This window comes from Orbicella faveolata, unplaced genomic scaffold (genome assembly GCF_042242905.1).
Source record: "Orbicella faveolata isolate gen_17 unplaced genomic scaffold, um_ofav_v1 contig_1, whole genome shotgun sequence".
Taxonomy (NCBI): domain Eukaryota; kingdom Metazoa; phylum Cnidaria; class Anthozoa; order Scleractinia; family Merulinidae; genus Orbicella; species Orbicella faveolata.
Window position 1 is genome coordinate 17986996 of NW_028301536.1, and position 110708 is coordinate 18097703.

General features: G+C 39.7%; 7 protein-coding genes across 17 annotated transcripts in view; 2 read left to right on the top strand and 5 right to left on the bottom strand.

Moving 5' to 3' along the window:
* The window catches only part of LOC110045660 (fibroblast growth factor receptor 2-like), a 15669-nt gene extending 7186 nt beyond the window's left edge, over positions 1–8483 (bottom strand). The window contains exons 1-9 of one of the 3 annotated variants that reach the window (XM_089293224.1): positions 7992–8483; positions 6809–6963; positions 3504–3788; positions 2900–2974; positions 2488–2520; positions 1957–2244; positions 1384–1761; positions 388–855; positions 1–87 (exon numbers count right to left, since the gene is read on the bottom strand). The exon at positions 1–87 is cut by the window's left edge and continues 84 nt beyond it. In XM_089293224.1, the coding sequence (XP_089149350.1) occupies positions 1–87; positions 388–855; positions 1384–1761; positions 1957–2244; positions 2488–2520; positions 2900–2974; positions 3504–3788; positions 6809–6878 (1684 nt within the window). In that variant the 5' untranslated portion in view covers positions 6879–6963; positions 7992–8483. Of the gene's footprint in view, positions 88–387; positions 856–1383; positions 1762–1956; positions 2245–2487; positions 2521–2899; positions 2975–3503; positions 3789–6808; positions 7952–7991 lie in introns of those variants that run through there. The other 2 variants (XM_089293220.1, XM_089293225.1) reach the window with 2 other exon arrangements.
* A 7446-nt stretch (positions 8484–15929) lies between these two features.
* LOC110045663 (hemicentin-1-like) lies at positions 15930–21751 on the bottom strand. Its single transcript, XM_089293230.1, has 8 exons — positions 21236–21751; positions 20655–21032; positions 19706–19993; positions 18484–18771; positions 17903–18280; positions 16953–17240; positions 16372–16749; positions 15930–16014 (listed from the first exon to the last, which is right to left on the bottom strand). The coding sequence occupies exons 1-8, from the start codon at positions 21561–21563 to the stop codon at positions 15980–15982; spliced, it is 2361 nt and encodes a 786-aa protein (XP_089149356.1). The 5' UTR covers positions 21564–21751; the 3' UTR covers positions 15930–15979.
* A 5016-nt stretch (positions 21752–26767) lies between these two features.
* LOC110045662 (fibroblast growth factor receptor-like 1) lies at positions 26768–43908 on the bottom strand. Of its 5 annotated transcripts, XM_089293282.1 has the most exons (9): positions 43840–43908; positions 42812–42922; positions 38569–38615; positions 35824–36260; positions 33035–33106; positions 31083–31370; positions 30038–30412; positions 28276–28356; positions 26768–27550 (listed from the first exon to the last, which is right to left on the bottom strand). In XM_089293282.1, the coding sequence occupies exons 4-9, from the start codon at positions 35897–35899 to the stop codon at positions 27360–27362; spliced, it is 1083 nt and encodes a 360-aa protein (XP_089149408.1). In that variant the 5' UTR covers positions 35900–36260; positions 38569–38615; positions 42812–42922; positions 43840–43908; the 3' UTR covers positions 26768–27359. The 5 variants fall into 5 exon arrangements, with proteins under 5 accessions (XP_089149408.1, XP_089149391.1, XP_089149412.1 ...); XM_089293265.1 differs by lacking the exon at positions 38569–38615; XM_089293286.1 differs by lacking the exon at positions 38569–38615 and having other exon boundaries at positions 28276–28344; positions 43840–43904.
* A 2055-nt stretch (positions 43909–45963) lies between these two features.
* Positions 45964–68851, bottom strand: LOC110045661 (fibroblast growth factor receptor-like 1). Of its 5 annotated transcripts, none has more exons than XM_020751259.2 (8): positions 68697–68851; positions 58242–58378; positions 53373–53666; positions 53006–53059; positions 51769–51864; positions 50925–51215; positions 49910–50296; positions 45964–48401 (listed from the first exon to the last, which is right to left on the bottom strand). In XM_020751259.2, exons 2-8 carry the CDS (start codon positions 58306–58308, stop codon positions 47776–47778), a joined length of 1815 nt encoding a protein of 604 aa, XP_020606918.2. In that variant the 5' UTR covers positions 58309–58378; positions 68697–68851; the 3' UTR covers positions 45964–47775. The 5 variants fall into 5 exon arrangements, with proteins under 5 accessions (XP_020606918.2, XP_020606915.2, XP_020606916.2 ...); XM_020751256.2 differs by lacking the exon at positions 68697–68851 and adding an exon at positions 63662–64021; XM_020751257.2 differs by lacking the exon at positions 68697–68851 and adding an exon at positions 59692–61284.
* A 1625-nt stretch (positions 68852–70476) lies between these two features.
* LOC110045646 (ADP-ribosylhydrolase ARH3-like) lies at positions 70477–80098 on the bottom strand. The gene is made up of 3 exons (XM_020751241.2): positions 79646–80098; positions 73585–73784; positions 70477–72692 (listed from the first exon to the last, which is right to left on the bottom strand). Exons 1-3 carry the CDS (start codon positions 80096–80098, stop codon positions 72275–72277), a joined length of 1071 nt encoding a protein of 356 aa, XP_020606900.1. The 3' UTR covers positions 70477–72274.
* A 124-nt stretch (positions 80099–80222) lies between these two features.
* On the top strand, positions 80223–85244 carry LOC110045649 (uncharacterized). Its single transcript, XM_020751243.2, has 2 exons — positions 80223–81150; positions 83475–85244. Exon 1 carries the CDS (start codon positions 80223–80225, stop codon positions 81114–81116), a length of 894 nt encoding a protein of 297 aa, XP_020606902.2. The 3' UTR covers positions 81117–81150; positions 83475–85244.
* Positions 85245–92836: 7592 nt separating this feature from the next.
* On the top strand, positions 92837–96806 carry LOC110045647 (uncharacterized). The gene has a single exon (XM_020751242.2). The coding sequence runs from the start codon at positions 95072–95074 to the stop codon at positions 96053–96055; it is 984 nt and encodes a 327-aa protein (XP_020606901.1). The 5' UTR covers positions 92837–95071; the 3' UTR covers positions 96056–96806.
* Positions 96807–110708: the final 13902 nt, after the last annotated feature.

A 110708-nucleotide genomic window follows, 5' to 3' on the forward strand; every position in this document is an offset into this window, starting at 1 on the left:
CACCTTCACCAAGTTGTTCTCTTAGTGTTATTTGAGATCTGTCAATTTCCCATTCCTCGTCACAAGGTAGCTCAAAAAGCTCTAGCTCTGTGATGAATAGAAATTATATTTAGGTAAACATTGTTACTAAATCCTTTTAATCATTTGACACTCATAAAGTTAGTCACGTTATAAGATTAATTCTGATTTGGAAACTTGCAGTTCATAAATTCCTTTAATGCGGCTCAAGGCTTGTTTTACCAAAGGTACCATGTCAGTAACACAGACTGCACGTTCAGCGCAGTTTGGTTTGATGTGACACAGAGTAGCACGTCCGGCTGTTTGGTAGACTAGGGGCACTTGGAGAGTAAGATTTTCTTTCAAGAAGAGAGGTTCATAATCTTTTACCTTCAGCAATGTTCGAGTCAATTCTCGATGATACTCCTGAAGAAAATCGTGACCTATAGCTTCCAGTTCTGTATCTTAATAAAGGTGTCGTAGAATTTGTAGATCCAGTAGAACTTAATCTTCCCCTTGGAAAAGTGAAAGTTCTATTATTTCCATCAGTTTGATTGGGCGTTTCAGGTTCTGATGGTATAAGGTTTGATGATGGTGGAATATTCTCCAGTTCAAATTGTCTAAATTCCTTTTGAGAATTTGAATCGCCTGCAAACTTCTCCTTTAGTCTTTTGCGAAAACAGAAAACAAACACAACTGCTATAATTGCAGAGAAAACAATTGACGCCAGAAGAATGATAGCAATTAGGCCAGCTTGACTTGACTTTATCTTTTCATTCTGGACTAGCTTGTTCTCAATAGGTGAAGCTGTTGCATTCTGTGAAGAGTCGTCTTGTTTAGTTATGGTGTTCCAATCTACTAAGAGCAGAAAAGGAGAACAATTTTTAAATTCCACTCGACATGGGTAGCCATCAATAACAAGGATAAAACGTGTGATTGTAGGGGCAACTTCTTTAACCTTTTATTTTTTTTACCAGGGATGGTCTTGCACATGGGTTTCGACTGACGTATCTAATGAATGGTATACACATGATGCCTCGTGATCACTGTTTACTAAAAACCAAACAATTACTCAACTCTAACATTATTTTCATGTCATGCAAGGAAAACCCTAGACAATGCCTGGTCCGTGTTATTGAAATAACCAATCTGCAAGGGAAATCTAATATGGCAAATCACACTGATAGGGGTAAAAAAATTTTTCCTGCATTCAACACTTCAAAGAAGCTTACATTATTTGTTAAGGGACATTAAAAGGGTTCAGGCATAAGAGATCCACGGAAGTATTGGTGACCTATTCCATTCACTGCAAAGTTGGCAATATACCGGAACTAAAATGTTGATTTCAGCTTATTAACTTGCAGAACAATCTACATAACTACTAACCTTTAACAGGAACCGTGGGTTTCACATATCTACTGAGGAAAGCACTGTTGTAATCTTTGCCTATATGATTGCTTACAAAGCACGTGTAGAGTCCAAAATCATCCTCGGTAACATTAGTTATTCTCAACTCAACGCCGTAATGGTCCTTGACTCGGATAGTCTTGTAATAATGTGGATCTATAAGGCGGTATGATCCGTTCTCAAAGTCGTCACCAATTTTCTTTATTGATAAGACGGATTTGTCCCATTTCAGCCATCTGAAATCTGGAAGTGTTCCACTAACGAGCACAATGCATGTCATCGTTGCATTATCTCCAATCTGCACCGTTGTGTTACTTGGAAGGCTTGTCTGTAAGATGGGCCGTGATCGTGGCTTAGCTGTTGAGAAGATGATGGAAATGTATTTTTAATTTCAAGCAGTTACAGTACCAAAAGTGTCTGTGGTGCATGGTGCGGAAACTCGGCAAATTAAGTCATGTTTTACTTTATAAACAAAATCGCCTTACTTTTCCATTGCATTTTTTTTTTTAGAAATAGACGTGCATGACTACATTTTTGTTTTGCTAAACTCACCAACAACCTGAAGCGTGTAAGTGTGATTTATACTGCCATATGGATTGGACACTATGCAAGTGTATTTCCCCGAGTCGTCGGGTACTAGATCTTTCAGTTTTAGGTACCAAATGGAAGTGTTAAGATATGGGTCCATCCTTCGGCTGGGCATTTTCATTCCGTCCTTTAACCATGTGTATTTGAGAGGTGGCGCTCCAGTCGCTTGACACTTTAGTCTGATTGAGTGTGATGCTGGCCATGCTCTAAATGCTCTTTTTAACATATTTGGATCAGAAAATCTTGGTGCTCCTAAACCATGAACAAAAGATATGCATCACCAATTAAGAACATGAGTGAACATCCAGTAGGCCTTGCATAGAATGAACAGGGGTATTACACTGAGACAGAACCTGCATCTTGGCTGGCAATAACATTACCTAATATTTATCCACATATATATTTGCCATTTAAGGTGATCTAACTAGTCCCCACACTGTAAAGAGCTAGTGACCTGCCCATTCAGATATTTTATAAAGAATTGCGGACACTCACTTGATTTTTTAGTCCTGCCGGAGGTCGTGGCATCTGAAAAAAAGCATCACGTTACTATCTTGTAGCACTTTATGTGGTGTGAACTCTAATATTACAAAACATGGTGAACCTCCCAAGCAATCGATTATTTCAGGCATCAGATCAAAGCTATATTCGAGTTCTCTTACAGCTGCTAGCTTATTCCTACAAAAAAAAATTGCAGATCATGAGCTTAGAACTCAACGCCTCCCCAAGAGTCATGGCTTTTTCTTAGAGTGGAGCATTTTACGTTTGAGGATAAAATTCTATGGCGGTGAACAGTACTTTGCCATAGTGATATTTATTGTTCAAAGTTGTTACAAAGTATAAATTTGACGAAGTAACTTTCTGTGTCAACTTTGAGTACAACGTCTTTCAGCTTCAGTCAACGTACCTTTAGTTTGCACCCGGGTGGTTACTACTTGACTCGTTGGTGTTAATTTGGAGGTCGAAAGACTTGGAGAGATTCCTGTTAAAGTAAATGAAATCACTGTTAGCGATGTTGATCACATTATGTTGAGTGGCTGCAGGAAGACGTGCTGAGCATTGAACTTGAGCTTGTCGCCGTTTTAAGTGTGGTACTGATCAAATTTCGTCTAATTTTATTGCGGAGTTACTGTTCATTTCCTTCAAAGAAAAATAGCATACATTAAACAGAAGACATTGACCATCTTCGCTTCTTCAATTGAGGGGTGGTCAAAACGGTTTCCAGTTAGTATAGGGAAATATATATTATTTATTATTATTAAATAGATAGAACGTGCAGGGTCTCTGATTCTATTTCCATTTACACTGTATGGTGTACAACACTTGGGAAATAGTCCAGTGCCAAAGCAAGTAAAATCGAATTTTAGTTAATTGCCAAAACAAAAACTAGAACAACTTGAGGTTTGTCAGAAGATTGCTGCATTCTGAATTTTGTGTTTGTTCCTCACCTTCTACTGTCCTAGTGATCTGTTTGTGGTTCAATTTTGTTTTCTGTACTTTATCACGCCTACCTTCACGCACTAGAAGTTCCAGAGTCAAATTTAGTTTCCCGAGAGTATTTTCAGCGATGCAGGTGTAGTTTCCTTGGTCTCGAGGTCTGACTGTCTTGATCTTTATGGTTTTGTTGTTGTTCAAGTTCTTTACTCTTTCCGACAACTGCAAAGGCTTGTCATCCTTGAACCATGTAATAGTCGGTGGTGGCTGTCCAATCACTCCGCATCGTAACCGTTTGACCGCTCCTGCCTCGGCGTCATACTGAAGGTTTGGAGTACCTTGCCTGCGCGGTGGATATTTGTCTGCAACATGGAAAACAATCACAGCCCTCAAGCAAATTCGTTTTGTTATTGTCTGTTGCTGTGGACATTGTTACTAGTACATATACATGTACTGTCACTGTGAAACTGGACCTTTCTATATCAACGAAAACATAGGGTTTGCAAAGTTGACTCAGTATAGCATTATTCATAAAAGGCTAATGTACAATCTAGGCCGCGGATTTAAAAGAAGACCTGTTAACACCGCTTTAACTGAGAAATATCGAGAATTTTACCTTGAGGGCAGAAATAAGAGCAAGGCAAATGTATGACCTCATATATATATTCCACGTGCTATTTATGGAAGTGAATTCGCACAGTTTCGACAGCTAGAAGGCGTTTGTAACTCTTAAATGTGTTATACCGCTTTGTGTGAGGATGCCGAATTCGAGATAGGAGGTACATTAAAGAATACTGTACAGAGGGAAAGCTAATTCTCTTTAAAAAACAAATTTGCTTATTTCGCAGACTACCTTTTTCTACATTTATATTTACCCCTACAATACTTAATGTTTTAAACGTTATATTTGTCTTAAAAAACATTGTTTTTTGGAATTCTTAATGCGCAATGAAATATACTTTATTTCTTTTCTGAGTGTATTGCACTTTCTTTAAAAATTACAACACGCGATGTGTAAACAGTAGTTAGAAAACAAATATTCAGTTCACGGTGGCGATGGAGAATTAATTAAAATTAGAATCCGTGTGTGTTAATATGCTCCACAGCCACACTTATTTGTTGATTGCGCCGGAAATTCCCGTCATTTACTTTCACAGACAACACGCAACTGTACTCTTCAGTCTGCTTATACCCGACACAACCTGCATTTGTTTACTTTGCCTTTGTCGCTTTTTTCCCCCATGTAACAGTCCAGTTCATCCAGACTTTGACTAAATAAACGAGCTAAATGGTGTATCCAACAGACGCAAAATTAAAACAGGTCTTTCTAAATAAAAGAGATTTATCGCTTAAAAAGCTGGTTACCTGATAGGCTAACTCTTGACGCATTACTATAAGTCCAATTCAAGTTGCGACGACAGATCAGAGCTTTCTCGCATTCGCTGAATTTCGATCTCCAAAAAGAAGCAATACATCTAGTAAGACCCGAAACATGTTCTTTCCTTTCTTGATGTAAATAGCAGCTGAATATAGTCGATACACGGCTGCGATAAGTCAGCATCGTCCATATTATACAAGTACGGGATTGTATTTCAAAGTGTTTTGGAGCTTGGTCCTTTTCAACTCGCTTTGTCAAATGATATGAAAAATATGGCTATTCTAGGACATCGTTTCCTCGACTATTTGCATTGCTCTTTAAATCGTAATTGTATTTATCTTCAAAATGTGAATAGTGTAAACATTAAGTACCAAAATGTTTCCTGTCTATTATTTTCAAGGAAGTGATGGCCGTTTCCACTGGGCAATGAACGAGCTGTTGACTGAACACACAACAGACATATTCCTTCAATTTTGGTAGCCAAAGACAAAAAAAAAAAAAAAAAGATAGATCAAATTCGCCGGGGGACAAAAAGGATTATGGAAAACGTTTTCTCGAGTAGATTTTGATTGACGAAAGGTGTCTCGTTTCGTGTATAAGTGAATTCCTCTTTCCCTTTCATCTGGTATTCTGATGTGAGGGAATTCTGCCAGGAGTTGTGAAAGATATTCATCTCACGTCTTCACGATTCTCTTGTTGGCAGGAAATTTAACATCAAGCTACATCATCACCTTTTTGCTTAAAAACCGCATCGCCTACCATTGACTAACAATTGTGCAAACTGCACTACAATCTGTTTTTCACAAACATCCGCCCTCTGCTCTTAATTTACGTCTAAGAATTTCTCAACTGAAAATAAATCAAAGAATGGCAAATTACTTCAACTCCTTACAGACTAGAGTGAAGTTTTTTTGACAAATGCAGAATGCGTGGTTGTAAACTTTGACTTCGCGGTTTTTAAGAAGTTTTAAGACAGTAATGAGCGGCATCACCAAATGTTAATTTATGTCAAAATCGCGCCGCTTGTCACGGATCTAGGTAGAACTTTTAATAAGTTCTTTTTCCCGGGTTGTAGACAAACTAAAAGTAATTTCATTGACAGTAGTTGAGACCCTACGCCTGTGAGTTTTGGACGTGCATGAAAGGTTGATTAACGCACTGCTGCACCACTGGATTGCGATCGACCAAATTATTGTGGTTGCTTTAGCGTAATAAACGCGCCCTTTCCCCAAGCAAAACACGAAAGGACAGCTGAATCCATCAAAATGTGGGTCAAAGGTAGCTTTCGATGAATATTTGTATTAAAAATAAGGTTCCACAATGTTCCGATATCAGTACGATTTAGAATATTGGCACCCTCTCTCCGATGAAAACAAGGTGCCATGAAACGATCACGAACACGGAATAATCCACTACTAGTTACTGATTCTTCCTTCGACTACCGTTTTGTCTCACTGATGACTATTACCTTTGCTTACAAGCGTGTATAAAGCAAATTTGCACCTTGCTGTATGAATGATTGATAAACGTGAGCGCGCATGAAACAGCTGGACAGACCAGAAATATCACAAGGCACAATGGCGAACACAAAGGAAATGGTAAACAGCAGCTTAGAGTGACTCTAACGTCTTATTTGCTTTCTACTTCGCCGTGCTTAAGAGTTGAACAAACATTTGACGATATATGCCGAGCTATTCAGTAAGATTTCCTTTGTCGCTGCTTGCCAGTAACGAGTTTTTCTTGCATGATTCGAATGAATAGAGCCATTCATCTTGACATATTACCGAAAATTGATTTTTGAAGCGTGACGAGATCTCGTACACGACTCTTAATACTGTCCCATAGAACGAGCGGAAACCGCTTTTGATGTGTGGTGAGCTTGAACAAAGATAAATCAGAGTTAAACAATTTGACGAAAGTTAAACAAGGAATAGTAAGGCTAGGAACGCGTAGTCTCTAGAATGTGAATGTTGCAAAACAACAAGTATGTAGATATCCACTTACCGGGCTGAGCAGTCTGCGTATTGATAATAAGGTTGATCAGCAATATCCACCAGCACCGTTTTGCCTGCATGCTCACATCGACAGGGGCCTTCCTTTACGAAGTAACATTCTGTTCACCATTCAAAACCGGCCATCGATCGAGCGGCTGTTGGTTACTACGAAAAGAAATGATTTTCCTCGGTGAGTTGACGCTTTGTGTCCACACGGTCGTCTCAAGTTGCCTGGTTTGTCTTAGGGCTGCGCAGACAATTCATTTGCTTGTTGTCAATCTGATGGCACAATACTGACGTAGTGCCAAAGAGCAAAATACTTCACTTTGATGTGAACGTGACAGTTTCACCGATTTCATGAGACAAATACCGATAGCGAACAAATCCTTACGGAAGATTCCGATCGCCAAATTCCCTTAGTAATAGAGCGCTAAGCACTATCAAACAACGGCATGAATTCCGCTCTGAAGGGAATTTTGATTGGCTTAGTGTTTCGCTGGTCTCGGTATGTTGGCTTTGGTTGAATTTTGTGTGAAATTTCAATGGTTTCAAGTGACAAATGGCCCCGCCTCTATCAATCATGTCAAAATACAAAGGATGTCAAGTACACACGCGTTTCCGGTTGGATGGGGTTTCTGTACCCTTGGGGTAAATTCATTATTCAAGTCCTAATTACTTCATCTTCTTTTTGGAAGCACATTAGCAGAGTCCTTACAAAATCACTTAACTTCTTGCCTTTTAGTGATGCAGACAGCCTCGGAAAGAAACCGCAGCGCAAATCAGAAGTTCGTTGTTGTAACAACAGCGAGAAGAATGTCTAGTGAAGGTACAACTGCTCAATGGCAGTCTTGGAGAATAGAAAAGCAAATAGTAACAAGCGATCGAAGACGCTAATCCTTATCACTTACGTTTTTTTCCTTCTTGACAAGCTTTGTGCTATTTGGTTAGTGACAAAACTTTCAAAACTAAACAGTATTTCAACAACATTCCTCCATTCTCTTGGGATTTCTCACTAAATAGCCAATACGTGTGATAACAAACTGTTTACTCGAGGTAAACAATCACGTCTGTATTTACATGAGTACAGCCACTTGAAGACAAAGGCTGTTGGCAATCATGGTGCGAATTATTTCAGTGAGTAAAGTAGCTAGGAAACAGTTATATCTACCATGGGAATAAACAAACCAGCTTACCTGACGAAACTTATAGCCTTGCGCTGATTCAAGGCTCGGTATTGTTCAGTGTCTGTACGTTGTCGGTAGGGAGGAAAACTGTTCGACTTCAACTAGAAAATTACCTATCCGCGATTCTCCTTTGCACTGCAACGAGTGACAGGTGAACTAAGCCGACTGAGTGAGACTGGCGGCAAGTTCTTATTCCAGCTGCAAAAGTGCGGTACTAATGGATCGATTGTTTGTGTCCGCGTGTTTTAAATTAACGGCGTCTCCCTCGGAATGTTTGTTGAACCTGCTTATCTATTCCGATCCTCGCCCGGATTGTCCGGATATCTATTTCATCCGCAGTTGTTTTCACTTCTTTTCGTTACCTCGTTGCCTGAAATGGTATATGTAGTTCCTGGTGTCTTGATATCTTAACCGGGAAGTTCTTGAAGTATTCGAAGATTGGTCTGGCCGTTTTGGTGTGTTTAACTTTGCAAGCAGGAGGGCCACTAGAGAGACAGAACTGACGAAAATAGTTTTACCTGGATTCCTATGAGAAACACGAGATGCAGCACCCTTTTTTTGTGGCTGCTTATCGCGCTCATCTTTCAGCAATTCAGCCTTGGATTGCTGTTTTTTCAACCCATGTTACCATATCTTTGATATCATCAAAAATTCATGTAGTTTCACCCTAAACGGAATTAGAGAAATTTGTTTTCACCGTAACCGTCTCGCTGACTGTCGTTGGAAATTTGTCCAGGAGCTAAGTTTAAACATTTTCACGCTGTGAGATGTCCACTTAACCCTGTTAGGATGCTCTTGAGAGTTGCAACGATACCAAGATCGCCACTTGTTCTTTCGATGTACTAAATTAAATTGTCACTTGCGCAGAGATTTCCATTTTGTGTTTAAATATGTATATAACATTTGCTAAACGTATGTTTAGAATTGCAATATTCTGAAAATTAATTAAGCTATCGGCTATTTATACCCCTTGGAAACAATAGATTTGAGAGAGGACTAAAGGTGTTTTCTAGAGGGCTCTATCGTCGGGCAGATGGCCAGTGTTAATGTTTTTTTGCCATAAATAAACACCACGAAGTTTTCTCAACTTTGAGAGCTTTATCTTCCCAAGATCTGCATTTTTCGCGAGAAAATCTGCATAAGTTATTGTCGAGCCGTTGAAATCTGATAAATTTAAAATTGTTTTGTCTTTTAATCAAAAATAGACTCCTTGACGACTTCAAATTCAAAAGCTGGTCTCGTGATAAATTTTCGGTTCGTGTTTCAACAAGAAGCTATGCTATCCGTAAAACGATCGATAACAACATGTCGATAACTAAACATGTTGTATGCTTTGTGTATGATGTGTTGCTTATCGCGTGTTGACATTGCCGAAGGAAGTGTTTGAAGTAGTACATTCTTTGAAACGGAAATTACACAGTAAAGGAACACGTGTCTTAAGAGCTTCTTTTGAATTTTACACTCTCCGGCCCGTACTCAAGTTGTCCAGGTTTTGGACACTTTTTACTTCCGAAACGAACAAATTTTAAACCTGTGGCAGATCCCTCAACACATCGATATCTAAATAGACCTTTTAGGCCGGATCGGAATGCGTTTCAGAAAACTGGTGTTGATGGATGGCGTTTCAGAGTTCATAGCCGGTCAGTTAGTAATCACCTGGCTGGCGCCAGTCGAAAAATGGGTCACATTTATCGGGATTTATGATCTCGGGATGATCTCATTTGCAACTAAAGAATTTGTTTACTTTTCAACTTAACCGCTCGAAGTTCATAGTACATTATGTAAAAGATACTTTATATGTGCAAAAATTCTGAGTCGTTTCTAATTCAGTGCACTTATTTCATGCTAATCTCAGAGAACACAAGGGTGTATCAAAAAGAGAAGTGTTAATGTATTTGTGGGAGGAGTTTTTGAAGCTGGTGTTTCAAAGAAAAGAAAGTAATTAGTAAAATCAAGCCTTAATTTCCCGATCACGCTGTAAAATGCTTTTTGCAGGTGGTTAATTACGCACGCATAAGGAATATGTTAGAACGGAATGTTAGTAAGAATGTTGTTTTATCCTTTTTTGTCACAAAGAAGGCATGTGAGTAAATATGTGCAAAATGAATAGGTACGAATGTTAACTGTCAATCTTCTGACCGTCAACACGAGAGTATTGATACTCAACTACTTCCTTTGGCTCTTAAAGTTTGATTACAGTGATTGGTCTACGCTTGGACGAGTAATATTTGTAGCGAAAAGCTACAACGAAGGTTGAACATACGTAACAGATAGTCCGGTTAATGAAAGTGTGGTTATGCGCTGTGAAAAAGGTTCGTGCTGCATGAATGCAAATGTCGAGTACGGATTTCAACCAGGTCAGGTCTCAACGCATAAGACTCTTATCTTGCACGCGATCGTTGAAGAAGTAAGCGAAATCGTGTGCTGCATGCGACTAGAAGTCCGCTCGCAAATGTGGTTTCATACTCAGTCGTAACAAACTGTTGCAGTCCCTTTCCCTCGCAAAGTCCGATGTGGCGTGGTTGTACCCCTGGCGCCATACCAAACCAAACGTTCGGACAAAAACATTCATTATGTAATAATTTGGAAGTACAACTTAGCTTAATGTAGCACTTACTATCTTAAAGTTAGCTGGAAAAGTGCCTCATTTGTCTTTATCTCAGAGCGGGAGCTTTACAGTAGGATAACTATGTAAAGCCTTCCTTGGTGGATAAAATCATTGGTTCAAAACTGATTGAGGGCGTTAACCAAAAAGAATGAGGTTTCAAAGATTTTTCAAAATCCTTATTAGGACTGTCAACGTGGCGGACTTTTATTAGCACTGCGTTCCGCCGCCTAAGCTGGACGGTTTCCAAACCAAAATGTAATGTTTTGAGAAGAAATGTTTCTGACATGCTAGACTGTTCCAATCAGCCATCGCACTAACTCTGACCAACTGAATGTCAAAGAGAAACTCGAGCGTGGAACTGGATGTTTTTATAACTGTTTCCACCAACCAGTCTTTTAGGTTCGCGAATTTTCGTAATCCGTTTAATTGACTCAGTAAGCTGCTAATCGGCTTCCTAAGTTCTGTTTTCCGGCGAGGTAATCTTAAAAAATTGGCCGCTCACATTCGGTTTCGATCCTTGCCAACCGCCTGTGCTCTTCTGTGGTTTGTTAGCACCTAGGTTTTCTACTTAAGTTTAACCTTTTTCATGACATTTCCTTAGTTTCGAAGAAAATATCATGACATCTTTAAACCAAGAGTTTAGATTACCGTTTTTCACCCTTTAATCTCCCAGCACGATGTACGTGGACCAGTTTTATCACCTATCAAAACATTGTCATCAAGTGCAATCAGGAAGATGACGAACAGCTGATGGCACATTGTCGTCCCCAACCCTTATTCCCAGGTCTCTCGATCACAAGAGATCTGGAAACAAACTTGCGTACTGTGTTGCTAAGTAACAAAAAGCCTTGTCCTAACTGCGCCATGGCGGCCTTGGAATGTTGTCGAGTGCCTCCGCTAGGTTTGTCATCGGAACCTTCAGTCAGGAAGGGGGTCGGAAGTGAGAGGGGGGGGGGGGGTGGGGGAGGATTACACTTACCCATGTTGATGTACAACCAGAATTCTCCGAGCTTAATTAATTTGAGAGCAACCCCTACAGGATCATTTTCATGCCAATCAAACTCATGCATTTTCATATGACAATTTTTGCACGAGGGCTCGGAAATGGCCTTTTGACACTGCAGGCTAGGAGCTAAAAGGGTTAGGTGCTTCGAGTCTTGTCGCTCACTTCTCGGCACTGTATTGTCTACACACTTTCTTTAACAAGAGGAGTTGTGCAATTTCCCGCTTTCTTCTCTTTCCTTCAGTTTAAAATGGTGGTTTACTTCAGGTTACTTCTGACTCTTAAGCTCTATTTTTCAAGACTTACTGAAAGGCTCGCAGAAATGTGGGCAGCCGGTACGTTAGACCATTTTACAGTGGAACATCGATTTAACGAAGGGCTAAGGGACTGCAAAATATGTTCGCTATACAGTAACGAGGTTTCGTTATATGGGGGGTTCTTTTCCATGTATTTTGTTATTACTGGGGCGGAAAATGTTGTCCGTTATGCCCAAGACTTCGTTTAATAGAGGTTCGTTAAATCAAGGTTCCACTTTACATAGAAAATCGTTTGCCTCCAAGCAAAAATATCTGTTATCAAACTCTGTCACTTTTTTTTATCCAACCGCAACGATTATGATAGCTATGTGATATAAACTGCTTTAAATATGGCAAGGTCAGATGAAATATTGATTGAATGTAAACTTTGTATCTTTATCGTCCTCATTTATATCTTTTTTCACTAAATAAGATAGAAAGAACTTTAATAAAGATAGAAAGAACTTTGATAAACTGATAATATATCCTTGACTCAAACTAATGAGATTTCTTCTTATTCTGTCATGTCCAGAATGAATCTCTAGTTCCGACGAACGGATACGTTTATCTTAACATGGAATAATACTGCAAATCGGTAAACCGTTCATTAAAAATTAAATTTAAATGATTTGGAGAAAATTAAAAGAGACCTGACTTGCTTCATATCACGAATGCATTGTATTACAGGTGCCAACTGTTTCAGACTAAAAATTATAAGTTATAAAAGATATATTAAGTCAGTTACATTTAGGTCTGTGGTGCTCTTTGTGTCTTGATCGAATTGAAGTTTTAAACTGATTTCAAAAGCTGCTTCTGAATGTCTCCGGATCAATTGTAATATGACGCACTCTGTCTTTGTGGGACGCACGGTGGCCTCATGGTTAGTGCGCTCGTCTCTAGATCGAGCGGTCCGGGTTCGAGCCTTGGTCGGGGACATTGTGTTGTGTTCTTGGGCAAGACACTTTACTCTCACAGTGCCTCTCTCTCCACCCAGGTGTATAAATGGGTACCGGCGAACTTAATGCTGGGGGTAACCCTGCGATGGACTAGCATCCCATCCAATACTCAAATACTCCTAATCGCTTCATGCTACAGAAACCGGGATAAGCTCCGGCCTGATGGGCCACTTGGCTCGTATGCAGACTTAACCTTTTACCACTCTGTCTTTGCGGAAAACTAAAGGCTCCCTATAGTTTTACGATCGCTCGCGCGCTGAGGACGAAACCTTTAGTAATCTGCGCGCACTCAAAGGAAAACTTCAGTGTTTTTCGATATTTTATGACGTTAACATGAGCACGACAAGCAATACTGACAATGAGTTTCCTCGCGTTTTCTTTGGTGAAATTCCGTAAAATTTGGCAAACTGTTGGCAAACATTCTCCTTTAGCTGGAACTCTTCTTTGAGGGAAATATATTCGACCAGTTTTTTTTCCTCAGCGGCAAAAGGCTTAACTTTGCAAAAATAAAAAAAAAAAGTGCCCGTACAAACCCTACTTTTTTCGTGTTTAAAATTCGTATCCCGCCGGGTTCCGGATGTACTGTGAAAATTGTGGAAGATTTCAGCGAAGGAAATTCAAGAAAATCACAAATAAAGCCATATGAACGGTAGGAAACGCGTTTGTTTGGGCAATTATAATTCAACACTAGTAGCCAAGATTTGATTGTAAAACACTCTGATTTCAGAGATGATTGTACAACACTATTTCATCATTGCTTAGCACATTTATTAAGTTTGAGAGGACTGGGTGTAAAAACGAATGCAAAAACAGCGTTCAAGATATAACACTAGCGATAAATGATTACCCTATGAAACCACTTTAACTTCCCATCTCTGAGAAATCGGCGGCTTTTAGCTGTCAAGCTCTCTATTATGGCGACAATATCGATTCGAAACAAGTTAGACTTCAGTTCAGAAAATAGTGGGTTCAGTTGCCTCTTTTTGTTATTTTTTGTAAAGAAAATTGCACTGAGTTATCCACGATGTTTTGTTGTGTTTTATTCCTCAATGGCAATTCTGTAAGAGAACGATTTGTTCCTTAATGATTCGATCTCATACAAGTTAGCCGTGGTAGAAGAAAATGTTTAGTCAACCTCGTATTAATTACAAGACAGTGAAATCTAAATTAAGGGCACCCAAAACAGCTTTTTCCATAGTCCTGAAGATAATCAATATTGACCACCTTCAGTCAAAACACATTAGTTTTGAACAACAGAATGTAGTCACTCGTAGGATTTAGTATTATTTTCCAACTCATTTTAGTATTCATATCGAATAGGAACAGGGTGAAACAATCACGAGTGGCGTAGATGAGGAAAATGTAAATAAATGATTTCGAAATATGTATGGAAAAACTGTAAAGTGATGGAGAAATAGAATTTATCGAGTTCTCTAAACCCCTCTCTCACAGAATGAGGTGAGACGTTCTGACCATACTAAGTTATGTTTTGTTTCATACCTGCAAGTGTTTTAACTGTAGTTCCCTTCCAAGCTCCTAAAACGCATTTAACATTGTCCACAGTGTTCTGCCGACACCCCAACGCAATCGTCGCGGATCTTCATCGCTCGGTGTAACCTCTAATTTTATTAACGCAAATATCGCCTTTTTTCCAGGTTAAAACGTGGACAGGTAGATTGTCAAGACGATAGAGGGTTTCGCTGACAAGAATTGATTCGCTAAACGGTGGCTTGACAGGCATACAATGGCATTATCGTTACCTGAGGGCAAAAGGCAGGTGTTATACGAATGAACTGCCTTCTTTTCATTTGTCATCCTCATCAAAAGCAATGGAAATTTCCACTTTGTTGTCATTTATTTGTATTAATTCGTCAGTGGCTGTTTTGGATATCAATAATGTAATTGCTCATGGCCGGTTGTGAATCTTTTACAATTTCGGCACGCATTTATATCGTAAGCTTTTCATTAATTTCCGCCGAAATAAGGATATTGCTGAAGAGTGAGTGTTTAAGGACTTGAAGGTCAAGCTTTCAGATCGATATTTCACAAGTGAAAATACGACGAGGGGGTTTCCGAAGTGCAGATAAATTGAAATACATATTTTACCGAGTAATTAATGGTAGCTGTTTTGCATTTCTGATCTCTCGGTGCTCTCATCCCACGCGACGGGTAGAACTTTAAATTTGGGTTTTTGTTTCTAAGGACAACTTCAATATAATGAAAAGACAACTGGAATACAACCTGTTTATCTGCTAAAATACTAGCTGACAGTGATGCGTGCTAAGAAGTTATTAACGTTTGCGGGAGGAAGGGGCGGACGAAACGACAGCTCAATAAATGCACTTCCCTATCCTCCGTTCCGGCTAGAATTTAGTGGTAGATGAACTCACAACAAAGAGACCGCGGCGAGCACGTACGCTATAGCAAATACTAATAGCCTTTAGTTACATGAATCGACGAAAGAACATCAAATTGAAAGAAAATGTCAAAATAAAGAATAGAAAATTTTAGTATCAAGAGTTTTCGTAGAATTCACTTAGTTAATGTCTTTATCAGAAGTGCGCGATAGTTCCATTTAATATATCGTAAACGTCTCATTAGTTCGTAAATGTGAAAATTCCCATCTGAATAAAACTGATTGGGTAAACTTGCGAAAGGTATCTCATCTCCTCTATCGGAAATTGTGTCGCGAGAGAGAGATTCTTGAAAATGTGCATTGGAAATGAAGTTGTTTCTAAAGTTTTGTGGATAACGATAAAGGTGTTCTTGCTTGTCGTCATGTTCACATTGCATCAAGCAATTTTGCGAAACCCAACACTGATTAAGAAGACATCATAGAAGCCTCCCTTTCAGGAGAGAAATACATTGAAAGTTACAATTTCAACACAGTATAAAATTTTTCATTCCTGTATTCATTTAATTCACAGCGAATTAGGCGAAACGTGTTTGCATTATGTTAAAGTGATTTCTTTCTGTTGATGGCGTCAGTTTTTGTGCCCTTGTGGCCAGAAAAGAAAAACAGAGATAATTGAAATTGAAGGAAAAACAGACTGACAGACAGACACACAGACAGACAGACAGACAGACAGACAGACAGCTCACCTTCAGTTAAAGCCGGTCCTCCAGTGCTGTCCTCAGATATCTTTACAATTCTTCAGTGGTACTCTCACTGTAAATATATTTTAAATGTTCCCCTTAAATTGAGAATAAATCTGAAACAATATATGACTGATTGGTCAAAAATCGATGCTACGCGTGATGTGATTGCCCTCTCACTTTCCCCGTTCTTTGCCTGATACTACAGCATTGACAGCACAGTGTTTTGAAGCTAATTCGAACATTTGCCATCATTTTCTAGCTTGTTGGAGACAGGTATATGTAGATTACGGACGAGGAGCGCAACATTTCTCGATTATACAGCATAAGTGGTCTACGCTCTTTACCGTCTTTACCTTATAGCTGGGGATATTGCAGATATATTTTTTGCTATATCAGAGATATTTGCGTAATCGTTATAACTACTGACCTTTAACGGGAGCCCTGGGTTTCCCATCTTTGCTAAGGAAAGCACTGCTGTAATCCTTGCCGACATGATTGCTCACATAGCAAGTGTAGAGTCCCAAATCTTCCTCTTTGACATTAGTTATTGTCAATTGGCAACCTAAATGGCCCTTGACTCGGATAATCTTGTAAGAATGTGGGTCTATAATGCGGTATGATCCGTTCTCCAAGTCGTCAATAATTTTCTTTGTTGATGTGACAGATTTGTCCCATTTCAGCCATCTGAAATCTGGAAGTGTTCCACTAACAAGCACAATGCATGTCATTGTTGCATTATCTCCAATCTGTACGGTTGTATTCTTTGGAGAGCTTTTTTGTAAGATGGGCCGTGATCGTGGTTTAGCTGTCGAGAAGATGATGGAAATCTTTTTTAAAAAAGAATATTTCAGCTGTAACAAGACCAAAACTGCCAGTGTTGCCTGGTGCGGAGACTCGGCAAATTGAATTATATATTTTACTTTACAACTAAAATCGTCTCACTTTTTCATTGTGAATTGTCTTTTTGAACTAGATGTGCATAATTGTCTACGTTTGTGCTAAACTCACCAACAACCTGAAGCGTGTAAGTGTGATTTATACTGCCATATGGATTGGACACTATGCAAGTGTATTTCCCTGAGTCGTTGGGCACTAGATTTTTCAGTTTTAGGTACCAAATGGACGTGCTAAGATATGGGTCCATCTTTCGGCTGGGCATTTTCATTCCGTCCTTTAACCATGTGTATTTGAGAGGTTGCACTCCAGTCGCTTGACACCTCAATCTGATCGAATGTGATGCTGGCCATGCTCTAAATGCTCTTTTTAACATATTTGGATCAGAAAAGGTTGGTGCTCCTAAACAAAGGACACAGAAACAAAATAATTAAGACCAATAAGTATGATGTGTAGCTTGACTCTACTTCTACAATCTTGTAGACATGGCCAGTTGCACAGGTGGCGCAAAAGCTTAATTTTCGTTATAATTCAAATTCATTGGAATGCCAAAGGAAAACCCGTGGTTAATAGTTTGCAAGTATTTACTTTATTTATTAAGGACAAGTCATTGATTAATGCGGGTTATGACCACTCTTCATGTGATATTGCCTGTTTTGAAAATGAAATGTAATAATCTTGTGGGAAAAGAAGAAATATGAGAAAGTTTTGACTGATTGTACAGATGTTCATATGAGAAGCGTTAGACGTCTAGTTTCCTCAGCACTCAGGAATTACGAAAGTTGGAAATGGATCACGGAGAGTATACTCGTTTACAACTGAACATCGGAAGAAAACCGATATTGCTTTGGTTTCTTATTTCTACACTGTGCAATGACATGCAAAACCAAAGGGGTTAATGGCCTAGAAACCTCAAGGTACTTTTAAATATAATTCTACATTATACATACCGAATTGGTGATCATACTCACTTTTACTGTATAGTAGGATATATATCAGAGATATATTGCAGAGATATTTTCAGTATCAGATTAATTTGAGTAACAATATTTGTACATACAAACCTTCAACGGGGGCGCTGGGTTTCCCATCTTTGCTAAGGAAAGCACTACTGTAATCCTCGCCGACATGATTGCTCACATAGCAAGTGTAGAGTCCCAAATCATCCTCTTTGACATTAGCTATTCTCAACTCAACGCCGTAATGGTCCTTGACTCGGATAATCTTGTAAAAATGTGGGTCTATAATGCGGTATGATCCGTTCTCCAAGTCTTCCCTAATTTTCTTTGTTGATGTGACAGATTTGTCCCATTTCAGCCATCTGAAATCTGGAAGTGTTCCACTAACAAGCACAATGCATGTCATTGTTGCATTATCTCCAATCTGTACGGTTGTATTCTTTGGAGAGCTTTTTTGTAAGATGGGCCGTGATCGTGGTTTAGCTGTCGAGAAGATGATGGAAATCTTTTTTAAAAAAGAATATTTCAGCTGTAACAAGACCAAAACTGCCAGTGTTGCCTGGTGCGGAGACTCGGCAAATTGAATTATATATTTTACTTTACAACTAAAATCGTCTCACTTTTTCATTGTGAATTGTCTTTTTGAGCTAGATGTGCATAATTGTCTACGTTTGTGCTAAACTCACCAACAACCTGAAGCGTGTAAGTGTGATTTATACTGCCATATGGATTGGACACTATGCAAATGTATTTCCCTGAGTCGTCGGGCGCTAGATTTTTCAGTTTTAGGTACCAAATGGACGTGCTAAGATATGGGTCCATCCTTCGGCTGGGCATTTTCTTTCCGTCCTTTAGCCATGTGTATTTGAGAGGTGGCGCTCCAGTCGCTTGACACTTCAATCTGGTCGAATGTGATGCTGGCCATGCTCTAAATGCTCTTTTTAGCATATTTGGATCAGAAAAGGTTGGTGCTCCTGAAACAAGGACACATAAACAAAATAATTACGACCAATAAGTATGATGTGAAGTTTGACTCTACTTCTACCAAGCAATTCGATCTTGAGCTCGAGATTTCTATCACGCATAGAAATCGAGAGCGAATAATCTAAATGTTTTAGTATAAATCTACTAGTCGTTTAAAACTTCATCTCAATCCTCTTCAGAGACACATCGAAAATGTCAACAAGCGGCCGTCAGTTTGTTAACAAGCGCACACTGCTACTCTACTCACTGTCTATCACAGAATGGATAGTGAGTAGCGTAGCCAATCAGAGGGCAGTATTCGTGATAGAACGCTGGTAGGTTTATACTAAAATGTTGTAGACGTGGCCAGTTGCACAGGTGGCGCAAAAGGTTAATTTTCGTTATAATTCGAATTCATTGGAATGTTAAAGGAAAACCCGTGGTTAATAGTTTGCAAGTGATCACTTTATTTATTAAGGACAAGTCATTGAGTAATGCGGGTTATGACCACTCTTCATGTGATATTGCCTGTTTTGAAAATGAAATGTAATAACCTTGTGAGAAAAGAAGAAATATGAGAAAGCTTTGATTGATTGTACAGATGTTCATATGAGAAGCGTTAGACGTCTAGTTTCCTCAGCACTCAGGAATTACGAAAGTTGGCAATGGATCACGGAGAGTATACTCGTTTTCAACTGAACATCGGAGCTTTTTTGTAAGATGGGCCGTGATCGTGGTTTAGCTGTCGAGAAGATGATGGAAATCTTTTTTAAAAAAGAATATTTCAGCTGTAACAAGACCAAAACTGCCAGTGTTGCCTGGTGCGGAGACTCGGCAAATTGAATTATATATTTTACTTTACAACTAAAATCGTCTCACTTTTTCATTGTGAATTGTTTTTTTGAGCTAGATGTGCATAATTGTCTACGTTTGTGCTAAACTCACCAACAACCTGAAGCGTGTAAGTGTGATTTATACTGCCATATGGATTGGACACTATGCAAATGTATTTTCCTGAGTCGTTGGGCACTAGATTTTTCAGTTTTAGGTACCAAATGGACGTGTTAAGATATGGGTCCATCCTTCGGCTGGGCATTTTCATTCCGTCCTTTAACCATGTGTATTTGAGAGGTGGCGCTCCAGTCGCTTGACACCTCAATCTGATCGAATGTGATGCTGGCCATGCTCTCAATGCTCTTTTTAACAGATTTGGATCAGAAAAGGTTGGTGCTCCTAAACAAAGGACACAGAAACAAAATAATTAAGACCAATAAGTATGATGTGTAGCTTGACTCTACTTCTACAATCTTGTAGACATGACCAGTTGCACAGGTGGCGCAAAAGTTTAATTTTCGTTATAATTCAAATTCATTGGAATGCCAAAGGAAAACCCGTGGTTAATAGTTTGCAAGTATTTACTTTATTTATTAAGGACAAGTCATTGATTAATGCGGGTTATGACCACTCTTCATGTGATATTGCCTGTTTTGAAAATGAAATGTAATAATCTTGTGGGAAAAGAAGAAATATGAGAAAGTTTTGATTGATTGTACAGATGTTCATATGAGAAGCGTTAGACGTCTAGTTTCCTCAGCACTCAGGAATTACGAAAGTTGGCAATGGATCACGGAGAGTATACTCGTTTTCATCTGAACATCGGAAGAAAACCGATATTGCTTTGGTTTCTTATTTCTACACTGTGCAATGACATGCAAACCCAAAGAGGTTAATGGCCTAGAAACCTCAAGGTACTTTTAAATAAATTCTACATTATACATACCGAATTGGTGATCATATTCACTTTTACTGTATAGTAGGATATATATCAGAGATATATTGCAGAGATATTTTCAGTATCAGATTAATTTGAGTAACAATATTTGTACATACAAACCTTCAACGGGGGCGCTGGGTTTCCCATCTTTGCTAAGGAAAGCACTACTGTAATCCTCGCCGACATGATTGCTCACATAGCAAGTGTAGAGTCCCAAATCATCCTCTTTGACATTAGCTATTCTCAACTCAACGCCGTAATGGTCCTTGACTCGGATAATCTTGTAAAAATGTGGGTCTATAATGCGGTATGATCCGTTCTCCAAGTCTTCCCTAATTTTCTTTGTTGATGTGACAGATTTGTCCCATTTCAGCCATCTGAAATCTGGAAGTGTTCCACTAACAAGCACAATGCATGTCATTGTTGCATTATCTCCAATCTGTACGGTTGTATTCTTTGGAGAGCTTTTTTGTAAGATGGGCCGTGATCGTGGTTTAGCTGTCGAGAAGATGATGGAAATCTTTTTTAAAAAAGAATATTTCAGCTGTAACAAGACCAAAACTGCCAGTGTTGCCTGGTGCGGAGACTCGGCAAATTGAATTATATATTTTACTTTACAACTAAAATCGTCTCACTTTTTCATTGTGAATTGTCTTTTTGAACTAGATGTGCATAATTGTCTACGTTTGTGCTAAACTCACCAACAACCTGAAGCGTGTAAGTGTGATTTATACTGCCATATGGATTGGACACTATGCAAGTGTATTTCCCTGAGTCGTTGGGCACTAGATTTTTCAGTTTTAGGTAACAAATGGACGTGCTAAGATATGGGTCCATCCTTCGGCTGGGCATTTTCATTCCGTCCTTTAGCCATGTGTATTTGAGAGGTGGCACTCCAGTCGCTTGACACTTCAATCTGATCGAGTGTGATACTGGCCATGCTCTAAATGCTCTTTTTAACATACTTGGTTGAGAAAAGGTTGGTGCTCCTAAACAAGGACACATAAACAGAATAAATATGACCAACATTTTTGTCTCAATGTTATGATGTGATAGACATAGTCTTGTGAACGTGCCATTCGTGTAGTTGGTACAAAAGCTGACTTTGAATTATAATTGATTGAAATGCCAAAGGAAAAACCTGTAGTTAATAGTTTGGAAGTAATTACCTTATTTCTCTTGAAAAGTCATTTAGTATTGCGGTGATGATCACTTTACGAAAATCAAATGTAATAAATTTGTGGAAAGAGAAGAAATGGGAGAATTCAATGCAACTGAGAAGAGAGAGACATCTATACTTTCCCTTTCAGCAATCGGGAATTGCTATAGTTCTCAATGCAACATAACGAATGTAGTAATTTTCACCAGAACGTCGGAAGTAATCCGAAATTGCTGTGGTTTTATGTCGACATGTTATCTGATTTTGTTACACTGTGCAATCAAATGGCAAACGATAAAAAACGTTCATGGTCTAAAAAGATAACTTAAAGGTACATTTTACTATAATTCTGAAGCCCTTCCATCAAGTGCGTTCGAAATCAAACATGCAAAATTGTATTTTTCTTGGAAATTCCGTTTGCAATGCACCATATCTTGAGATATTGGTAGCCTGGCAATTCCTGACCTAAGTTATAGGAAATCGAGCTCGCACAAAATGAAAGTTTTATCTGATTTTGGATTTTTTTCTTTACCGTTTCCATTAAAATATAGATTTTTCAAGAAGAAACCTTATGCAAAAATTCTGCCTAAGTCCAGTATCTTGTGCAATTTTGACAAGGGAGGAATGGGTAAAAGTTCAGGTTTGGCCCTGGGAGAACGGTTTTTTAAAATATCTTAAAGGGATGATTCACGGCTCAACGCATGTGGAAGCTATAACGTTAGCACCTTTTGAAGTGAGAGAGTGTCTAAAAGTTAAGAGTTAGCGTACTTACGTCTACTTTGCATCTGGATAGCTGTGAAAAAAAGGTGGGTGGGGAAGAAGGTTTGATTTTAACCGCAAATCTTTCCATTCTTCTGAGTCCACACACATGCTACTCCGATTTTAGTTACCTTTATTTACCTAATACACTCGGTCTTTTTGCAATGTCCAGGATAGCCAAGACATTGTTAAACATGATCGCTTTTGCATCCAATACGTGCCGTTTATTTAAAACTTTACAAAAAAGATTTTGGCGTGCTGATTACATTCGCGGCATTTAATTCGCTGACTCGTGCCCAGTTGTCTTCTCACATCTGCATCGACTGGGAACGAGTAAGGGATTTTCGAATGGCATGGTAACTCCGGCATGGGTCAAACCTGACTCGAAGACAAGGGCGACACAGGGACTTGGGAAGGTACAACCATAAATCATAACTTTTTTCAAACCAGTTGGAATTGATGGGACGCCTTGGTCCCAGCGTCTAGAATTCTTTGAACAGAGGGGTAGTGTAGTCCAGCAGCCTTGCTGAAGAGATTTCAGTTGTCCTCTCGTGAGGTGCTGACCTTTGTACGCCATATAATGAATATTCAGGAATATTGTTTGCACAACTCAACATCCCAACATATCCGGCACCTCAAATGTACATGGTTAAGCTTTCAAATCGCTGGATGTCTTTCAAACGGAAGACATCGAAAGCATGGAAGTGAAAATGATTTCCATGAGCTCAGGTTGAGCGCAATTATTAACATTATCATTGATTATGAGTTTATTTATGGAAGCTAGAGCAGTATCACGCAACCCCTGAGGGAGGGGGGGGGGTACTCAGAAAATTTGGGTAGGGGTGTGCGGCCCACATCCCAAAAACCTTACCCTATTTATGACCAAAATCTGCAATTTTTGCTACTTTGTTTATGACCTGGCCAAAAACTCGATACCCTATTTATTAACTTTGAAGCTGGCACAGTTGCCCTAAACATAATTTATGATGGGATTTTGTTGACGGTCCTATCGATAATGATGAAAAAATAAGTTCCTTCTAAGAAACATACTCAATTCAAGACTAGAGTGCTAAAACCAAACCCTATTTAAGACCAAAATGGCCAAAATCGATACCCTATTTATGACCAAAACGACTGAAAAATCCTAATCTTTGGGGCCGCACATACCTATGTAGCCCATATAAGGGAGTACCCCCCCCCCGGGCACGAAATAAACCCAAACCCAGATCTAATCAACCCAATTAAGGAATTTCCACAGGAAAATATTTCATTATACACTCTGCTTTACAGTGAAGCTATAACCTCAACCATAGCACATTTTGGGTTAAATCTTCGCTTTCATTTAGTTTTTCTTGCCTGAGCTGCGCAATCGTAACTTAATTCTGAGCGTTATATGACTTGAATCGCTTAAACAATCATGCGGAACTTTCATCTACGTTTATTACTTAAAGTTTCTCAGTGGTACTTGCCTGAATACACTATCGAAGAGAAGAACCCTATGAGTAGAAGCATCGCCAACAGTTTCATGCCGGGGTCCATCGTGCTTCGAGTCAACTTTGCGACTCTTCGACTCGTGTCTGTGTACTGGGGGTCTGGCAGGCTGCCCAAGAGTCAAAAGAAGGTCACAAGCGTGGGTCAAACTTAAAGGCCAGGCTTTATGCTTATTGGTCTATTTGCAGAATTCTCGAAAGGATCGTTAAGTTCATTAGCTTTAATAGCCTTATTTGCGATGTTATAGGATTTGTGACAACTTAAGGTAATTCCTCTGAAATAAAAGTGACAATAGATTTTTGTTCAAAGTTTGTCCACTGAATATTTGTCATATGATAACTTCAATTTTGAAATAAAAAAGGGAGGTGCCCATGCTCATTAATTAAAGAGCAGTGAGGCATTGAAAATGTCCCTTTTTGGCATTATTTAATGCTTATTATAAGAACGTATTCCCAGTAATTGTAAAATCTTTGTGAGCCCAGACACGTAAGAACACGCATTAAACTGCAGTCAATACATTGTGTCGGACAGAAATAAACATTTAAGCTTAATTCAGGCAGAAAGCTAAATCATTGATTAAAAATTTGAACCAAATTTCTTGACGTGGTTACCAAACTGCAAAATAGAAAAGACTACAGTGTATCTGCTATTTTTCTCATTTGTTCAATTTTCAGCAATAGAAATTAGATCAGTCTTTTCTCACGCAAAGCTTATGATTAGTTGATTACAATGACTGGAAAAAAAATTGGGGTGCCTGGGCTCGTTGGTGAGCTAGAGCCATTTTTCAACTGACAGAGCTCAATATCAAGGCAAATCCGTGATGTTTTCAATATGCGCGTGCAGGAGCGCGCGCTAATGACGCCATAAATTATGCGCAGTAAGGATGCGCGATGCAAATGTGAGCAATGACCTTAACCAAAATATGGAGACCACTGCCAACTGAAGATTTGCTTTGTCTAAATAGTATGCGAGCTTTGGCCGTTATATTACAAAAGCATTCAACAGAGAATCACTTTTTTGTCTCCTATACTTAGGTGCACAAGGTTGTAGCCTGGTGGTACTCAAGAACAGCCTGGGGAGGCAACGATTTCCTTTCACGCAAATCACACCTTCTAAGAAACGTCTTCCATTCAACTTTGCTAAAACCTTTCCTTAGTGCAAAACCTCTGGTAAGTGAACGAGTGATAATCCAGAGATTCCTGGTTTACGCTTTATCAGTAATAATAATATGCCCCTCGGACCGGAAGACTCGCAGATACAACGCGACAGCTCAATGACGTACAAAATACTCCTGCACAAAGACATCGATTGCCCACTAATCTTTCCGCTTAACTCCACGATGGTTAAAAAATGGCCTAATAATACTTAGGGTATTAATGAGGAAGCGTTTCAGTGTCTTTTGGTCTGTGCAAGTGCAGTTGGGTGCCTCCACTAATGCACATCCGTTCCTCATCCTCAAAACGGACACCAGGGGAAACCAACGTTTATTTCCAGTAGTTCAAGATAGCTAGGGACTGGATGTCTGGGCGAATCATCTAAGAGCATGTGAACTTTACTTTTAGTGGGTTACGCAAATAACTTATACCTATATTGACCAACTTTGCTATATATTTTATCCGCTAGATTGGGTACATTTACTGAATGAAGTAGACCGCCCATTGTTCCACGGCAGTTATTTACAAGCTTAGTAAGTGTCAAGGAAAAGAAAACACTTTTTAGGTGACCTGTAAGTCCATCACTGACATCTCCTTTATTGTCGATCCGATTAAGACCAGCCTACCCACGAAATTAGAACACAAGAGTTTTTACTTTGAGTGTGATAACTAATTCAAGAAATACTACGTCCTTATGCAGTCATTGCGCGCCAATGCGTTACGATACTTAATGAAATATGGTTAGGAAAAGAGCATTTGCCCCGAAGTCGGCCTTAAAGTACTGACGAAGGAACGACCTGTTCTCAGCCGAGAATTAGTATGTCGCGCGCGAGAAAATGTGCCCAGCGCTAAAACAGACATATTTCTCGGGCTCAAAAGTAAGAATGGCCACTTTTCTTTGAAACATGCTTACATATATCGTGGTAAAAGCCTGGAACAGACTATAGTCAACATAGGATACAGCGTCTCGGTGGCCATTTTCTAATCTTCAAGAGAGTTATTTCATTTGCAAATTAAGACCTGAAAGAATCTAGCTGTTTCAGTAAAAGGAAATTCTTAATGAAACTTATACATAAAACCTGAATACACTTGTTTTTAATACTATCACCATTATGCACTCCTGCTGCGTACTTGAAAGAGAACTTTGCACCGGGGACACCAACGTGAACACTCGGCCATCAAGTTTCTATATTGCGTGAGAGGCAAACACAAGTAAAGACAATTTCGACACAACAATACACAATTATGGGTCTTTCAGCATTTGTATTGAACCCTTGATACCCGGCCGTGGTGCAAGATGATTTGTTTTCAATTTTCATTTTTACTCGCGGCATTTGAAACGTTACTTTGTAAAAATAAGATCGATTCATGAAGATTTCGTATATTAGAAAACTAATAGGGTCTTTTTTCTCTAACTATACAATTGCAGTGGAGTTTTCGGCCACTAGGGAAATAAAAATTTTTCAGTTCACAACACTCCGAGACCGTTGCACTCATGTCGAGGATTGCACACTAGTGAGATCCATGCATGCTCTTTCTGATAAATACCTCAAATTGTTAGTAACAGGCTAGGTTACTCCATATTTCACGGAGAAAATTATGTGTGTTTTGATGACTTGTTTACGAATGAGGACACACCTGTATGTATCTTATTAACGTGCACACCTGGACATTTTTCTGAACTGTATTTATTTCTGAACTGACTTTCGCAACAAGAAGACACTTTAACTCATGCTATATTTCCCGCAAATGAAATGAAACTGAATTTTGCGCACCAACAAAGATTTCAAACTGGTCTGTGGTAGAAGGTACACCTTAAATTTGCGTTTTACGTCGTTGAAATTTTGGTTAGTTTTTATCCGCCAGCGCGGAACTGAATCAGGGGAGGGATTTTTCTATATATACACATTCATTTATCAGTAGTTTAGTTGTAAAAGGGCGAAAAGAAAACAAATGTTATCATTTGCATGTTGTCCCAAATTCACGTCATTTAAAGTCGAACATACACTTTTAACACCGGCTTTAATAACCAGCAAAACAAAGTAGAACCGACTTCGGATATATAATTAAGACAATTCGAGATTAAATACACGATAGTTATACTTGTGCAAAAACAACCCTTCCATGGGCACGATCTACAACAACATCTGTAAGGTGCGGGCAGGTATAACTTGCCCAAACGTCAGGTTTTAACAGTGTCACATATGCTCATTCTTGTCCAACATTGCCGGTGATCGCCAGAAAGATGTAGTCCCTCGTGCTTTACGAGATCTCTATTCCTGGCTTTGTCGCTGTGATTCTCTTATGATACAGATGGCACCAGAGAAGGGCGATTGTTGTAATGACAGCCCAGGTGCTCAGTACACCTATAAACACACTGAGCGGTATCTTGGCCTCTCGGGATCTAGATAACACAGGTTTAGGCGATGGGTTGTCCAATGTAACGTTGGTTTCTGACGATTAAACAATTAAAAAAAGAAAAAAATGTGAAGATTTAAATTAATGTTGTTCGTACTTTTTTACCACTTATGTCATATTGTGTTGTCATAAGAACCACCCAATATAAATCATTTTTCTGCGCGTCATTGAGTACACACCGATAACTGATCACACTGAGTGGAAAAAAGATCTTTATATAAAAACAAAACTCAACGGAAAATATGGAAAGTCAATGATACTTCTTGGCGACAAAAAAAATGCAATTCTGCCAAAACTGATGAGGCGGTGTGTTTGCCATTGTGCAGTTTGCTAAGCGGCATTAACTTTGAAACTTGCATTCTTGCGTCGTATGTTGTTACTTTTTCCGCAGTCCATGTAACAGAACATCGTGGACGATTTGGTCGCTTTGTCCTATCCAAGTTCTTTATTTTCGCTTTGTACCCCCATCACCAGTCCGGGATCTAGCTATGCTAAATCATACGCTGTGGTCACCTCAGAATTGAGATGACCGCGATATCATGGCGGGATGTTGCCTTTGCCATTTCTTCGGTTGTACCCGGGTCAACTACCTATAGTTTTGGATATTTGGACGAGAAAGGAGATTCGTGCGTTGCTAAGATGGCCGTCAAAGACAAACTATAAAGATGCAACTTTTAATCGCATCAAACTATGAAGTGACCAAAAATACAGCCAAATAGAGCTGAAAGAGAAACCAAATCCATGTATAGGTTCATCTTACCTGTAGAAAGCGAGGATTCTGTGTTGTGATGTTTCGCGAGGTAGTTTTTCTCAGGATTTGCTGTCGTGTCTGAAAGCGACTCTATCGATCAGTTATATTAAAAGGATTAAAACAGTAGTATGCATTTCACAAAGGTATAGGCAAACGTGTGGGTCTTCCCTGGAATGGATAACTGTCTTTTGTTCAAGGAATGTTGCACTGGTAAGATCTTTTGAAGAGAGCCGCTTTCCAATGAAAAATGTTTTTCTGCATCAAATCCAGAGGTTCGGGATGCCACCCGACCTCGTACAAAATTCTCTAGAATTGATCATTACTCACAGCTAGTCTCTCTACCTACGTGTATAAGGGACCAGCGGAAGGAGCTGTGCAACCTTAAAAAAACGACAATGATGTACATGCATATGCTACTTGTTATCGGTAGGTCCGTAATCATATATAAAAATGCACATATGAGAAATTCAATTAAAATAACTGAAATAAATAAAGCGCACTGAAATGTAGGACAAAACAAAGTATCGAAAGTCAGAAACAAACTTAAGTTTGTGGGCTAAATAGTTGCGATGAACTGAGTAGTGTAAGCCTACCTGATTGAAAAGCACATCGCAAAACAAAACAAATGTTTTAGCTACGCATTTTTATGTTTATTGTCCTAAACTCTGCGTAAATTTGTTGTGGAATTTATTTTGTTTTATAAGCAGTTTGCGAAAGTGAAACTGAACGAAATGAGGCGGAATGGTTTCAAAAATTTGTTGCTGAAACGGAAACAGCTAATATTCATACAACGACAAACTGCGATAAAACAAAACGTCTGAAGAGTTTCAACAAACATTAGGAGCTAGTTACGTTCACTGAATTTATCCAGACTGGGCAAGAAAATTTATAAATGAGAATGATACAGTTGTAAAACAAAAAGGTCTTTTGGTTGTGAAAGAAGGAGCATGAGAAATTTATTTGAACAAGGTGAACTATGTTTTCTTTGGCCCAGTAAACACACAAACGCCGAAAAAAAAAGAACCATTTCGTTTAGACCAAACTAGCACTTTTGTTATGTGATCAAGATATCTTTCTACATAGAGGGTCAAGGAAACAAAGGAAAATTACTAATTGTGAACAGCTCTTTTTTTATTTAAGTTGAGAACGATGATCAGGCGGCCATTTTGCTCATTCGAATACGATAAGACCATGCATTACACGTCGATATATTTGGTCTTTCAACGTCATCAAATTGCTAAACAGGCAAAAATATGCGGATGCTCTAAAAGACCCTATCAATTCCTATTTAGTAATGGCAGGCGATTTTTATCCAAAACTTAGAACTAGACATGCTTTTTATATTGTTTGCGTTGTTTTTCCGACACGTATTCTGTTACCTTAAACACGATTAAGACTACCCAGAAAGAAACTATTTAAAAGAACAGGAAGCGTCGAATCTAATTTCCTTTTAAATTAAGCTGCCTATGGCCGGCAAAAGGAGTTAATTAAAAGGGATATAGGGGGGCTAAGATATTTACAATACCTCAATGACTTCTGTCACTTTCGATTAACGGTGATGTTATTGCATACGTTGGGTTGGAATGCAATGTCGTATCATGATTCCAAAAAAACAGACAAGCTCACTGAGATGAACTGAATTAAGACAACTTCGTTCAGATGAATAAAGAGTAAAACACGTTTTTTTCGTTAACTACTGATTTAAGTAGTCGAACGATTCTATCGTTCTCACAAAACGCCCAAAGTTTAACGAACTGGATGTAGTTCTTACCTTCTGACCCTTTCCACCTGTCCGTTTTCTCGCTTAAAAATGCACTCCTGTAGTCGGAACCAAGATGGTTACTAACGTAACACGTATACAGTCCAAAATCTTTGGGTGTGGCGTTTCTGATGTTCACTTTAACGCCGTACTTTCCTGCAACGTGAACCGTTTCATATTGCACAGGATCAACAAGGGTGTACGAACCTCTTTCAAAGTCAAGTGAATTGGGGTACGTGCTGGGGACATCATCCCACTTTACCCATCTAAAATCTGGAAGTGTTCCACTGACAAGGACGATGCAAGTCATCGAAGCGTTTTGTCCAAGCTGGACGCTGGTGTTTCTTGGGGAATCGCACTTCAAAATGGGCTTACTTCGAGATTTTTCTGTGTAAGAGAGAAACGTAGAACGATTGTAGACAGTTTATATTAACTAGATTGGAAAGGTGAACGCTCTGTTGAACCAAAAAAATGAGTTGGTCAAGAAGCAATCAACTACCAATCAAGAATGAGGTTTTGAAACTTTACGATCATTGAAAATCGTTTCCCGGGATCCTATCGTTGCCTTGAGTGAATGAACGATGACACCCCACTACCCCACGGGCTTACCCAAAATAGTGAATTTTTTGGACTAAAAAACTGAGTAACTCAGATTTTATTCCAACGTATTTAAGCTACCAAACGGTTCTAATGGCAGAACCTTCGGCTCAGATGTAGCGTCCACGAATATAGTGGAATTCGATAAAATGACGACTGTAGCTAAACCAGCAAGAAGCATGCAGAGATGTTTTCAAAGAGGTAGTGAACATTACTGTTCTGGTATAGAACGTCCGATTATGTCAGTTCTACAGTTTATATTTATCAGTTCTAATTATTTTTCAACCCAGTGCCTAACTTGGCAATCTCATTTATCCAGTTCTTTTCCACAAATGTTTCGATGATATCAAGACTCTTGACTTACCACCAGGATATGAAACCGATGCATCAGTGCACTTTGTACTACTTTACTATCCTAGATCTGATAGCATTTCTCTTTCTTTATTCTCCGATTACTTACCTACAACTCGTAGTGTATAAGTATGATTGATTGAGCCATAGGCGTTGGAAACTACACACGTGTATTTGCCCGAGTCCAGGGGTACCAAATCTTTAAGTTTTAGGTACCACATGTTTGTCTTAAGCCTCGGCTGTAATCGCCTGTGTATGGAAGGATCTCCGTCTTTTAACCACTGGAATCTCAAAGGACTTGAGCCATTGGCTTTGCACTTTAGTCTAACAGTGTGACGTGCTGGCCACGCAATGAACGTTTGTTGCATTCTGATGGAGTCCACAAATCTGGGAGAAGCTGCACACGAAGAAAGTTGAATCAGGTGAAAATCAACTGTGTGAAGGACGGAATCACGACGATGAAAGAAAACGTCGCCTACCGTGCAGAGTAACAGTTGCGAAAACATAAAATAATACACATTTATTATATGGCGGAGTCTCACAAGGACTGGGAACTACCGAATTCACGAATTTGATTGGCTGAAACCGATATTGACCGCGGTCTAGATTTTCCCATCTAGACCGACATCTAGACCGGTTTCATTTTGCGTTGAAAAAGTAGCAAACTAAAATACAAAAATGTTCATCATTTTCTTTTATTTAATTCTCAATCATTTATGGAAGTGCCAAAAAGCCTGAGGACAAAAAAAAAAGTAAAGAGGACGAGCAAATTTCGGCAGGTTTAAGTTAAGCTCATCGCCGTTCGCAAGCGAAATCTCAGCAAACCAGTTACGGATTAGAGTTTTCTTCTTTGCCATATAATAAACATCTTATTAATCGAGCTAAGTCGATCTGTATGGGAGAATCTTGACCTCGGTCGTGTGTACAGACCTCACTGCGTTCGGTCTGTACTCACGACCTCGGTCAAGATTCTCCCATACAGACCTCCAGCTCGGTTAATAAGAGCTAACTAATAACTAGGAATTTGCCCCTCGTCCACTGTCACTGTATGGTTACATCCCCTTTAACTAAGTCTGTCAGCACCGAAAACGTAACGTAAAAGAAATGAGACAAAACCAAAGACAGAGTCGACGAACAACCAGAGCAATAGGAGCATTAGCAACGACCAGGGCAACGCCGAAGACGACGCCATGTCAAAAATTAAATTATATTTTACCAGCGAAATTCGCAACTATCTAGATCTAAATTCGCAACTATCTAGTTTAGTACGCCGATGGCTCTAAAAACGTCCTCAGGCTAAATATGCAATGACAGCGTTCACTTCTAAATGGAAACACGAAAAATTAGCCGTCGTCGTTCGCGTTCCTCAGACTACGCAAACCTTAGTCATTTCACGTTCTTGATTTGCAGAGGACGGCAAAGAAATGTACAAAGATTTATGAGGCACGTGCACAGCCATTGTTTTGCTCATTAAGCCTTTTGTTTGGTGGCGTTCTCGTTGCCGTCCTCGTCGCGGTTTGCTTAAGTTCCCTATGAGTGACTTACGAAAACGGGAGGTAGGCTTGGCAATACAACTTCGATTGTTATAGTTTGAAACTCCTTTCTAAATTTCAACCAGTTTGTCAGAAGCGGGAATTCTTTTTTTCCACGACAGCTACTCTCTTATCTAATTTCCTAACGGCATGATTGATTCAATGACTGTGGGAATGTAACTGGGATTGGAGTGCCCCAAAACTGAAGTAAAGCAACGTAAAGCTTATCTCTCGAATGCACCTTCTCGTGCGTTGTACAATTCTGGGCGCTACACTCTGTTGATTATTCCGTCTACGACTGAAACGACATCGTGAAATGAGCAAATTTTGTATTATCTGGAGAACTGAACCGAGGCAGTAAATTTTCATTGACTTTATTTCTCCGTGAACGCCGTTTCTCCATTTTAGCTGTCTACATTAAGATTAGCTGTTTGCGTTAAGATACAAACTGAGCTGTAATAGATTTCAAAGGCAGTGTAGGATAAGCAAGATATACAATATTTTTCCACTCCCTAATAACCAGACCAACCTTGAGCATCTCCAGAATTCGTGTTTGAAGATGACGACGTTGTTGACATGTAACTCATCGACGTAGAGCTCCCTGAAGATCAAGAACAGAAACCTATGAGTTGGCAATGCATACACATGCGACTATTTTCATGTTAACATCATAATATAAATGAAAGCAATTCTCTTTTAAAGTGATTTGTTGATAGGTTGACAGACTAATACATGAAAATGGGGCCAATCTGTAACTTGGTTGCGGTGAAATGGACGGTTTCGTTGGGAAATAGCTTGGTCGTTCATTTTAACTTTGTCCGCAAATAAATCAAAAAACGCTTCTGCTTAGATTTCTCTCCTAGTTTTAGATCATCGCAGTTACGGTATTTAAGGCACTGGAGGTATACATTGAATAGGTAGGTCTGCTTACCGTCTTGGCTAATTTCAAAGGTCTGTTATCTTGCTCAAAATAAGTTATTTCTCACGCGAGTGTTGTCATTGCCCTTGTGCTTACTGGGAAAATCAGGCTCGAGTTTTGCACCTGATTTTGTTGAAAACAACGAAACTGTTTTGTAATAGATCGCGTATTTGGAGTTGATTACACGGGAACAAAGGAGCTATTGAAAAGAGGCTGGAAATTGATAAATAATGTGTCTGAGGATTTCAGTTGATAACAAGAGCTCTTTTGTATCCTGTCAAATGAACAGCCGGGTTTATAACATTCCCTGACGCAAGTTCTATTGAGTAAGGACCACGATTGAGTTGGTTCGCTTATAAGGTGTACGAAGAGCGAGATGTATCGTCTAGCAAATAAATCTAGATAGGCTACATTTCTTAAGGGTTTTGCTTATTACAATAAAATTCGTGCAAATTTAGTGCCATCTCCCATTTTCAATCAACGGGATTTTTTACAGATTAACTTTATTTCGCCGTCAGTCCCAAATAAAACGATTATGGACGTTCCCGAATGATACCATTAGAACCTGTATTATTTTTTCGTTTCACAGGAAGCAGTACTCACTCCTATGTTACATCTGATATTTCTTATGAACTGCCACAATGTATCACTTTCGCTTCAAGGCATTAATTTTAGGTTATTTCGGGAAACAAGTGTTTCAAATCTGAAACAACACAAGATAATACGAAGAAATGTTATCACTGCTAATGCGACATCTTGACGCTGGGAAACATAGATTAAAAGACTGATGCTGTACTCGGTCAAAATTTTTATGTTTGATAAAACTGGCCATGTCAGTTTCAGTCGCATTAACGGCTTGTTGGTGGAAACGTGTACCGCTTACATTATTCCGCGACCAGTGAAGACTAGTCTTTCTCAAGTGAAGTGTAAAACTTTGCAAAAGGTCAGAAAATTGGTCAACATCTTTTTGAGAGTTACGTATTGCCACTTTAGTTCTGAACAACTGTGTAATGCCTTATAAGGAATGAAACCTAAAAGTTAAACAGTGTTTCCATCATCGAGAAATACAAGTTCATCGCGAACTTTGACTGACGTACAATCTTTTGCACTGACAGAACTTTCCGGTATTTGGCAAACGGCTGGCAAGTCGCGTGCCATTATAGGAATAATTGTGTGGCAGGCACGTGTGAACATTACAAAGCGATCTCTTGATTTTCATGTCGTCGAACCGAAATTGTACACGAGATTCATTGTCGTCAAAGGATCATCCTCTTGTGGAAAACCACAGACTATTAAGCGGGCTGATTCTAGCAGTCGTCACGGCGTAAGTAACAAGCAGACTTAACATTTTTTTTTGACACAGTGTTGATCTAACCGTTATTGTTTTGGTCGAAGACAGGCCTGAAGTTAATGTTGACAGGGTGTGCAAAACAATCCGGTTTGAAGTATCCTTTACGGAAATTAAAGGGCAAAGGACTTGGACAAATTAAGATCATAGTGGGGTCGTTATATATGAGTGCATTTCTTCACTATTCTCAGCTGATGTCGTTTTCGTAGTTACAATTTGTAAGTTCAGGAATTCCAACATAGTACGAAACAGTTAAACAGGCTGCGATTTGGGAAAGGAAGCTGTCAGGTTTTGTTGAGAAAAATTTCACGCCCCTCATCATATGTTCCCCTGCTGATTCCAATCTAACATTTATCCCTGACGTAGTTAATTTGGTTCTAGATCTTTCGTTCATCTCGTAAAGGGGCAGTATATCACAACGCCTTTGGTAAGCGCTGAAGAATTATAAAGAGATGAGAAAAACAGCTAGTGAACCTCTTTTTCGCGCAGCAACTTATTCGATGATATTTATATTTGTTCTTCACCGATGGTCTGTTTCGGGCGTCGAATATAAACTACTTTGGACAAATGTTCTTGTTGCATGATGAGGATGAAAACAAGACATGTTTTTTCCCTTTATGGTAAACATATTTTGACACTAAAAGAACAGCATGTTCCCACCAGGATAACAAAATACAGACCGTGAGATGGGAGGTGTGAGCCCCTTTGCCGGGTACCGATCGTGCTCCTACGCCACCCGAATTACGGTAACATTGACACTTTGTACCAGTGCCAGAAAAACAACTCATCACACCCGCGGTTCTATTCGCCGAGTACTTATTTTTTCGTTTGCAAAATATTTAAAGTAAAGGGAAGTTTTTCACCCATTGGCAGTTGAATCGCACGCACCTCCCTGGCGCAATAAGGACAGAAATTAGGAACATCCGCCTCATACTGAGAACCATCGCCCGAGGGAGGGTGTCTAAATATTATTACTTCTTTGATACTGTGATGCAGTTAGCGAAAGACAGAGTAAACACAAAGCAATCTAAATTATTTATTCTTGTCGTACCTGCCGCATCCGTCGTGATTTGCATCGCTAATGTACATGCAGCGAAAACGACTCTCCAATCAGCCCTTTGCCTCATGTTGTGCACCTCACCTTGATGGCAACTTTGCTGCCTTATCTTTACTCCAGCTCCGTAACGCGTTTATGTTTTTAAAGTTTTCTGCAGCTTGTTTGTATTAGAATTGACGCGCTGCAGCCAGAAGTGCGACCAGATATCGTGCGGGCTGGCGCCAGATGGCGGAACCTTGATGTTTTATCAGGAAGGAAGTTATCTGTGTTACAAGCTCATTCCTTGGCACTGGAATGGTTAAGATCTCTCAACTTCCTAATGTTTGACAAGGCTTTCCTATTTTAGGTCACCTGAAGAGCGCCCATACAAGTACACGGTTTCTGAAAGGCCAGAAATGTTCGTTCCACGTATTGACGTAATCTTCCACAACCTGCAGGTTAAATACCGTTGGTCATATTTACAAACAGGGGATTCAAGGGGTAAACTGTTGAGATAAATGAAATCTTGTGTTTAGTTTCCAGCTGTCTGCTTACCGTCTTGGCTAATTTCAAAGGTCTGTTATCTTGCTCAAAATAAGTTATTTCTCACGCGAGTGTTGTCATTGCCCTTGTGCTTACTGGGAAAATCAGGCTCGAGTTTTGCACCTGATTTTGTTGAAAACAACGAAACTGTTTTGTAATAGATCGCGTATTTGGAGGCCTGCTGGGAGAGGGTATTATTGCCCTAAGCCTAATTTGCGGATGTCTTATGCTTTCTACCTATCGTTTCAGGTAAACGGCTGGTAACTAGATCTTCAGATATCACAGCGTCCAGTTCCGATGCAGACTAAATTTTAGCCTGTTGGGTGCGCAATCGATAAAGGAAACGTAGCTATCAGATCAGCTTAACTATCGACTGGAAGGGATTACTTTGTCCTGACGAAAGCAGGCGAAAGCTTTCAAGTGGACGAGTTTTCTAATGGATTCTTTCGTTGAAAAGAAACGGAAGAAGCAGTTGAATTCCTGGACAATGACACGCACATTGCTGTGAGCAGCTTGAATTATCATCCTTGCTTACTCATCCCACTATTGTTTTATATAACTAAACAAAACCTGTAGGAAGCATTGTTAGGAGGCTTTTTTCTTCACTCAGTTAAATTACTTGACCTTCAATTTAGTCCTTAGCCCATGGTTGACCATGGATCATGACATTAAGGAAAAAAACGGGATGAACTCTTTTAAACATGCCCCAGTTTTAAGAGCGATTTTACATAAGGATACCAACAGACTTCCAACATCCCATTGACTCTGGAACCTGGGGGGGGGGGTACTTTGGGAATTTCTGGGTGGGGATGTGCCGCTGGGACCCTGGAACCCTTAGCCTATACCAGAGCTAGTTCAGCTGAATTTTGCTAACCTATACTAGAGTGAACTCCCCAAATCCCCCCATCTATCGACACTGTTGAGGCTGATTTGCGTAAATTTAAACTTGCCGATTTGATTTTTATATATTTTTGAGTGGCACTTCCTGGTTTCCTTACTCTAGATAAAATCTTCAACCAACCGGCTAGTTTTGTGAAAAATGATATTCTATTCTAGACCCAAACGCTCTGATTTATACACCCTATCCTAGAGTAAACTGCTTGAAAACCATACCCTTCACAGCGGCACATACCTATATAGCCCATATATGGCGGTACCCCCCCCCCCCCGGGGCTCTGGACTTTGTGATAAGTTATTGAATCGTTTAGAGCCATCGACGTCATCTACTACTGACTACTTAAAACACTTGATATGATGCTATGTTTGACGGCACTAAGGCTGTAACCTGACTGAGTTGTCTGAGCTTCAGTCTCTGTTCAATCTCCACCGTCGCTGCACATGATGTTTATAGACATCGCATTCCGTCATCTTTGATTTTTTTTTTCCGGTCAATTTTGTTTCTTATCTGTTGCAATAGAAACCAAGACAAAACTAAGCATTGACATCCTGACACAAAGTGTATTTTTAGTTCTGTGTAAATCTGTAACGGCTGATGTGCAAGTTAAAAATGGAATCAGGACTCGCATGTGCGTATGTTCATTGTTATCAAGAAACATAAGCTTGATTTATGTGTGTCCGCAGAACACATCTTTCAAGAAAGATTTTGTAGTATTCGGAATTTGATATATGTGGTGTTTTTGATGCCAAATAAAATTACACTTTTCGTTCAAATATGTTCGTCGCTTATGGAACTACGAAAAGATGTTTTTTCCGACAGAATTTTTAAGATTTTACAGACCTCGATCGTTCACGTGGAAATCGATACACAGTCAACAAACAAGCTGACAAGCTAGAGAAATCATGACGTACTTAACTCGAAAATATCGCGTTGCTGTTTGTTCTTTAAACATTTCATTGAACGACGTACTCCCATTTCGTGAACTCTTCTGCCTACAGCTCAGTATGATATTTCAGGAAGTCCACAGAAGCAAACAGAATTGAATGTAAAGGCAATTAAATTTGAGCTAATGGATTACAGACTTGTGCTCTTCATTAACCTGTTGGATTTCCTGCTTTTTAAAACAACAACGTAAATTACACAATGTACACTTGTTAAGCTCATTAAAAAACAGAGTACCTCTAGAGTAAGCGGCTTTTGACTTAGTCTTATGCGCCGTTATTACTAACGTCAACAGAATAACGGGCAGGTAATCTTATAATTGATGGAGGACATCCGAGAAGGACTATGTTCTTAGTTACCTAAAATGGTAAATTTACCTCAGTTCAGTTGCATGATAAAAACGGCTGTTCACAGACATCAGGATCTAAAAGTAGTAAGCGATTGTTGATCGGTTCATGGAATTGACTCAAGAACTATGGTTAATATATCACGGATTGACTGATGCACAACCACCTAGAGGTGATCTTAAACAAAAGTAAAATGATGGTGTACAAAAAGATGCAATGTGAAGTAAAGGTAGCGTCAGAATCCTAATAAATCCGCTGTCATTCTTTTCAGTCATTTTTGGCATAAGCTCATTATGATCAAATTCCGTCGGCAAATTCTCTTTGTTAATTTTCTTGCACTGGAGAACGCCATTTTTCACTGATTTTTCATCTCAGCTTTGTTTCTTGTATCATGAGCTTCTACCTAGCTAAATCGTTGCTCCCAAAGTTTTGCGGCCGATGCCACGGTTGAGATATCAAAAGGCACCCGACTCAATCCGACAAAATTTAAAATTTCCTTTAAAAGTTTACTTTTCATATTCTAGCGACATACGAAAACAGTTAAACCTCTAAACTTAAAAGTTGCCTACAATGTAAAGAGTGGATTATGTAATCGAGGGAAAACAAAGCAGTAAATTTCAATTTAATGACCACCAAAATAGAAACCTTTTGTAAGCTTCTTTTGTCGCTTAGTTTCCTTGAGAGAATTGAATTGGATACCGAAGATTTTCCAGTTTGTATTGGAGTCTGTTCAGTGAAACATGGCTTGCTCTGTGCCGTTGAAAGGTATTTACCCAATACGCTAGTTTTAGACGACGATTGAAAGCACATTTTTGATGGCAGGGAATAAGAAATCATGGCACGAGAGGAATGTCTTTTAAAACGCATTGGGCATGCGCAAGATAATCGACATGTTACCCCATTCTCGTTCCCAAATCTGCGCATCTGTTTATTAACGGAAGGAAGCCTGGGCACTGGCATCGGGAACGGTTTGAAAGTTTTTGATAGTAGGCCACGTTGCGAAGTCCTTAGTGATAACTGCAGGCTTTCCACTGGGAAGAATGACATTACCACAATTCTATTTGACGATACCCAGACTGCGATCTAAAGTTGGCTGATCTGCTCACCGTTAGGTAATAAAAGGTTATTAAAATAAAAGTCTATTTCAAGCATGTAAATCAATAATTCAGTGCCAAATTGAACTCAATTTTTGTAGGATACAGTAATAAAAATTGGGTTTAAAAATTGAGTTTAAGAATTAAGTTTAAAAATTGAGTAAAACTGAGTTTAATTTGGCATTGAATTATTACTATTTACAACCTTTGAACTGTTTACCGTGCCACGCAGCAACTGATCCTTTTGGATTACAAAAATTTATTTTTATCATGTCCCAGTTACTGACATATGAAATCTGCAGATACACATAACACTGATTTTTTGATGGATTTGTGTGATATTTTTAGCTGCGGTTAAGGTATCAGTATAACCCATTTGACCATCCGCGCGCGGCCCGCTCTAGCGTTCGTGGCTTTAACAAAAACCCATATAAACCGTATATTTACTGGAAGCTTAATAACTACAGATTATGACCTGACCTGTTTAAAACGGTAAAAATTTACCGTGTTTCGAAAATGTGAATATATTTACAAAGCTTCACGAACCCATAAATCAAGGTATACGCCCGCTAAATTTAGGTCGGAGAAAACGATTAACATGGCATCCGTTTCTTCACACATTAACCTCAAAAACCGTGTCTCAGATTTTTGGCACATGCGTTTGTTATTATTTTACAAGAGGATAAAGCTACAAAAGGGAAAAAAATAGGACTGCCCGCGAAAAAAAGGCATAACTTTTTAATGAAAAGAGTAATCAGAATTCGCAGACACGGTTTTGTCGGCGATCGTTCTGACAACATTCTCTCCGAATTTCAACCAATTTGGTCCAGGGGCTGCCGACCTGGAACTCGAAATGCACGTACAACTCGCCTATTTTTTACTTTCGAGAAACAGAGAAAAAATAAAATTCGGCGGCATCCAAGTGTTATGAGATTATCACACCAAGGGAGACACCGCAGAGGAATCAACTTTCTGTATAACAATAGGACTGTGACAGTTAACATGGAACAGGTACAAATTTCCGCGACGGCGCGCGGTAAATTATTCACCGGTGAATAAACCGCTTTTTCATGTGTGAAGTCAGAATTCCAAAGTTAGTAAACGTGAAATTATCTTTTGATTTACTATATTAGCGTTCGAAATTTTACGTATCGGTTGACTAATCTTCAAAATTATGACCATGTCACTGTTAACATGCCGAAGGCCAGTAGAAAGTTCCCGAGAAAATGCAAGCGCACAAAGGGATACGCTGGCGAGGACGTCGTAAACGGGACTACATCGACTGATGTTGATGCAAAGGCAAAGATACTGGAAGAAATGACAATAGCTGGGTAAGAAAAAAAAAATGTTGCACTGCTGATTCTAATTTTGTACAATCGATCTGCCTTTCAATTTCGTCCACTTCTCTTCGTCAATCTCCTCTGCTTCGACAGTTTCTTGCAACAGTATTTTAGCGCGGCTTGCGCTCATTTCGGCTTGCTCGCTGGCTTCGTGATCGCGATCGTTGTCGCGTTCATCCAGCAATTTTTCTTGATTGTAAAACGAACCCTTTGTCGCTTTCCGCTAATTTAGCGGCCCACTTTTTGTTGAAAGTGTTTTTCGCCTTCTTTGGCCTTCCTTTAGTCGATGAAAACGGGCAAGATCGCTCTGTTTTCTTCGAAGACATCCGCCACTGATTATGGCACGCGAATCGCGTGTCAACTCAGCATGATCTTGATGTCATGTGACTTCTTGCCTCGATAATTAATTCATTTGACAGAACTTGTCAGCTCTCAATTAAGTTATTAATATGCAAAACAATCTTTCTCGCGCAATAACTAGCGGCAGATAAAATATTTTTTCGTGGAGTTTTTTTTTATCTTAAAGATTACTTTAAGATTTATCCAACCGCTTAAAAAAGTAAAATTATGCAAAATTGCAAATTTTCCCCTTACTGATACCTTAAGAAAAAGCCGCGAGTGCGCTCCTAGATCCTAGGTCGATTGACTGAGGATCGATGGACGGCCCTTGCGTAACCAATGCGATTACTACTTATCTAATATTCAGTCAAGGTCAAAGTCAAACAACAGTTCACTGAAATCTTGCATGAGAAGCCAGGACAGTTCAGAAATGCCTGAATAGAGAATAAAACTGTTATCTACATGTTGTAGATACAAATATATGTCATGCTTGTATTCAAGCTATGTGACGTCGAGTTATTTTGTTGCTATCAGTACCGGAAGCTTGACATTAGTTATGATCATCAGGCCGGACTGTCATACATTCCTTTTAATAGACGGTATGTCCTTGTTGAGGACTTTTTTTCCATTCTTGTCACCCGTTGGCTTGACAATCTATTGATATTGTAAACGGAAGGACTGTTGTTGTTGTTGTACTAATAGATCTCAAATTTACTCAAGGGAGTAAAAACCAAGGTTAACTCTTGCACGAACTTTCCATGAGTTTGATCGATCATATTACAATCAAGTTTAAAATCTACACCGATTTTTGCCATTTACTCCAAGTCTTGTGATCATCCTGTTAACCTTAGAAATTATCAGTGACAAAATTCGTCTTTATTTTGCCACTATTCCCATATACCTAATAAGTTCAAATTAACCCCGCAAAAAAAAAAAAGCCTCACAAATTTCATCGAGTACAACTGATCAGTGAACTACAAACGTCATATGGAGGTACAAGGCAACATTCATGACCTTTCATTTCAATTGTTTTTCACACTGGTGTTTCATCCACAGACTCAAATGTACAATCAACATTAATTGACTCAAGGTTTGAACTCTGAGTTGAAAGCAGCCGACCACGGATTTCCGTAGGTTTACGTCGTCAAACAGCGCAGAATAAACCACTTGACTGAGATTTTGCAACACTCAAGAAAACTTGCAGATTTCACGTGTCCTTGTCTGACAATTTACGGCGATCTCGAACTTTCCTCTTACCAGTTGTTCCAATATCTACACATCCTACGCGCTATTGTCGCGGGCTATTGTCATGAGGATAAGCGGAACAACACTACCTCGCGTAGCTTCTACTTACTAGTGAGCTCAGTTACCGCTTAAATTTGATACCAATAAAGAAATTAAGCCCAAATGCAGTGCAGTCTTTGTATAGTCCAAACCATACCCTGGGAACAGCAGTTGGAAACATTTCCACCTCTGAAAAAGTCAAGACATGGAACTTACCGGTTAACTTTAGTGGAACGGTTCCGCAAACTGGTGACGCCAAATCTGTCACTGCATCTAGTAAAAGGCCAAAGGGAGCTTTTATAGCCTTTGTGCCAGATATATACTGATCTGTTGGCCAGATAGAACATACAGCTCAGCTTAAAAGATTTGTCAACAGATATAACATAGGGTAAATATGTAAGTTTCCACAAATATTTAGCTAGATAGCGGAAACGTAGGACTGAAAGATTACAGGCTATCACGTACGTACGCATGCAAGAAACGCTGGCGATTCAGGCATGTGAAGATCTCTTCAGAAATTCTGTTTGTATAACGAATAGAGAAAACAATGCATCTGCAAACGTTTCGAATAAAGCCCACTACGTTTGAGAAATAACTGATCGCTTATTGTTTTGCGTGATCCATGTGCTTGTTGCTGTAATTATCACCCCAGTGGTGGTAGCTAAGCAGGATATGGATACGTTTTAAGATTTCCGTAAATCATCAGCAACTCACTGTTAAATATGTAAAGTGTTTGTAATAGGGATTAGGTCTGTTCTTATTCTTGTGCACAAGAAAGGTCTTTACTTCGATTATTCCTCATGAACAGCACGAACTGGTGAAAATGTAGTTGTGTGTTTGCTGTAGTTTGGGAAACAGAACTCTTTTTTCGGATCTTGTAGAAAGGAACATTTTTACCATCGCTGTCATGCTTGTTAGGTTAAAAACGAAGAGATTTTGCGTTGAGTGCGTTCTTGCTGAAACGAATGCTTCAGGTCCACATTAGCAATGCTCATGAGTAGCTGCATGTTCAGTTGTGTGGTCTTTTTTTCTTGCTGTGCGGTTCGTTTTTCAAACCTCAAGCGGAAGGAGAATCTTCATGGAAGCCAAAACACTAACAAAGATCAATATTCTCTTGTGCAAGCTGGATTAAGCCTTTAAGTCCTAAGTGTGATCAGCATTGTGTTTCTCCCATTAATATCGATGCATGGCCATACTTGTACAGTTTTGTGAGCATCAAGGAAATCATCACAATGAAAAGTTACCTGGGCTCTTTCTTAACGGCGAATCCTTGTTACTGGTATAGTACGAAATGTTCCCTTATCCCTAAGGAGAATTTCAATGTTGATATCGGGGCTCGAGGGGTTAATTACGAACAAAATGCTTTACAATTTATTTGTCTCAATAAAAACAACAAAAGACGGCTTACGCTTAGCCAAACCAGATCAATTAAGGCTGTCTTATGTTCTCAGCAGCCCATCACATACGGCTCCTGACGGTCTCCACTTTGGTGTTTTTACTTCTGATAGACTGGTATAATCCCTACCAAATATTCAAGTACCACTTGGCCTCACGTTCGGTATGACTGGATTTTGAAATCTACAAATTCGCACTGAAGAGGAGCCATAACTTCCACTCGAAGCTTAATAGACATTCCCAGGGTCCTGTGTAATCGTTGTATTTGTGAAAAACAAAACAGCAACAGCAACAACACATACGAGAATTTGTCTTACACTCTCCGAATGTTCATTCGAGGTAGGAGACCTATCAGATTAAGAGTTTCCAGACCCTGAGGATCACCCAATCATAGCATTTATATTATCAGCGTAGCATCTTTTGAAAGGGTTTTCACTACATAGTTCTAGAGTTCCGTTCAGTTTATTTCCGACTGTATCTGATGTTCAAACCTGTAATAAGAAGGTCTGAATTGGATCCTAATCGGTCTTGTTGCGTGTTATTGTTGAAAGAGATCGTGAATGGGATCCTGGCTCAGCTAGCAGTTAGACTCATCGCTTTATCGTACGTTCCCGTTAAAAGACGTGCCCACTTTCAGGCCCAAAAGGCAAAATCATGACAAAATCCATACTCCTACTTCAGACTAAATAAAGAAGCTCAAACCCGCGCTATTAATTTGACGTGGTAATTACCTTTTTAGTTTGCATCATGGGAGGGAAATATTTATCCGAGCTACCTTAACTTTTCGAAAAATTTTAAATTTAAAAGGTGGCTCTGAACACCACGTACAGATTTTTTAAACTTTGTCAAAAGTTAGGGATGTTTTAGCAGGCCTGTGGTAACCTATTGAGTCACGGAAATGATAACGACACCCCTTTAATTGGGCAGTCTTTGTGGCATCAACTAAGAAAAGAGTATTTAGATGACCCATCAAAATCTTAAGTCTTGGAAAAAACGAGCAAGCGCGACAGCGAGGAGACTGGAGAAGAGACCTCCATCTTTGGCACCAATCCCCACACGATCGCGCTCTCCCTGTCTTACCTTAGCTCTAAACTGTACTGGTACAAAGAAGCCGAAAAATTATCCAAATTATTGGCTTAAATTTTTATTTTCTCTGTCATAAACCACCTCCATTCCATCTCAAGTTTTAACTTGACTCCTGATCAGTTCTTGACGTGCTTTCTGTTTGCTTAGGGATTGAAAATAAAGATAAGATTAACTTATTTTCTCTTCCAGTTGACGACTTGTCACGTTATAAAGAGCAGGTACCATTAGTGATTTAAGAAATAAAACCTTTTAGGCTATGTTTACAAAACGAGGAGGTCCCCTTATTGGCATTGTTGCTGTCAGCAAGAGGGTTCTCGTTACTCTAGCACTCACATAGGGCTGCCACAGATCAGGAAAATTGGTCGGTAAAAAAATTGTCAAGGTCAGGCAAAAATCAAGGAATTTTATTTTGAGTCAGGGAAAATTGAAATAGTTTAACACGGCTGATTTGCTTCTATTGAGAGCTGGAGGAAACATGTGAGGTCACTGTGATCTCAACGATGTGTTTCCCAGATAGACAAGGAAAATTTGTTAAAAACTTATCAGTTTCACATGAATGGGTGGAGATGACGGCTGCAAGGGGAAGCTTGAGGACGCTACTATATGTGACTTTTTGTATTCATTTAGTCGGGGAAAAGTTATTTTTATCAGAGAATATTCACGGAATTTTGAAAAGTGATGCCTGAGGCTACCATGTCAAACCTTTCATCCTGTTTTCATAGATGTCAGCGTTCACACCGAGGTTTACCCAGGTACTCGGGTAACTCCGACTGAGCTAACATTATCTTAGTACAGTGATTATGGTTTGCCTTGTCAGCGGTTTCCCAGGGATAACCCACCTATCCGGGACAGGTCCCTATTTGTTACACATCAGACGACATCCAAAATTGAAAAGTTGAATTTTATTCATTGCTTTAAAAAGTTATGTATTTCATCTTAAATAAAATAAGTAAAGATCTTTGTGGAACCAGTTAAGCCCACTTCGTACTTTTAATGAGACCGCCGGAGTCTTGTAGTATCTTCGGCTGAGACCGAGTAAGGATGAAACGTCACCTTCCTTCCCTAAGCTATTTACAACTCACTGAAAAATTAACCTGTGACATCAGGTAATCACTCGTGGTTCACCCTGTGTTCGTCGTGTAAGGGATAACGATGTGTCCTCGAAACAATGTGAACTGATGATGTAGAGCCAAGCAGAACTTGGTAGTGCTTCTAATTGGTTCCTAATCGATCACAATTATTTCAACCAATCATAAGCACTTCTCAGATGTGGGTGTCTCTACAACATTAATATGGTAACACGGCAAGGGAGTAAAAGGACGTCTGTTTACCCAAGCTACTGAAAAAGAACTAAGGTAAGTACTTTGTTTCAAACGAACTGAGTAGGGAAAAAGCTATAAATTAGTTTTCTGGCATTGTTCCTGGATGAAAAACCAATAATAGAACCACCTGAGCTAACTACATCCTCAAAACAACAACCATAACATTGTATTTTTTTTTGTCTTTTACCAAGGCAACCTAGTACTAAGACAGACTTCAGTTTGCCACGTAAGTGACATCTTTCCTTATTTTTACACCAACGAGGCATGTTTAGTTAACAGAGTTCAGTTTTAGAACCAGGTACTAAAGAGTCTCGCAGAATGCAGTTTTCGTTGACCCGAAACCAGCAAAATATACAAATAACATTAGACTTGTTCAACTAAACTTGTGTGAACCGAACAACGAGACTAGCAACATAATTATGTCGAACGTTACGGAGTTTAAAAATAGTTTGTCAGAGGTTGACAAGAGCCACGGAAATAAGCTTTCTCTGTTATTGTCTCTTGTTGAAGTTTAGCGGAAGAATTTTAGCGTGTGCTAGTAGGAAAACCAATAACTTACGCTTGGTCATAACAGTAATTAGCAGCACTGATCAAATCAGCACTTCAGTCAAATGATTGACAACTGTCAAAGTGTAATGAAATGTATGCATTTTGTTAACTATGTTTTAAGTTGTGAATGTTTTCTCAAGTTTTGCCTTAAGTCAGTAAGTCCCAAGCTAGAAACTCTGTCTTCGGAGACTTTTCCTCTACTTGGCGCACTCATTGGCTTATTACTCTACCAACGGCCTCGGCACTTTACGATAGGGCCCATTTCATAACTGCGGTTATGACTTGACTAGATTTAGTAAAAAAGCCGCCACAATTAACCCAGTTGTGTCTTGGTGTTATTATCTTAGTCATACAACAAAAGGGTTCTTCAAACTTCTTGTCACTACCGCAATTAAGCGAGAACGATAGACCTCAGCTGTCTAAAAGGAGTTCAGTCACGGTATCTTGATTTGTTTTGGCCACGTACACAATCACCTTCAAATAGAAGGAAACCAGAAAATAGTAGTTTACTAAGATGTAAAAACATCAGAGAGATAATTAAATACCATTACGAAACAAGGATGGTTAAAGAAAGTGAAGATTAACACGGATTACAAAACGACAAACTTGAAAGATTTAGCTAAACTTTTCAAGATACGCAAACCGTGACGTAACTCCTTTAAGAGCAAGTCTGGCTTAATACACGTGACTAGATTTGAAGAATGAGCGCTTGGAAGGTAATGCCTACTTTCACCGATTGATGACGTCATCGGTTCAAAGGTGTTGATCTGCAGGGCATTGTTGATTTATGTCCGCAGTACCAACATGTTAGAACTATTTTTAGTTTATCTATACCCCCGAGCATTTTATTTCGGAACCACTCGATTCATTGAATTCACGTTCCTCTCTTTCGTGACGCTTACGATGGTTTGTTCTGTTTGAATGTGTTCTTGGAGGTTCATTGTGAATAATTAAACCGTCCAGTGGCGGAGCCCGCTCTATCGCACACTTCCCGCGCTGCGAATCACACTTCCCATGCTGTGAATCATACTTCACATGCTGCGAGGCACACTTCACGTGAGTGTCTGACTGTTTCTCAGTCAGGCGAGTCTTAGCTCTGCCATTTGGATGGTCAACATAGACGTTAAAACTGACATTCCTTGTTTCCACCTTTCCTGCTACACTAATTTTCGCCGATAAGTCTTTCGTTTGATCTTGAGGTAATGGCCCATTGTCTTCAGCTTTCCATTGTTGTCGAGAGTGATGTTTTCTTGTCATAAAATAGCACCAAACAATAGTTCCAATTAAAAGTATGAGGACGGCGATCGGTACACCGATTAGTGCGGCCAAAGGTATTTCCTCTACTAATATTTCTTTGTCTGATTGCGTCCTTGGTGACTTTTTTGGAGCTTTTGTCATTGAAGACTGCTTAACTCCTATGCCTCCTCCTGCGTATGGTTCATCGCTTTGCAACACTGCAAGAAAGCCAAGGGATCTATATAAATCCCACGTCACATATTTCTTATTATTAAGGGGCTGGCTACTGTTTGTTTAGATGATTTTAAAATCAACTTGCAGAAAGGGGTCGAGACCGGTCTGTTTATATTACTAAAGCGGATTGCAGTGAATTGCACTTAACTTGCTTGGCATGCAGCGCACCTTTAAGAAAGGTGCAGGAAAGGTACATGAAATGTAGCAAATCAAATAGTCTTCCCATAGCACCGTGCCGTACATTATTTTATTGTACATATAACGAGAGTTTTAGGTAATAAACCTTGCAAATAGAATTCTATATGTGCCATATTTCCATATGTGAAAAAAGCGATACGTCCAATCAGCTTCGCGTAGAGCGTTCTTCCCATGTGAAAATATAACCAATCACCGTTCAGAGTAGAATCACTTAGCCAATCAAAGTTAAGCACTCAACTGGCCTCCAAGAAGAGCGGTCTTGAAATCAGCGCCCGCTAGAAGTTTGTGTTTCGAGAACATGACTTCGGCTTCCCGTTTTGGTTCACTTTCGGAAAAACAGCATCGGAATATATCCAACATCTTGAGCGCTAGAACTTCAGTTTGAGAATCAATGGCCATTTGAGAAACCGAGGAAGTAAATTTAACATCAGAAAGCCAACAACATTCAAGGAGGAACAGTGTGAGTCAAAGAGTCCGAATTTGTCTTTGCACAGCGCGAAGCGCAATCATTACATGATTAAATCTGAGAGTGATTAGGGACAAGCGAAAAGATTCACTCTATGTATTTACGAAATCTCCGGTATTATATTTAAGCTTGTGTAGGCTCTTTGTCCGCCTATTGCTGGACTGGAAAGCAGATTTGTTTTTTATTACGCTCGGTCATTTAGATCAGTTTTGAATTTGTTCTTGTTCTGAATGTAGACTTATGGTATCGGGAAAACTAAAACTGATTTAACGAATTAATATGTCTAATTCTCGTTATATATACAGTAAACAATTATAACATAGAAAGTGCTTTGTACAGATTTTTATTCACTCGTTGAAAAACTTTGGAAAACTCACTCGTTCGCTGCGCTCACTCGTTCGTTTTCTAAAGTTTTGCAACTCGTGAATAAAAATCCGTACGTCGCACTTTCTATGAAGTAATCAATATTTAACAAATCACCATCAATCAAAGTTTTCTTGGGGAAAAAACAAGATGCTGGTATAACGTCTTGTATCTTGGGATGAATCTTCAAGTATTACGTACAGTCGTAGAAACAAAATGCATTCGCAGAGATGAGAAGTCCTATATTGTAGCTGTTAGCCCGCAAATACAGCTACCTCTCATCGCTCCTGGCCGGTCTGGCATTTCCCTCTTTTAAGAAACATTACATACTTTTTGTCATTCCCAACCTTCCTCCCCTTTGTTGAAATAAACAGGCGCAAAAGCCGGGGTGATACAAGAAGTCGCTTTATTCGCAATCTATGGAGCGTTAAAGCCCATTTTTTAATTTTCGCCGGATCCACCTACCTTCTTGGCTGAGAACGGTAAGGAACGCGTGCTCGGACACATATCCAGCAGAATTCCCCACCACACATGTGTATTTGGCTTCATCTGCCAACGTGACATTTCTCACAATCAGGCGATGGGTGTAAACTTGTCGTTGTCCCTTGTGCTGCCTGGCTATCTCCCGAATCTCACGGAACTTTGATTTGGAAAAGTCTACGAACTCAAAAGGATCAGACCCATTTGAGACATTTTTGGAGGACTTCCATTTGAGAAAGTGAAACTCTGGATGGCTTTTGCTGAGAGCTGAGCACACAAACGTGGCGTCCTCGCCTACTGTGGCTGTTACGTTCTTTAAAACGTTCTCTAGAATCTTAGGTTGGAGTTCCCGTGGAATTGGTCGGTCACGCTCTAAATAAAGAAAATAACATGGTGAAAGGATACGCTGAGAAGCTGGATCACGCTATTTTGGTCCTTATGTTGCGGTTGATCTGATCTTGATGTGGAATAGCGCTTTAGTCTGTTTCAGTTCAACAGATTGGATAAGCCAATTGGCTCATCAACATTGACGGTCCGGTGTCTAAAGCATGAAGGGACTGGGAGAGTTTCTACTCCGCCCAGATAGCATGTTAGTCCAAGTAAACCCTTAACATTCCGTCAGCTTGTCCTTGCAGTTCTCTTGTACCAATTTTTGTCAATGGGGGGAGAGAGGCACTGTGTGAGTTGAGCATCGTTCTCACGCGACAACACAACACAAGGGTCTCAGTAAACGCATGTTAAAAACAGGGAATTAAAGCTCTTAAACAATGCTTGAAACGAAATGAAAACACCAAAGAAATTCGAGGAAGTTGCAGAGGAAATGTGGAAAGGCAAAATTGTGCAAGACTGACAAGTAACTTGGTCTTTGTCGTTAGTTTCCAATATCCCTTATTATCAGTGAGAGATTTTTCTTGCGCGCGATTGGACCAAGCACGTCACGCGAGGAAGCAAAAATTGGGGAGTAAATGTTACAATATAAAAACACAAGAACATATCTTACCAACAACTTTGACGACAAAAGTCCTCTGAATACTACAAAATGCATTTCTCACAGTGCAAGTATATGTGCCAGCGTCACTGAAAGTTAATGCACGGAAATTGAGTACCCATCCTTTGGATTTCAAGTGCCTACGATCAGCTTTGCTCAGCCGTTTGTTGTTCTTTAGCCATGTCACGTTCAGTGGACGCGCTCCCTGCGCATGACATTTGAGTTTGATCTGTTGACCTTCGACGAATTCCAGGAAACGATCGCGGTTTTTTGATGGATTTCTGAACTTTGGTGGATTATCATCTACGAAAAGAAGAAGGTTAAAGAAATTAAGTGTTAAGACCTTTGTGCTGAAACCTACAATCCTGGTTTAAAGTCCTTTAGACACTTGACAAAATGCCAACTGGTGACGTATTATTTTGAAGTGGGAGGTCATAATTTACCTTTCCGAGGCCCCTCCCCCCAGAGCAATGTTCAATTAGTGGGCCGGTCTACTCTGGATGCATCAACATCAACACTGTGTTGGGGGGAGGGGAGGTGGACAGAAAGACTATATGTTGGCAAAAGTGCTAAGTGTCCCAAGACTTAAGACCAGGATTGTATGTACTAAAATTGAGTTTTTACTCTTTAATTTGATGACAATTTTTCCATGGTTGGGCTTCTTCTATTTGAGTAAGCGTGTATGTGGATTGCTTGAAAGAAAACAAAAGAAACAATAGATAAACAGCAAAAACACAAAATAGAGAGTTTGAACTATAGTCATAACGCAGTGAATAAAATGATAGAAAGTAAAGAAAGCCTGAGATGATAGCAAGTGATGTGCGAGCGCAAAGAAACGGAAAAACAGACAACAAACCTATTAGTGGGATTTTTGAAGGCCTTATATTACATCTCCGTGGAGGTCGTTTGGTGGTGCTGACGGCAAGCGGATATCTTGACTGGATGCTTAAAGCTGTGGAGAAAGCGACAAACAATTAATTAGAATTCCATTTAAGCAAAAGACCGCTCTTTCTAGAGGTTTACCAACACGAGAACTGAAAGCGCAGTTGTAAATCAGGAGTGTTGGGCGAGTGATTTGCAAGCTTTTCACAGAACTAGCGCGAGCTGTCGTCGAAATAATGGTGCGAGCAAACATAAGATAATTTACGTTTTGATAATCGAAAGAAACAAGTGAGTTTCCTTTTTTATTCTCGCGCTGTTTTCTAAGAGAAATAGAAGACATATTCTACTTGTTTCTATCGAGTTTTAGCATAAATCTACTAGCGTTCTGTCGCGAATGCCGTTCTCTTTTTGGCCATGCTACCCACTATCTATTCTGTTTTAGTAGATTTCTACTAGTACACTAATGCAAATGCTGCAATCTTATTGACTGAGCTACTTGTATACTATCAGCCAATAGACATTGAGGGCGAATGATCTAAATGTTAAGTAGATAGTGAGCAGCCTTGCGGTGTGCAGTTGTTAAGAAAATGAGGGCAACTTCTTTACGTTTTCGAAGAGACCGTGAAAAGGGTTTAGATAATTTGAGAGTTCAGGCTAGAAGATTTATACTTTGGATTACTCGCTCTCGATTTACTATATAATCAATATGTTAATCGTGGCCAGAAATTACAAAAAAAAAAAAAAAAAAAACATTAGTTCACAGTTTCTGGACTCTCTTCTCCCCCGCTGCTTTCCTTTGTTATATTTTTCGCATTACGTTACGTTCCGATTTATGCAGTAATTTAAAGATGTATTGTTTTATTTTCACCCGACTTCTCTATTCTGTAATTAAATTTGATTAAAATGTACACTGCATGAAAAGAAAAACATTGAACACCGTTTTTTGCTTATTTCCAGTCATTTGTTCTCAACTTCCGATAACTCGAACTCCCGATAACTCGAACCTTTTTCAATTTCCCTTGAAGGTTAGAGTTATCGGAAGTCGACTGTATTTCAGATCATCGAAAACAAAAGCAGACAAAATTTATTCGGAGATAATGTGCTATCCTCACTGCACAAAGTGCGGTTAGAAAGCGAGTACAGAAGCGATGGCTGAAGAACGGTATAGTTCGTGAGAAATGCTGTCTGCTTGTATAATAAATTTAAATTACCTGTTGGGGTCGGTTTGGTGATCGGCGGACTTCTTACAATACTGCTGTTCGATGCTGCAAAACACACGTAGAAAAAGGATTGAATGAATGCCGGAATGAATGAATGAATGAATGAATGAATGAATGAATGAATGAATGAATGAATGAATGAATGAATGAATGAATGAATGAATGAATGAATGAATGAATGAATCAACGAACGAACGCATGCATGTGTGAATCGACGGAGGGAGGCGGGGAGGCGGGGTGGATAGATTTTTATACAACAACGCTGAAGTATTTTTCAATATTTTGTATGCATAAAGATAAGAAATTATATCAAATTTGTACTTTTTCTCTCGAATGATCTCGAGATCACTTTCCTAACCTTGAACAACAAGCTGTATTTCCTCCTTGACTTTCCCGAAGTGATTGTAGGCAATACAAACGTACGTCCCTTGATCTTTTAGCTTTACCCTTCTGATTTTTAGATATCTTCCCAACCGCATTTTAAACCTCTCATATTGGTCAGTGATAATTTGCCCATCGGGATTTTGCCATGCCGTCAGCGTCCTGTTGTCCACTGAATCATTAATTCCAGAGAACTTGCACCATAACTTGACCGTTTCTCCTTCTTTGACTCTGTATTCTGGCTTCACTGTTCCAAGGAGTACTGGAGGGTCTGATGGAAGGAACGGTGACGTGAATTCGATTGAATTTCTTAGTGAGTGTTTGCAAACCCCCCTCTAGCAGTTTTCTACACTCGTAAAAGATGAGATGAACCCAACATGCCCCACTAATCGAACAGATAATGACTCAATTTTTCATCAGATAAATACCTATCCAGTAGATTAAGTGCATTCAACGACTCTTCGATGAACCCGCGTTGGATACTAAGTGATTAATATCAAAAGATTGTTATTATCATCACTCGATTGGATACTGTGGACATTTAATTTCAGTTTGATCTAAAGCAATTCACGTTGTGAAAAGGCGGGAAAATTTGCTTGCGTTCAATTTTTAGGGTTGAATGAAGAATGTCATGAGAGCCAGCGAAACAGAGTCTTCTGCAATATTATCCACATAATCTCTTGTAAAGGTTAAGCCGTCTACATTAGGGAAAATTGTGACAAACGAGAAAGGTTTATGGGAAGATCCGAACGAACAACATTGCTGAAAATTGTTAGTCGCGTGCAAGTCGAACTGCGGACTGGAAATCAAGAGGTAACTTGTTTATTCGGTTGTCTTGATAGATAGACTACGATAATGTTGTTCAGAATCGATCAAGTTCAAAGACGAATAATAAGGGCAAGGCCCAAATGTCAGGTTACAAACTTAACTGAAGTGCTAAGCTTACTTTTTACCGAAAATATGATTTCGATTTCAGAACGAAATTCTTTCGGTTTTGGTTCGATCTTCCCATAGATTTTGCAGCCTTTCTTCTCCATTGAGTCACTTTTATTGAACGTCACAAGCCTTTAAGTAAAATCTCTTGTTCAAGCTTTACGTGACTGAGAAATTCTCTCGTATTTTGTAGTTCACGGCATGGCATTGCCCGTTTTTTATTGCATTTACGCGGTAAATTCTGTCCGCCTTCCTTGATAACCAAGATTCAGTGAACCAATCAGAAGGCTAGAAATGCATCATCAGAGATTTAGTAACAATTCATTATTATATGGCTAGCTCCGTGAGCGGGCAAGATGAATCAAATCCTGCGCTGTGATTGGCTACCCGAGCGGGCAAGATGGAGCTATCTTGCCCGCTCGGGACTATCCGCCGTGTCCCGCAAGAAAAATTTCCCCGAAAGCCATGCATATAATAAATCCGTTCTTTTTTTGCGAATCTATGGATCTCGACTCCGTCTCGGTCCATAAACACGCAAAAAAAAGAACTTGGCCAATATCCAGCCATCTTGACCTCACACTTGTTCAATAACCCATACATCTGATTGTAGGTATTGATACATTTTTAACTGACCAACTCTTTGACCTACGACACAAGGCACATGCGTTTTACTCAGACCAGGACAACGTTTGAGATTGAAAAGTAAAGTAAGACAAAAGTTGCGAATGGCTGTCCAAAACTAAGAAAGTAATTCTCTCGACTTGCAGCCAATTCTAGCCAATCACCACATTCCGCAAACAATCCAGTTAACCAATCAGAATGAAGCAAAACCTTGGAACCAGTTTCAAGCGCGGGGATCTCTTGCTCTGTTTTGCTTTTATTTATTTGGTCAAAACAAGAATTTTTTTTTTAAAAAAAGAAATCTTGAGGGAAAACAACAGCGTTTTCAAATCCTCAACTCAACATCTTTTATCATTCTCTCGAACATCCACCAAATTAAACTCCATAGAAACGTATACGACATTTCCTTTTCTAAAAACTATTTTGTTTTTTTCTGAATCGCAAAGTGAAAGACTGCATTTTGACAAAGTGTGGGTATGCTATGAGGTAGTTTCTCGCACAGCAGTCGCTTAATTTCTTCGCGAGTTTCGCTCGCAGATGGAAAGATTTAGGGCGAGGCTGAGATGAGTTCTCTGCGTCCTATCCAAAGGTCATTTTTGAATGGTCATTGCGCTCAGATTTGTTCATACTGCATGAGCACACTTGCGGTTTGTCAAAGTTACATGTGCTTCTAGATTAGTTATATTGTACATAAACGAAAAAAATCACATTTAGAGCTGTTGTTCATGACCTATATTTAATTGTTTTTGAACTAGTAAATTACTTTTATATCTGTCAGGTACTTCGACTTAAGTACTCATGGATTCCATTGCGTAACACAAGAAAAAGTATTTCTACGTGATTGCTTTTCAAAGTAAGTTCACATTTTTCGCCAAATGCGAGCTAATAACCACGCGCTATTCAAAATCGCACGTGATCTTAGTTCTCAGAGATGTTTGTTCCTAAAAAGCGATGACCTTGCAGGCCACACACAAAGTAGGGGGGTTCCTTTTGCCGCCTTTGTCAGCAACTATGTCAGTTACAATATATGGCGTATTCACTTTCATCTTGTTGTTTTGGCTCCCAAGACTGTGTCATCTGTGCCACTTTACAGCGTTGCCGACTCAAAAATATGCAGCAACCCAGAGAAAGTAGAGCCCCATGGCAGCTTAACAATCCTTATCATCAAAATTTACCTGATCCTCTTTTGTTAATCGTAAATATTTGGAATTCTCGTAAAGCAAATGTTTTCCATCTGCGACGGAAACTGCACTTTAAGCAGCAGGGGGCAATGTTTCCTCGGGCCATGGTCAGTGATTATTGGAAAGGGAAGAAGCAGTTAAAATCTGGCTAGTGAGAGACAATTTCGTTTGGCTTTGTTCAATCTTATTGGATCAGCGGATTAGCTTCAAAGATCTGCATGCTGCGCTTAGTCGGCGAGCAACGAAAAATCATTAGGTTACTGTCAACCTGGAGTTAAGGGTGTGTTGACCAACGTTTTGAGATAAGAACAGGTGTCGTTGGCAGCGCTAGCCAACCCCTCAATCGAGCAACTCGAAAAAATCGATCAGATTTGCTGCAAGCGCCCGAAACGTCAGCTCACTCTTAATTGTAAAATGGATCATAGCAGTTTTCGTCTCATCTTATTGTATATCCATTATTGCCGTTTTATAAACGAAAAATGGCATTTTGCCTTCTGTTTAAATATTTATTAGCGTTACTCAGCGTGCGATAAAATCTGAGAATAGAGTTTTCATTTCAAGTTGGAAAACAGCTGTGAGGTAAATAATACTTAAAAACAATCGCACATTGTTCTTGCTCTAATTCGTTATGTATACCGCCAACGGAGTCTTCCAATAAAACCTTAACACTTTCAGAGGAAAAAATAAATTTTGAGCGCTCCCTTGATAAGGACTCTATATATTCTACAGAACCGAGGAACGAATAACAATTTACCCTGTTCAAAGATAAGACACTTTAAGCTGATGGTTGATCTGTGATAAATTAACTTAAAAAATTGTTTTGGCGTCTATGAGTATATTATAATTTCCTTTACAGCTCCAAATGTAAACAACTAAATGAAAAGCTAACGAACCAAAGCTTTCTCAACGCAATTGGTCTGTAGGCGAAAATACTTTGTATAAATATTTTGCAGGAAAAATTAACTGAGAGAACCTTTTTTGTGTGAGAGGCAATCAGCGTTAATTTAATTAGAGACTCTAGCTTGTCGATGGATAAACCCATATTGAGTTCGTTTATCGTCCGGATTCGGGAACTTGCTCTCTAAATCTGGTACGATTTGAATGCACAAGTATCGTTAATTCAGACCTACAGTAGCCGTGGTTTCGAGTTAACTTATTGTTTAGCAAAGAGTATAAGTATTCTAGCGGCCTACAAGAAGCTATTAAGCTTTAACAATGGCCTCAATTTGCCCTCAACGCCCACTTCGTACCTTTCGCGATATGAAATGAGTTCAAAAATAATTAGCAATAAACCTTAACGCTCAAGGTGTTAATTGGATTCCAAAGAATTAGGCGAATGCAACAGCTTTCTGTTTCAGCTCGAATACTCCTAACTTCTGTTTCCTTCTGTACCCTACCCCCTTTGTTTTTCTCCCAGACAAGTTAAAGCATCAATTGCTGATATTGTACAGTTAACCACTGTCTTATCGTGCGGTCATTGAATCAATTGGTCTTATCAGTCGTCTTAAGTAAAGTACGCTCAAAGAACAGGGCAATAACAAACAAATCCGCAAACGTTTACATGTAGTTTATTACATGGTTGTAACTTCATAAATCATGCTGCTGGCTTGATAGAATTGTCGTTTTGAAGTAGCCATCGTGGAACCAGACATTGAACAGGGTAGGTTGTAGTAAATTAATTTATGTTATCTGCTCTCCAATTTCGCCGCTAATTAACACCGTTCCGTGATGCCGTATTTTGGAAGGACAGTTTTGACCACGTGTTTCCGACTTTTTCAGCTTTTATTTGTGAATGCGACGTGCAAAGCGAGGTTTCGATCCAAGGAAAACGTGGCAAAGTTCCTCAAGCAAAACACGCGGGAAATCAATCGATCGCTTTGAATTACTTCTCACGCAATTCATTTCAATTATCTTATTCGATCACTGTCAGAAAATTTTCGAAATTAAGTTAAATGTGTTAATAAGTGACAGAGGAATCCGGTAAAAATTGAAGAAAGGGCATATTTATAAACAAATTGAAAGGCCATTTGCATGATGTTAGCGCTCTTGTTTCTCTGCCTCGCAGTTAATCAAACCATACCCCGCGCTTACGCCAATCGAAAGGAACATACCTTTACAGTGAACAACCGCAAAAAGGAATAAAATGAATTCCAAGGAAACCGTCTTGACAAAGCGCATTCTTCGACCAAGGGCCTTTCCGTCCACAATCAAGCACAGCTGCGCCCCGCGGTCCTTCCAAGTCCAAAGGCTGTCGAAAAATAACAAAGAGACACGGCGACAGGTTAATAAATTTCTATGCATATATGAATGAAGATATCGATTGCCCGGTACACTGACCTTGCAAGTAAGCTAGCCACTTACAGCAAGAGGTATTCATCAGTTGGTTTTTCATCAGAAGGGGGCTTAGACAGAAACATCTCACTCGCTTGCCAGTGCACCACAGGGTAGAATATTAGCATACGCTTTTCAAAGATCGGATCGATTTTACATTCTTTAACATCTGCTTAAACTCCCTCCCAATATCATTTGCAAAAGCTACCATTTAAATTCATTAAAAACACAGCGGAGGAGACGTTAGGTTAATGCTTCTTACGCTTGCAATTCCAAGAGATTTGTGTCCACTGTTATTTGTATACCTTGATGTCGGTGTAAACATTCTAAAGAGAAGAAATTTAAAACCGCTTTGCCGAACACTCTTGGCGATTCTAATGCACACTCGCTTTTCAAAACGACCAATAGAATTAATCCTGTAGTTGTCAACGAAACCCTTTCTGGAACAAAAATAAAAGTAGCCCATATCGGTTTTTTGAGAGAGGCCTTTGCAGGTAATGGCAGACGGACAAGAAGCGGGGGTCCAGCTTCATGCAATGACTGTGCCAAAAGTGTGGATATATTCAGCAGGATGAGGAAATTCTAACTCATTGAAGAGCAAATTCAGGTGTAATCCTATGATACCAAGGAGGCCGAAGTAATAAATCAACTTAACTCGTGCTTTCAACATGGAATAATGGGTCACAGGTTGTGAAACGAAACTTCTCGATGTATGGAAACCGAAGAAGCACTTCACAGCAAGACAGAATTGGAAAAACAATCGGCAAAACGCCCCAGTGACGGCTGGCGAGTTTGTCTTCGAAACTGATTTCAAAAGAATATTACTAAATTCTGTAATAGTCACTACACGTGTAAATTATGACGTTCAGGTGTCGCCGGTAATAATCAAGGCGCAGTCATCAATCATTTCACGTTACTCTGCCACTTAGAAGAAAGCTTTCACATACAAATGAAAAATGTCCTGTTGAAATTTTGGGTCCAACAAGACATGCTAAACAATCGCGCCCAGTCGGAACATACATTCACCTGCAGTGCCTAACAGCAATCAAACAATCCACAACACCGAAGCCTGCTATGGCTAACGACGAAGTAAAAACACCCCGGCTGCCTGAGCTTCCCAGACAAATTCGAGCTGCTATGGTTTAACTATGGTATTTCAATCCGTGTTTGACCCGAGAGCACCGCCTACAGGACGGATATCCGAACAAGCCACACAACATCAATACTTACGCAGTGTTCAAGCTTGAGAGATCGGCAGCCAAGTGTCCCTTTATGCTGATCAGATCGCACAATAAAGAGAAAAGCTCGTAATGCCCAGGATTTCACTGTCCAACCGAGAATTCATTTCGCTCGAGGCAAGGCAAGGCGCATGCCAATCAGTCGGACAATTACTGCCTGTCAAGTCACCGATTACAGCACAAAGATAACCTATTGTTTCCAAACAGTTCCCAGCTCAAGTGAAAAGGCGGTCTTTACGCAAGCTGTTTTCCTTTCCTTGACGACTCTGTCCTTACGTTCGTGGATGCCACATCTAAATAAATAAGACGCTCGACGTCAAATTGCAAGATTACTGCGAGTGTAGGAGATCGTTTAAGCCATTCTCGTGCATTCGTGGCCACATATCGAGCGGCTTAAATGTCACATAGACAGATTCAGCGGAAGCCGCTGAATACAGTGCAGGTAAAGCGAAGCCACAGCTTTCTCGCTATCGCGAATGGTCGTCTGGAGGTCAAATCAGATGCTGTACGGATGATGTGGCGAAAGTGAATTACACTAAGGGGAGATCGATAAGGAAAGTGTCGATCTCGCGGATTAGCGTCTGTGCAATTTTCCACAAGGCGAGTGATGCGTCAAAATGTAAAATGAGCGATTGTTGACTGAAACCCAATCCGCTAGAACCTTTCTCTGTTCATGTATACACAAATATTTGATTTGAATTAGAAAATACTTACACATTGGACAGCCAATCAGCGAGAACCGAGACCGGCGCGAATTAATTGACTTAATTGCAAATGTCCATAAAGCACAAATCTTTTCGTCTGATGTGTACCGCTTGTTCACCTCGCGAACTGCTCAGAGATTATCATCTCGATTTTTATCGCGATACAGTTTGAAGATTTCTTCGATGTTTTCATCACGATTTCAAAACAATGTCTCGCGGGCTTGGCCCACCAAGGGAACAAATGCGCGCTGACGGTGATGTAATAAATTGTTCAGCTGTTCATTACTTTAGCTCAGTACGGAAATTTGTTTACGATAGGGTAGATTCCAACCAGTGATTTGATCACAAAAGAAATGATTCCTACACGATTTTGTCTATTTTTTAAGTAATGAAATGAGAACCGCCTTTAACTTTTGCCATTGTCAATCTTTTGGCTCGTTATAAAACCTGTGCTCTGCCTGAGTTTCTCTGGAAATGGAACGCGGCGTCAGAAATTTATCCCTTTGTTTTTCATCTTTCATCGAAGAATCAATGAATGTTAAGAAGGCAGCAAAGACATAACTGAGATTAAAAATTAAGAACAAACGAAAACCTCTCGACCAAAAATAACCCTATCGGGTATGAATACATTCTTTTATTAGCTTGACTGAGAATTCCAATCGCAAAAAATATCTAAAAAGAAATAACATACTTTTCGAGTAATTTTGGACCCTTTGCCACGGAGGAAAGAATCAAAATAGACAACAAAATTAAAACGCCGAAATAACTGCTTACTCTTATTTTGTCTAGAGCAGGTGAAAACACGACAGGGGGGGAATTCTGGACCCTTCAAAGCTAAAAGATGATGAACTATAAATTCCGTGCCGCTAACAAAGATAACAGAAACATATCTCTACCTACCGACCGGAATGCAAAAGTCCTTACAAGGGTTCCGGCCAGCTGATGGTCTCCTGGCAGGAGAGAATTTTTAAAATTTTAAACTGATTCTCAGTTCGTCGTTGAAAGCGGTATTTTGAGCGTTGTTTTTACCTACAGCCGTCTTTTATCTTGATGTATGAATACCGATTACGGTGAACCACACGCTGAGTCGCATCTGAAGGGATCCCATCAGAAAACTCGCGCTAAAAAAGGTTCTTTATCAATTAAGGTACCGATTAAATGAAATACAGGATTATACAGGATGGTATTTGTAAGACTTCCGCAGAAACTTGCGACTAATATTATTGACTGATTTGCAAGTTCGAACGTGGCATGATTGACCACTGTCAAGATTGTGATAGTTGATCGGGAGAGGAAGGGAAATTTGCTGACAAACTATTGGGGAAAGGAAGATATTACATTACTTAAAATGTCCCACTTAATATTTCTAGTTAATCTTTGTGTTTCACTTCGATTTCCGAACGGCTTCATTAACCTCTTCATTCTTTAGTTTACCCCAAGCTCTGAAGAAAAAGAAAGAAAAGCTGTTTTTAAACATATGATTTCCCGCGTCTTATAATTTGCATTATAATGCTTTAGTGGAGGAAAGATATGATAATTTTATGATTGTTGGCAGACTTGCCAACTGAAACAGGAAAGGACAAGCAAAAGAACTCCTTTTTTCCCGCTGAGCAATAAGACATGAACGCATTAATAGCGATGTCGTAATTTATACGGTGCATAAAGTTATCCAAAATTAAACTATTTGAGAAGTTTGAACAATGCGCTAAACAGCAAACCCCGTACAGCAAACCCTGTGTTTCTTTCTCTTATTCCCTAACTAGAACGTGCTTTAATTACCAATAATTTTCAACCGATCATGTTTTCTCTGGCGATACAACGACCAGTTTATACTCACCCCAAAATAACCTTGATATCAGCTCATTTTTTTGTTTCCAAAACAAATATTGAAATTTAAACACCCTTTTGTCAAGTCATTCGTTAGCACTTTCAGCGTTTATCAACCTGTCAAGGCACCCCGGGACTTTTTATCGAGTTGCGGCCTTTTGCTTTCAAATTCACATTTCAATAATTGCTAAGAAATGAATTATGCCAAAGGAGATAGCATTATATTATTTTTCGCGCGCTTTGTTTATCATAAACTGCGCTATTTCCTACAATTTAAACTGGTATGTAAAATTTCACCCTGTTTGGCACTAGAATTCTTCGATTTTCCTCTCAAACTAACGGTTTAAGTTCAAAAACCATCCATCACGATGTATCACCCAAGTTTCAATAAGCAGCAAAGAATATTCATATTCATATATATCTCGATGAATAATTTTGTTCAGTACTAGTTATCATACAGTATAATGTTATCTGGTTAGAACCTGAAGTCTCTTCTTGCGCGTCGATCCTTCAGTTAAAACTTCACTTCCCAGGGCTAGTCCGGATGACTTTACTGCTCCAATAACAAAATAAAAACTGAAACCCTAAAGCACTAGCTAAATTCAGTTAAGCTAACCGCCCGGTTATAAAGAGCCCAGAATTCTATTGGCTAATTTAGCTAAAAGCTGGCAACTAAGTTATTACGATTCAGGAAAACCTTATGAAACGGATGAGACAAGAATATAAATAGCCTGAGATGAACCAAGCGGGACACAGACAGAAACACATCGTTTAAACACCGATGACGAGATATTCAGACACGTGTAGAGGACCGCAGAGCTGGTACATGTACACGTAATTACAGTTAATTCACCTTTAAGTTAACCGCCTAGCCTGGTCGAATACACTGCTTAAATAACACAGGCAAAAATGCGACTATGAAACTTGCAACTCGACCACTATTAAGCCCAGATTTCTATTGGCCAAAGTGGTCTGAGAAAGCTAAAGAGTTTTAAGAGCATTTTAAGAAAAGCCTCATACAAATGAGACATGGAATTATTTAATTCGAGCATTACCGATCGACGAGCTTATGAATATGGCGGATCTAAGTGCTCATATCACCCAAGCACAAAAGCGTCTCGCTTAAAAAATGCGCCTTCATGTTTAGTTCGCGGGCCGTACTTAGTCCAAAGTAGAAGAAGTGATACAAGCAGTAACAGTTTCTCGTCGCTGAAATCGTTAGACCGGATACATCAACGAAGACAAGTTTCCTGACAACGCAGACTCAAAATGAATATTGTTGTCTTTGGTTTAGTTTTCAACACAAATTCAAACGCGCGTAGCTATAATATAATCCTCCAAGGAATAAGAGGATTTGCTTTGTCCGCATTCATTCGTTGATTTCTTTGTAAACTAGCCAAGTTATAGCTACCCGTTCTGGCTTAAACTTACTTTTCTTTGCTGCGAAGACAGTACAGCCTCTTGCCAACGCGTGCCAGTCGTCGGAATCACCTTAAGTTCCTTCCTATTCTAATAGCGTGCCTCACTCGTTGGCAGTTTTGACACAAACCCAGCGCGCTTTCCATTAGTAGAATAAACAGAGAATAATTTGCTTGACGTGGAAATAGCACTTAGACGCCTGCTCTCTGACCTTTTCTCCAATGCCGAGAGATCCAAGAGAAATCGAAATGTCTTAAAAGACGGCTACTTGTGCAAGTAATTCCTCAGGAGATTCACCTTATTCACAACAAGGCTTGCGGCGTTGTTTTGTACCGAATCGGGCTAATTTAGTCCCGTGACCGAGCAAGACAGAGCTTTCGTGAATGAACGAGTAATCCATTGTATGAAGAGTGACACATTACTCTGAATTGAAAGGAACACTCGGAGATAAGTCATCTAGAATTGATGTGTTGACATTAAGCTCAAACCTCGTAATCCGCAGAGTTTAATTTTTATGAGGTTCTGCATCGCTAAGGAGTTTAAGGAAAACAATTATTCCCACGGATTTGGATTTCGGACAAAGTGTAACTTTCCAAATCTCTAAAGCAAACCCGCAATTCCGCCTTCCCTGAGGAAAAGTTTACTTAATGATGTTTATCCAGCAGAATCGAACTGTATATAAACTTTACAAAAGGCTGGACAATTCGAGAGTTTGTTTTTCAAATAGCTTCGTGACTGTTTCGAGTATAATGCTAAAATGGCCGCCTACTTACTAATTTTGACCTGCCCCTAATTTTATTCTGACAACCATTAGTATTCCTTTGATTGACAACGTCACATCACCACCAGCTGCTTTTGCGCTTGGGGCCTATTTTAAGAGCTTAATACTGTGTTTCGTCTCCTAGGATTTGCAATGTATATTTCAATTTCATGTCAGATAAACGTTAAAACGATATTTTGTTATAGAAAGGACGCTGAGTGAAGTTAAAACAGGGTTTCCTGCCTACAGTCGATGTCATCTTAAATGCTTTCGTGCTTGCCTTGTTACAAGAGCTCTAAATACAAAAAACAAATTAATCAAAATAAAATATCCATTTCGTCACGAATTAAGAAACCACAAGGTATTTCTTGACAGATAGACCATAATGTTCTCGTTAGGATTATCTCACGAGTAGCCTGCGTAGCAGACATTTTCCTTCCGTTTTCCAGGCGGAGAGATTGAGCAAGCGAGCGAGCACCTGCTTGCTCCTTATATTCGCACTCGCTCGCGGGTTTGTTCCCTTCGCGTGCTTTTGAAAATGAACCCCTGCTACGCAGGCTCTCTCACGACCAGTCGACGATCTGGCTAAGTTTATCGTACTTTTCTCGCTCTGTCTTACGCGGTCGTGTGTAAAGAGAATATACTGAAAATTCTGGAAAAAAAAAAAGAGAAAAAGAAAAAAAACCTAGCAGGTTAAGTTTACACAGCCTTGATCCGAAGTTCTTTCAGCTGGAACTGGGGTGTCTGTCAATTTCAGAAAGTCAGTTGAACTTCTTTCTAAAACCTCCCAGCACTCGGCTTTTACTGAAGGAGATCGTCGGTCGCGTTAGTTGGACCGGTTTTATGTATGTTCGTTAATTAGGAGCTCCCTAATTGTTCGAAAGAAAAAGAAACTTTACATGCGGGGATTGGGTGCGGGGGTGTGATGTTAATTTTCTCTGCGGAAGTCGTTGCGCTGAAACAGAAGCCCATTAAGTAGAAGAAAAATAGAGTCAGCGATACCAATTAGCACTTTTCTCATTTCTTTACCAGTCTGCTTAACATAAACCATCATTTCTTTCTAGAAAAAAAAATACACTACTCAGTAAACTATTAGACTATCCTTCCTTTCGCCTACGAAAGCACTTAGTCTGCTCAGTGTGGATAGAAGTCTATTTGATGTCCCTTTGTAATTCAACTAAAACTCCTAAACAAAATCTCCACGATATCTCATTTCCACCAACTCCTCCAGTTTTTTTCAGCTCCTCTTCACACTCACACCCCCACCATGAACAGTCCTCTCAAGAGATTTTCACTTTCAACAGACTAATAAAAAGAAGAAGCAAAGAAAGACAAAAAAACTCGACATACCAATGACAGTATCTAAATTTCTATATTGCCTGATGCTTCAAGACAAAATGGCCCAAAGAAGCTCCTTCTCCGTAGAAGGAGCTGAAAAAAAAACTAAATTCCTTCGAACGTCGGTCTTGCACCTGCGGCGGGCCATGCACTGCGAAAAAAAGTCAATTTAACAATTCTACAAAATGAGTAAAGTTAGGAAAGTTGGTATATATCCGCTTCTGGCAATCTTGTTTGTTCATTTTATAATTCTGGCCATCGTCCTGTGATGGCTTCACTTGCCGAGATGGAACTATCTTGAATATGTCCGGCTTTAGGAACGGGTTGAAAAGGGTATGGCTCCAGAGAAAATTGCTCTGTTCAAGTCATACGTTGTTCAAATAATAAAAGAGCTAGGCGAAAGGAAATTGTTGCAGCGTCATGGCAGGCTAGGGCTAAAGACGCTGATAAACACTACGAACCGACTTTTTACATTTTTTGTGCTTTAACTACCATTCATCCTGAAAATCTCAGGCGCACTCAGGAGCGCCCAACAGATCGCTACCTAAAGATTATGATCATAATGTCTTGAGATCATAACTTTTGTCGCTACTCACGTACTAAGACCAGGAACGCCGGAATGCATTCCGAGAATTTTAAGAATTTAAACCTTAGCCATACACGACAAGCCGAAAACAAATAAATTTATTGTCAACTGCGAGTGATTTGAACCTAGCAACTATGTAAGTGCAAATAACGAGTTATCCATCATTGGTGCGACTTGAAGGTTACAAATTATCGTCTGGCCGTTAGTTTTTAGCTACGGAAGCTTTTTCTTAATACATGGTCACAAGTTCTTTCACAAGTTCTTCCATGTATGGTTTTTTCGCTCTTTAGGTAAAAATGGTGGCGTTCTGAACATGCGTGCATGCAAGTTAACCCCGCTCTTTTCTCGCCTGGATTCAACCCGAAAATAGAATGTACGGGGAAGGGAGAGTTCAGGGATTAGATTAGCGAAAATCGTGGAAAACATGGCGGGAATTTTCGGTGGTTAATATTTTGCGATACTAAGATTACTTTGTCAGTAGTACTACTGACAAAGTTTCCGGTCAAGGAAAAAAAACAACAACACACTAACAGAGCATGTCCGACTCACTCCTATATCCTAAAGCTTAAAATTTGTCTTTTTAGATCAGTTTTCATAAAGGATGTCAAACGCCGACAGGATAAGTTAACTTAAAAATATGCCTCTGCATTTCGTTTGACTGCGGTTATCTTTGTTACTGCGGATTGAAAAACCCGGTTATATGACCCTTTTTAAAATAACTGAGCTTGAATCGGATTGTCTAATATTTCACTTAGACGTTTGTGTCACCCGATTCAAAAGAACCTCTATTAAACATGTTGAAAGAGTGTGTTTTGTACAGGAAAACAAACTTGCAAGTTACGTAATAGTTGTACTGGGGTACCCCATAAGTGTGCCATAAAAACTAAAGAAAATATCGGCAACGAAGTCGCGACGCAAGTAAACCACTCCATCGTCAGTTTTTCTCTTTGAGGAATGTCAGGTAGAAAGCTAAGCATCACGAGAAACGAGAGACTGGGAAAATGGCCGCAAACTGGAGTTTTGTTTCTTGCCGGCGACAACTTTCATGTGAGTCATGATGAGCATAAAACCTGATTTCAAAACATTGTGATCATTGTTTATATACCTCCCACTATGTCTTCAATTAGCAGCTACCATTGTTATTGTTATTATTATTAGGCTATGAGTTGAGACTGAGTTTCGGCCAGAATTGCAAATGTCGTTCACGGGAAAGTTTATTTCAGAAATGCTGTACGCATTAGTGTCACACGAATTCTCGATAAACAGGTGAAACAGCCTCGGTCTTTTTGATGAATCTTAACATTCCGTGCGGCCAACTTTTGAGTTCATCTGATGTTGATACCTCTTTTAATTTCATCAGAATTCTTTTCGCATGGTTTCAGTCCCCCAAAGACAGAAAAAGTAATTAATCAAAAATTCGAGCCGGAAAGCTATCATATTCATGCTCAGCCCCTTCTTAATTTATCATAAATACGATCGGAGAAGTACTCGTCACAAGTTCCAGCGCTGTAATTGTCGAGGATATCACTCGACCTGTAGAGAAATGTCTGTTTTGTGCCGCTGTTATATTCTTGCTTCTCCTCAGCTAACGCCGTAGCACGTGATATAACTCGAAAAGAACTGTCATCGCTTGGATTGCAGGCGTCACTCTTTACCAACAGCTTGCTTTGTTCAGAAATTAGTTTGCACAATTGATCAAAATGTTTGTTCCATGAAGCACGCGGTTTAAAGAGATCGATTACTAGCGCACGAAAAGTTCAGGCCATGTTGGTTCATAATGAAGTCCTGCGTGTCACATACCACAAAAAGAATCAGTCTCCAAGCGTTTGACTAGCTAAACCGACTACTGACAACTCGTCTCGATTTTTGACACCTCAAAAGTGAATCACACCGCCTCAGGGCTTGAGTTCTATTCAAAACAAAGACAAAACGAGCTGTCTGTTTTTATGTCAATCGTAAAACAAAGGAAAACTGCTCGTTTTGAAAAGAAGGCGCCGTGATGGATCGCTTGAACGATAGTTTCGCACCCAGTTGTCAATGTTAACTGGATTTGATGCGGGTATCTAAAACGGTTTGTTTAAATTAAAGGAAGGGATTAGCAGTTGAAAAAACACCCATCTTTTGTGGAGGTGTAATTGTGAAGGATTACAGTTTGATAGCTGTCAAACCTTCTTTCAATGTTTTTCAATCCCAATTTCGCTCAGTTAGGCCGTTTCTTTTTTCCTGAAAGTCATTCATTCAAGAGTGGCTCAAGTGTGTTTTTGTGCCAGTGCGAAATTTTCGGGAAACATCATAAAACGGGCTTCGTAGGGAACGCTTCTGCTCGGAACAGTCCGTGATAAATAAAATTTTGAATTAGTTACCTCTCATCCTTCGTTGCAGTCTCTCAGTGCTTGCACTTTTCTCATCCCTCAAAGAAATAAATCAGTCAATCAATCACAAATTTGACACTGGAAGTGTTAAATTTTTGATGCAATCGCACCCAGAGACAAGTCGCTAGAATTGGACAGTTATCTGATCAGATGCGATAGACTCTGGCTTTCGAACCAGAAAGCTGAAACGGGTAATTGAATACGGCGCTGACTTCATCAGATAATCAGTATTGTTGATTGAGCCACGTGCACAATTAAACCATACTGTCATCCACTGAAAAGAGACCAAAAGCTATCAAAGGTGTGAAGGAAGAATACATTTCAGATCAATGGCCCCGATTACTCATGAGACATACAAGATTTTGAAAGAAGGTGATTATTCATGTCAAATACAAGAAACAATGAACAGAATGTGTCGCTGTCGCTCATCTCTACAAACAAGTATCTTATTCTTACTACTTTTCGCGCGCACTAAATTTCGCGTTTTGAAAAAAATCGTGAAAGTTAACGCTCGCGAAAAAGACGCAGGCTACAAAACTAATAGAGCGCGCGAAAATTCTAAACACGCGAAATTTTATACAAGATTATGTAAGAAAATAATACATGTATTTTGAATGTTTTGAGTCACGGGCTCGTTGGTAATTTTTCAGTTTCTGTCCTTGAAAATAGTCGTTATGATCTTGTTTTTAACTACTTAGCACTCTTCCTCCGAATCACTGTTATTTTCAGCTTGAAAACCCGCCAAAACCTAGCTCTATAGCACATACATCATAAACTTTTCAATCTATAGCGGATCGTGATTCGGATTGAGCAGGAGCCTTGGATTGAACACCGCACCTCTCTGTCGAAGAAAGACGAAATCAGAATTAAAAGAATGATACATGAAGCGCTTGATTCCGTGATTTCGATCATCGTAATGATATTCGTTACAGCCACAGCCTATCTTTTTTATGATGCTAGGACGGACACAAATGCCATTTTCTCATTTTATTTTATTTTTATGATATGGATAGGACCCTGCGCGCGCTCTGATTGGTCAAAGACCCATGTTTTATCAGAGTATAAAACATAGAAAAAGCGTATTTTATTGTTTTTCGCCATATTAACTCTAGATCATAAAGCAAATGGAGAAGCCTAAGCCGCAGGCGAGTGTTTGCTACATTTCTGGATTGTTCTCAAAAGCCCGTCGTGTTTTATCACAGTGTAATACACGGCTTAGGCTTCTTTATTTGTTAATTATTTCTTTATTTAAGGGAATACTTATACAGGCAGGTCCAATTCAGCCGATGATAGCTAGTTTAAATGCTGAGGCCTGTAACTAAATAGTAAATTATCAATACTTAAAGTTTTACTGACTGGCAGAAAAAAGAGCAAACAATTTGCATCCACATATCGTTTTCGAACTGGTTTCACCTCTCCAAAGGCAACTGAAAACGCTTCGATTTCGTCAGTCTGACACCGCCTGCACATGCACAAAAGTTGAAGTTCTTCGATTCGTTTCCACTAGGCCACATTTAAGCCTTCATCGAAAGCATTTTGAGTCCTCCATCGATCTATTGGTGTGGATGAAAGGCTTAAGTCACCAAAAGAACGGCGCGTTCTCAAACTGAAATACTCCCTCCACTGAGCAACACGGCAGTTTGTACCATTCTCCTGTCCGAGTGAGGCTAAGACCATGACAGGACAAGGTTTTAGTTATTGAATTGGATGTGGGAGAAAGAGTGATGGTATCACCCTCGTTTAACCACGCTATAATGAGAGTCAGTCGATATCAGACTCAAAGACTTTCTTTTTTCAGCTCTTGAAGAGTCTCAATTCGAGTTGAACGTTGTATACTGAACCTGCGATCAGGTTCCCGTTTCCGTACACTTATCTTTAGGGAGTTTCAGCAAACCACGACGGCGACGGCAACAAGAACGTCACCACATAAAAGATTTAATTAAAGATTCTGCACGTGTGTTTCGAATCTTTGTACATTTCTTTGCCGTTCCGTGCAAAACAATAACTTGAATTGAAAAATTTATACGTATTTTGGAGGACGTGTACTGCATGGATAATTTTTAGTGTCTTCATTTGGAATTGAACGCTGTCATTACATATATATTTAGCCTGAGCAGGTTTTTAGACCGATAGGCGTACTGAACAGATCTACACAGTTGCGACATTCAATGGTAAAATATAAATGCTTTAGTACAAGGCGTCGTCCTCGGCGTCGCCGTGGTCATTGCTAAAACTCTCTATCCTCCGTAAGGTAGGCCGCGTGTGATCTACCTTCAAAATGAACGCGTAAAAACTAGCTCAGCTGCTATTCAGTCACTAACAGCCGCAAGCAACTGAGTAACCCGGGTAGTTCGCTGATAACAGAGGAAATACTGCTGGCCAGTACCAGGACTAAATCTTTTTGTGTTCTAGCAGTAACAACTAAATCCCTTGTCAGTAGCGTTACAAGTGTTATAAGAAGCAATCGCAACGCTGCATTAGGATCTCAAAGACAGAAATGGGTCGCTCTGAATAATTCATTACATACATTGCAATCACAGTTTGACAATCTCGAGCTCTCATAGCCTGCATGCGACTATGGCTACTTCTGATCTCATACCAGCTAGATCTGCAGGCCTCGTGAAAATACAATTCCTATACTACAAAGCAATGATCTGCATCGAGAAAAATGCAACAGAACTTTACCATTCTTTTTTTTCGGTGGCAATGGATGCGTTTAACACTCTCTCAAAAACTCTCATCCTTTTATGTGTAATAGTGAAACCTCGCCTTACAACTAGCCCGTCAACACAGCCACCTCGTTAATACAGCATCTTTTTGTAACCTGAAGAAAACGCGTAGTCAATATTTTTTGTTTGTTTCCTTTAATTCAACGGACCGTAATTTCATGAACCATTGGCGGCCGTGTATTAACGGTGTTCCACTGTATCTATATCCTAGCAGAAATAGTACAACTCAAATTCATTATAAGAACTACCGCGGCCGTAAATATTTATGATGCCAGCGCTAACGGCACTCCCTCTTTTCTCTCCAAACACCTCGTACCTGGAAGCAAGGGAGGGGTACCTCAAGCTATTTGCTACCTTTTGCTCTCTCCTCCCATGCCAATACCGTGCATTGACAATATTTCCAAATCTGGGCTGAAGCACGGCAGTCGCTTTCAAAACCTTTCTGTAAGATCATTTACAAATTAATTGTCTTTTCGTAATACACTGAGGTGCACTGGGCATAACGCATGTTTTGCCTGTTAACTGGTACCACTAGTCTGGATCTATGACTGAATTTCATGTAGACGTTACATAAGGTAACATGTAGTGCATTAACCCTACAATCTCAGTCCAATGGGTTAAATATCAGTTCTCCATACCGATTGCCATACACTTCTTTTAACGTTAGGAGAACTTCGTTGTACTCTTAAAGACGACATCCTAAAGTACTGTGGGGAATAAGGCAACGTAAAGTAAGTAACTATATTCCTAACATCACTCTTCTTGACAATGCATTGATGATACATAGAGAACATGGAGGACGATCATTCAAGTTCTGTAATTTGAGGGCCAACAGCTGCCTTAATCTTCGTCTAACTTCGCCCTTTTATTGTTGCCAGTTTCCCTTCTTTGTTCATGGAGTTCAAAGATTTTGTTTGCAAACTCTATAGCTTCTTCCACGCCTTCGCATTTGTTCTTCCACAAGTCAGGAATCTTGTCCAATCCCCAGTAAGCTCCACTTATCGCACCTGCCATGCTAGCGATTGTGTCTGTGTCCCCCCCTAAGGAGATGGCATAGTTTATGGACATGTCAAATGACACTCTGCCTTTGTGAAGGAATGAAAAGATGGCAGCAGGCACTGCTTCCTCAGCTCTTATTCCATTGCCAAATGTTTCTACAACAGTCTTAGTTTCCAAGTTGTCACCTTTACAAAGTAGCTCCTTCATCTCTTTGAACTTCCCAACATATACAGAATGTGAATGGGTTGTGCTGTGACCACTAGAAAAATAATAATAAAAAAATAATAGAATAGGTTTATTCAATAAATTACTTACACATGTATTGTTTGTGTGTAACTACTGGGGTAGGATGTACACAAGTCAAACATGTCACTATAGAATAATTGTTATAAAATAAGGCAGATGCTAAATCATGCAGCCCTGATAACATGTACCCTACATTGCACAATATACTTGGAGTAAAATCCGTTTTTAACATTTAACATTATATATTTTTAAAATCTCCACCAAGCTTATTACATGTATATACATACCCTCATTTTCTCCACACATTCTGCCACAATATATGAACCGAATAATTCAACCAGCTCCCATAAGTCTGTGTTACCCTTGGTAGCCCAGGAGGGCTCTCACATAAAGAGGACAGGGGTGCTCATTGGAAATTTTGAACAGAGCCCCTGAGAGTTACCAAGAAACTGTTTTATGGGTGTGGCTTAAAATCGTACCCCTATGAGGTACCAATGCTAAAACAACCCATTAAATGACACTTCTTTGGGCTCAATACTGTAAAACGTAACATGAAAGCTTCCGTTGTGGGCCTAAGAGGTACAGACCCGCTTTTTAACCCCTAAAAAGTATGAGGAGCACCCCTGTCCTTTTTATATCGGAGTCCCCCCAGGTTGGTAGCTCAATTATCATACAGAGTGGCTCACAAGTCATAGGTTTAACTTCTGTTGAATTTTATTTCTGAGTACTAGCTTGCCTCACTGATTGATTACATATCACATTTCTCTTGTATTTCTACAAATTTTGGATTCACTATAGTCCAGATATTATCTGTAGAGTAAGCTATACATTGGTATTGTATGCATGAGAATGCAGCTTTATATCCTAGTGGTGAGATATGAGAACATTGGAAGGTGTGGCCTAACCTGTTTTCCTTTTTCTCAATGGGTGCTTCTTTCTCTTTCTCAAGTTCTTCTGCCACCTCCAAAATCTCATCAATAAATTTGTTTGTGTTCACGTTTGGAGGTTCCAGAGACAGTGCTTTAAATACTGCCAATGCTTGTAAGATAGCACCATTAACACCATTGATGTGAGCATGTGTTATCAAAGCATTCTCTCTGGCATTCTATTAAGATAAAAGGAAAAGGGATGCAGTTATAATTGGAAAAGAATAATTTATTTAAGACTCTTACCCATTTCTGACCAATGCAGAATCTTCATTCTCCTTAATTAATGCTCTACCTATGGCTGAAGTGTTCATGCTGGTAAATTTGTAACACGTTCCAGCAAATATCCATACTCATGGAAGGTTAGTCGAAATTCCAAGGTGGAGGGGGTCTCAAAAGCCAAATTTTTAAAAGAAAATCTAACCAAACTGGAATTATCAGAGGGATTGGGGAGGGTGGGGAGAGGCAGGGATTCAAACCAAAAAACTCTCTCTTGGAGGAGTATGGATATTTTCTGAATGAACACAAAGAGAAATTTGTTTAAAACTACAAGTAGGCTCAAATTTCCAGTCCTTACTTCATATTGAAGAGTACAATAGTCAGTTAACCGAGAATCAATCTAAACCTTCTAATTTGGTTTCTAAAAACAAACAGCAATGAATCCTGCAATCTGATTGGTTCCTAGTGCAACACAGATTTTCCTATCTCTACCAACAATCATTATAATGCTTTTGTGAGTTTTATCAGAGTGATTTGAGGGAAAGAGGAAAAAAGAAATGTTATTATCTTGGTTAGGGATACATCTGTCCATACAGTGAAACACTTTGACCTTGAACTTGAAAATGCTGCCTGAATTTGGGTGACATTTTCAAGACATATACAGACCCCTCAGCTGGCAAATAACATATTTATTCACAATATTTGTTTGTTTATATAGGGGCCTCAATGTTAACCCTGGATGGCTGGACTGCTCCAGGCTGCTCAATCCAGAGTCTAGTGCACTTTTTGAGTTACCACTGGGTCACTGGACCACTCACACATGTAAGCTTACCCCAGCGGGTGGGGGGTGTGAATGAGCTAAATGGGGACCGCTGAAAAAGTCCAAATTATGGTCTACAAGGTAACCAATTGTTTGACACAAAAATGAGAACAATGGATTTTTTTTTAACCTTCAAAAAGTCCCTGCAAAATGTATCATCCCCAAAACCTCACTGTTCCCCAAAATTCTGACCTCTCAAAACACTCCAAACCAACCCCAAAAAGGGCTTTGCACCCCCCTGTCAATTTTGCCATTAACATGCCCCTCCTGTCAGGCATGCTTGATGATATTTGTCCCTGCCCCAGAGTGCCTGGGCAGGTAGAAGTTGTTGTTGCACCATGTAATGTATCAATCGACCCACATCAAAATCATACCCCTGGTACATCCTGGGCATTTGACTAGTTGATAGGACCCTGGGAAATTTGACACCATTGGCCTTGAAGTCATCATGATGGTGAAGCTGGACAGCACAGTTCTCTATAAGATTGTGTCTTGAAAAGGAAGGCCATCAAAAGCTTTGTGCTGTGTTTGAAGGTTATAAAGCTTTGCTTGACCAACTGGCTGAAAATTCCAGATGTAAAATGCCTGGTTATCCCAGATTGGAGGGGGTGGTGGGTGAATGTTGAAGTTTACAACTGACCTGTATATATTAGCCAGAAGAAAAATTAAAGTAAATAATATCTTACTATTTTTGTCCACTTTCTTGGTTCATTTGACTTACAGTACTTGCCTGGAATGCCAGCCACATATATATAGTGTGGTACGGCGTGTAATCCCGTAGGACTTTTGCGCTGAAATTAATTTTTTTGCCGTTTTGCACTTATTTTGGGCCGAACAATAAGAACCCGATGGGGTTCAAATTTTCCGATCCCGTCTCCCCATGTTTCTGGCTACTCTAAGGATTTAATTTATGCTAATTTATGCCAATTAGATGCAAAAAAGTCTTGCGAATTTCTTTGCTCTTAGATTCAAGATACAGGGACCAAACGTTATACGAAGCTTACTTTTGATGACGTATGTCATATGACTTAACTTGGTTACCATGGCAACCAGCAATGATGTCAGGTTTAACTACCTGCTATTTTGGTGGCGGCCATCTTGGATCCACCATCTTGGATTTTCGAACTCTCGTTTTTCTAAAGCAAAACAGTGAATTTTAAATAAACTTTAACTAACGAATGATTTCCATTATGAGCGATGTCCAGTTAAGTGCAGAACTTTCTTTTATTTTCCTTTTTTGCTAAACGCATGTACTCTTTCAGTTTCTCATACGAAAATATCATTGACTTTTGTTAGTCCCATAGTAAGAACGCAGACGCTTTTCGTCTTCTTTCTGTTATGTATAATACTAATGTACAGCTCCGTTAAAAGTGTTCGTGCATAAAATGTGACTTAAGTGTTTACGCACTAAGACCATCCTCGTCATCAACTCGTTTGCCGTCTGTGAATGGATTTGTACAGGTTTTTCCAAAGCATTAACAAAGAGGAGTGCATGGAATTCTGTCCTTGAAACAGCTACAGAGTCCCTTGCAGTCTGACTTGCAGCTGCATTTGGTAAGCTCAACAACAACTTGGGATGCAGGGAGAGACAAGCATTAGGGATCAGCAGGTGTTGCGTTCACTAGATGAGCGCAACAAAATCAAACTACATTTGATTTTGTTATTGTAAACCATGACGAGCTTGATGGTTGTGTTGCTGGAGAAGTGCGCTAATAATCTATTGGCAAACAAAGTGACCAGTCTCAGCTTTTTCATAACGTCCCATGAGGAGTGCTTAGAAGAATGCAACAGTCTGTCTTCAAAAAATACTTCAAATCGCTTTTGGCCCTTCTCTGTGTAGCACAGGATATATCTTCCTTTGCTTTTTCAGGCACAAGAGCTGACGACAACACACTCTTCAAGGCAGACTTAACTGTAAATGGGTTGCCTTTGCAGTGCAGCTGTATCGACTGGCGGAGTTTCATTGCGTTTTTTCGCGTTCTTACGGCAACATCGCAAGAGAGCTGATAGTGCTCGTTCCGCTCAGAAACCTTGGACACTTTAGGAAAGCGTTTCATTGCTTTACCATACAGTGGAGATGCAGTGACATGACAAGGTGATCTAGGGCGGCTTCGTCTTGACTTAACCCGAACATACCTCCGTGGCGCTTTAATACCTTGAGCTCCTGTTCTAGCGTCTGATCTGTGAACAACCTCATGAACAGGATCTCTGACTTCGCTACAAAATCCTCGGACTTCAATGCCTCATATGTCATAAGGTCCTCCTGCTCGAGTGCGTTAATCTGCGCGAGGTGGACTGGCATTAGCCAAGCGTAGTTGAAGAGATCGTGCGAGAAGAAGTACTTTATCAGGCATTCCATCGCTGCCAGGTAGCGTTCCCAGTCCCCAGAGCGGCAAGCATGAATGAGCTGTAACAGGTTGTGCAATTACTTGAGATACTCTATCATAAATTGTGCAAGATTTCAAGTCCTTGTTCTTCACGGTCTTGTGGTTTGACCATTTCAGAGTATCAGGGTTCGTCATAGATGTTAACCATTTCTGGACTGCACTCGTGGAGGGCTCCTTTAAAGGATACGAAGATACGAATAGAGTGTTTCATTTTATCCAGATGTTCACCATTCTCTGCATTAGCCTTGCCTAAATAATTTCCATTTCAAACATGCCATCGGGAGGAAAAAACTAAACTTTATTATGCCCATCACTGTGCTTCCTGCGCTCATGATTTGGCACATGTGAAATGCCATGTCTAAATCAAATGCCGCATGTGTTTAATTCCAAGCGACTCAAATTGGTATTTGATTCGGCGCATATGAAATTCGACGTCTAAACCAGGCCTAAGTGAGAAAAAAAAAAACAGCCGTAAAACTCCAAACTCTAGGCGTGTTTCGCAATTTTAAGCCCTGAAAAGAAACTCGTCAGTTCCAGCAGCATATGTTATCATTCGTTACTTAGGGTGCGTTTATTTGTTAAGATCATTCCCCAATATTGCACTGCGCATCCCTGCTGCGCATAATTTCACATGTGATTAGTGCGTGCGCATTAAAAAATGGCGGCTTTTTCTTTACGGCTGGTCCTCGCCATAGAAGTAAATCGATATTTCCTCGAAAACGAGTACGGTGACCTATCATTTTTTTCTGTTGTTTTGAACTGAGTAATAAATTTCTCTGTGTAAAATAAATATGAACCAATTCTCAGTGTAGAACAAGAAACAATCGTTGGAAACGTGAAGTTAGCAAGCAATTGTGACTATAATCATGGTGCTATTATAAGGATTTATTAGGTACAAACAAGGTGCTGTTGCTCCTAAACGAACATGGGGACCTCTCATTTTTATTTCAAAATTTAAGTTCCTATAATATAAACAATCAATAGGCAAAGTTTGACAAAAATCTCAGTGCAGGTTCTGTTTCATTGGAATGACCTTAAGAAAATCCAAGATTGGACTTTTAAATCCGCAAACGAATTTTGCGTTTCTTTACTAAACAGATCAATCCGAGATCACTCAGATCATGATGCATCAAAGGAACCAAAAAATCCTTGCCCAGAGTGGATTCTTCGGTTCCTTGATCCGATAGATCTTAGATTAATCTGTTTAGAAAAGAAATGCAAAATCCGTTTTCGGATTTAAGAATCCAATCTTGGATTTTCTGAAAGAAACCTACCCTAAAAGTTTATTAAAAATGCACTGTTTTCCTTTAGAAGTACGAGAGTTCGAGAATCCAAGATGGCAGATCCAAGATGGCCGCCACCAAAATAGTAGGTAGTTAATCCTGACATCATCGCTGGTTGCCATGGCAACCAATCTAAGTCATACGATGAACGTCATCAAGAGCAAGCTTCGTGTAAAGTTTGGTCCCTTTACCTTGAATCTAAGAGCAAAGACATTCGCAAAACCTGTTTTTGCATCCAATTAGCATACATTAGCATAAATTTAGTCATTGAGGAGCCAGAAACATGGGAAGATGGGATCGGAAAATTTGAACCCCATCGGATTCTTATTATTCTACCCAAAATTAGTCCAAAATAGCGAAAAATTCAATTTCGGCACGAAAGTCCTACAGGAGCGATTTTGCGGACATACCGGACCGCACTATTTTATACAATCATGTTTTCTGATTTCACATCCTAACTACTGTGTAATGATTCAATTTAGTACAAGGGGCACTAATTTACTTTTGGTAGCACAAGGTAAAGGTGCTTATTACATGTTGGAATAGGACGCTTATTTGGTCTTAGATAGCTCTCAACAAATAACCCAAGAAATGTAACAATGGTCCAGCAACACTCAAAACACCATTCTCATGTTTATTCCAAGGTCTCTGAAGTCTACATCTCACTATGGTAAAAGGGGCCTTAAAGCCCTTTTCTTGTCTGCTTTACAATGTAATCCAACCATGGATGCAAGGCAATTCCGGGCAGAAACTAGAAAATTGTCTGGAAATGCCCCACATTCACGTTTGATTATAGTGTAATGCAAATGAGAAAAGTTACCCATGGTCCTGGGGGGTACTCCCAGAAAAGTTGGGTGGTGGTGTGCAACCCACTTCCCAAAACCCTTACCCTATTTATGACCGAACCAAAAATTTGATACCCTATTTAGGACCATAGTTGCCCTAAACATAAGTTATAAAGGGCTTTTGTTGATGGTCTTATCGATAATGCTGAAAAAGTAGCTTTTTCTAATAATAACATACCCAATTCAAGACTAGAGTGCAAAAACCATACCTTATTTATAACCAAAATGGCCAAAATTGATACCCTATTTATGACCAAAACAGTCAAAAAACCATACCCTTTAGGGCTGCACATACCTATATAGCCCACATAAGGGAATACCTCCAGGGCCCATGGCAACGGCTATTGGAAGGGGCATGCTTATTGAAATAAGGGTACTTATCAGGAAAAAAACCCAGCACCCAATTCAGGGTGCTCGCTAAATTGAATAATTAGGTTCCTAGTTGTAGCTATGCTTCTGTCAGTTTTCATTGTGGTCATCACTCACCTTTTGCACTTCTGCAGAAGTTTGACTGAAAAGTGCCACAGGTGAGATTCTCATAGCTGCACCGTTACCATAGGAACCTTGCCCATCAAACTGACTCCGGGCTGGAAGTGTCACGTCGTCGGGATTCTCATCCCGCAACCGCTCGAACACCGTCCCGACAGCTGCGCCGTAACCGCGGCCAGGTTCCCGAAAGAACTCCTCCACAAACTCCTGGGCCATGCTTCGATTGTCGTATTTCGTCTGCTCCGTTAAAGACTTGCAGATTGCTCGAGTCATCGCCGAGTCGTCTGTGTAATTGATGGGCTCTTTGTTGTCTTTGATTTTGGTTAACGTGTAATCGGTGACTTCGCCCCAGGGAAGAATGAAAGGAGTGCCTTCGTAGTGAGATCCAAGGCAATCGCCGACCAAGGCACCAACTAGTGTACCGCGATATTTGTTTAACATTCTATTCATTTTGTTGCAGGGACCTTTTCCAAAACTTTCTTACATGTACACTTTTCACTTCCGTGTTCAGAAAGAGGGTTGACCAGCGGTCTTACATTATGTCCCATCGGCCAAAGGGAGCTTGTTCGCTCAAATGTCATGGCGGCAAAATTGTGTCCTTACATTATGTAACAACATGTTCTCATCTCGGATTTTTTCGAGCAAACTATGCTGTGTCTCGAGGACTTTACTTGCTAATTCGAAGATAAATAGATTTAGCTCAAGTTTTTCACGCTCGTACTCAGAGACTATAGAAAGAATCAAGGAATTGCTGGCTGCCAAATCCAACGATGAGCTGAGAAGCAAAACTACGCGGCTTTTCGTGGGAACAGGGCAATATTACGAACACGAGACCAACGAACGGGTTATTATCCTGTCCCTAGGAGACGATGGAAACACGAGGCCACCGTTTATGCTACACGATACTACTCTACACCGCGATGAGGTGGTAAAGTTAGAGCATGAACTGAATTCTTTGCCACTGGTCGGGTTACTTCATTCTGGGGAGTTAGACAGTGTGCAGGACTCGCCTTGGAAATTCGGATTTGTTCATAAACCAGTCTTTTCGATCTTCTCAGCTTCTGGATTTTGCTGCCAGCTTCGGCAATCAAATTCAGAAGGAAGGTACTTTAGAATCTTTGATGAACATGTGCATGAAGATATCTCCCTATCAGGTATTGATCACATCCAGGTGTTCCTCTCCCCTGAACCATGGGAAGAGAGAAAACTACGGCTCAAAATGAAAAATGGAGATGTTGTCAGCATCGTCGAGGACCGTGAAGAGAACATGTACAATGACGATGGCTTGGCTTCTCTGATGCTCACCACTGAATGGATGGTAAAGGCTGCTGGTCATTTGTGTTTAACAGCGAGACAGTTTGGAGACACCAAGGTGTCACTAAAACTTCCTTCTGTTCTTAGAGCTGATGTCAACCCATGGGTTGCAATGAGAAATAAAATATGGGCTGAAAAGAGCAATGAAAATTGAGAACAGAAGAATTGGCTCCGGAGAATACATTCAGGTAAGGTTCAACAACTGTTCAATACTTCATTAACCTGCAAACAGGCTCCTGGCGAGGCAGGGAAAAAATACTCAGTGGGCGAAGCAAACGGTTTGGGGCAGGGAGCTTGTAGACTTTGTTTTTGATGCGTCAATCCATCCCTGGTGATTGGCTTGTGACAAATCAGTCAAGAAGGTAATAAGAACTGTCAAAATTTGTTTTTCCCCACACTGATGCAACAGCTTTTGACAACACTCTCCTGCTGGGACATTGTTTACAGCATGGAATATTTTTTTCTGAACTGCCTTGCCTTTTTTTGTGCTGGACAAGTCTTTTGTTTGGCTCATCCCTACATGTTAAAAACAAGCCATTGCAGTGAGCCTTTGGAGAAGTTGAAGGATTCACCTGATCAGTGTTCCAATCTGCCTGGAATTCCATGTAAACTTGTAAACTGTGCATTGCACCCAGACGCCATCTTTCTTGTCAAAAATTATCCACATTTTTGAGCAGTCATCAAGATTCTTCAATATTTATCTAAAAGGCAAATTAAAGCTGTCAACATTCAGCAATTTAACCAATCAGATCATGTACCAGTTTCTGGTATCATGGAATGGTAGCATCAATACAAGCCACTTTTGATATATTAAAATTCAGCTTGATTGTGAGGCCTAGAGGACACAAACCAAAGAAATGAATAAACATGGTCATTCGATTTCCTTTGTTCGTGTCCTCTAAGCCTCACTGTCAAGCTGAATTTTAATATATCGAAAGTGGTATATAGAATGTCTACTGGCTCCCCCATCCGCACTGCTCACTTTGCTTGCTGAATTCTTTTTTCTGCGCTTGGCGGGAGCCTGTTTGTAGGCTAATACTTCATTTGAAACTGTTTCTGAAGTTGTTGTTATTCTACAGTATTGCTTTCTGCCAGTATTCTTCTTGGGTTTACTGCAATCCTACCAATAGGTGTAATGCAATGCTATACCTGTGACAAAAATAATTTGCTATGTAGTTTGTATCCTAGTGAGTCAATACTTCAGGGCATACACGTATATAGCTTTTCTAGCTGGAGTTTAGTTGAATCAAATGCCCATTCCCATGGGTTGATTTATGGTCATGTGGCAATGGCTAAATCTAAATGTTACCTGGCAGGCTACAATTAAGCAATTGTCACCAACTTTCTCACCAAGCATAGGTTACTTTTACTTACAACTTTATGCTAAACTCCAGCTTTATAACCAAACACTTAATCACCAGTCCCTCGTGAAACAGTTAGTTTAATTTGTTTTCCCTCAAATCTCAATGTTTCCCAGATGAAGTCGAGGAAAACTGTTTCCCAAGAGACCAATGATTAAGTGTATAGTTTTGACCTTCTAGCTAAGCTAAAGTCTTTGCTTATCGTGAGTTTGTGTAACACAAGGAAGGAGAATTTCCTTTCGCAAATGTACTGTGCAGGACAGATGTAAGTCGACAATCGATACTCTCAAGATTGGAGAATTAAAAGAGATTGCCCACATTGGCCCAGTACTGTACATGAGCTGGATAACACACTGTGAATTGAAAAGTGGTTTCGATCACATTGCTATCTGATGGCAGCAGAAGACCAGACAAATGGCATGGTTTTTATGCTGTTCAACACAGCTGGACTTCCAGGGTCACTTTCAATTAGCATAAAATTGAACCTCCACTAATGGCCACCTCTCTACAACGGCCACTTTTTTTTGTTCAAGTAGACAGTCCATAGTTTCAGTCTTATTTCAACCTCTCTACAATGGCCAACTCTCCACAATGGCAACGGCCACTAAAACGCATTTAAAATGAAAACGACTGACAAATGGTGTACACAGAAGGTCACCAAACTCGATCTGTACCAGGATTTGTTGCTCTCTGTTTCTGTTTAGTTGCTGTGTTATTGATAATACGCTAAAATAAGCGTTTTTTTTTTTTTTGTACTCCCAAAAAGATCAGGTGTCATATTACACCCCTACCCTCCATAACGGCCACCTCTCAACAATGAGCACTTTCCTCTGTTCCCAAGGTGACAAATGGTGAAGAGGTTTGACTGTAGTTAACTCAAAAGTCTATGGAGGTGCATGTATATGTAGGGCTTCTTCAATTCCAAAAAGTCAATGCAGTGCTACACACAATGCAATGCAACCGGGTGCATCGGTACATGTGCACATGGCCCAGTATTAAAAATTGTAATGTGTAATTGTAAATGAATTGGGTGGGGTTGCATGTACTGGTACATGTGTACTTGGCCAAGGGTTAATTAAAAATTGTAATGTATTTTACAGTATTTATTATTGCAATTAGTCTTAGTGTACATGTTATTCCTTGTGCTGCAGGATGATGATGAGGACAAGTGTTTGCTGCAACTGTAACTCTAGTGCTTGTGAGTGAGTAATCATTGTTACTGACAATATTATTTCCTCTTTTATGACTTGCTAGAACTTGCTAGAACTTGTTGGGAAAGTACTGAAAAGTCTGTGGTCATTGGTTGTGGCTTAGGGCTTAATGTTACATAAGCTAGTTACTTAATGAAATGAAACAAAACAAAACCAAGACAAAGCAAACTAAACAAAACAAAACAAAACAAAACAAAACAAAACAAAACAAAACAAAACAAAACAAAACAAAACAAAACAAAACAAAACAAAACAAAACAAAACAAAACAAAACAAAACAAAACAAAACAAAACAAAACAAAACAAAACAAAACAAAACAAAACAAAACAAAACAAAACAAAACAAAACAAAACAAAACAAAACAAAACAAAACAAAACAAAACAAAACAAAACAAAACAAAACAAAACAAAACAAAACAAAACAAAACAAAACCAAATAAAATCAAACAAAATCAAACCAAACAGTGCCTGTGGCTTGAGGCATAATATTGCAGAAGCAGGCATTAATTACCAGAGCTAACGTGTATGAAACAAAATTAAATGAAATTGAGCACAGGAGCCTATGACCAGAGGGGTTATTCTACAGTCTGTGGTCAGTAAGCCCTCATTTGAGAATACTTTCAATGGAAACTACATTCCATCCAAGGGAGGTAGAAATACTTGAAGCCTCTCACGTTACAGAAAGAAACATCCCGCTTATTTCTTTGAAACGTCCCAAGAGCTGTACAATACTGGTACAAAGGCTCAGCCATCTCAACTGTGAAGCTGTTTGAAGCTGATTATGAGCAAATGTTTTGGTCTCTCTTCTGCCTGTAATTTTTTTTGAGATTTCCATAAGGTATATAATGTAATGTACTGATTATAATTCTTTTACATTATGTTATAGTACAGTACATTATATTTAATAATAACAGAAGCATATCACCTAGGTGATATGCTTGTGATAATAATAATACATTTCATTACTTTGTGCTACATTGCAAATACTGTGTAATTTACAATACTGTACCTTGATAAGTAATATCTTAGAAATCGATTTTGTAATGATAAATAACAATAAAAAGTCATAATGTTTCGACCACTCCAAGGTCATTTTCAAGTGTGTGTAGAAAATATATGAAATAAGCATAAATGTTTCTGACAGTAAAAAATAGTCAAAAATATCACAAACAGTAGAATGCAATAATATATGTAAGATAAGTGATAAACATATTTACAAAGTTGAAGAGGGGACCTAAACCAGTGAGACAATAAAACAATACTAATAACCCTAAAGAACTGATCTAAACAAATAATTTAGTGTGAATTGAATCACACTGTTTGTTCAGTGTTAATTTTAAAACTTTGCTCATTGTCGTCTGGCTTCTTGTCATGTTGCTCGCTAAGGTGGTTTCCAACTGCTGATCCTTTGAGTTCTTCAATTCATTGGTGTAGGTGTTGGCAAGTATAATTTAGAATACTGTGAATATATTGTATGTAGAAAATAAGTACATGCATCACTATGAGGCTTGTATGACTTGTTTTTAAGACCTTTGTGGTACCTGTGCAAATACTTTGCCAACTGATCTACTTTTATGAAGCCGGCTTTGGGAGCAGATCAATTTTAAGCCCATTTTATGCCAGTTACATGATATGACATGGATAGATTGCAATAGGGTGAATACATGATTAATAGTTATTGAGAAAATAAATCATGTACTGTATCTGAATGTTTGCACATGAGCAATTAGCAGGTAAATATTGGGTGTGGGTGTGCAGCGAGGTACTTGAAACCTTTAACCTGTTTCACGCCAAAATTTGCCATTCCCTACCCTATATTTAGACCCTACTCAAAACTCGATGCCCAATTTCAAACCTGACCCTTAAATTGATACCCCATTTCAGACCTGCCTTATAATCAGTTCCCTTGTTAAGACCAGCGTTAAAGGCAAGTTTATACGCTTGTATAAGTACAGTTGTAGGCTGCAATACTTTACAACGTACAATGTTGATGGTCTTGATTACAATGATAAAGAAGTAAATTCTAAAAACATAACAAGTTACAGACCAAAACGGCTCAGAAAACCATACCCTTTGGCGTCACACATACCTATACAGGCCACGGGATTGAAGGCTAGTTTCACGAGCATTCAAACTGTGGGAAAAGGAACGTACGCTGCAGCCACGCGACTGGGTAAAAAGAGAAACTATTGCGCGAAATTTCCTTGAGCGTGAAATAGAACAGTCAGTCAGGCCTTTGCGATTTTCACGGCTCGGGCTCGGTTGACTCAAAAACCGGAATTCACCAGATGGATCACTATCTACGGATAATCAAGTTTGTTTTGTTTAAAATACTTAATCCAACAATGTTTTATCGATTGTACACCCTTATCACTCCTTGAGCAAACGGTACCTGTCTTCTTAGATAAGATAACTCAATTAATCTCTTCATCCGTAGATTAATGGGGTAACTGCTGGCAGGCATTGACCCTTGCTTTTTCTTTTCAGTATTTTAATTTTTTATTTTACGCTTCTTGCTCTTCGAGTACTCTTTTTGCGCAAAAATTGGATAATAGCCTACTACAAACTCTGAACGGAACGGACACGGTTTGTTCTAGATTATTTTGATCAATCAAAGGACGGCTGAAGCCTGGGGAGAGAACGTGACAGTGTCTCCCACGCAGCCTTTCAGCGCGCGCGCGAAGCCCTCTTTCGTGTGCGGCACTTTTCACCTGTTGCTCGTGACGTGGCAACCTATGAATGTAGCACCTTTTATAGTTCACCGCCCTTTTCTTGCGACATTCACGGAGTAACGTGGAAAGCACTAGATTAGATAAAGCTCCCTTAGAACAAAAACTCTCACGTTTCAGTGAGCTCGTTACGTGATGTTAAAGTCGTCATCCGGTAATCTATAGTTGATCCAGTTACTTGCCTAATTAGGTCTAATTAGCAAAACGGCGATTAGCGCGCGAGTCCCGAAGTCTAACCACAACACTTTTGGTCTATTGAATTCATGAACTGAACCAGAACGACGCGAATGGGTCAGCGTGTATTTTTTTCTAGATTCGTTCTACCCATTCTTGTGGTCTACTCCGCCACGTGATCTCTTTCCTCTTCATTGTCGCGCCTCCGCTGAGATGTAGCAAAATCGACGCGTTCCGCGTATTTAAAAAAAGCTGAAACCTTGGTACGGTTTTGCGTGGGATATCGAGTGGCGCAGTCCGGTTCCGCACAGGAAAATCCGTTATATTCGTTTCGTGTCAGTAGCCGAGAAAGCTGCTGAAGTATGGGAATGAATTATTTTGCCCCCCCCCCCCCCCCTGATAAATTCCACCCTTTCTGAAAAGTTCTTGCAATTTCATTTCAGCTGTAAATTAACGTGGATTCGATTAGTGAGATATCGTCCGAATCACCGGGAAATGACTGAGTTGGCCTTAGCAATTGTAGAGGGAAAATATGGTCAACTCAGTTATTTTTGGAAAGCGCGAAAATAGTTGAATGATTAGGCAGATTGTATAGCACGTACCTAAACTGTACTCGTATCTCATAGTGGTACTATAAACTTAAATCAGCGATTCAGCGTAAACTAAATGAACCAGTGATTTCAAACAATGTCCTTTTCTCCGTTTCTACTCCATATGTATCTAACTTCAATACACTTGCTTTGTTATACATTGGATCAATCTCAAATAGCATTTCTCTGTCGTGTCGTTATTGAAATTTTGACTATCGTGTAACGTCGGAACAGTGAAAAAGTTGATATTGCGCTCGCGTTTGCTATTATTCTTACGCCAACAATTGACGTCAACGCAAAACCAACACGGAAACATTTTTCGAGCCGTTGTTTTCAACGGTTTCAAAACGTGTGTTTCAGCATACTTGTAATTGTTGTTTTTATTTAAGCTGAGCATAACTTCTCGCTCGGATAACTTTTATTTGTTTTTGACTTTTCTTTACGTCAACTCATTTTCCATTGTGTTAAACCGTGTAGATGTTGTTAAGTCTAACGAAGATCGCCCGAGGCTGAGATCAGAATAGATTCGTTGAAAAAAAGGAACTTGTGCTGTAACTCTTTTGGCATTTGTTAGCTGCTTGTTTCTACCGGAAAAAGTAAGATTTTAGAACGTGAGAGATACAGGAATGTTTTGGGCTACTTGTAATTTAAGAATGTTCAAAAGGAAAACAAAACATTTGATGAGAAGTAAATCGATGTTGAGCAAGGGATGCCACACGCCGTATAGCCCTCATTAAGGTTACGTCAGTTTTGCGTTTTTTGATCAAAAGGAAACAGTTTGTTTACTTATTACTGTGTCACGAATGGCACAGCGTCACGAAAAACTCGTATTATTTGTTCTAACGCTTATCTAGAAAGACCAGCCTTGGTACAACATTAGAGAAGAACGTGCATACACTAATTTGTCCTGTTTGCTTGATTTCAGTTATTGAAATCACCCGAGAAGTAAACGCACGACTTTCGATCATTGTCGCTACTTCACTCTACCATAATCAGGAAAAATTAAGTTGAAAAACGGTAGTCAGATAATCCGCTCATGGCCGCTTCTCATCAAAGCGGCGTCGTAGTAAAACGTTGTTTATCTGATGCACGTTTGGATTGAATTGTTATGTTCATTGTATGAACACGCTGTCACTTTTGGCACAAGTTTGTCTTTGGCTGATAGCTTAATAAAACGAAACCCTGCGGATGTCGCCGGTTTTCTCTGTGACATGTCGTGGCAACTCGTACGTTGGTCCATGTGGCTTACTTTGGCTTCTCTCGCAGTTAAGTTGGGTTTAATCAGATTAAACCGAGCTAGAGCTATATAACGTGCTTGAAGTCGGAAAGAGTTGTATGATGTTTTTAATAAGGTTAGAGTGGAATTATAACCCTTATCACGGCATTTATAACTTCACTTGTGAAGGTGTGGTGTGGGGAATCGGAGTCAGTAGAAGTTTACTGAATTGCCTTTCCTTGTCTCCCATCTGTATAGTATCTGGTACTTTTTGCATACGTTAGTCTCTTTCCGGTGCTAGTAATAGTGGCGTTGTGCCTGTGACAGAATTTAAATGTTCTGGTGACCATGGGGAGGATTAACTGAATGTTTCAGTCTTCTCAATAATGAGGTACAGAACCAAGAGGAAACATAAAACCGAGAGGGAGGGGAAAGGCGGGAAAGTTATTTGAACATCATTGAAAATATGTCTTGAAACCTCCCTTATTTCATCCTTCACTCATTAACCAGCATTAGCAAAGACTGGATTCCTGAACCACATAGAAGAGTTCACAATTTAACTAGAGATAACTTTGCCATTCAGAGTGAGAATTAAAAGTTGACGACCAATTTTCTACAAGCAAGAGACCTCCATGCACAAAGGGTTCCGCACCACCTTAATTTTGCTTTTGATGCAACACCAAATGCTGATATAAATGGTTATCAGAGAACCGAGCAAAGCTAGGGAAATGGTGAAAATATAAATTGCTCTCTGTTAGCAGGTGAAGCGGATTTTCGTTCGGTTCGCCATTGACTGAGACTCCAAAGTTCGATTCAATGAAAATTCCCCTTATCGACTTCCATACAATTCTCTTAATCCTAGTGCTGAGAATTTGGTAGTACATCCAAACAATATTCTGTTTGTCGATACTGTCGCTGATATTTCTAGAATAAGGTCATAGAAGTTGGTCTCTCTCTTGAGGCGGTTAACAGTCAGTCGAAGTTTAGAAGCGTGAAGTTTTTGAGCATAGAGAACATAGAGAAACACAGAAACACTGGGCTTTTGTGTGCCTTAAGATTTAGGGGGCTTCTTCAACGCTGAATCGGACAGCTTTCTGTCGGTTTCCTGGTGGTTTCCAGTTACTACTAAACCCCACTCAACTGCGGCAGACTTACTGCGATGAACGTGATCAAGTTGATGAGATTCCGAGTGGGTGGGAGAACGGTACAATTTGGATCCTGGTGACGCAAGTGCTTGGCAACTAATAGTTACACTTAACTGTCACACACCCTTGAATGACGCAAGGAAGCATGATCTGTCGAGTAGAATATACTGCCATCAAAACATTCGATGCATTTTTTGTTAAACCGCGATAGCTAGGGCACGTAATATTTACACGTAATTTGTCAGTTCTGTGCGAGTATTATTATTTTTGAATAATTAAATTAAGTAAATTACTCATTCACCCAGATGCTTACAGAAAATTGAGCGATTTATTTATCGTTTGGATTGAATTTAATGTACGGTGTTGCGTTCTCTTTACCGTAGAGCCTAATAAAAGCTTTGCATGTGTAAACTCACGTTTTCATAGTAAAGGGGCGTGTGTTATTCGACTCCTGTATTTGAGTAACCACTTGAAGACTAAACTTGTGTTCAGAACTTCAGATACGTGACTTCTCTTAAGATGTATTGCAAACAGGACCAAGTGGCTTTTGAATAAAGAGGTGAGAATCGGCCATATTGTTGTGTTTTCGTTTTTTAGGCCGGGAAGTAAGCTGGTTACTCAACCGTTGAACCCAAACAAACTCGTAATTGCCCAAAAGGGAGGGACCAAATCGACTTCCTTTGTACCGGCCTTTGACACTCACGTTTTTTTCCTTCATGTGCAATTTTAAATGCAACTACATTGTTGCTGATGAGATTTTTGGTCTTGTTAAAAATAGAAAACTTGGGTAGAGCTCAAATTAGTTTTGTGTTGTGTCTGTGGCCGGTGGCCGGTGGCTGGTGGCCGTTTCCGGCTTTATGTGACTCTGAGAGTGATTTGCGGATTTTTCGCTACGATGCGTATATGCCTTGGCTTGCCGTATTCTTTTGACTTCTTAAGACAACCGAACGCGAAAGCACTGACGTTCTGTCGAGTGACCAAGAGAAATTCATGCCCATTACTGAATAAACTGTGGCTCTCAGTGATTGGGTACGAACCCTTTGTTTGTCCAATGTTGTAGCTTCACGTTTCCGCGTTCTGCCGGTTTCTCGAACCAACCTTCTTGACGGCGGAAACCACTTTATCATTTCAATAATTAGATTTCTAGAGCCTTGCCAGAAAGGGATTTCTTTTATCACGAATTTTCAAACCAAGCATGGAGGTAGGGTATCCTTGCAAGAACTTTGTCACGAAAGTTATCTGTGGTTAGCGTTTGAAGAGTGAAGCGACACCTTACAGTACAACAAGGTTGACGGCACTGAAGCTAGTCAAGCGAAATGCCATTTACAGATGCGAACCCAATTTTAGCGATCAATTAAAAAGGTTACTTGAAGATAAAACATGATTTAGTCTTACTGTTGAGAAGAAGCGGAATTAGGGGCCAACGATAATTCCGATCTAAAAGTCTTATCAACACTTTTCAACAATACATAGGAAGTTTGAATAAGCCTATCGCCCCAGGGGGCTTTCTTCTGTGATTGCAAATTGATTATAAATCAAATTCATCATTAAGGGTTGCAAAAATTTACTTCAAATGACTCTATTGTGTGTCTGGCCTAAAGTAGCAGATCGCATAACGACTCATCAGATGCAATGCAACCTTAGGTTACGTGCATTTAGATATTTTCTAACATCTTTCCTACTTAGATGAACGGAAATTGCAGTTACGAATGTTTAAGACGTTCCAAAGTTAACTAAATTCAACATGTACGCTCTCTTTCTTTTCTCAGTGTCAGACAACTTTTCGAAGAGAGGCGAGACAAAGTAGAACGATGGAAGATAAGAATGCTTGAAGGTCGTGATTCGCTGAAAGCAAACATGTGTCGTTCAAAACCTTTTTCCTTTTTCGTCGTCTCCAGTTTCAGTCGATTAATCTATTATTCTATGGGACTATTCCTCACGAGAAATAAGGCTGCCCAAGCATTGCAAGGTTGTCTTATTCTGAGTGCATTTTAGCACCTCCACAGACTCTTTATTACAAAGTTACAGAAGACCACGGTTTGAAAATCTTGATTCGCTGAAAGCAAACATGCTGTATCGATGATCAGAAATCTTTTTTTCCCCCCTTTTTCATCGTCTCATTCAGTCGATCTATGAATCCATAACTCTATGTAGCTATCCTTCACAAGATTTAAAGCTACTCAAACATTGCAAGGTTCTCTCGTTCTCGGTACATTTTAGTTCCTTTTAATACACTCTTTCATTACAAAGTTTCAAATGCACTACAGCCTAGTAAGAGAGCTTTGTTAGGCGTGAGATTTCCCCGTTGACTCAGTTGCTGGCTAACGCGTCCTGTCATGCTCTAAGTAAAAGGCACTGAACTGAGCGAGGCCCGGATCAACTGGATCATGCAGCGAAGAACCCCCGTACTGTTTATTTGGAAAAGATACATTTTATTTCCGACACACGATTTCCTTGATTGTAAATGATGTGATTCTACGGATTTTGCTGTTTTCCGTTTCATCGGAATCGACTTTCACTCTCTTGAGTGATCCAGGACCGAAGCACACCTTGGAGACCGATTCATGAAGGAAACGTTTTGTTGCCACTGAGTACATTTTTTCCGGATTTCTGAAATTGCTATTTTCCGTTGAATCATTTTCTTATTTTACTCCCACAGTAACTAAAGACAGAACTCTCTTTGAAAAAGATGCGTTTTTTTATTAACAAAGGGCACACATTTTACTGTACCGAGTTAGAAAACCAGCAGCGTTTCTTTTGTTGGAAAGAACCGTTTCGACTAATGAGGGAACTCGCCTTTTCACATTACGGTTATATAGCGTTCTATTATTAGAGCAAGTAAATAGTTTGCTATTTTTGCGATGTTATCTTTTTGTTGTGAAGACAGCACTTCCTTTAATTTTACGGATTTTTGATCATTTTTCAACACCTTTTTTTTGTTTTGTCGCTGTTATTTCGGTGTAAGAATTCGTGCTTCGGGTGAACGATTTCCGGCAGAAGTTGTAGGATACTAACATGTCGTATTTGGGTTACAATTAAGGAGAGTCATACTCGAAACGCGTGCTTAAACACTATGTTTCAAGCAGAAACCGAGACTGGTGTTGAAAGTCGGTTTTATTACATTTTTACGCTCAGCGTCCTTTTAAATTTTGCTTCGTCAAAATGTTTCTCTTTTCCACAATAAATTGCATATGGATGTCATATTGCTCTGTTCCAGGTGCAATACACGAAGAATGCTTACGGTAGCATTTTGTGGTCTTAATTGGGCAAATTGATATCACCAAATGAGTTTTCGAGGTTTTTGCTACAAAGGAAAGAATTTTCTAGCTCTTGAACTGAATGCTTGAACTGACCGACCAGTCAATGATTAATGACTGTTGAAACAGCACCGAACATCCTTTTCCATTACAATGATTTCAAACAATAACACTACTAAAAGTTATCTCTTTGTAATTTTTTTGCTTGGTTTGGATCGATGCCGGGTTGTTTGGAGTTTTGCATGAGAACATAACGACATCTTACTTTTCTATTTCTGTTTTAGCGTCAAGATTACTGGATATGGCCGAACAGCTTTCGTTGCATTTTTCGAACGTCAAGCTAGGTAACGGTTTATCAACTGTCCACTTGCATGCTTAGAATGATCAACATGTATTTTCTCGTTATAGTTTGAAGACATTTTCCAGCGGGCAGTTAATGAGAATACCGAAAGTCATCAATTAGGCGTCTTCGATAGTATTGATGCTGACATTACATTAAGTAGCAACTGAAGAAAGCTTTTTATCAAAGCCGGCACATCTGCTCCATGAAGTATACGAAAAATCATTAGCCAATTAACTATTTGTCTTCAAACTTTCTTAATACGTCATTTACAATATTGGGTCTACAACTGAACACTTAAAACGACTCACGAAATACTGTTTATTGAAAAATCCGCACCCGTTTTACTCTTGTCTATGTCAGTTATTCCGAAATTAGAATGTCTCGTAAACCATCTCCTAATCAGTTGTACTAACATACTTTCGCAAGTGTACAATTGTGATGTCTGATTATGATACCAGCAACGTGTCCGGTACAGCAGCCATCTCGGCGCCTCTATCTTACCATATCCTGCGCATTCTGATTCACTCTTTTTATACCAAAACCACCAAGTGGAAAAGTACTGTCGCTGCAGTTGTGGTTCTGTTGATCGACAGGAAGCGATTTACCCAAATCATGGCTATTATCTCGAAGCTTTTGCTGCCAACTTTGCATTTCTTTTGATTTTGGGCTGACAGGCTGTACCTTGATGGTTTTCACAACAGACATATCAACCGTAATCTAAACAACGTTGAAGTACTCTGTCACAAGTAAGCGTCTCATCTCGAGTGTGTATGTACAGAGTTCAATCAACGTGACATTTCGGAGACCCCGAAAAAAAGAAATAAATGAACGCCGAAAATTGAAACGCGTGTAAATGGAACAAAAACATAAACAAATGTTAAGGGTTGATTGATTGAGTCGTGGGCAGTCCTAGAAAGGAAAACAGCAAAGAAAACAGTTAAATGTTGTCTTTTGTCGCATCACAAGTTAATTTGCGGCCGTTTTCCGTTTTATTGATTCACTCAGCCCAAATTGAACGCGATTGACAGAGCGCGGGATTCGTGTCGACAGAAAACAAATCTCGTCCTCCCTAGAGGGTGATCAAGTTGATTTGTGGTTCGTGACAAAGCCGACCAATGAGAGATAATACCGCGCACAAGAAGTTCTAAAGCCTCTTGTCATTTGTCATCAGTGACTGGGTGTGGACTTCCGTTTTGAGTGGGTTTCTTTTGTGTCGTGTTTATGTAGGGCACCATTTGCATTTTAATCTTTCGCAACGGGAAATTAAACTTGAGGCTCTAAAGCTTTTGTTGTGGCTGCCATCGTTCGAAGATCGGGACTCGTTGACGTTTCTGTTTGTGTCTCGATCGGTTTTGTTTCTCGCATTTAAGCTGCGATTAACTCGCAAACCGTGTGCTATAGTTTTGTACTTGAGAGCGAGATACCAGTGCCTACGTAAGTCGGTGATCGTTCACTCGTGGAACCGGAACTAAGTCCCGCCATAGCATACCATCATTTCCGCTAAAACAAGTTTATCACTTGAGGGATTTTAAAGCTTGAATTACAATAGAGAATAATCGACCTCGGCTAAATATAAATTACTCAAAAACAACGGACGACAAAGGGGTGAGAACGAAAGTGTTTGGGTAGTGAAACAGCCAGTTTTTCTTTACTAGAGTGCTTCTCGAAAACATTTTATCACTCCGCCGGACATCTTCGGCTGGCGGGTTAATTGAATCTTCAGAGCTGTGGAAAGAAAAGCCAGGAGTACATCAAGAAATTTATTCTCAACTTGTCGAGGGTCTTTATATCGCGGAGAGGTAATATTCATACGATGGCTGAATCCTTGCTCGCTCTTTGTCTGTGGAAACATTAACACTGTCGGGGAGGTTTCTTTGCTCAGTTTAATAGGAAATTCGCGGGAACTGTATTTTGGCAGATTTGATAAAAGGAAACATTAAATTTCCCAAGCTGATAATCGGAAGTGCCACGCAAGCTAAGCAAGACAGGCCCATTATAATACAGTCACGACGTAGGACGCGTTCAGTTTGAATAAAGTGACAGCACAGGACGGTCGCGCGGCCGGCCAACACCGAGGGACACATGAACACCGCTGTATGGCAACACAGACTTGATCACAGAACGACTTATAGTTCGTCATACTCGATGAAACACGAAGGATTGGGCAAGATGATGCACGGCACGAACGACAGAAATAATTTCGCCTTGGTCGATAAATTACCGCGTTTAACGACGAACTTTCCTACGACCGGCGTAACAGAGGAGAGCGATGCGGACGACTATTACCCATTTGTTATTGGACACGGGTCGAGTTTTAAAGTTATCGACCCCAAAGTGTACAAACAACTGCGGCGACATAATATTCAGTCAAAGGTACCTGTTAAGGTTGCCGATTGTGCGGAAAAACCGACGATGGCGAGTCACAAAACTCCCGCTACAACGAATACAAAATTTTCAAGTAGCTCTGACAGTGCGGACGATGCCGACGAGTATTGTGAACTTTCACCGCTTGCGAAAGCGCCTCCCATACCGTTATCAACTCTTCGGTCACAGCCCGTGGATTTAAAGTCTAAGAATAGCCTCGCAAAACTGTCTAGCTTCGAACGGAGACTCTGTTCGGATTGTTATTATTCAAAGACTAAAGCGAGTCTAGTCGAGAGTCAGCCGAGCTCTCCGACATCACGACCTACGACTCGACTTGTGGACACTAGCTCAATGAAAAGCGAACGAGTGGAGAACTGTTCTCAGTGGACAAACGAGAAGCAGGAACCCCTCTTGTGTGGTGTGGAAGCAGACGAGCTCATAGACTATGCCAGTTGTATGTGTTGTGTGAAAGGTATCTTTTATCACTGTACGAAAGACAATTTCGATGAAGGACAGCTCGCTGATGAGCCGTGTTCGTGCGCGGGGCCCGTCAGTTCGTGCGCGCCGCGCTGGGGTTGCCTAGCTATTCTGTCCCTATTCATTCCCTGCTTGTGCTGCTATTTGCCTGCTGTGGGCTGCAAGAAAGCCGCCAAGGGCGCGAAGAAGAAAAAACCGCAGAAACGCTTTAGATTTAACCCTTAATAGACCAGGATCAATTAATATTTCAGATTAGAAACATTTTGACTTCATAAGTCAGAGCATTGAAGTAATTTTTGTAAAATACACAGCCGTATTTTATGTGCGAGTTATTATAAGAGTTGAAATCGAATATTTTATTTACCGGATGGGAGATACGAATTCACAGAAGTTTCAAACAGTTTTTCGTTTACAGGACTCAGTGTGTGTCGCAGTTGTGATCTGATTAATAGCGCGCGGGGATACGTTATCTGCACTTTTGTTATGTAACTTACGTTTATGACGACAGCCGTTGTGTTTTCATGTCATTCTATTTATCTTAAGTCATAAAATTGAAATCAGAGTTTTTGGATCTTTATTTACATCATAGGATGACTGATGGATTATAAAATATCCCCGCGATTCAATTTCAGGGTATCAAATGTTCTTGTTTTCCCAAGTGTTCTTTCATTGACTGATCTATTTATTATTTAGTCTGTTTTGAAAAATCTGTTTGACGTCTTTTGAATTCAGGTTCACCCGACAAAAAAAATACATATCATCTGCGAATATGCAGCAGTGTAAAAAAGAAATAGTTAAATTATGAAGCGCAGAAATAATTATAATTTATGAAGTTATTAATCTCTGTATTTAAGTTTTGTCTTGTTTGACTATTGTGTGTAAAATTGCTCCTTTTCTGAAGACTCTTATTATTACTTCAGGTCGAAGTTATGCGGAACGCTCAGAAAGGAATTGAATAAAACTGGGTGTTTCAGGATATGTTTTGTGCGTGTTATTTTCTTGGTCATAGTTTTGGAACATTCCTTCACTAGCGTAGCTGTTTCATTCCTTCTTTTACGTTAGTAAATCGAACCGCCTGCCAAGATGTTGGCGATGAGCGAGTCTTGTGCGATTTTGGATCAAAACTAACCCAACACTGACTCAAGTTTTCTTGGTCACGTTGAAAACCCGCACTAACCCACTCAGCATATAAAGCATTTGCGGCCCACTCATTGTTAGTTACCGTTAGGCTCGGACCTTTGGGCGTTAATATTTGAAAATGTTTCAGCGAGCGATCTAAATTGATCAGAGCTAGCGAGCCTTAAATGTTTCTTTTCCTCGTGATAACAAAGAAAACACTGTGATCTGACGTGCTGATACTTTCTTATCGCGCATTTGGTCGGAAACGGAAGTGGGAGGCGTCTAATTTCGATACTCGATGTTTCTTCTCAGCCCTCAATGGTCAGCTCGGTCACTGTGCTTCCGCTTGCACTCCAAACGTCTTTTTTTCGAAAATAGATCGCTAAAGGATGATATTTGCCCGCACGAAGCTTACCCAGTGCGTTTGTATTTTTGCCGGAATCGTCAGCATGAGTCATTTAAATAATATCAACTTGAGATTTCCTTACCCGCTTACAGTTATTGTATGGTGTTACGCTGTTTTCAGTCTCCAAGTTTGTTGCGCGATTTTGAGGCCAGCACGAGTTCCGTCTTGTGACAATTGGATATTAAAACGAGACGGATAATCCTTAGTTTCTGTGGAGGATTTTAGTTGCTCGCGCCGTGTTAATGGAAGAAATCGTCGGATTGAAATATTGTTCGTGAACTGCGATAAGATTTATCGACGACGAAAGTGGAGTGTAAAGTTCGTTTTTTTCCCGTCTCTTTTTTTTTTCCTGTTGTCAAAATCGTCAATTTACGACCTTAACTTCTTTTTGCATCCATGATGATTTTGATACATTATAAGACAAACGGTTTTTAAGTTGCGTGCTGTTGTTAGCCAGCAGATAAACTGACGGAAATAGACTGGTTAACCTTTAGAGCAAAGCTTAAAGAGGATCTTGAGTCGTTTTGAAAAGGTTTCAAGATGTTTCGTTTTGGAATAGCATTCGCTCGAAGAACAATATCAACTTTATTTTTCAGTTGTTTACGTCAACAAGGCACTATATCAGGTTTTATTTAAACGTGATTACGATATGGTTTCTTCGTACTGGTATAACAGTTTACGGAGGTAAGCAGAAGTTTTCTCCCAGAAAGCTCTGATTAAAAATAGGAAGTTTTCTTATTACTTAGATCCATCAAAGGATCACGTGAACGTGTCGACCGCCATCTTGAACTCTCTCAGCTTTCCCTAAGCTCAGTTTCTTAAGTCTCCGTACTAATTGCCTTACAGGCTTTTAAAGCGAGCCTTGAGAATTTGGTTGTGCAACTGGTTGAGTTTCTTTATTCTACCCGCTACCCATCTACTTGACATTGTAATGATATTAAACCAGTGATCATTGTTGGTCGGTCACATTGTGAAACAGATCACTTTGTTTTTCTGTTGTAAGAAAACCATTAGACTCGCTGAGTGCTTGCAAAATGCAACGGCATCTTCGCCGACTAGTTTAAAAATCAAGTTTCAAAATCATGTTAGCGAATCTAAAGTGGAATTTATCGCTCAAGGGACTGCGCTAAACTTTTTTGCTCTAGCCTGCGAACAGGCTCCCGGTGAGCCCGAAGGAAGCCGCTTTGCTCTCCGAATTCTTCTGTTTCGCGATCGCCAAAATTTTTTTCCGTCCTCGCCGGGAGCCTGTTCGTAGGCTATTTTTGCTCTGGCTCACGTATTTGACGCTCTGTGTGGAGGGCGCGAAAACCTTATTGTCTACAATGCCATGAAGTGGGTTTATAAATTAACAAGTTTTAACGAGATTTCTGAATGACAGACGGGTACCTACAGTAACGTCAATTTTTTTTATTACCAAGTAGTTTTCTTTAAAGTTTGGCCTTGTTTTCTCAAATGGAAAAAAAATCGTTAACCCGTAGATATTCTTTCGGTATTGTCTAATTCTTAGAGACGACGTACAAGAAATTTTCAAGCCCTTCGTTGTTCACTGCTTTTACGTTGAACAAAGAGCGTATAAAGCAATTAAAGTGTGTTTATTCGCCCCTGCCTACGAGCAGTTTAGTTTCGGAATATAATTCTCATTAGGGCTGCAGTTTCCTCCGGCTCAAATTCTTTCAATATTTCATGTTGTAAGATAAGACATCAATTGAACGAAAATTATTGTAACAAGTTAAACCTCAGGAAGGCTGCCTACACCTTTGGTAGATAAAAGTATGGTGAAAATGCGAACTCCACTCACTCCCCCACTACAGGCAAGTCAACACTCTAAAGCATCGTATTTTAAAGATTCATATCGGTTTTACTAAGCAATACCGGAGCACAGGAAAGTCTTAAAATATTTTCAGAAAGTCATTTAATACAAGCAGGACTCTTTATCAGCAAAGATCTGTACTTGTTCTTTCATTATTGGAATTTTCAACTATTGTTCGTGTCCGCCTCAGCTGAACGCGTAGGACTTTGTCTCCGTCGCCGTAACCGGGGTAGTTTTGACGGAGAGTGTTTTTGTCTAAACATAGCTTGCTATCAAATCTCTTGTCTAGACAATCAATATATAACGGAAAAAGCGTAGGAACCCTACAGGATGTCGCTAAGTCACAAGAGAATTGTAGTTTCAGTATTGGGAGTGATATTGTTTGCTTCTCTATGATTAGGTAAAAACCCCCTTGTCGCTTTAAGCGGAAAGAGAGTCTTGACCTTCTTGCAGTGGAGTTTGCGTCAAGTTGTATAGTTGGTCACTATAGTGTATTTGTTAATCTATATATATCTTGTGCTGTTTTCGATGTTTGTTAATTTATTTAAATTGGGTGACTGGAAGGAGGATACCGTAGATGATCAACACCTGACCTTGTTACTAGCAGAAAAACAAGCTATGCGTCGTCATTTGAATTTCCTTTTCTAGCGTGCAAATTTCCTTAACACCGCTATGTACTTAGTCAGAGCGTGCTAATCGAGCTGAATCACGAACGAAATAATCATAATCACCCTATGCCGAGAATTTTGCCTGTGGCCGAGAGGGCGTGTCTTCCGAGTAAACAGTCCAAGCCGGGAGTAGAGGTGAAGCCGGACAAATTAGATGTGAATGAAGGGGAAGGGGCGGGGAAAAGGAGCTAAAGAGAGAAAGGAATACGCGGGTGACTTGAACTTGGCCAAGATTCTGCTCGCCATTCCATAAAAAAACATATTGTACAGCTTAGAAAGGAAGCCAGTGACATGTGGGGTGCGCATGTTTCATTTGCTTTACTCTGTCTTTTCAGTTCACAGTAAACAGAGTCACATGCCTTTAAACTGACCAAAGCCGGCTAAAAAATACTCGTGATGTTTGGTTTCCGCTCCACATGCTAAAAATTTTGAACGCTAGTTACGTTTGGGTAAGGACGTAAACTTGAAAGAATTTCATATTCTGTCCGGCATTGTCCGGGAAGGATTTTTACGGACGTGTTTGACATAATGATCTTCAACTTCAAGGAAGCGAAAGAGCTGTTTGTGTTCCTGTGTTGATCTCGATCGCTGTTTTGTGCTCATTTCAGTTAAAGGCGTTGGCTGATCTTTTTCCTTTCATCCTTACAGCCGGTATTATTACTTGTGGCTATGTGATCCTGTCACGTCCCAGCTAGTTCTGTCAGTCCTCCTAACATTGACCATCCTAAAGAATGTGTCCTAAACTATGTCCTAAACTCGTTTGCCACGGCCGTATTATGTTTTTCAGACTCCAGGCCGTCAAATGTAACTGAAGTTACGTTTTTTTTATCTGTGCGACTGATCATGTTAAAATATTACCAACATTAAACATTCGATTATCTTTTACCGATATGCAATACACATGCCTTATTTTTTGCTTACGAGGCATGGCGGTCGATGCCAGCGTGTTTTACTGTAAGGTCGTTTTTTATGAGAAAGCAAGAAAAAAACGATCATCAATCACAGTTAACGGTAATTTTCTGTTAAAAATATTCTTCACTGAAAGCGATAATAACATTTTAGTATAAATCTACTAGTGCACTAATACCGGTGCCGTTCTCTTATTAGCTACCCAACTCTTTATCAGATCTGTTGGAGGAAGTGTGTAGACTAGCAATGTGTGGTTGTTAACAAAATGGCGGCCGCTTCTTTGCATATTCGAAGTATCCGTGAAGAGGACTCAAATAATTATTTGAACGTCTGGTATAAAATACCTCAACAATTACTCGTTCTAGATTTTGACTCGGGCTGCGCCCTGGTCGACCATCGCGCGATAGTTGACGAAATCTTGAGCACGTAATGTAATTGTTAAATATAGTACACCGAACGAAAACTGTTAGAGACTGCAAAGGGGGAATTTACACGACTTCGGGTTAGAAATCAACAAGAGTTACTCTGGACGAACTGTTTTGCCGTCAGAGGTAGACGTGTAATAGAGTTGTAGCACAGAAAGAAGACCAAGAAGTGCAGGTAGCGTTGTTCATTTGCTCATTATTGCGTGTTTAAAAATCGCCATGCTTCGTACCTTCCGTTATCTTTTATTTCGCCCCACCCCTCGCCGTCCCCTTATGAAACGTGACTCACTACAGACACTACATTGGCGCAAAACTTTCAGCTTCTCCCGCTGCCGTGAAAAGGGTTACGAAGCATCATCGTTCACGCTTTGCGTGACTCTAACCAAAGCTAAATACATTCTTTATTAGCCGCTACTTTTCGTATTGCATGGACGTGCCATATGGGTTTTCGGGTTTCCTGTCTTAAAGGTGTCCTGCTGTGTTCTGTTTTTGTTTTGTATTTTGGTTCGTTGTTTTTTGGTTATATCAATAATTTGGTAGCTTATCGTTCACATTATTAGATAGTAACCAGGGCAAAATGCAGCCTGCCGACTTGTCTGTAATCTGTAATTTCATCGCTTCGAAGTTATATTTATAATCCAGACCCTAACCCCTGCCCCACCCCTGTGCATCAGCTTCTGCCTGTGGGCAGTGTTTTAGAATTCATTCTGTTGATGAAAGTCAATAATTGAAGATTTGTGTTTGATATGGCTCAAGTTTTTGTGGGTGGCTTCTTTATAATATATTACGTGACGTTTCCTTACTCTTGTTCAAACCTCACGTCAAATACAATGTTTTCCGTACATTTCCTTCCTCGGTTCTACTTCTAGGTCACGCTACTTCGACGTAAGTTGTGCCTTGTAATCACGCACTCGCGAAGAGAAAATATAATGTTTTTTTGTGAGCAAATCTCAACGAAGCAAAGAAAAAGAGGGTTTTAAATACTTTAGGTCTTTCATGTGAACTTCGTGCTGCGTTCTCTGGCGTCCGTTCCGTCGGTGCAACAGTTCATCTCAGCCTTTACAACAGGCAACTATCGCTGAGTACATTTTTAATCGTAATTTTTCTACTGTTACAAATCGTTATTAGTCAGGTGTTATTGTCATACAGTTTGTTTGCACTTGGGATATTTGCTAATTCCCTATGTTGTGTTCTTGGGCAAAAGACTTAGTTATAACTCACGCTTACTCAGAGTTCGACGAATTGTTCGGGTAATCTAAGGAAATGGAAGGGGATGGTTAAGTCGAAATTGACGCTACGGCATCCGGTACCTACCCCCCTCCTCCCGCTTAGGATTGGAAAGGGACGGCCTAAAATAGTAAAGTCAGCAAAGGGCAAACCCTCAAAATCTAAAATTTGCTGTGCGCGACTTAATCAAATATCTCATCACCGAGGTTGGAATAACTAAGTGTCCTCACTTGTCCGCCGACACCTATAATTATTGAGGGATCTATTGTTGCTTAAAAAAAGAGCACATGCACTCATGATTGATTGCTGTCAGTCAAAGTCTAGATCTCCGCCCCTCGTTGCTTTGTGAGTTTTACCAAGTTGGTAAAGTGAACTGCACGGAAACTTCCCAACTTAACTTAACCGTTAAGAGCCGAGAAGTAAGTTCATTACTGTTAATTTTCATTCGTTTGCAAGCTTCCAACAATCATTCGTGTTGGAATCGTGTGAGAAACTCACAGACTGACTCAGGGAAATCGAGGAACAAGTTTTATGTTAACTAACATTGCTCATACATTTCTGTTGTTTCTCAAAAACTCAGTCAATTAAACTGATATAGTTCAGCAATTTGTCTCTTGCGCACATCTTAGTGTCCTCATTACTGATTCTAGCCATGGTTTCTGAGTGGATATATATTGTTAGAATTTGCCGTTATTAAAAGGCTTTAGCCGGAACCGGTCAGTAGAAATAAGAGTTAATAATACTGATATATTAACGCGTCACGAGTGCAATTTAAAGTTTGCTTTCGCTCTTGTTAACTTTTTTTTCCCCTCCAAAGATCTGCCTCTGGGTTCCTGAAGGTGATCTGGCACACAATTAGAACCAAAAAAAAATCCTTTTCGCGGCTGGCCGCGTTCAGTCGGCAACAGAAGTATGGTCATGTCTTGAAACAATATAAGTTGCTGTTGACTGTATCTTTATAGATGATTTATATACAAACCGGTTTAGATCATCTATAATACTGTGCCTCGACCATTAGAAACGCGATCTTAGGAAGATATCATGTATTTTAAAAATGAACATTTTCTTTCCGTAGGACTTTCACTCCGGGTTCACTGAGCAAAATTTCCCTTGATTGTTTTCGATAGCCGAGACAGCTCTGTTCGTGCGATTGGAAGCTTTATTCTCATCAGATGCCTGCTGAAATTTGTTTGGAAATGTTAGGAGAAATTAGAATTTAATCACTGAACATTGTGAATTGTGTGTCATTCCCAGTTTTTACGATCTTCTCAGATAAGAACCATGGAACTCACTGGGTCTAAACTAATAGAATGTATCGTTTTCGTTTACAAACTTTGTTTCATTTTTGACAGTAACAAAACATTTCACACTTTTTGATTGTTGACATTTTCTGAGATCTTTGATCCCCACACGGATAGTAAAGAAAATAACTTGCTGATAATCTTTCCGCGGTGGTCAGTGGAAATCAGGAAGGAAGTGTTTTTTGAAGGGCCACTCAAGGTGAAACAAATGGCCATTAACGATATTAATGTTGTTGCCATTAGTCACTTTTAGGCCCCTGTCTTTACCGCTAATGGTTTTTTGGTTCTAGTCGAACGAAAAATGACAATGTAATATAAATACCTCATGTATGGGAGAGCGGTAAATAAAAGTCGAGTTTTAACCTAAAGGAAATGGGCGTTGTTTTAATTGTGCTTTTTGTGATGGATTCCGAGTTGTGATGTTAAAGAAATTGCTGGATTGGCAAGGTTTTGCAAATGTTTTGGTTTGCTGTAGCGAAGAACTTAAAATAGAATTGAGATGTCTTTTCTGTTTCCAGAGTTCTCTTCTCGGTGACCTGTTAGGGTAAAAATGATTAAACTTTTATTAAAATGAATGAAATGGTTTTGGAAACCGTAATAAAGGAGGATTATTTGTAAGCAGTGTTATGAAGCTGCAGCTCAGACATCTTTTATTATCACAGGTGCAATGGGTTAGTTTATCCGCATTGTTTTGAAACCCACTGCTAACCACAGGAGCATTGCTCGTAGACACTGCTTCCTTCAGGAAACAAGTTGAAAAGAGAAAAATCAAGATTGTTAGAGTGGATGCGATTAGTTAAATCAGGCTCCTTTTGAATTGAAAGTTTCACTTTCTGTCCATCAGTGGATCCCACTTTAGAAAATATTTCCCAGTGTTTATGGTTTTAAGTTATTGATCTAACAGATCAATCATACAGATCCGGTGCTATAATTCGGCAGACTCTGTGTCGCCGTGGTCATTTAGTTCATTGTCATGTGAGGCACAGAGGAAGGAAAGGCTTATTATTATTGCTTTCTGTCAATTATCAAGGCTGGCATTAAGATGACAAGTTTAGTTGATGTGGTTAGGCAAACATTCCATCGATATCAACAATATTCTACTGTGTACAGTAGACTCATCGGTTTGGTCCCCGCCCTTTTTTTAGGGGGCTCCCTGAAGTGGTCAAAACAGTCCTATAGATGGACTTTGACCTCTGTCGGGTTACGCTCGATGGTGGGGCTCGATGTTTGTTGCTAGCTGCAGTGGCTTTTCACAAAGTGATTGTATTGTAAATTTAGAGATACGAAAAAAGAAATCGTTGATGCTGGTTCGATTTCCAGATAGGACTGAGGATTTTAGACACTTTTCCCCCCTCTTTTACATTTGTAAGTCTCTGCCAACTTGTTGACCCGCCATTATTCATAGTGACCATGAGCAAAATTTTGTGAAAGTGCCAGATTTCGTAAGCAAAATATTCCGAAGCAAGCAACACATAGTAGTTATTAAAGACTCAAAAGCTTGACATTTGAATGTCCTCATAACAGTTGGCCGGGTTACTTAGGTGCGAAGTGAAAGGACTGCTCAATTTGAGCGTTCAGCTGATTAGGCCCCATATTAGGACGTTACTGTTGAAAAACTTAAAATCTAGAAACAACTTCTGCGGGACAACCATAGCCATTGCCGCGTGAAAGTAATGTTCAGTAGCTTTCATTTCAATGGTCTCACACTAAGGTTTGATCCACAGACTCCGAAAAAGTAATATCACGTTAATGTGCTTGCGGTTTGACTCTGGAAATGAAAGGGTTAATCTCGACCCACGCTCGATCCTGCTGTACGCTTGCTGTGATTGGTTAAACAGGTCCTCTGTTTCAGTTAAGTAGAGAATAAGAATGGTTAGTAAACCACAACATTTCAACAAAACAACAGAGCACGAAGTATTGTGGTTTTTCGGCGACCTAAACCTCTTGTGATGTTGGTAGAACGCTCGAAGAGATAATAAATCACTCGTCTTGGGCCCGTGACCTTGTTCTCTGCATCAGACCACAGAGGCCGAAAAAACAGGCGGTCTTTTTCGGAAGCGGCTATTTTCAGAGTTGTTTTTCGAGCCTAGTGTTGAAGAGTCACTTGAGGGGAGGGATGTTGAGTTCCCTCTTGTCAAGTGACTCTTACCCTTACGTCATCAAAATCATCAAGTTGTTCAAGATTCAATCGCCGGCCCAGGCAAACCGGTGCAGCCAGCGGAGAAAGACATCACGTAAATTGTCCTTGCTTTATATAAATCGTAATAAACTCGTAAATAGGGCCATGGATATCATGCACTTAAATCACAAGTACTGGCTTATCCTGGGGTACATGTATGAATCCAAAATAACCCAAGAAACTCTTTGAAACTGAAGTGCCTTGAGAAATACTTCAATTCTCACCAAGGCACTTAGTTGTTTCGAGCTATGCTTTTTCATGCATACCGTGCCCTGATATGAAAGAAAACGATAGAAAAACATCACAATGCAGTTTAAGAACTCGATGTTTTTCAAATTAATGTTATTCAACTAATATCGTTGGATATACATATATTGGCTTTATTGTCTAATTTCTAGACCCTTTATTGGATCTCGTACTCACGCTCAGTTCTTTTTAGTCACGTGGTATAGAAAGGAATGCTACGTCTTGGGTACAAGATTGCAACGCAGCAATTTAAAATGAAGTCCGCTCAAACGACGTGAATTGAATAAGAGATTAGTAAAGCTGCAGAACTGTTTCGTATGATGAATCTTCTTAAGGCTTACCACATTTTATGGGAGTATTAATAAGGTAATCGATGACAGGAGGAAGCAAAAGTGCCTCAATATCGAGCACTAGTTTTAGGAATGTCAGCGGCTTTCTTCTGGTTTGTTTAGTACTTGGTATAGGGCCACTTCTTATATGACTGGGGTAGTTCGTACTACGATGAACAAATCTTGAAAAAACTTATTTCTACTTTAAAGCTCAAGAGTGGCGAATATCATTGAATATCCGAAACACGTAAAATTCTGGAATGTAATTCTGATGGAATACCTCGATCCTTTAAAGAAACAACTAGAAAACGCTTTCAATAGCAAGCTTGAATGAAACGACCTATGCAATATAACTTTGTAAATACCTTAGAACTCCAGGTGTTGGATATCTTTGTTGGAACTAATATCAATTTTATAAATAGCAAGGCCTCCCCGGCCTACATTTTAAAGAGGATAGCACTAATTAATGATACAATTTCGGTGAAATTAAGTACGAGAGACATTGAGCACAACTTTCCGAAGTGTTTGAAGAATTTTATTTGGAAAGAAGACACTCCTCTTTAATCTGATACGACCATTTTATACGTTAGATTAGTTGGTCTCGAAAGTGTAAACATCGAGCTTGCCAAAAAGTGACTACAACCGAGGCTTTATTCAGTGAAGCACAAAATTTCAAATCGAAAGAAACACTGATGAAAATAATATATTACCAGGGTAGAACACAATAAAAGATAGTAAGCCAAACTAGAACGTAACAAGCTAAGGGTGGTTCAAGTCCGGAAAAACTGAGACGGATTTTGAGCAATAAACGTGAAAACTTTTGGTGTATTTTTTTTAAGATGAACCATTCGTGACAAAGCTCCTGAGCACACGCTGCTTTGTAAGCTTAACAGCGTAGGAAATGCGCGACTGAGCCTAACTGTGGGTGGAACAGTGCTATATTTGTTAAATAAACAAAGAAGCTGTCCTGAGAGACTTCATGATCACGTCCGAAGTCTTCATATTGCTTCTGTTTTTTAGTGTAGCGATATAGCACGATACCGGTTTTGAACACTGATTTAGATGAAGTACTTTGTTCATAACACTCAAAAAGCATTGTCATCTAGTAGCGTATTGCATTCCTACCATTTCAAACTTTGATTTGAGTAACGAATGTGGCAGAGGCTCACTATGTTCAATTTACTGAGGTAAAAGCATTCCCTGAATCTTGGAATGCATGATCGGATAGTGCTAAGTTCCTTGAATAGTACGGTGAAATTTCAAGTCCCTAAAAGAGAACGTGTGTTTTTTTCCCTCCCCAAATTGTTATTATACTTTAAATATTGATAAATAAGCTATTTTCTTTGTATGTAAAAAGGCAGGAACAGTACAGGGGGTTGATATTGGGCTAGACTTCAGATTAATCTGTCGAAGGATATAATTAGCCCTGCTTTTACTTCTCTTTCAGGGTCGTACGTGAGTACGCACGTTGAATCTCTACAGGAGTTATTAGACCAATTGTGCGCGAAAGAAAGCAGCTGTTCACAAGAAATATCTCTTATTCTGTTTCAGTCACAGCACGTTTTTCCGTCTCTATTGTGAAGGGGGGAAATCGGTGGCGATGCGATAACCTTAAATGACACCGCAGATGTGTATCTATTGAAGCAAACTCGACCATAAGCTGTGTGCCAATTTCTTCATACTTTGAACTATTTGTTAGGTTTTATTGTTTATTGTTTTATTGAGCCTATAGTAGCTGCTCATCAGTGCGTAGCTTTACTCCAGACTTAAGTGGACGAGCATAGGATTTGGTGGTGGGCCAATAATTATTGGTTTATTAAAGTACTGCTCATTCGAGTACTCTTGTAGTGGCGGATCTTGGGTAGAGTTGGTTTCGCTACACGCTCTTCGAGAACTTTTTGATACACCATGCAGTGTCTTGGGAAAGACACGTGATTTCGCAATGGCTCCCCCTTCCACTGATGTGATACCTCAGGTTTCCGAGGTTAATCTCCGGCCATGAATGTCCCAAGGCCAGGAAAAGGCGCTCGATTACCAGATTCATTAAAACACGACCGGTTAGAACGTAACTGCAAAACCTAACAAAGTCAATAAAAGTTGTGAAGTGTTTTCTACAGGTTCTTTGAATTGAAATCTTAATTGATCTTGATATATTACTGACATACAGCAACTCCATTTATACACAGCAAAGTAATAGCTCAGCCGCTTGTGGCGACCGTCACCCATCGGGCGCGTCCCCAGGTTGCGGATAGGGAAATGGAGGCTAGCTGCAAATACGGCACTTGCCAAATAAGCAGTCACCAAATGAGAGCGGGTTAATTGTTCCTTGGGGGCGGGGGGGAGGAAGATTCATCCGAAAAAATGACAGCTGTAAGGGGGCCGTGTGAAAAAATTGGTAAGCTGAGGGGGCGTCATGTGATTTTTAAATGGTGCTTCTCAAATCCCACCAGCTTTCCCCCACCCCGCTCCCTAAAAAATTGAACGGTCTCTAACGCACATTAGCACTGACACTGCGGTCGTCGTAAGGGAAGGATATCCAAACAGAAAAAAAACCCTGGCCCTCCAGGTTGGAGGTTGGATTGAGGACTGAGGACCTCCGTTAAACGCTAACCTATTACAGAAACCACAAACAGAGTTAATCGGACTCTTGGGTGCAATATGGCTACCACGCTCTTCAACAGACAGATCATGAGAACTTTATTTGTAACAGTAACAGCGCAGTCATATCAATATCACGCATTTCGCGTTTTCAACCTTCGATGAACGTGCATGGAAGCGTTGTGGGAAATATAGACTCCATAACACCTTATCGTGGATTGTCACCAATGGTGGAATGCTAAAAAAGCCCTGCATGTGAATTTATCCTAAGTTCAGCAATACGAAGACGCTCCTGCTTCTTTATATCTACGCAGTTCCTTTAGACAGCCTGTTGGAAACGGTCAAAGCACGTCGTGGATCAAAAGCGTGTACGTTTGATTGTTTCCAAAATCAAGTTGCGCCTACCACAAACATTTTCAGACTTGTCTCTAATCCTTATTTTTGATTCTAAGGGTAATCATACTTATAATTATAAGGGTATAAGGGTATTAGGGCATAAGGGTATAAGGGTATTAGGGTATAAGAGTATTAGGGTATTAGGGTATTAGGATATTGGGATATTAGGGTATAAGGGTATAAGGGTATTAGGGTATATTAGGGTACAAGGGTATAAGGATATCAGGGTATAAGGGTATTAGGGTATAAGGGTATTAGGACATAAGGGTATAAGGGTATTAGGGTATAAGAGTATTAGGGTATTAGGGTATTAGGATATTGGGATATTAGGGTATAAGGGTATAAGGGTATTAGGGTATATTAGGGTACAAGGGTATAAGGATATCAGGGTATAAGGGTATTAGGGTATAAGGGTATTAGGGTATAAGGGTATTAGGGCATAAGGGTAGTAGGGCATGAGGGTATTAGGGTATTAGGGTATAAGGGTAGTAGGACATAAGAGTATTAGGGCATAAGGGTATTAGGGCATAAGGGTATAAGGGTATTAGGATATAAGGGTATTAGGGTATAAGGGTATTAGGGTGTTAGGGTATAAGGGTATTAGGGTGTTAGGGTATAAGGGTATTAGGGTGTTAGGGTATAAGGGTATTAGGGTATAAGGGAATAAGGTGTGCTTCCCACGGCATCACACCTCACACGCACCAAAATTGTAGGTCTTATATGCAGTCATGGTCGGAGGTGACGGTTGTATCTGTGGAAATGTTTGATAAATGTATTAATTCGAGGAGAAAAGCCTAAGAATCAAATTAAGGGAAAACCAGTCGATGTTACTATGCGTCAGTCAAAACTAGGGAAATTCACCCCTGTAGGGACTAGGGTTATACTACTTGCCGATGAAATAAATAATGAATCGTCCCGTATGAGGACCCAACCGGCTGGTTTTCAGCTGGTTACCGAATATCGTGCCACATGATAGATAATTATTGTCACGCAAGAGCCGTCTTTTAGCGACTGTTTCGTCTTCGATGAAACCAAACTAATCATGTTTGTTCAATCACAACAAACTACTGGTAAATGCAGCTTATTCACAAGTTAGCCAATCAGAACTTGAAGCAACCAGAACAAAGCGAGGGAAAACGCGCCTTAACTAGGTAAGCCTGAGCTTTGTATTTGTTCCTGATTGGTTGAAAGCAAAAACGGCATCTTCGCTGTTATTAGCTGGAGTACGTTGGATGAATTGGTTTTGTCCAAAGTTATTGATCATT

Bases quoted from the DNA above. Each gene is read 5' to 3' on its own strand.
- LOC110045663 (XM_089293230.1), bottom strand. From the start codon at position 21,563: ATGTTGGTCATATTTATTCTGTTTATGTGTCCTTGTTTAGGAGCACCA. The intron at 18,281-18,483 runs GTGAGTTTAGCA...TCTTCTCGACAG, and splicing joins TTACACGCTTCAGGTTGTTG to CTAAACCACGATCACGGCCC. The intron at 17,241-17,902 runs GTTTGTATGTAC...TCCTTTGTTTAG, and splicing joins ACCCAGCGCCCCCGTTGAAG to GAGCACCAACCTTTTCTGAT.
- LOC110045662 (XM_089293265.1), bottom strand. From the start codon at position 35,899: ATGAGGCAAAGGGCTGATTGGAGAGTCGTTTTCGCTGCATGTACATTA. The intron at 33,107-35,823 runs GTACGACAAGAA...CTTGATCTTCAG, and splicing joins AATCACGACGGATGCGGCAG to GGAGCTCTACGTCGATGAGT. The intron at 27,551-28,275 runs GTAAGATGAACC...TTTAATCGTCAG, and splicing joins AGAATCCTCGCTTTCTACAG to AAACCAACGTTACATTGGAC.
- LOC110045661 (XM_089293240.1), bottom strand. From the start codon at position 58,431: ATGCATAGAAATTTATTAACCTGTCGCCGTGTCTCTTTGTTATTTTTC. The intron at 53,060-53,372 runs GTTAGGAAAGTG...TGTGTTTTGCAG, and splicing joins AATACAGCTTGTTGTTCAAG to CATCGAACAGCAGTATTGTA. The intron at 51,865-53,005 runs GTAATTTAAATT...CTTTCTCCACAG, and splicing joins CACCAAACCGACCCCAACAG to CTTTAAGCATCCAGTCAAGA.
- LOC110045646 (XM_020751241.2), bottom strand. From the start codon at position 80,098: ATGAATAGAATGTTAAACAAATATCGCGGTACACTAGTTGGTGCCTTG. The intron at 73,785-79,645 runs GTGAGTGATGAC...TTATCTTAATAG, and splicing joins CTTCTGCAGAAGTGCAAAAG to AATGCCAGAGAGAATGCTTT. The intron at 72,693-73,584 runs GTTAGGCCACAC...TTATTTTTCTAG, and splicing joins ATTGAGAAAAAGGAAAACAG to TGGTCACAGCACAACCCATT.
- LOC110045649 (XM_020751243.2), top strand. From the start codon at position 80,223: ATGTCATGGCGGCAAAATTGTGTCCTTACATTATGTAACAACATGTTC.
- LOC110045647 (XM_020751242.2), top strand. From the start codon at position 95,072: ATGAACACCGCTGTATGGCAACACAGACTTGATCACAGAACGACTTAT.